The 136,073-nt window shown below is 38.5% G+C and overlaps 1 protein-coding gene across 1 annotated transcript; it reads right to left on the bottom strand.

Moving 5' to 3' along the window:
* Positions 1-2,856: 2,856 nt before the first annotated feature.
* Positions 2,857-112,467, bottom strand: OSBPL10 (oxysterol binding protein like 10). The gene is made up of 12 exons (XM_062496553.1): positions 112,178-112,467; positions 81,742-81,923; positions 79,940-80,019; positions 69,524-69,715; positions 49,880-50,090; positions 41,405-41,559; positions 23,248-23,394; positions 16,576-17,059; positions 7,849-8,035; positions 6,269-6,451; positions 4,287-4,440; positions 2,857-3,566 (listed from the first exon to the last, which is right to left on the bottom strand). The coding sequence occupies exons 1-12, from the start codon at positions 112,465-112,467 to the stop codon at positions 3,522-3,524; spliced, it is 2,310 nt and encodes a 769-aa protein (XP_062352537.1). The 3' UTR covers positions 2,857-3,521.
* Positions 112,468-136,073: the final 23,606 nt, after the last annotated feature.

Here is a 136,073-nt window from a genome sequence, read left to right on the forward strand (position 1 = left end):
TTTTGACTTGCAGAAGTAATTTCATAACAAGGAGAAAAGTCATTAATTAAATATCTTGATAGATTTACTCTTCAAAAGTAGCTGGATGCTTTGACAGAGCCCTTGGTACATAGCAGTCTCATCATGGGTGAAAAAAAAAACATATTTGACTGTGACTAAAACCCCTCACGTCTTTAACCCAAGTGGATAAACTGCTCAAAGATGAGGCCTTGAAGCAATGCCACAGAAGGCAAGGAACATGAATGGGTAGTGTTTCCTGCCCCTTTTACAGGCAATGTTGTTTTCCATTTTGCATAAAAACAAAGTGTTCCAGCAAGATTGTTCCCAGCACTGTGGATGAATGTTTAAACAAAACCAGAAGGGCATTATCTAACACTTGAAAAATGCTGACAACAATCTGTTAGGAACAGTTTTCCTCCTCATGCACGTGTCCCATACTGCAATAATGTAGTGTTTTAAGACGTTCTAATCAAGAATCTCTGTTGATGATAAAGGTTAAATGAAATGGGATTTTCAGAAGCAAGGGTACACCTTTACCTATTTGCTTTCTATTTACCAAAATGAAGCAAATGTTCCCCGGCCTTTCCTAAAGCTGCTGTTGCTGCACAGCCCCATTTTCCCTAGATACAGCTATCTAATTTAAACAAAAAACTTACCTCCAGAGCGTCTGGGAGAATAAGCAAAAAACCACACCAAACCCAGATTAACCTGGCAAATCACTTCCATGGGAACCTGCTCAGGTGTTGTACAGTTCCTGGACAGTCAGTGACTGACACCACTGAACTAAGGCTTCCATGGAAAGAGAAAGGGCATCCCACTACTAAATGAAACAAATTTTTATTCATGAGCATTCTCATTTTAAATTCACAAATTATGAAAGGAAGGCAAATCAGAAGAGACTGCCAGAGCATCTTTTAAATGATAAAGGTATAAATTTTCTTTCTGAACATTTCTAATTTAAGAAAGAAAAAGGTTGCATAGGCTTCTACAGGTGTGCACAAAAAAAAAATTGAAGTACATGGAAGTTTTTACATTACAATTCAGTGTACATCGGCTACTTGAAAAGGAAAGTATTTACTTGCAATTCCAAGACAGCTATTGGAACGACCTACAGAATAAGGCTTATGAATATTTACTCTTCAGTCCTGCAAAATATACTGAAAACATACTGTCAGAAAAATAAAATGATACTTGTGAATCTTGTTCTGGAATCTCTTGCTGATGGGATCTTTTCTGAAAGGACTTTTTAAAAGTTTGTGTCTCCCAAGTTAATCTGGGAAAGAAACAGTGGAAATGGCATGAGGGGACTCTTCATAGCATCAGAACAGAACAAAACATTGGTCAGAGCACAAGTGGAATGTCCTCGGCATGCAGAAACAACCAACCATGCAGACAGAGAAAATCTTCAATAAACTACAAGCAGAAAATTATTCAAATTTCTCCTTAAAAGGACAGCTACAGCATCTCTGTAGCCTTTACACTCACACCATCCCAGCTGAAAGAGGTCTACTCCTTCAGGGGCCCAGGCCTACATGCCTGACACACAGAGGTTTGCAATGGCTATTTAGTGAGGATGTGTCTTGTTCTTTGGTGTGTGGGAGAGCTCTGGGAGGATGTTCCATGGGTTTTACTCTGCTTTTTCCATTGTTCTTTTTGATGATATTACAAACTGTAGGAATACTTTTAGGTACTTATCAGACTAATCTCTAGAAGAAGAGTGGATCCATTATAAAGTGAATTCTTGCAGGTTATATAGTACAAGTGTTCCTGATGATACTCAGTAGCAGTTCAGTAATTACTACAACAGCATCATTTTGGTTTTGTTACAGAAAACTATTACATCAACTATTCCTAAAAAATAAGAATTCTTTTTCTCTTAAAAAAAAAGTGTCAGTTAAAAAACCAAGCTCATACAATCCACTTTTTTTTTTAAAAAATAGGATTTAAATAATTTAGAACATGAATCTTTCTAATGTGCAAAAAAAAAGACAAGAAGACTAAATAGCATTTAGGAGGAAAAAGTAGCCGCACCTTCATTAAATAGAAATCTGAAGATCAAATCCAAAGGAGAAACTAATGGAATGTTTCCTTGTGCACACACACACCTCCTCTGCTCAGCCTTCTGAGCTGCTCAAGACATTTTAACATCTACCAAAAGCACAAAATGCAGGACACACAAGGACAGATGTGAGCAGTGCTTTTACCTAGATGTCTTTGTGTAGTAACTATCAAGCATAAGTCAGTGTATAAACAAAGCAGACAAAAGGCACAAAATTACTCAGCTCTAGACAGGCATCCATGCTACTGTGTGTTAGAAATAGACTGGTTTCATTACGGGGTACTGTGGAATGAAGTACTGAGCCCATTGTACATGTGCCCTTTGCTGCCACCTCTCAAAAACACCTTCTCTTCCAACAAATACAAACTAAAAAGTGACAAAGCCTTAACATACTTCTATAATCCACTTTGTCAGTGTCACAGGGGGGGTACCTTACAAAGCAAGATCAAACCACAGGTTTTTAAATTATTATTTTTAACACTACAAAACAAATTGTATCCCATTTCAATTTTTTCATACATAAAGTTATTGTCTCAGTCGAATAATTTACTAAATTGTTACTTTTACATCAGGGAATCATTTATCTGGGAAGGCTAATTATATCGTCTCTACTCATCCAAATGTTTTATCAGAAGCAATCCCATTTAGTAGAACATGTAAGCCAGAAGTGCTGGCATGACAGCAGCCAGAGAACATTACACAGAAGATCAAAGTTACCAGAGCAGCTGGCTCGGGGGTCGTGACCAGAGATTGACTGAACAGCTGGAGCATGAATAGACAAAGCACCACAACGGGCCGGTGTGAAGAACAATGTTCTGGAGAAGGTATTGCTACTTCTTACAGGGTGGCGGGAAATTCACACTTGTCAGTGACAGGAAACACGCCCTGAACTCAGCAAGCCAGAGCGAGCACAGCCAGTGGATCATTCTTATGTCAAAGTGAGTTTCTCAGTGACTGTTCAGACAGAACGACTGCCATTAAGAGACACGTCACGTTGTAAGTGCAAAACATTTTTGGCAAAAGTGAAAAATAGAAAAACCTTAACCAGTACTAATAAAAAAGTATTTTCTTAAATACTAGCATAGGGCCTGATCCTGCAAGCACACAACTTGGGGAACCCCGGCTGAGTCCAGCCAGGGTCCTGTGCCCTAACACTTGGAGGAAAAGGTCTTTGAGTCGCTATTGGTGTTGGAACTGTTTACATGTAGTGTAAATAACACACACAACACATGCACACCATGGGTACATAGGGACGTGTGCCTGTGTGTCTGTGGATCTGCACACACAAAATGGCTCCTGAATAATCTCGAGCTCGTGGTTATTTTGAGATGCATCATTCACAGTACATAACTTCCCATGAGGATCTTCTGGGAACAGGGCCTATCCAAGGGACATCCTGAAGTTACATACTGTATCATTTTAATGCCTTTCAGGTAAAGTTACGAGGCAACTCTCTCTCCTGTCAATGGGTCTTCCAGAGAGGATTCACGTACAGCCAACCATCACCCTGTAAGAAAATTAAGCAGAGTTTACAAATAAGATTTATAAATACCCTACCTGTTATGTCCACACAAAAGCTAAAATAAGACCAAACAAGAAGCCATCCCTGTCACCTGAAAATTCTGTGTATAATGAATTGAGCATAATGTGGGCCGGAGGGAAAAAAATACAAGGGGGGAAGAGATACAATGAGAAGATGGAAGAGATACTGGTTTAAATAGAAGCTAATGCAACAATTCCCTCAGTCAGTCTCATTTCCCCTCTAACTTTCCTCAAAGAAAGAAGAAAGATGAACTTAGTAATCTGCTTCCTTTCACACAGATGAAACCCAAGACTGTGTCTAGGATGTCAATGCTTACTTACAGTGGATAAATCTCTGGATAAATCTCCCTGGATTGCACTTATCTTAGTATGCTAAGATTATAGTGGATGTGACTATGCAGAATTTTAAAAGTAAGGGCTGGGCTTTACAGAGAAACACATCACTTACATGCCTAACATTAGACCCCAAAAATCCAGACCAAAAGCAATCAAACTGAAGTAAAGTGAACAAGTTCACAACATAGACATGTAGAAGTCCACTGCTCTCCTTCAAGAGCCAGACTCCGTCAAAAACAAAATTTAAGCAATCAGTGGTACATAACAACACCAGCCCATGACAAAATCCATGGACATTCACTATGCAGAAACTTGCTAAAGGGTCTCTAAACCAAGAAACTCCAAGTACCTCTTTGACAAAGTATTTGGGTTTCCAGGGAGTTGTGAGTGCCGTGCGCTGCCTCTCCTCTGCCCGCTGCCTCTCTTCCAGGCGGTGTTTGTGCTCCGTGGCGGCATCGATGTTCCCCTCCTTCAGAGAGTTGGTGACGTGCTGCCACAGGCGCCTGGCCAGGGAGAAGGAGCACAAGGGAGTGTGAGAACAGCTCTGCCACAGCCCAGTGCTGCTGGACATGAGTCTGGTGAGCAGCAGGCTGAGGCCACACTATCCATGCTGGTCTACCAAATCCCACAGTTTGGGAACCATCACTCTCCTAGTATATTCATCACGTTAGTGGACCAGATTTTCAGATTCACTCAACTCCCAGTATTTTGCCATGCAATTTTCTCAGCAGAATCTGTTTATGTTCCTGATTTTTCACCATCTGAGCTTTTTTCTCAAAGCAGGTGGATTTATTTTTGTGATTTCCAGTTCACATTCCTTACTGATGTTCCTCTTCCCCCTCCAAGTAACAGGCGTTTAATTCTGCAGGTTTTTTGCAGTTAAATTTTTTAATTATAAGGGAGTGCCAGCCAAAACCCAAGAGTCCATTGAATTAGGCCAGGAATTGGCCCAGCGAGGTCACTAACAGAGGAACTGATTTTAGGGAGCCCCTCTAGGTCTGTGCTCTGTATTCCCAGTTACAATATTTACCAGCACAGATATACACGTTTCTCACACAGCTGGCCACACTCAGATAAAGTGCCTTATATCAGCCTAGCAGAAACTTTGCCCAGAAAAGCACTGAGAAAAACCCTCACAGAATGGTTTGGGTTGAAAGACACCTTAAAGACCCTCTAGTTCCACCCTCCCTGCCATGGGTAGGAACACCTCCCACTAGACCAGACTGTTCAGAGCCCCATCCAGCCTGGCCTTGAACACTGCCAGAGAAAAGGCACCCACACCTTCTGGGCAACCTGTTCCTGTTCCAGTTCCAGCCTCACCACCCTCACAATAAAGAATTTCTTCATAATATCTAATCCAAACTACCCTCTGTCTGAAAGCAACCATAGCATTCACATATGTCCAGGGCTGTTTAAATGAGTTTGTGTTTACAATATGGTAAACTGTCAGATCCTGCAGAGACACTGAATGGATGCAATTTGCTGACTAGTATCTAAAAAACACAATAAATATACTGAAAAGCTACTGGTTTCCTTATTTACTACAATCTGCTACAGGGGAATCTACTACAATGTACTACAATCTTTATGTTCCACACTACAGGGGAAAAATGAGGTTGTGGACAAGCAAGTGGTCTAGAAAGTAGACAAACTGTATTTGACCCTGCACAATGAGTCAAGACGCCCTTGTAAAACAGACATTTATAGATAATAAAATGTAGTTTAACTCATATTTTTAAATCCCCCAATGAAATGTTCTTAAATTCAATTAAAGTATTGATTTTTCTGAAGATAAACATCAACGGTTATTGACAGTGAATACAGAACAGCTTTTTTATTCCTAATGTACCTAGACAGAGTTAGGTGTATCATGTAAGTGCCAAGAGCCTCAAAACCAACTATATGTGTGTCTTTATATCTCATACTGCCTCACATATTATATATGTTTATACCTATTCTAAAATATATTAAATATGAAGTACCAGTTTCAATGATATGCAACACCAGTTTGAATTACTTGTAACAAACTGACTGATTTGCCTACCATGTTGCAATCACTCTAAGAAGAAGCTGAAAACACTGCATTACCATTTTCCAGATGCTCAAGAAAACAAATTCAGGCATTTTCCCCATCTACAAAATCGATGTACTCGTCACTACAGTGTAATTTATGCTCCAAGGAACTAACACAAAACCTCAGCAATCTGTGCCCAGATCTCTGTGCTGTAGGAAGCAAGGAATTTTTGAACCACAGCACTCAGACCTGCAACTGGCTTCCCTGCTCTGCTCCCACCCAAGTTCAGGACGGCACTGCAAAGTCTCTGCCCTTACCTCGATTCCAGCGGCCCTTGGTTTGCTATAGGCCTGATCTTTTTCCTGATTACAGGCAGTTTGGTGGTGTCAATCACTTTGGTGTCTCCATTGCTGTAAGTGAATTCCAGGGTGCCATTCCATTCTCCCTGTGCCTTGCACACAATGGTGTTTGTTGGATTGTGCTTCACTTCAGCTGTAACCCTGATTCAAGGGGGATAACGCAGAAATAACTGGTACCATCTATTATCAGCACATGAAAGCACTACCTTGATAAGGGTACAAGCAGCTTTCTACCTCCACAAATCAATTATTCAAGCGAAGCAGTCATGCTGCCTCCAAAAATTACTCATCCCAGGAAAGCTCTTCTAACACAGCAACAGCTTTAGGATGACATTCTAGCTAAGTACAGCAGTAACCCAGCTTAAAATTCTGTACTCGGCTCAAGCCCAGAGCCAAATGGTTACCTCAGCAGACTGAAAAACAACCCCTGATATTCATGAGCCATTTTCAGTATATGATACCTTCACACCTGAACATAATGCTGTTAAAAGACCCATGCCAAAAACTTCGGGTATCTTTGTATTCTTCTTTTGCTCTGCAAGTTCACTTCTCAGCTGCTGAGGAGCAATGATTAAAGCCACCTCATCAGTCAAAGAACTGGTCTGAGAGTGAGCAAAATAGACAGGTAGGACTGGAAAACTGAACTGCAGGGAGAAGTTTCATACGTGTGTCCATCAGCATGCACACATGTGCTTTAGAAAGCCATGTAAAGTAATCTGTAAACTCAAATTTTATAATTGCTCAAGTAATACAGCACAACGTCCCCAAATTTTCACCACCCTAATGGCACCAATTATTATCTATAACTTTTAAAGAAAAATCCTGTCAAAACAGCCCCACGTGGACATTTACCTGAACACAACATTGAAATGGTTGACACACATACGGAAGAATAATTACACCACCTGAAATAAAACTGAGGTAGCCAGGCAAAGCACAGTCTCCTGTGGACACTGCAACAGTCCACAGCAGAACAAGACAGGGGTCTGATGTCAATGACTGGGACATCAACTTGAGCATGGAAGCAAGACAGGAGGCTCTTCACACCCTTAGTAAAGGGGAACCAAAGAAGGTAAATAACATTTTCACCATCTGGAACTTCAGTGCAGAGGTGGGAGTAGGGAGCTACCACTATGGTCAGTGACACTTTTGCTTCTCTCCTCTTTTCAGGAGTTCCACCTGGAACATCTGGCTCATCTACAAAACTCACACAGAAGCAGCAGCTGGAGTAGCAGAAATATTGCCTTTTCCACATACATTTTTCTGATCCTGTACTTACAGCAACTTTTACAAGCAACAAAGCCTAGAGAGATACATTCACTTTATTTTAATGAGAGAAATACATTCAATTCAGCTAAACAACATAACATGTATTGCTACAATATAAACTGCCCTAAGTCATCTCCAGCACCAACAGGAAAAGAACTTCAGCTATCTGGCTATAAAACACTGCAACAGAAGAACTGAACAGATGCCTAAGAGCCTTTCCCCTGAAATCCAGCAGCAGGTATACAAGAGTAAGACAGTAATTTCTGTACCTGTGGACCTTCCCTCCATAGAAGGGCTTGGTATGGAAGGTGACTGTGGCAGAATAGCCTGTTCTGGCACAATTGATGTTGACTTTCCCTCCAAGCTCCACCCACGGGATGGTAAGGATTGAGCGAGCGTAGGCACTGGGCAGGGTGAAGACATACTCTTCTTCATGTTCCAGCAAGTGAAGAACACCTGTGCAAGAAGAGGAGAAAGTTAGGTGATAAAAGGTTCACTGATAAGACCTAGTGACCAATTAACACCATCAAAATGAATATCCATGGAGAGCATAATGGTGCCCCCTCCTTGAAGGAGGGCACTGTCTGCTAAGAAACTCTGCTCTCTGGAACAAGTTTCTTCCAACAAGCACTTTCAAAAGCATCCAATTTGACTGTGTACTCTGTGGCCCTGCATGATACCACACAATTTTTCAGAAAATCTGACTGGATTCCTTATTTTCTCTTACTGTTAAAAGCTGGAAAGACATGGAATGTCCACCTAAATAGCCATACTGAAAATTCAGATGCTCTCTCAGCGTCATATCATAATCTCCCTCCAGAAAAAAATACAGGCATGGCCAAAGAACTCTTCACTTCTCCATTCAGTTCGAAACAGCCACGTCCTCCCCTAATTTCCTCTTGATGCTGTAAAAGACTCTACATCTCTGTGGGTGCAACAAGGAAACATGGCATCTTATGAGTTTCCCATTAACTTTGCCCCTTAATTTCAAAATGCCTGGTTTCTCACACAGGCTTTGAAAAAAATCTTGCATAATCAAAGAGGGACCCAGCAGGGCCACTGCCCTACTCGCACCAAGTCCAATGTCTCTACCAGGCAGAGAAAAATACTGATAATTCCATCTCATTCTGTAAAGGTTCCTCCACTCTCAGCACTATGAGGCTGCAACTAAAAACAACACACAACAGCAGCAGTTTTTCAACATTACTTGGAAGTTGCACAAAGAAAGTTGCTTTCCTGATCAGACCTTTGCAGCTTCCCCTGGGGCTAAGGTTACAGCTCTGTTCCCATAAAAAACTGTAGTTTGGTCTTCAGGATAACATGACATAAGACCAGGAAAAGAGCACCATAAACCTTGCACGCAGAATTAGATCATGCCAAATGTCTGCAGTGTATTTTTCATTAGAGTTTTACAGTCTTTTGTGTCCCATTTATTAACCGCCTAAAGGCAAAATTGACAGCTTTGAAAATACTTTTTTCACAACAGGGACTGAAAATAACCTATCAGAGGAGGAACTGAGAACCCAGAAATATTTGAAAAAAAAAAAAAACAGGAAAGTTATTTTGACACACTAATAGTATCTGTTTAGAAACAAGATGAGGTTGAGCCCATTTGCCTTCATCCTGGGGCAAGCAGGGGAAGAACACACTGTTAGTGGTATTGATTAATCTCTCTGATTAAGGGAATACTGACACTACTTTTTCAAAGTGATCTCATATTTAATGATGAAAAAGCATTAAATAGGAACACAACATTACTGCTGCCAACATAAAAATATGCCTTTAACACTGCATGGAAACACAAACTTCAAAACACAAAATTAAAAGCTAAGAGCTACAAGAGAGCCCTGATCTTGAATATTGGATCCAGCTAACAAAACTAAATACAGGCACTGGAAACTCTGCAATTTCTCACTTCTGCATTCTGAAAATATTTCACAGGAAAGCATTTGCAAACTAGAACAGCTTCATGCAGTTGTTCTCAGAACCTCTGCAGCCTCAGCCTCCCAGCAGTGACACAGCCAGCACGCCCACTCCAGCAGGTATGACATAAGGAGCTGGGAGTGCAAGAGCACACAGAAAAGCCATGTCTAAAAAGGACCTTTAATCATTTTGTCTTGGCAAGTTACAAGCTCCTGGTGTCATGTGCTGAACCCTCCCTAGCAGGGAAGGGCCAGGAGGACACAGCCAGAACACACACACACATTTTACCTCAAGCTCCTGCAAAGGCATCCAAGTTGAACACACTGCAGGAAGGCTGAACTACCCAATTCATCCTGGACACAGCCAGAAAGAACTTTTACTCAAAAAATGGCTCTAGTTATCAAACTTGTTACATGGATGCTATAACAGCATAAAGTTGATAAAGAACTACCGTAGAATCACAGAATGATCTGGGTTGGAAGGGACCTTAAAGATCATCCCTGCCATGTGCAGGGACAACTCCCACTAGACCAGGCTGCTCAGAGCCCCATCCAACCCGGCCTTGAACACTTCCAGGGATGGGGCATCCACAGCTTCTTTGGGCAGCCTGTTCTATCACCTCAACACCCCCTCAGTAATTTTTTTTTCCTATTATCTAACCTAAACCTACTCTCTTTCATTTTAAAGTCATTCCCCCTTTTTCTGTCACTACATGCCCTTGTAAAAGAAGTCTCCCTCCATCTCCCATCCTCCTCTGACCATCACTGTATGTGATGTTTCCTAATTTGAGAGGAATCTGGTATGACAAACACCATTTCCTTATGGGTCAGTATACATTTGCTTCTGTCCCCCTCGATGGAATCAAGAGCTTTTTTCTCCCTAGTCAGGTGGGAGGGACTCAGAGCTGCAGTGCTGCCAAGCACATTTCAAGTGGAGAGCAAACAGCAGCAGTGACCTTCAACGTAAATATTTAACCACCACAGCAGGTTAGATATTAAAAACTGATCCCAGCTCTCTTGGCAGTATTTTTAGCACCCGGTAGCATATTTTCTGGATTCCTTAAACACCTGAATAAATACAATTTTTATGAAGTGCTATCTCACTTGAAATATGACTCCAGCTCCATAATTACAGTCTAAAAGAGATTAAAGGGCAGATGTGAAATGCCCACAACTTGATAATACTTTTAGTACTGACCTGACTGTTTTGCATTCCATTGTTCACAGAGCCCACATGCAAAACCTCTTTTAAGTGAAGCACCACAAACACTGTACCTGTACCACCAACATCTGAACAGAGACCTGTGCTCCCTTAGGGGAGACGAAGCCAAAAATTACACTGAGATTCAACATTTCTAATAGGTACCACAGTTTGAATTAACTCCCTGCTGTGCCAAGTGTCAATCTCAAGAAATTAAAAGCCAATTAACTGAAAGCTAACAGTTACTTTACAATGTGTAATTTTAACATCTGCTTATAATCATTACATTGCAACTGATCTTTAAAAACAACTGCTGGAAAATACGCAGGCTGTTTTTCTTCCCTTGCTTCCCTGCTGTAAGGGATGATTCATGTTTAGTTTGAAAATGGCTATATGTAAATACTCATGAAAAGCTGTAGAATATTCTCCCATTTTTTATTTTTTTCCTCTCACATCAAAAAGTTCTTTCAAAAACTTTCAATTCCTTTAAAAAAAAATATAAAGCATTTCTAGGCAACAATTACACATGGAAGAATGCACCAGACCAGTACTCTGGGAGAAACAGTGGATTTAGTAAACTAGTTTGTTAGAAAGAAATGCTACAGAGAAGGGTGAATTTGTTATAAACCATTGCAGAATATTGAAATTCCCCCTTGAAATGTCCTGAGTATCATTTACTCCTCCTTTTGACTACACCAATGTATTCAGAGTCACACCCCTATCCATGACTCTTCAGTCTGCATTAAAGGAAGTGATGGTCCTGGCATATCATTTTCCCAGTTTGACTCTTACATGTCCCTCACTAATGCTGCAGCTTTGTGAATTGATTTCCCCGTAACACATATGGACAAAAAAAAAAAAAACCCAGAGGATGCTCTGGATCAATAAGCTGCAGAAGGGACATGTGGGATTTAATGCTTCCCACTGCCTGCATGGAGATCAATCTGAACAAATGGCACGTGTGACACGAGGGGCCTTGGGCAGTTTCCTTGTTTAAGAAGCTCTTCACCTTGTCTGTGTTTCTCATAGAAGAACAAGTTACGTGTGGGATGAGCCCCATCATCAACTGCCCAGATCCCCACAGGAAAACAGGAGATGCCAGAACTGAGCTCTTACTGTCTGAAACCTTCCAGGCAGTTGTGTTGAACATTGTTCATTTTTCAAAGACTGAAACCATTTGCTAAATTCAGTAATGAGTGCCATGCTATATGAAAATGCTTCTAAAAACAATGGGCTAAAAATATTAACTCAAAATTGAGCACTTAAGGAAATATTTAGGTAGCTCTAATTGCATGCAGCAATCAAGCTTTGGGACTGGTAATTTGAAAACTCACTCATTTCTCAGTAGTAGAAATTACAGACCTGTACATCTATTAATACATAGACATGCATGTATTTGAACAGAAGGGGGGAAAAAAAAAAAAAAAGAGGAAAAAACCTCATTGCTTTCTTTTAAATTTACCCTGGAAAGAGCACTGAACCTTCTGCCCACCAATCAGACCTTTCAAGTTGATTTTCAATTTAGAAAAATAATTTTTTGGAAGCCTATACCTCACTACTTTTTAGAACATTTAAAATAGCAGAAGTGAAAACACCAGATGTAACTTAGCCACTTGACAATACAGAGCAATCCATTTAAATGTACTTTATGCTCTCTGCAAAATTAACCCATAAATCAAATATGACACATTTTGTTGGATTCTGCTGCTCTGGATCAAAATCCAAGAGCAGAAAAGGAATGGGCACAGCTGACACTGAGGTGTGCTCACCACAGCATCCTTACCCTACAGCCAGTGTCCATTTAAAGATTCTATGGACCACGTAAAAAACATTAAATATTTATATTGATTTTCTCATCCTTTGCTAATTTAAATCTTAATGTGACCCTGTTCATTACAGCCTCATCTCCTTCCTCACTCTTTCATTAGTACGCAATTAACATTAACCAGAATTAGGACTGCACATGGAGTGGAAGTTCTTTTATGCAAAATACCCTCTTTTCTATTCAGGGTGGCTTTCTCATGAGGAAACTCAGTGCTGACTACTCTGAAGAATGGGGGTTTTGTCACACAGCAAAGAAAAGTTTCGACATTTCATTAGCAAGCCTGATTTAGACGGCTCATAATCAGAGATGAAGAAAGGCTAGCATGTAAAACAGCTCCCCACATGGATTTCTAGCACTGCTCTCCCACTTGCTCTGCATCTCTGCAACAGTTACTTCGAAACAATAAACAAAAACCACAGACAGAAAAAAAAATCTTAGTCACTTTGAGGTGCAACATTCACCAAAACATCACACCACTGGGACACTGAGCTGTACCCTTTGTGTGCCAAGACCATACTATCCTTAAATCCCTAAATTCTTTAAATTCCTTTATAAACCTTTGTACTTCCACAACATTCTAGGTCAGCTTCTAATAAAAAGCATAAAAAGCAGTGTGCTCTATACATCTAAGGACTCTCTATAAAAATATAATTCATAGTCTCCACAGACACATTACCATTACCTTATTCCTTACACACTATGGGTCCAAACATTCGGTACTACTTTATTTCTGCAAACAGCCAACTGCAGAAGATGTTGGCTCCAAAGCTTCATTGAACTGATGGAGGGGGGGCACACAATATTGTTCAGTAGAGAGCAAAGTTTCAAAACACATCCCAGTTGCTTGCATTCAACATTAGGCTACAATGAAGTTTCTAGTCATTGTCACAGAATCATCATAGAATGGCCTGTGTTGGAAGGGACCTTAAAAATCATCTTGTTCCAAATAAGGGACACCTTGTTCCAAGGGACACCTTCCACTAGACCAGGCTGCTCACAGCCCCATCTAACCTGGCCTTGGAAACCTCTGAGGATGGAGCATCCACAGCTTCTCTGGGTAACCTGGTCAAACAGAACTGTTCTGATACATATCTGACTATAACAAGATGGTCACTCACTACCACTAAATTATCCAAAAATTAATTACAGTTCTTTAACACTCTGGAAGGATTTTTTTTTCCCCTCTCATAATCGATTAGTACTGCTTTAATCTGTAGTATAATGAAACTAATATTGAACAAACAGCAGAATTATTTAACCCAAGTGTCAAAATGGACATGGGCACATTGGAAGTATCAAAGAAACCATCTTTCAAGTAACATGATGCCACACCTAAAATCCTTAGCGGTCTTACAAAAAGTCAAAGGCCCCCACATGTATATCATTTAACTCCAGCAACAGACAAAAAAAGGGCTGAACGCTCATAATGAGGGGAAATGTAAAAAAAAAAGGAGAAAAGGACAAGACAAAATCCCAACAATGGCACGTTATTAGTTTGGTCATCTAATGCACAGGAGCAAAAAAAAACCCCACAACAATCAAAGCGCACAGACTTTGATGATCCATGAGATGTTACTTTGTCTCTCCTCAAAAGCAGGATCACTGATACTTCATTCCCAAGAAACTTACTTAATCTGCTTTTAACAGTTTAAAATAGGATTCTACAATCTTACTGGTCAACTTTGGTGTGCAAAAGTTTCTCAAAGAGCTAGCTTTAGTTTCTACCCACCTTAAGTAGCTGCTTCATATGCCTTCTGACTAACAGCACCTTTCCACAGCCCAGCTCACTAACTTTGCTAGACTAATTCACCCCCTGAGAAATGCTGCAACTCTAACATGTCCCTAAACACAAGGAAAAAAATCTCCAAATTACATTTCACATTAGGCCCTTCATTATTAGGCATGTAAATACAGGCTTAGGTTTTCCACACTTTTAGTCCAGCAGCTCCTTTTACTTGGTTCAGCAATCTATTCCCTAGTACTCAAGTTGACCTCAATCTACCACAGAATTTATACTTATGTAGCACATAAGAAAGAAGCATCTGCAGTAGATTCTAATTTTTGCACAGCTTGATAAATTCACACACCAACTTAATCAGGAAGACTTTCCTGGACCTAAAATAAATAAAAAAAAATTAAAGAAAGTGCAGTTTCAAGTGAAGGAACTGCACTGCAAAGCTGGCATTTTAAACTGAGGCTGTCAGGTTTAGGCTTGCTGTTGTCAGATGACAGAAAAGCCTCAGTGGTACACAACTTCTTGCTGCCCCTTGCTAGTCGTCAGCATGTAACAGAAGTGCTTGGGCTAAACTGAAATGTCTCCATTACTTCCCAGAAATGCTGTCACTGTGAAGGACCCTGCCCTTGCACTGCCTACATGAACAAAAAGATGAATAGCAACTATGAACTGGTGAACCCAGACTTCCTCCCAGAATACACATCACAAAGACAGCAGCAAACCTTGGGAAAAAAAGAGTTTGCTACTGCAGATGTTCCCCAAAGCCCACCTCCACTCCTAGGATATCTCCAGGATTATATAAAAAAGAAAGAGTATAGGGAAGAACTTATTCTCACAAGCACGCATTAAACAATCCTTGGGGTGAGTAAGCAGTTAATTCTTAGACCCTTTCTCTCAAAACTGGGACACATCAGGACTTTGAAGTCTTAAATAATCCCCACAGTAGACACCCCCAGTCCCAGGGAACTGTGTGTGCAGGCTGCAAGAGAAAGAAATTTCCCTACTCCTACATAATCATAAGTGACTCTGTGTTTAATTTTGTTTTCATTAAATAGTTCCCTTCACTGAGCAAAAGAGTACTAGAAATGAACATGTACCAGAAAAATGCAGAATGTTAAGCCAGTGACTCAGGCTGGCAGTAGTACAGGCAGGAGACAGACAGACAAACCAATTTCCCTTCTGACACTCCCTTCCCAACTCCCTTAACTCCGTATTCAAAGGAAAATACCTAAGTCATAGGAAGAAGGAAACACACGTGCTAACACAGACTATCACAAGGATATCAAAACCAGTAGTAAGGAGGTTTCGTGTCTCTTCTGTTAAAAAGGGAATATATTGCAATCAGGGAAGGAGCTACTGTCTTTCTGCTGGTCTTTACTTTTAGGCAGTGGAAATAGCAGACTATACCTGTATTTTTACACCATAATTATTTTGTTGCTATTAATAAGCAAAACCAAACCACTGCACTTCCCACTCCATATTTTTACTGCCTTTAATACCACAGTATTCAACATAATGGTGACAAAAAGAAGCAAGTTGTCCTTATACTTCTGAGACTAGAGTCTAAAAACTAGTTAAGGCAAAAACACTAAAATTCCATACATAGTATCATACCCCCAAATGGCCAAAGGGACTAAATTGCTTAGAAACACACGTATCTCAATGTATTAACAGTCAGTGAGAACACTGGTACAAGTGTGTGTATCAGTTCAGATCATCCATTAAGGACTTGTTATGACTCCCTCTATTTCTGAACTCAAGTTGAGCAATGACTTATTGCAATGCAGACTTCATATGAATGATACAGAAAGTCAGGATTCACACCTCCACTATGTGACTTTCTATGAAAATACACTAAGTGCAAACACTACAGAAATCATGACTCTTTGCAGAAACTATGAAAAACAAATGTTAGGCTTATGCAAAAATGTAGTTTTTCTCATTGCTTTGTTCCAATTGTGAATACCAAATCCCACTTCACTTTAAAAAAGAACAAGACAACAAATATTCTCACATAATATGCTATTTGGCATTTGCTATTGTAACTTAATTGTTTCTGAAATCTGGCCATATATGTTAACAGAGTCTCAGCAATATAAGCACACACTTACATATGTAATGTGCAATTCACATTCTGTCTGGACAGCAAAAGGTTATATGAACCCTACAGTTTTAATTCCAAACTTCACAAAAGCAAACAGTCATAAGGTTCAAATGAAAGGTCAGAGGGAGAGAAGTAAGGAAACATTTGGATTTCTGTTGACACTCAGAAATATTAGCTCAAAAAAAGCAGAATAAAAGCACCTTTCTTACCTTCACCTACCATAGAAACACCTATTGACATGCCCATGAACTTGCTTTTGGTCCACACGTGAGCGTTCACACACATTTTCTTCTCTTTGCACTCACAGTAAAAGCAGGATACTGGTGGATGATGAGACACTTGTTCAGCTACAAACCTAAGCTTGTAGCACGTGGACTGGTCCTGGCCGAGCTCTTTGGCTGAGTCCTTAGAAGCCGTGGAGGCACCGTTAGTTCTGAAAGCTTTCACTTTATCTTTAGGCACATCCCACGAGCAATGAAACGTTTCACCAATTATAGGGTTATAGGGCTTCTTGGCAACTGCTCCCTTTCGGCCTTCGTGAAAAGCTGTTAGATAATACTCCACAAAGCAGATAATTCTTTCCTCGGGAGTGGCTCCAGCTGCAATTGACAAAAACAGGTCTGGATGGGCCATGAAATTTGCATACATCTCCAGCAGGGATCTTTTCTCCAAAATAAATGTTGGAAGCACTACCTGTATGCAAAGCAGACAAAGGCATATATGATTTCCCTGTGATCACACTACAGAGGGGAAAGGGGGAGAGAGAACAGTTAGGACAGCTGTAATTCTGACCCTGCCAAATTCTGGGATAGAGTATTTCCCTCCCTTGCCACAATTTAATTTTTTTGCAATATAAGTAATGTCTGAAGGAAAAAGCAGTGGCCTTGATACCCATGCAAGCTGCTTCCTATTTCATTGTGACTTTCAAGAGCTGCTCACGCTACAGGGATGGGCTGTTCCACGCACATAGAAATCCACCTTTTCCTCTCCTCTCAGTTAACAAACCAGCCATTGTTTTCCTTGTTTACAGGATACAAGAACATACTTTGATATAAACTAATTTACAGCAACATCAACAAACCAAACTAATCATAACCCTCCAAAATGGGAGGGGCACACCCTCAACCACGACAAATCACAACCAAATCTTAAGTCCATTTCCAAGTATAAAACCATTCCAAGGAGCCTTCACAAGAGGCTACAGGCAAGAAAGTCCTCCCCATTTGTCCTAGAGTGTCATCTTATGTCATGCCCCCTCACAACTCCCAAGTCAAACCCCTTGCCATCCCTAAGATCTCATGTCTCCCACAATCCCATAAAACCCCCTCAGTTTCAGATGGCACCATGTCACTGTAGCGGGCCCCCGCGTGGCTTCACTTTATTCCACACAAGCTGAAACAAAAACTGCACAGAGCATTTAATTCATATCGTGGGAATATAGAGAGGCTCCCATGGGCCCAGAAAGAAACCTGGGGCTGAGCACTAGGCAGAATGCCCTGGAGGGAGCCAGCCCCAAGTGATTTGGACACAGTCTCAAGGGTCTTCTCTAGCAACAAGGATGTTGCCAAAGTCACCCTCTTCACAATAACACTTTGTTCGAAGTTTCCAGTGAAACATCCTGGAGGGTTCTGCAAGGCAAACAAGGGCTATGGGATAGAATTTATTTCTCTCCCTTCTTTCTCCCCATTGTGCAGGTCTGTTACAGGGGAGCTCAAAGGTTGCTCACACATGGCCAAAAGGAACTTCTGGCACACATGAATTTATCTTATGTGAACCCAAGTGGCTCAATTATGCCAGATGCAAATCAACAGCTGTCCTCCATTACAGCAATTCCTCTGCTATGGTCTTTTATTTCTATTTACTTTTCCCCTTTCCCAAAAGCAAGGGTTATTTACAGCAGGCAGCAAGCCACTGTTTGTCACAAACACTTTTGCCTTCCCCCTGCTGGCTCAGCTTGCCATTCTAAATGGGACCAAAGCACAGATCAGCCCTTTTGGATCCCATGGACAATGAAATAGAAGCTGTCAAACTTTTATTAATCATTCAGGCCTTCTCAAAGAGAACTTGTAAACAGGAACAAGAATTCCAGTCACAGCAGCTCAGTCTTTGCAGCTACACAGCAAGTCACAGTACCTCCCTGCAAGAAGAGACAACTGTGTCTAGTAACTTATCTGCTTGTTGGCTCTCTCCTTCTGCATTTTATATTTATACAGTCCTTTATAGGCTAATAATTTTTACAAGTTTAGATATAATTCAAGCAAAATCTGTATTATTCCTCTGACTCTACTCTCTAAGCCTTGAGAACTCCACATGACTTCTGCTATGGAGCTATTGAGGCCCTGAATGGTGGAAGACCTTAATTTCACACTATGTGTGGCAGATTGAGTGCTAAAGACAGCCTAAAGTCCTGCTGATGTGACAGTGACAGGCTGAGAAAATTGGTTTTCAAAAGTGAAATCCAAAACTCTGAAGGCAAAGTGGAAATCCAGTAAAGTTTTCTTATTTTTAGCTCTTTAAACAATTCCATCTTACTTGCAGCATTCTCATTCTGACCAAATATTCATTATCCAATATAATATTTTAAAAAATGCAATTCAGCAGTTGAGATTTTCAATTTAGGACCTCATTTTAATATAAATTGTACACTTAAAGGTCAGGCTACCAGAGGGGAAAGTGACAGCAAAACACATTAAAAAATCTCCCATAACTTCTGTCTAGAAATACCAGTAGTGCCTTTGTGAGTTCACTGGAGAGACTTGAATAAACAGCACTCTACATCTTGCTATATTCCAAGAGCCTCTCTCCAAAGACAGTGACCTTTATTAGCACACATAGAGAAGGAAACTGCAGACTGTACTTCAGATGGTGCAGATTTTATGGTACAACATTAAGACTGCCGTGGTTTCATCCCATTGATGTGGCCAGAGAGTTTTGGTATCGCTTCATTTAAGTCCTAGATGTGTGCTTTACTCAGCACATCTACACCAGCACTACCACTAAATGAGATGTGATGAATAACTGGACTCTTACTGAGTTTCAAGAGTCAATTTGAAATCTGAATACAGCCTGAACTCCAGCTCAAATGATCTTGCTTTAAAATCCCAACTAAACTGGAAATGACATCCCTAACTGTGGCAGGAAAGGATCCACTGAATAACTGAATTGTTTCCACACAAGGAGGCAGAGCTATGAAATAAAAATACTTAAGTTTTAAAGCTTACACAACTGAAGTATTACAAAATATGCCTACAAAACATTGCCTTTTACTACAATAATCTCATAGCCCCAAAGTTTCAATATGCAACACCACCACACACTAATAGAGGAAAAAAAGAAAAATCACACCAATCAGTTTTTTTTTTTAATTGGCCCTATCTTGATTTCTGCAGAAATAAGGAAAACAAACAAAAACAAATTTGCAAGTGTACAGCATTCTTCTTGCCAGCACTGGGCTAGCTAGAGTGCTAGCACTCTAGCTTTTAAAGGAATGATGTTTTCAACTCTTCTGAAGCCAGACAGAATGAAGTGTCCAGAAAAATACACTTAGTACCCATGTTCTTTGTACTGGCTTTGGACAGGACTATCAATATTTTTAATTGCATAAGAAGTCAAAACCGACTAATTTTTTCCTCTGAGAAAATGCCAGCATGACAACCAATTCGACAAAAGAAACTCTCTAGAATAAATACCAAGTTGTTGAAGTCTGAAGCAAAAAAATCAACTTACTGCATTCTAAAATGTTATACTAATCTATTCTTACTCTTTCTCAGGCTTCAGATGAAAAAAAAAATAAAAGCAGTTTAAGAGCATTCTTCCATTTTCATTGAGGTCAAAAAGACAATACTTGTTCAAAACTTAATTATAACCTCCTAGGTTTAAATCACCTAATTAGATCTGAATGCAATTGAGGAAAATAAGCATCTTAAGAACAGAGATATTTATCCCCACTATTATTTACTGCGAGGAAAAACCTGGGTATCAGCATCATTCCCTAATTTTTTCAGAAATCCAGCCAAGGTACCCCATGCTGAGATATCCTTCTCTTAGAGGTGTAGAGGTTTTCTTTTCACTGTCATCTGTGTCATTTTGGTAGGAAAACAAGCTATTTTCATGCCACTTATATTTTAAAATTGCAAGGTAAAAGAATATTGGCAAGCAAAGTGAAAACTTATGACATCATGAACACACCACAATGTTAATTTGCAACAGGTTGACACTCTGCAGAATTACTGGCAGCCCTTTTACACAGAATGGGGACCCTTTATTTTTAGCACATAATAACTGTTAAAGGAAGGTGAGGAAATGCAGGGGAGTGATCACCCATCTGTACAAACCGTTCGCATTAACTGCAATCCCTTAGATGCCATTTACCAAAAAAGGCTGTCAGTAGGTTTTGACACTATTTTTCATTTTTTAAAAGTGTGAAGAACAAACAATTTAGAAATTTGGTTTTTCTCCCCAGCCATTCTAGTTTTAAATGAGGTTGAAAGCCCTATCCCAGTCTGAAGCTTCAGCTGTGTACCACATACTGCTGCTGTGAACTGCTCCCCACCCAACTCTCTCCAGCAGCTGTTGGAGTCTATTTGACCACCACGGAATCTAGCCCGTTCTAGCAAATCCCCACATAGATTTGATACTTCACTGCAGGTGTTCTCCTTCACAGCAGTTTTTATTCCTTAATTCCTCACTAAAAGGCACAGCAGGATGGCACATTCCAGAAGTGAAGCACCTCCACAATGTTAAATATGGCTATCTGCACCATGGGAAACTGCTGTCAGCACAGGCAAGGCCATGGCTAACGTAAGGAAAAGATGCTGTTTCCTGTGATATGGAATGTGAAGGTAATGCTCATGCATCCAGAACCCAAAACCACCAAGGGCTCAGAAAAAGCTGCTCATGTGAATATCATGCAGCAATCCACAGCTCTCAGAATGAACCAAAGACACAGCCCTGGGGAAGAAGGCACAGCAAAATGGAAACATGTAAAAACATCCTCTGATATTAGCAACTACTGTGCCACAACCACTTCCAGCAGAAGGGGATGAGCATCGAAGTGCTCTGAAATCTGACTTTCAGAGGAATAATGAAAAATGGGAAGAAGTTCAGCCAACAAACCCAGCTTTACTGTCACATGTCAGTGGCCCTAAGGGCCTCATGTCAGTAAGCAAAGTTGATAAAAAAAGCAGCCAGCTGTCCTATATTTTTTTTTAATCCTCAAAATGGGCAGAAAAGTGATGTGCACATGTGGCATGTCTCATTAGTACTTATCATATGTGTATCCATGCATCACACAGACTACAAACAGATCTAACCATGCCATATGCCTGTTTCTCATTTCAACATTTATCATTATCTTTAAACACTGTGTTCTCAGAACTCTGTGTAAGAAACAGGCTATCATATATGTATTTACCTCCATATTTTTCTTATAAGTGTCTATACTTCTCTTATTTACATTAACGGTGTGTCTTTGGGTTTTGCCTACTCCACCATGACAAAAAGATGACAGTGAAAATCAGAAAAGAAAAATCTTGCTTTTTGGCAAAGACAAAATGTTTTGAAGACACAAGAACCATGATGAGAAATCTCAGCCTAGTTTGAACATTATAGACTGAGCCTTAGAAAACCAACACAGAAAAAAGAGTTAAGAAAAGAAAGAATGTAAGAAAAACAAAACCAAAAATGAACTGTATATGACCCCAGACATACTAAAAAGTGACAAGTATAAATTATTCAAAATGAAATTATTAAACATTTGTTTCATTTAGAATAAAACATTCATTTCTGTGCATGGTATTCCGCACCAAAACACAGGATTGCTCAGTCTTAAAAATGCAATTATTTTTAAACTCTGACAATTGTTCCAGAGGAAGCAGAAAAAACTATATTGAGAAAACTTTATTTTGTAAGAAAGTTATAGTTTTTGGTAAATCTGTTAAAAAAAGAAAAAAAAAATCAAAATGCTCATGAGAACAACTTCTTGCAAAACTATTTCATGTGCCAGAGAAATTCTCTGGTCCTTCCAAACTTTTTATTACTTGTGAAGAGTGTCAGAATGAGCTCTTATTTGTGAAAAGTTGACTATAGGAGTTTTATTTGGGAGATTTTAAAGTAGAAAACCCTTGTGCAAAGAAAGGATATTCCATATATTTACAAAATCTGCTTGGTTATTTATTAAGCCCCATAAGAATACAAGACTATTCAGAAAGAAGCATTTCTTGCTTCCTTAACATCCACCTCATTTCCAAAACTTTAAGGAGTTAGACTTAAGGGAAAATTTCTTAGACACTGTAATTTCTTTGCTCGTATCAGTATGGAAAAGCTTGTGACAATACTGGTTCTAAGACCAGAAGAATGCACAGAAGGTTAAACTAGTGAGCTGCTCAACACAGACAAGAACTGATACACTGAAGATTAATATTTTGCCATCAAGGGTTTTTTTTTTTAAGCTGACTTGAAATGGAATCCAATCCATAAAGCAGTTATGCGAACATGCATATCCATACAATTACCATTACTGTTCCTCAAACCCTCCATGCACCCTGACATACTTGTGGGTTACATACACAACATTTGGTTACTCCAAAAGACTTGCAAGAAAATAAGCAAGAAAATAAGTTTTGGAGGACTTTTTTCCTCTTCTTTTTTCTTTCCCTCCCCCTCCATCCCTAAAATATCTGATGTGGTCACTTCATGTGAAAGCCTGCCTAGCAAGAGACAGCACTCCATAACTCTCTGGGACCACACTTTTATAAAGAGGAAAACTTCATTGCCCACAGGGGCAAAACACACTCACAAGACCAGCTGTGCACACAAACATACAGAAGGATGAAAAGAAAAAACAATAGCAAACAAATATAAAAGAGAGACAGTCTTCATACCCTGGTAAGATCCATGCCAAGTTTTAGCTGAGAGATGAGGTGGAGAATTACACTACGTTGGTCATCCATGACTCCTAAATCCTCCTCTTCATTATCTTCAGTATCTGTCATTTCATCTTCAACTAGGATCAACTCAGAAGCTGAATGCTGAAATGAAAAGAAACGTCACCATCTGAACAAAACGATACAGAATGGGTATTTTCCCCCCACTATACATGTTTAAAAATGGAGCTGTCTCGATGGAACTGAAGACAGCCTCTATTAAAACCAACAAAAGATACAAAGTCAAAATAAATATAAAATCCAGCGATGGATTCATAAAGCATTTTGAACCTTTCCTGAGAATGACAGTACTAAGCATGAGATGCTAATTTACACATTCTCTTCTCATATTTATACTGCAGTCATGTCAGACAAAACTCACATCATATTTAAGTAACAAGCCACCTTTTCATTAAATAGAAGTACACAGTTGAAAATGAGTCTTCAAGTTTGTTTCATAAAACTCCCCAGCAAATATTCATGTCATACAGAGATGCTGCATGACCCAATTTCACAATTTTTTTTCCTTTCTCTATCCAATTTCAAAGTTAGATATTTAAGAAAGCCAAGATATTAACTAGAGAAGATAAAAAGACAACTATAATTAAAGAACACACCCCTGAAAAAAAACCCAAAGACATTAGATTTTGAGAAGCAGAGCAGTGCCATAACTCTTTATAACTATTGCAACACTTCATCACCTCACAGCACAATGCCAGCGCTGCTGAGTTTCCAAAAATACAAGCTGAATATCAATAGACAGGCACGATGCCAGTCCCTTCAAGAGGAACTTTACAGCAAAAGGGATAATGACTTGTGATATTTTATTTTTCCTCAGGGTTCACAATGTATAACTAACAATAATCCAAACAGGTGGTAGTTACTTTGTTCAATTCATTGAAATCACTCTGCAAGCCTTCCAGATATGTATTCAAATAAGCTTTTTGTAGTTCAAGGGAAAAAAAAAATGGGTTATGTAGATGAAAATTTACAGCCCAGCATGTCATTACTGGCCAAAGATTCCTTGCTATAAATGAGACAACGCTCCCTGCAAAAGTTAGCATTCTTTCATGCTAAATTGCATTTCTGCAGGAACAGCTAGTTCATTATATAAAACAGGAAATTTTTCATCTCACTGTGGAAGCCCACGCAACTGAAAAGTTTCACTAAAACCAGCAGATATCCAGAATTAGGTTTCAAAGGAATATTGCTGAATGATCACATTAGAGACCCCTCAGGTGAACTGCAGCTGGTGTAAGGGGAGTTTCTTTGAAACGTAGTTACTACAGGGGATTCCAAGATTTCAATAAAGTACTTTTTATCTTTTTTAATTACTTAAATATTCAGGTAGCTATTCATAAAAGAATAGCTATTTGGTGGAACCCGAGGACATCTGCAAGACACTTTACAGTTGCTTTATTTAGAAAGTAGAATATGTAGATTACATAAAACAGAATCTGGTGAGCTGTAACCTCAACAGCTTGGAGCTTTTCAAAAGAACAAAACCACACTTTCTTCTTCCCACTCCCCCGGAAAATAAAAGGAGAGATCGATAAGCCCCTTGTCTCCCAAAATGCACAGCATTATTACCCAACTGATGCCTCACTGACAAGTTCAATTAACATAAAACCTGACAACCTCACACAAAATTATCAGTCGGGGAGGGATAAAGCCCCAAAGCCTGGCTCAGTCGTACAGGCTATGATTCATGTGGAGGTAGCATGGAAAAAGCAGTATCAGAACTTACAGTAGATGCTTCCACAGGAGGCTTCCCTTTGATCCAGCTTGACCTCATTGAGAGCACTGAGCTACCGAATAGGCTCTGCTGCTTCTGTTACTGCCATGAACCGAGCTTGCGGCAAACAAGCTCCAGCAGGAATTAACAGCCCTACAAAAAAAGCAAGGGAACCTCCCCTCCTCATTCCCACCCCCTCTTTTTTTTTTTTTTTTTTTTTTTTTTTTCCCTATCTGAGGGGTTGGAGAGTGTGCACCGGATGGCAATCTGCTCCTTGCATTTCCAGTCACATGGCATTGAGATCAGTGAGCTTAAATGCACGCAGCTCCAACTGGGAAATGATGCTGCTGTTCCCAGAGGATATCCTGATCAGCGGTTCTCCAGGAGGGAGGGGAAGGGGCACAAATTTGTGTGAGACAGAAGGAGGACAAAAAGAGAACATGCTTGCAGGTAATGTCCCTTTACATGAACATACGTGTAACAGCTGTGTAGCCTTAAGTTGCTAACATCATCAGAAAAACAAACAGTTACCCATTACCAGTCTGCAGACTAAATTATATACTAAGAATTTGTTTTTTCTCCCAAAGACTGTACATTCACCCAGAAAATTCTTCTTTCTTGATGAAATAGGTGTCAGGTTTTCCTTGCCTCTTAACTGTTGCCAACAAAATAGCAACCAACTCAGAATATTCTGTGAAAGTACCTCTCTCTGCTACTCTGCAAAACATCTATGGTCAGAGCAAGCCACCCCATGGACCCCTGGGGAGCTCAGAAAAGTAGCATTTGCATTGTTGTAAATGAAAGCCTTTCTGCTCATCAGGGAGCATGAGGACCATGCCACTTTAGGATATATCATGTTTAATGAGCACACTGTAAAGACTAAAATTTTAATTACATTAACTATACCTATTCTAAGGACTTGTGCAAGGTCACAAAAAAACCCCACAACTCTGTTAACACAGTCATCAACACACTAGTGACCTTCAGTGAATGACAATAAAGACGCAGACAACTGCTCTTTTTTCACTTTCCAAGGAAAAGAATTCAAGGAAGCAGTTTACAATTTATAGTACAGCAACTGAAGAGCAATCATCTTCAGAAAGCAATATCCTTTCTATATTTCCCTCTCTCCTCATTAGCTGTTCTACATAACTATTAAATAGGTTTTAGAAGCACATAAACTAACTTTAACACATATTTCTTTAACACATTTTCTTAAACCAACATGTAAGCACAGCACTGTGCAAGTGGACATGCAGCCACAAAATACAAAGCTAGTGTATATTTAAAGTGTCATTTAAAGTGTCATTCTTTAATTCCTTTTCTTTCCATGGAAATAGCATGCAGTTTAGGAGTGTCCAATGCATAAGCATTTAGCAGAATGCAAAAGATTATGTGGAGTGATTATCCTTTAACAGCAGCTTTTCTGAATCATCAGACACAGACTTTTTTTTTTTTACCTCCTCCTGTAAAATGCAACTGCAAAACTGACCTAGGAAAGCAGCAATCTGCTCCACCCCTGGGTGGTCAGAGAATAATGTAAAAGCTATTGAGCTGTGCACTGCCCAGCCTGGGAATGAACAGCACAGCCTGCTTTTGGTGCTGACCCTGAGAAATCCAATACTGAACCAGTTACCAACAACCACAAAAAAGGGGCTTATATTTAAAATAATTTCAGTCAAAATCAGTTTCCAATACTGGGCTGAAGCACCAGCATTTTCCAGAAAAATCTGAAGAGAAATAAAAGATAATTTCTAAAAATCCCACGAAGAGGTGCACTTCAAAGTTTAAATGTCAAAGACATGGAAATACATACTGGCACAAAGCTATTTTAAACAGGTCACCTCATTAGAACTGGGATCAATTAATTTAGAGAGGTCATCTGCTGGGATACAAAACGGATGTTCTAGTCAGCAGCCTCCATCAGAAAACATGCTGATTCTTTTTTAACAGATGAAACCTGTACAGGTAAAAAATTGTTTCTAAAGGAAACATTCTGCATTTTTCAAAAAATGCTTTTAGGAAAAAGACACTTTGACGAGTTTGGGATAGAATCCCAGAGTCAAAAGCTATACTTCTGTGAAAGGGCAAATGTGCCTCTGTCCTTCCACAGCTTCTTCCACAAATTAATTTCTCAAATTAACTGCTGTGCTGGAATTTAACCGTTAGGTAATTAATACAGATATACAGCTCAGAGCTTCACTTTCCAACATATTTCACAAACCATACAATGCAACAATAATGTCAAGAATGACCTGGGTCTCATCTTGGTTAGTTAATTTTGAGGGGAAGAAAGTCACAGAATCAGTCTCATTTAGACTGGAACAGAGTTCTTGGTATCCTCTTTTCCCATACCCTGCTCAAGCAGTCCATACCATGTCCAGCTATGTTTTGATTATCTCCAAGGATGGAGGCTCCACAACTTTTCTGGCCAGTGTTCAATGCTCTCTACAGCAGAACTGCATTTTCTGGTGTTTAGATTCACTTCCAAGCACCCACTGCCTCTTGTCTTGTCACTGGGCACTACTGGGAAAAATCTGTCTCCCTGTTCTTCACTCCATGAGAACAATGATAAGGTACCCTTGAGCCTTCTCTTGTCCAGGCTGAACAGTTCCAGCTCTCTTAGACCCTCCTCATGGGAAGGATGCTCCAGAACCTTCACCATCTTTGTGGGCCTGTGCTGGACTTGCCCCAGTAAGCCCAGGCCCCTCTTGCACTGGGGAGCCCAGAACAGCACACAACACTGTAGATGTGGCCTCACCTCTGCCAACTAGAGGAGAGGGATCTCAACCTCCTGGCAACACTCTTCCTAAAGCAATCCAGGAGGCTGCTGGCCACAAAAACATTTCGTTGGTTCATGGTCAGCTTGTTGTCCCTCAAGATCCCCGCAGAACCATTTGCCAACCAGATGGCCTCCAGCCTGTATTGGTACAAGAGTTTACCCTCAAATATCTCCAGATACAGGACTTGGCACTTATCTTTAAGAGACTCCTCTCTGTCCAGTCTATCAGTGCTGCTCTATGGCAGAACACAGCCCTCTGGCAACCACTCCTCCCAGGTTTCTCATCACCTACAAACTTTCCAGGAGTGCACTCTGCATCATCATCCAGGTCATTAATAAAGATGTGGAACAGTTCCAGCCCCAGTATGGACCCCTGGGGTACACCACCAGTGACTGGCCTCCAACTGGACTTTGTACCACTGACCACAACCCTCTGGGCTGGGTTGTTCAGTTTTAAATCCACCTCACTGCCCACTTATTTAATCCATATCCTGTCAGCTTGTCTGTGTGGATGTTAGGGAAGACAAGGTCAAACACCTTACCAACATTAAAGCAAGCAATATCCACTGCTCTCCCCATAAGCACCAAACTAGTCAGTTCCATTGTAGAGGAGTTTCATGTTTGTTAAGCATGATTTTCCCTTTGTAAGTCTGTTATGACTACTTTTAATTGCCTTCTTGTCCTTTATGTGCTTGGAGACACCTTCCAGGGGTAGTTGCTCTACCATCTTCCCAAGGACTGAGGAGAGGCTGACAAACCTGCAGCTCCCCAGATGCTACCAGAACACCCAGAGAAGTTTCTACTTGCCCTTTTTTAAAAATGAGTAACATTCATTTTCCTCTAGTCTACACAAATCTCTCTGAAATTCCATAACCTGTTAAGAGACCCTGGAGCTGTATATGTGCAGCTTAAGTGCTGCCTAACCTGTACTCCCTCCACCAAGGGTCAGTCTACATCCAGACTTTCCCTCTGATCTTGCAGTCTGTTACCAGTAAAGGCCAAGGTAAAGAAGGCATAGAGTAACTCAGCCTTTTCTCCACCACGGTAGTAAGCAGAGACCATGTATATCCTGGGATATCAGGGACATGTATATCTATGTATACCAGGGACACCCTGAGGACCTCATATTCTTGGCATATTTACAAATAAATACTCTAAGAATCTTCATTTAGGCATAAAAACATTTTTATGCACTATAAAAAGGACTGCAGTCAGGAACAAGAGGATGAATCTTAGGAACTTAAAACATCCAGATAAAAATACACCATTTTAGAATATTCCAAGGGAAGCATTCTTTACGCCCTTTTATGTTCAAAAAAATGCAAAAGATTGAAAACAAAATCCAATTTACAAAACATGCCTGCATCTAGAGAAAGAATAAGTTAGAAGCAATATTAAACAGAATTAGCATTTTCAGTCTAGAAAAGGCCTGTCACATTTTCTGCAGAGTCCTCTAATTATCTTTGGTTGCTACTAGTGCATATAAAAGTCAAGATTCCCTTCAAAAATGACACAGCTTTGTAAGCATCATTTATACTTGCATTTGTGTAACTCGAGAGCTTGCAAGCAGGTTTTCCGTGGGTGTAAGATTAAATATAATTCCGTAAGGTCAGGGAGCTTTAGCACATTTACACTTATGTGAGAAATCAGCCCCGGATGATTTTCACCAGTTTCAATACTAAAGTTAGAATTCTTTTTGTAAAGCACATACAGTAAGAACACCCCAAAGTAGTAGCATATAATGAGCTGTTAGCTTCTTGCAGGGCTTGTCACTGGATCAGAAATGACAACACTGCACTCACTTCTTCACTGGGCACCACACATTTAATTGCACTTACTGTAGCATGCACCTGACAGAAAAGCATGCAAGCTTACTGTACCAATCCCTCATAAGTGGTGATCAAATGTAGCTTGTGCAGTAAGTTGTACTTATTAAAGTATTTTATATACAGACTAGCATATTGTCATGCTCCTGGTTGTGGTGGGCTGTCCCTGGCTAGGTGCCAGGTGCCCACCAGAAGCTCTGTTTCACTCACTTTCTCAGCTGTGCGGGAGAGAAAATACAATGGAAGGTTCAGGGGTTGAGTTAAGGACAGGAAGAAATCAATCCCCCACTACTTCATGGCTAACACAGACTTGACTTGGGGAAATTAGTTCAATTTATTACCAATCAAATAAGAGTAGGGTAATGAGAAAATAAAAATATATCTTGAACACCATCCTCCCACCGCTTCCTCCTAGACTTAACTTCAGTACTTCCTACCAGCTCCCCCAGAGTGGTGCAGGGGGACAGGGAATAGGAGCTGTAGTCAGTACTTCACACCTTGCCTCAGAGGAACCTTGATCCAGACTCTTCCCCTGCTCCAGCACAGACTCCCTCCCAACTGGGACAGTCATCCACAAACTTCACCAACCTGAGTCCTTCCCATGGGCTGCAGCTCTTCACAAACTGCACTTCCATGGGTCCCTTCCACAGGGTACAGTCCTTCAGGCACAGCCTGCTCCAGCATGGGTCCCCCACAGGGTCACAAATCCTACCAGAAAACCTGCTCCAGCATCAGCTTCTCTCCACATAGCTCTATAGATCCAGATCCTACAAGGAACCTACTCCAGCTTAAGCTTCCACAGGGCCCCTGCTCCAGCACAGGGTCCTTCAGGGGCTGTGGATAGGTATCTGCTTCACTGTGGTCCTCCACAGGCTGCAGAGGGAGAGCCTGACTCACCATGGTCCGCACCACGGGCTGCAGAAGAATGTCTGCTCTGGCAACTGGACCATTTCATGTCCTTCCCCTCCTTCTTCACCGACCTTGGTGTCTGCAGCTGCTTCTCTCACATCCTCACTCCTCTCTCTGATGCTGTTCTGCAGATTCCCTTTTTTCTCCCTTCTTAAGTCTGTTATCCCAGAGGCACTATGAACATCACTGATGGGCTCAGCCTCAGCCAGCAGCAGGTCCATCCTGGAGCCAGTGGACACTGGCTCTGTCAAAATCAGAGGAAGCTTCCAGCAGCTTCTCACAGAAACTCTCCCTGTAGCCCCCCCACTACCAAAATCTTGCCACACAAACCCACTATAGGCTTTGAAAAGAGGAATCAGTCCCATATAGAAAACTGAAATTAATAGAAAATAAATAGGAATTTTATTTCAACCTAAATCTTGAAACAAAACAGTCTGAAACACATTTACTACTCTGAAAGTAGTAAAGAGTGAAGTACGAAGACTGATTCCTGAAATTATCCTCATCCACTCACTTTTTCTCTAACTTCCAAATGCATTGTCATTTACAGATTATCAAGCCTATTCTTAACTATAAGGCAGTAAAACCTTTCAATATGCAACAAACTTCTGTATCTCTTTATATAAGATTTTTCTACTCTTCAAGAACAGCTTAAATAAGAAAAAATAAATTAGAAAATACTATTCTCAACGTTTACCACCACACAATGCAAGCAGCAGAAGGTGAAAAATGGAGTTGGAAAAGTGGTGGTGAAGTCAAGTCATTGCTTGAGCCCTGGCCTCCCTCCATCTTATTGTAGCTTTATTTTTGCTTTGCTTCTGGTGGCATCTGTGTCTGATCACTGAAAAGAATGAGTAGATCAAAGATAAAACCTCACATCCCATATGCCCACTGTAATGTTGGCACCTGGATACCAAAGTAACACTGACTTTCAAAGAGACTTAAAGCTGTTCAGTGTTCAAGGTTTGATGTTTTCAAAGCCACGTAACGAGCCCAGAATCAAAGCAGATCTTAAATGGAGAATTTAGAGAGCAAAACTTATTACCTGTGTACACCTTCATTTCATCCTGAAAAAGGTTTCTTAAAGGTAGCAAAATAGGCAGGTTCAGCTCAGCTGCATTTTTTAAATTTACTCTGAGTATTTCTTAGAAGCTCTTTCCTCTAATCCAGAAAGTCTACCACCTCAAGGGGGAACCCAGACCCCTCAAAACCCAAAATGCACACTCACAGTCACACTTCTGTCATTTTGTCTTTAGAGCTTAGTTCTAACAATGATGAACCAAAATTGAAGCTAACTTTTAAAATACTGAAGCAAGTAATAGAGGATGAGAATCAAATGAGAAAGAACTTACAGTGAAAAAGTGAATACACTACAACTTACACACACCACCCTGGCAAGCAAATATATCACTTTCTTTTTGTTATCTACAAAAAGATATCTATCTATACAGAACCAATCAACAAGACAGTTACTTTCTCCTTCATACAACAAAGGAAAAATGGCTTAATAGGCAGATTTTCTACTTACCTTAAGTTATGGATGCCAAGGAAAATAATCCAGGCATATCTATCTGAATATGTATCTGCTGTATCCAAGTTTTGTGCTCTGACAACGTGGAGTCAAAGCATTTATGTAACTGTGGACACACCATGCAGCACTAATAGGTCAAACCAGGTATTATTTGGTAGAAAAACCTTACATCAGGAAAGAATATCTACAGAGTGCCCAAAATTAATTTCTTGCCAAATTTGTTTTTTGTGTTTGGCAATTTAGGTCTTCAGAGAAAACAAAATTCTTCAAACTTGGACCATCAGTGATTAGATCATCTCTTTTTTTGCGTGTATGGAAAATTTATATATATTTTGTGGTTTGCTCCTTGAGGTTGGTTTTCATTTAATGTGTTAAACACACGCGATGTTCAGAACATCTCTCAGCTAGGGTCAAACGCGAGGATCAAAGTGTGGCAATCTGTCTATCACACAAGATTAATTGGATACAACATGTAATAGCAGAGACATCTAATGAACCAAGAAATACCTATCCTTCAGGAGATATCCCATCACTGCACAGCAAGCAAGCAAAGCAGAAATGAATCTTGACACTAACACTGCACAGACAGGCTGACACACAGACAATGAAAGCAAAGAAAACAATCACAAAACCTCTACCTCAGGTGACAAACAGGTCTGCAATCTTTCTCCTTCTCAACAGAAACAATCTGCCAAGAATCTGGAGACAAGCACATTATCCCAATACTGACCATTTAGGGAACTGTACTGCCTTTTGTTAATGTTTTGCAGGACTATCTCTGGGAACAGAAGTCTTTTCATCATTAAAGAACAAGCTGAGAAAGCTTCCTACACTGCAGATGTGTTTTGCTCAGACTTCTGACTATATTTAGGGCTGAACATGACAATGTAGCAGTGATGAGGACCAGATAATAAGAAATTTCTGAAGGAAAAGGACTGGTTTCTTGTTTAAAGAATATAACATTTAAATGCATGTAACATGTAACAAAGAACATCTATGTTTATGTTGCAGCATAGTCTGTGCAAGCATTCAGAAAAAAATACTCAAAGCTAACTCTGAAAGTGATTATGTTTAAAAATAAAGAATCTATCAGTGACTAAACACCCTGTTAAACAGAGTTCCTCATTTGGGTTACCTACAGCACTGTTATGCACCAAGTAATGTTTGTTGGACCACTTTTCCCCCATGTTCATATTCTCTTTATAAGAAAATCCCTCTTGCAAAAATCAGTTTTCATAAACCTAAGGCAGTCAGTTCTGAAAATAGGCTGAAAAGCAGCTAATTCCCAACACACAGATTCCATAGAAAAAGATTAAGTATCAGTTCACACATGTTTAAGAGCACCTTTCAGGAAATGAGGGCTACTGAAGTACAGAACTGTTCAATCTGAATCCTAAAATACAAGAGGACTTGGCAGTATTGCATAAATTCAGTAAGAACTGGGAATAAATATATTTCAACACTGGTATCATCAGAAAGAAATGGTAACATGAGACTATAAAACAAAAATGCACGAAAAACCCCACAAACTTGTCCTAAATTAAAACTAAAACCCCTTGTAGGCTGGCATAAATCACAACCATAAGATACAGAGTATCACAACATAAACACTTTTAACAAAACCTATAACAGAAACTAGGGAAAAACAATTTCCTGATACATATTCAGTTTTATTTTGTGAATTAAATTTGCAAATGGCAACAAACAGAGTATCTGACACTATCCAAAGTAAGTGTAAAAGCTTGCAAACCACAGAGTGCAGCAGGACAGATTCCAGTCACTGCCAGGCAGCCCTTCAAACACTACAAGGGGTCTGAAAGTTGCATGGTTATAACTTTTGGGGAGCTAAAGACAGAAGACTGCACTGAGCTGCAGGTCAGTACAAGAGAGTAGCGTGGGGGAAAGGCTGGCAGAGAGCTGCACTTTATAGACATTTCCCTGTATTACAAGACATCCTCTCTAGAAGGAGATCCTTGGGGAGAAACCTGAAGTAGTAGGGTCTTCAGGCCTCATATTCCCATGAAGAAGGGGGAGGACAAATACCTTCTGGGAAGGTCCTTTTTAGCTGCTCATCAGACAGTACAACACACTGAGTATGATGCCTTTCCTTATCAAAAAACCCTTTGCTCCCATTGACAAAATCCCAAGAGAAACTGCAAGATTTTGTGCAGAGAGGCTGTGGGAGGTTTTCAGGACTGGACAAGCTGACCTGATTAGCACTGCTCTCACAGTGCTGAGCTGCAGGACCTCTGGAGGTCCCTTTCAAACCAGAGCACTCTGTGACTCCATTATGATTCTGCCTGCAATGCCCAGTAACTGAAAAGTTAGGAAGTAACATAGCTGAAGTCATTTAGCCAGCTATAATTCTCTTTTATGTCGCTTTGTTTGCTAGCTAAGCAAATTTATGGCAGAAAAATACTGCCACATTAGTCAATAATACACCACTCACATATGCAAAGAGGGCACAAAACGATGGACAACCACAAATTCAACCTTTACAATCATCTGGTCTTGCAATACCAATCTATATGTAAATCCACTTCTCACAGTACTATTTCTTGTATGCAGCATCATGTCAGCATATTTGTAAGAGGACAGAAACAGTAAAGACATGTTAATCCAAACAGTATTAACAATCTTGCCTCAAGACAACACATTTATTAAACCATCCTGACCCTTCCTACAATTTCATTGCTCATCCACTGTGCACATTCACTTTGTTGATAAACACACAAAACTCAAAAAACCCAAACAAAAATCCTAGTCTTTCAAAAGAAAAAATCATTAAAAATCATAGCAGGAGAACATTCAATGCATATGTGAAACAAATTAGGCCTGGAAGATTGTCTTCTTTCCTATGCCTTACTTCTTGAGGCCAGTGGAACTCTCTGCTTAAAAAGCTTTGAAGAATTGTTCTCAGTTTGATGAATCAACTGCTTGGTCCCTCTCAAACTGAAAACTCTCTATTAATGTAGAAGGGTTCTGCCTTTTTCACCTGTTCCTTCCAACTCCTCCTCAAATTTTAGAATTAAATTCTGTTGTTACAGCTGGGATTTATTTTCACATTCTGGGCTTTTCAAATAAAGAACCACTAGAGTTCATCACCACCAGCTGAAAACTCCAGGTTTGTTTTTTTTCTAACAAGACCAGACAGAACAGCTGAAGCCAGTTTGGATGCTTCACTAAGCAAGATAAAGCAATGCCAACCTGAGACAAACTCTCCCTGTAAAAGAGTTGAGCCCAACTTAGTCTAGTTAAGTAATTGATAGTCTTATTGAGACTGGTAAGATTTCTTATGGGCAGCATCGCCAAGCCCACATATATACACATACTAAGAAATAAAACTGATGGCACAAAGCAAATTAACTGTCACATAACAAACTGGCACACAATCCTGAAATAAAATTAACATTGACTTCAGAGCTCCTTTAGCAAGGGGCCCAAGTTTTATACTGAATAGGGCATGCAATTGATCCACTTAAAGTTAATTTTTAAGCCTTACTGCAAGGGAACCCAAGTTCTTTATACTCCAATGATTAAATTTCACTGGCTTTTCACTAGTAATTATGGAATCCTACATGAATCAGAAGCTCATGTTTATTCAAATTAGAAGCAGATTTGGAATAAAGGTGTTTTTTTTTTTTTTTACACAGAGTATTACTCCCAATTATATAGATAGCAGCTGGCACACAAGCATTTTGGAGGTGGAAGTGATTCAAGAATATGCAGCGGGTTTGACTGGTGATAAAATTTTTATTAATTATTTGCATAAACAATTTTACTAGAGGACTGTTTGCTGACACAGTAGCTATTCCAGAAAACTAGCAAAAAAATGAAAATAAAAATTAGCTAGATTATCTTAGTCATTGTCAATGCCGCTGCAGCAGGCTTAGGGTCATTTAATTCTACTTTCAGTCTAATTGTACATTTAATCCTTAAATATGCATTTCCTTGATTATCCTTAAATATACCTTCAATTGATTACCTCAGATTTCATTTTTTTAGATGGTCTGCATAGTGAATGGATTAACTGGTGCCATCTTTGCCTAGAGATTAATTTAGCTAAATCATTACAGGCCATTCACTGCACTCTTTGGCCTGAAAAGTACTTAATCATGCAAAGGACAAAGAGCAGAGCACATTCAAAAACCCTGTAATGTCTGTACTAAACAGTGAAAAGGGACCATCTGTAATTCTGCAAACATTACTTTCCCATCCTCATCTTTTGTTCTTCCATTACTGCACCTGTGGCTAGCACTGTATGTTCAGGGCTAAGCTCATCTCCCAAAATCGATTATACAGATTTCTGTCAACTACAAAAAGGAATTAGGAAACACTAGAAACAAAATACACTAGGAAACAATCCACAGACCTGGGCACATCTGCTGAGACACAGATAAATAAAGGTAATATTGATTTAGAAATAATTTATTTTATCCAGCTTAATTTATAAAATTACATGAGCATTTTTAAAATTATTTCTTAGCATCTCTAATACATTCTATAAAATGTAGCTCTAAAGTCATATTAGGATATATACTTACATACAGATAAAAAGAAAAACTACAGCTTCATAGAAAGAAACTATCACCTGAAGAAATGGAAAAAAACCCATAAACGTATAAAATTAAACAATTCAGTACCTCCTCTAAATAGAACAGTTCCCTGTTACAGCTGAAAACATCAAGGTTCAGCTCATCCAGGGGACCAAAATATCTTTAATAACCTGGACTCGACTGCCCTTGCAATCACTATCACAATTAAAACCTGGTTTAGCAGTTAGATAATCAGAGCTAAAGGCTCAATCCTACAGAGCTCAAACTCCAATCCTATTAAAAAGACACTTCAATTTGGAGCATGCGTACAGCTGCTCATGCTCACAGGCAAAGGAAAGTTAGGGACAGGAAAGCAGAGAGACAGCACAGATCCACAGGATGGGAAGAATCAGCTGGCATGGCATTTTAAGGCACAAAAGTCACATGAAGAGGGCTGTACTCCAGATCTAGCTATGGAACAATTTTTTAAATAATTCTTAACTAAAGTATTAGATCCAAAGAAAATTACTCCTTCCCTTTCAGACCCGACCTAAAAACAGCCTGTTACCTATTTGTATTTGGCTGTCAGAGGAAACATTTGGACTGCAGCCACTCTTTGTCAGCTCAGATGGGGAATTCTGACACCCAAAATGACAATTAGTTGAACTGGAATAGTAGTTCACCTATGAAAGTGATTCACACCTTTATTCTACTTTGACATTGAGTTTATTATAACTGAATTTACTATGAGATTCCAACTAGTTAATTTCAGTAATTGTTGAAAAGAATTTCAAATTACCAAGCCTTATATGAAGAAAGCAAGGTCCCGTTTAGAGCAGACTGGACAGAGACCAAGTTCACATCACAGGTCTGAAGAGTGCACCTCTGGCATATTTCACACCACATTTTTTCTGCTCTGCTTTAAGGAAAAACCCTGAAAGTTATCTTGAAATTGTAACACAGCTTATGCTAGAAAGTCCAAAGTGGTACACTAGGGGATGCACAGGAGTATTTTTACATCAACTATCATTAGATTGAGAAAAAGGCTGAGCTGCACAGAACTAATCCCTTTCATCTGATGTTTCAGGTGGACAGACAAAAAAAAAAAAAAGAAAGAAACTAGATAAAATTCAGAGACTTATAAAAAGTTTTATAAAAATATGGAAAATAAGAGACAAAATTGCTTGATCCAACAATTCACTCTCAGAGGTTGTTTCTCTTAGTAAAGATAACAAGCTTTAACTTCATGCTGTCCTATAGCAGAGTTCTAAAAGAATAATAGCCAAGGAACACATAAGAAAATAACCTGTCACAAAATCTTTAATTTTCTCAACTAGTTTAAGCAGTATCTCAAACAATACCCCCCTGCATTTGGAAGCAGAAAAAGCCCTAAATAAACCAAAACAAGTAAACACCAACATATTATCTAAAGAGGATAATCTTTAGCTTTTACCTTATTTCACCAGAGAAAAAACTGCATTCCTGAAACCCTGACAGAAACAGACGAAAAAGTTTTACTTTAGTTACCTATGGCATCAAAACTCAGCTCCAGAACTTTCTACATCCCTCAAGAATGCTTAAATATTCAAAGAAAATTGTATTAGATGAACTTTATTATTCCAGAGAATTGTAGAGGTCCACACACTTCATAAACATATAAAAACCTGTGACTGGTTTTTTAATGATTCCACTTGACACATGTCTGCAAAGTGTCTGAACGCTGTGCTGAGAAGTAGCTCAGTTATCACTGAACACACTCAGCCACTCAGTCATGCTGCCAGGAAACTGCTGCCACTGGCAGGCAGCTGCATAGGAAAGATTCCTCAGCAGTCACATACCTCTCTGCCCCAACATAACATCTGTTTTTTCCTTAAAATCACTGCTGATTCCTAAAATTATCTTTTCCTTATAAACAACACTCCATAATATAAGCAGCTGAGTCTGCTGCTCCTCAAGGCGAGCCATTTAATAGCATTTTCTTTTTCAGACTAGAGGTCAAGTCACAATTTTTTGGTTGGTACATCTACTATATTACATTGAGAGTTAGCCAAAAAGCTCCCTCCCACTTCTTTGGGGTATAGTTTCTGACTAAGAGATAGAGGTTATACCATAAAATTACAGATTTTTTAAAAATAAAAATCTAGACCAGTCAAAGAAGAGACTGGAATTACTTTTGATAACACTGATAAAGGAACTCTCATCTTGTAACTTCTGTAAAAGCAAGGCTTATTTCTTCTGGCAGGTATATTTGGAAAGTTGAGCACCTTTAATACTCCAGCAGCCTCTTCAGGAAACCAAGATTATCTAGTGCCTAGCTGTGTTTTCTTAAAAAGAAAATCATTAAGAGAAATAAGCTTCATTTGAATGACACTTGTGGATTCCTCTTTTCTTCTAAAAGAAGCTATCAGATAAATAAAAAAAATCAGGGCATTCAGTGTCAACAAAATGTCAGCTAATGACATGTAGAAGCATTTTCTCATTCTCTGCTAATATAACCACTGTTACTAAAAGCAAAGTATCTGGACTACAAACAAGTGATTCTTTGCATTTCCTTTCATATATTATTATACATTCTAAGTAATTAGCAAAGTCAGTGCTTTTATACCTTTGAAAACAAAGTATACCTACTCAGTGCCAGATCTAGGCTCTTGTCTTGGACATACAAGGCCACAATATATTTTAAAATATTATTACATCCCGCACACAGAACTGTTAAACTGTGTCAAATCAAACATCTTTCGATAACTTTGGGCATGTCAGACATCATCTCCTGGGTGACTACCTGGCTCAGATAGTATTCTTACCTGGTAACTCTTCAGTTTCTCAGAAAAAAAAAATCATCAAAATGATCAAAACTGATAAGTATATCAGCTACATTTAAAAAAGACACATTAAAAAATTCAGAGCCGACAGTATAAATCTCAGCACCACACACAGACTCTGTGTAAGGAAAAATGCAAGTTTGTAAAGAACTTCCAGGAATGAATCCTGGTTTAAGCCACTTCCTTGGGGCAAAACCAAATTTCTGCTCACTACACTGTATTATTACACAGCAAAAAGTGCATGCCTGATTCCAGCTGCTTCTTGCTGCTCCACCGATCCACAAACTTCTACATACTGTTTCTAACAAAAACACCATCTTGAGCTAACCTTTTTGTAACTTAAAGATCTTACTCTCTTTCTGCCCCCACTTCTTTTTCTTGTTTTTAATGGCTAATGCCTCAGGGCCTCAAATGCAGGCTGCTGACTTCACAAAGACTGCCCACAAAGCACTGAGGATTCTGTACTGGAAACAGTGCTACACTTCCTTGTTTCTATTCACCCCTTAAGGCTACTCCCTTCTCAATAAATCATGAGTTCCACAAGCCAAGCAGCATACCTCAAGCCACACACACAACTCAGTGTCTCCCAACAGCAAATCAACAGGAAGGGATTGGACTCATAAAAAATATTGTCATTTAAAATGTCATAAATGGCTCAATTAAACTGCAAAATGATACTTTAATGTGAATAAAATCAGCTGTTGCTCTTTATGTTCTCACTGCAAAGTTCATGCTCCCAACATCCCATCTGGCTTTAGTGGATGATCAAGAATAAAAAAGAATACCAACAAAAACTAAGAAAATCCTAATGAAAAAGATTTCAGTGGTTCAGTAAGTAGTAGCTCACAAAACAATACTCTTAAATAGCCTCTTGTTTTAAAAACACACTGTAAAAAGTACACTTGGCTTATCTGAAAAAAGAAATTACACAACTTCCTAATAAAAAGTAATTACAGGTAATCTAAACATTTTGGTAAATGGACACTAGGAGTAACAGAATTCAAAATTCCTTTCTAAGGACAGAAGATCAAAGGAACATGTTAAAAAAACCCCTGGTTTATCTGTGATTTTTTTTGAAACTATATTCAATCCAACATACTACAAAAGAACTGGAAAAGCAGCTTTATTAATATGTCCAGCCATTACATATTTTGTTAAAGGCAACGTAATTTAATTTAAGCCGTTCCAATTGCCCAGAACTTCTTCAGCTCTTTTGAAAACTTTGTTCAGTTCTCCAGGTCTCACGTGCTCCAGGTGCCCTATAATCTCTAGGGTCTCAGAGTGAAGTGTTTTCTTTGTGGGCAGGACTGGTTACTGAAGCAGACAGCAGAAGCTGGAGAAGTTTGTCATGATGAGAGATTTTCAGTGCATGAGATGTCTGATACGCAGCTGTGAGTCTCCTCAAAGACTGGATGCTTCAGAACTGCCCTTTACCAAGTAAATGCCACAAAAGCACAAATCAGCTGGTTGATGCAAGATGATGAGGACAAGTTCTGCCCATAATCACTTAACAGAAAAAGGGATCAGGAAATAACATCATTTTTCAACTCAAAGAACAATCACCTACACTCAAAAGATGCCCAAGAGCAAACAGCAACATGGAAGGACAAGTAGCAAGCAAGTAGTGTCTTCTATCTCAAACCAGAATGAAAAATAAATGAACAGCTTTTATTTGCATCAGAGGATAGAAATGTGTACTGGCAATCGGTTGATTTTAAGATTAGGAAAGAAATTGTACACTTGCCAAAGTTTGCTGGCCCAAGTACCTTGGAGCAGTAAAAGCACAGAACAATACCATCAACATATTTTTCAAGTTTTTGGAGTGCACTTTTGCATGAAACTTATGATTTTCACAAGTAACTTCAAACAAAGAGTACACTATAAAGACAAAATACGATAATTAACCAATGAAAGTATCCACCATCACACATGGTCTGTGTCTAACCAATGCCCTACAGAGACCAAGCACTCTTACCTCAGTGTTTGGCTGCAGTGCCTGTGCATCCTGGGCTGCAGATGGTTCTATTGCCCATGTAATGTTGGCACTAGCAGATGATAAGGAGCTGAGAGCACCATTTTTCAGTTCCTCTGTGGAGTGTGACTTGGGCCCAGGCCATCCCAGGATACCTTCTGAAGCAGAAAATAGTTATCAGTTTATGAGAGAAAGATTACAGATTTCCTCCATTCACCTCACAGTTCTACTGATCTAAATGAGGTGTATCTCTTCTCTGCTTCCATGTACAGCTACACTTTAGTAAAAAAAATCATCTTGTGCTTTCTGAACTAGCTTATGCAGTATATCAAATGATATCCCTTCCTACCTTTGGAAGCAAGAAACACTCTAGTTAGCCAAAGTAAGCATCTTACAGGCCAACTTATCTGTGATTTTTTTTTTTAGTCAAAGAATGTTAGTCCTACTACCAGACACTTTAATCCGTATGCATAATTCTATCTGGCATATACCTTGGAAATTAAGCAAGAATTCTCTATCCACTATTTTCATAGTTCTAAAGTTATCCAAGTAAACCCTCATTTTCTTCTGCTTGAAATCAAAGTTTTAAGCCTAGCAGCTATATTTTATTTCTATCTGTACTACTAAAGTTTTTTTCTAGATAAAGCACTAAAATGCTTTACTGGTAGCAAGACCACAGTTTAAAAGAGGTCTCATTAGAAAGATACACATTAAATATGAAATCAAATGTAACTTGGAATCAGAACAACCCTTATTTCTGGGGGCACTTGATTTCCTGGATGGGTCTGTATTTAAGGATGCCATGACAGAAAGTATGATCAGCTAAGGCAAGCACACAGTTGTTCCTCCCTGACTGCTCTAAAACATAGTCTCAACAGTCAAATCAGTAGCCCTCAGCACAGGACTTAAAATTTCAGCTATTAATTACACACTGCCATAAAATCAAGAGATGCAGATAAGAAAATCACAGCTCTTCAGTCATTACCATAATGTATATATGAATATTCAATTAGTGCCACAGGGAGGATCTCCTCTCATCACTGACAAATTTTTAAGATGATGCAGAGCAACACAAAGTACATTAAAGAACAAGTAATCTCTCCTCTCCATATCACCAGGGTTACCAGAGATTGCCTCTTAAGTGAAGTAAATGGTTACATCTGGAGAGGCTATGCTGCATAGTGTTACATTAACACTTCCACTATTAAAAATGGGCCACAAATCCCATAGCTGACTGAGCTCTTACCAAATGCTAGAGACAAAACAGTTGCAGAATATTCCTCTCATCTTTAATGGCACTAAGTTATGAAGACGTGGCAGAAGTTCAGAGCTACTTTGCTTAGGGTGCTTTTGTGGCGCCATCTTTTGTTGAAGAAAGCAAGAGGAAAGCATAAGCAAATAATAATTAGGAATAAAATTATTTTCAAAGATCTGAGTAATCAACAGGGGAAAAAAAATCAGCTTTTTTTCTTTTTTAAAATGCGTATTTCATACAATTACACAAAATTCCCCTTGCCAAAGGAAGAACATTTCTGTGGCTTTGTTGTCAAATTATGTTTCTCACTCTTCATTATTTTGCAATAACAGATCTTGATTTATTTTTCTGTTTTCCTCTGTCAAAAAAGCTGAATAATGGATTACTGCTGCTACTTTCCTATTACAGAGACACTAAAAAAAATTGAACTGACTTTTCTTTATGCCAATCTTAAAAAATATGTCATCCCATCATTTCCTTGGGCGATCCATTTTCTCTTTGAGCAAACAATCTATTTGGCCTTCACTGTAAACAGTTTTTTTGGCTTTTTTTTTTAAATCTAGTTTATGTAAATAAGCACAACAAAAAGCTCCCACATGAAGAAATACCTCACTTCAGAGGAAATCTTTTAAGTGTGAACATTTACTTCATCATAACAAATATATTTTTAAAAACACTGTACTAGTTTTCTCTTTAGTGTAAATGCACTGTAAAAAGACCTTTGTATTTCTCTGCCCATTTTAGAGTCTCTAAGAGAAATAGAAACTGTTAGAAGTAGGCAAGCATGTTTTCTCTCCTGTACCAAGGGCAATGCTACCCTCACAAAAAAGCAAATCTTGTCAGCCTAATCAAATTTTAAACAGATATTAAAAATACATTACGACCTAGCCAACACTAACAGGACGCCACCAGTTACTGTCCAAATGATATTAAAGCACATTCATTTCCTCAACACTTCTGCATATGCAAAAAATTGTCTTGTTAAACTGTGCATCTGGAATTTGACTACTTTGCAGAAGAGAAATACGCAGGGAAAGATTAAGTCACACAGCACAGAAATCAAAACAAGTAAAGAGCATCTCTCTGGTTGAAAAAAATTCCCACCTAGTTTCAAAGTGTCATCAGGGAACCTGTGATGATCTTCAAACTACAAATCTGACTCTGAGATGTCAGCATTCTCATACCACCCCAAGGGACTTGCCATATATCAAACAGAGCAGCTCATGTTTCAGAGAAAAGCAATCTCTGATGAGAGAACTCAGAAATTATCTTCAAATCAACCAAGACTAGAATACAATCTCCATGTAGGAAGTGAAAGGCCAAAACAATATGGCTTCTACTTTACTCATATTATCAGTTTTACAAATTTTTTCAGGACAGGTTTTTTGGGTTTTTTTTTGGGGGGGGGTGGTGGTTTTCAGTACACCCAAAATGTTCTCATCCGCACTAGTACAAATTGCTACAATTATCACAAAACAGTACACGTATAGCTGCTGTCTGTGCCATGTCTAATCCAGTTGTTTTACTGGAATTTACTCTCCACAGACTGAGCTGCCATCTGTAAATCATTTGATCCACTCTAATGGAGATGCCATCTTTGCCACTTTATGGGACTCAAAAATTTCTATCACTAGTTCAATCCATATTCTTATAAAGACATCATATATATCTATATCTATATATATATATATATATAAAAAATTAAACATGAGAAAGTTTATCTTCTGAGTTGGATACAAATAGGAAGAAACTGCTGTCACTGGATTGGATTTTTCTGAACTAGATTTTTTCCTCTGTTCTCAGTCATAGCCAAAGACAGCTAACAGAAGGTAAATTCTAATCTATTTTGTTACATTCCAGAGCTCTAAAGGAATTTTCCAGAATGGCAGTCACAAATTATATAAAAGTATTGGGAGCTACACAACTACTTTACTACTTGCTTTAAGGCTATGCAAAGCACTACACCAATTAAAACATTTGTTTCTGCAGTAAATGAAGATGCAAAAATTAGACGTATCAAATACGCAACTAGTAAAATCAGCCAGATCTCTTCTACCTGCACAGTGTTGGTTCTGTAGTTCCAGGAGTGAAAACCCAAATCTGATTCCTCTGAAAGTTCAGAGCATAGGTACATACAAAACAAGAGTTCTTATAGAACATACCCCAAAAATAGCTTCTTTCCCTCCTCCCCTTAACACCAGCTTCCACTGTGATGAACACAGCAGACAAGAACACCAAGGCACCAGGGAACACCTGTACCTAAGCAAAGTACAGCATCCAGACACAACCTATTTATCCTTTCCCTACAGCAATGCTACAGTTCACAAACATCTGTTTCAGAGGGCACAATAGGTTGCATCCCATACAAATGCCCTCAGGAGAAACATCTATCCCTTCTACAAGTGCAGACTGCAGGAGTGGGGGGGAATTCTCTCCAAAGAGAAGGTTTACAGGAAATTTTTCAGTTAAGCAATGTTGATAATTTTCTTTTGCTAGTTTTGATTTTCTGGGTACCTCATGTACCTTCAAACTCACTTTTGCATGATAGTTGAGGCATGAAATATGATTAACACCTATCTCAATTCCACAACAAAAACCTTTCTAATTTTAAGTCCTCTGGTCTTGCCTAGGAGACTTAAAAAAAAAAAAAACAAAAAACAAAAAAAAACCCTACTTTTTCCTGGCACAATCGTAAACTAGCATCTATTGATAACACTTTCATGACGTATTTTAAATATACTCTAACAAATATTCCCCTAACAGTGCAGTGGTAGGCCTTGAGGAGAAACCAATACTAGATCTGGATTCCTTCCTCTGCCAGGGATGGATGTGACAGTTTGGTGTCTCTGCTGAATCCCTAAAAGCACACTGAACCAGCAAGAGCAAATGGCAGCTGCATCTCTGCTTTTCATGTGAGATTGTATTTGCTAATGTTGTGTGGGGACTAAAAAATAATGTTATCATCTTCCAATGAAAGAAGAACATGTAAGGATTAATGTACTAGCCTTTAGCTAGAACAGCAAATTGTTCTGGTTATTGCTGACAGAAGCAAGGCTGGTGCAATTAAAGGAGAATGGACTGACCAAGCCAACTTTACTAAAGTACACCAGTAAAAAAGAATATGTACTCCCCTGTCTGCTTTCCTCACTCTTCCTTGCCCACATGCATTTAAGCACAAATAAGGACTTATCTGCTCATCTTTCTCTCTTATCATCTCAGCTGGAGGAGAATTCCTAGCTGTCATTTGTCAGATTGAAAAATCTAGATTTTGTCTTTCCTATCAATTTATTTTCTACAAAAAGGAGGCAATAGAGAATAAAAAGTTCAAGTATATCCTGTACCCAACTCCAGAATCATCTCCAATCCATCTGTTTCCATGGGAGCCGAAGTCAGCAGCACTTGCACATTAAAGTGAACTTCAGAAAATCCACAGTAAGGATGAGTTTTGGCTTTTGTTTTTAAAAAATCTTTTAAAACATGAAACATTCTACAGTTTGGAAAATCAGGCAAGGGAGAGATAGAAAAATATAGGAGGGAATTCCTATCAGGAAGATGCTTTATTCAGTAAATGAATGGCTAACGTGAAATGCAGATTAAAAGGATGGATTGATCTGTACAGACTGCTACCACAAGAGAGGATTCTGTCTGCCAAAACATGAGAATAAAATAAAAAAATTTAAAAAAAACCCCAGACCTAAAATGCAACATACGCTGGTAGAGCTACATTAAAACAAACATTCAAGTTTGCTCTGTTCGCAGTCTGGGAAGGAAGAATGTTAACAATTGCAGTCAACAGGCTCTGGAGATACTCTTCTGCCAAAGGCTGTATACAGAGCTGGAAAAAAATAACACTAGAACTTCTAAAGTTAGAAATGAAGACAAATGTTTCTTCTACACATTTTGTAGAAATGCAGTCTCTCATTCTCAACTCACACTACATGTAACCAACACTTTCAGCTAATAATATCCTTCCCTCTGGCAGATTTTTCAATGAAAGAAAAAAAACTACAAAAATTTAGCCAGTGATCAATGCATACACATTTAATGATGACAGCTAGAAATTATTCTTGAAATTATTTTCACTCAAAAGTGGAAACACAGGATTTTGCTTATTCTTGTTGATGTACTTCCAAAATAAGACAGTTACAAAAAATCCTTCCATGAAGCTTCAGAGTGGAAATAAAAAAAAAATTATTGACTAGCCTTCAAGATTGAAGACTTCAGTTTAATCTTCATGTCTGTGTGTAGGCTTGAGGCCTAAGGCAATTCATGAGAAAAGTGAAACAGAAAAATCATGTAATCCTTTCACTATTCCATTAGAAAGGATGCCATAAAAATATTTTAAGTCATGACCTACATAATTGTAGATTCTGGACAAGATTCCACTAAAGTGAATACCAAGCTGATTTCTTTCTACTCTAATTACTGGAAAACAAAGCAACAAAAATATTTACACCAAAAGAAAGAAGACACTTTTTTCTCTTGCTTACAACAATAAATGTCAGTAAGTCTGTTTAAAATAGTGACTAATTATAACCTTCATGAGAGCATTCCCTAAGTACTAGGTCAGAAACTTTCAGCCACTTAAATCTTTCCTTTAGAGGCAGTAAGACTGCAAGGCCTCCAGGGAAATCAGCAAAACTTGCACAATCAGGTATAAAGACCCCAAGCACCCAAGGAAAGGTACAGAGAAAGCAGATTAAGTAGATATATATCTACTTTTAAGGCAGTTCTCTCTCTTTGTGGCATAATAATGAAAGCTTTGGATGCCGAAGGAAAGCAAACTCAGTGGTAGGTTCAAGTCACCCCAGCTAAGCAATTGAGTATTTCTCACATTCTACACAAGGAAGACTGTGGCCTGCCTGAACTGGATTGCTTTCATGAACTGTAGGCTAGAAACAAAAAAATAAATTAACAAATGCCTGTCTTGTCTCTATCTATGCATTCTGCCCCACAATGCCCACCAGCATCTTAACACCACACAGCAGCTAATGAGGCAGCACTGGGATAGAAGCATTCAGCAATAAATTGCACAGGGCCATGACATCTCACAAGAAAGGTGTCTGAGAATTCCTATCACAGGAGCACATGGTTTTTAAACTAACAAGAGTCATTTTCACCTGATAGTGACAGTAAAGGTCATCTTCTGTTGTACCTGCTGGGTATAAAATTTAAAAAATTCACCTGGAGGACACAATCAAAATGAACTGGATCATCTCTCAGAATTAGAGTTTGCTAGGGGATTACTTAAAGGCTTTAGTCTGAATAGGTATGAGCTTATGCAGCTTTGATCACTCTGAAACTCTACCGACTCAGCAGAAACATTAAGTCTATCAAAGTATGCTTGGAAAAGATTAAGTGTGTAGGAAAATCAGTAATCAAGACTTGTAGGCCAGGTTCTTTCAGGCAACGGTGTTGCATAATAAGGCCTAGGGAAAAAAAAAATCATTTCAGTCAGGGAGAAGAGACTAAATATTTCAGCAGCTTTTAGTGCCCTCCTTAGTTTGTTGGGGTTTTTTTTATTTTTTTAATTCCATACCAAAGAATTCACTGAAGAATTAAATGCTTGCATTCAAGTTCTCACAGTTACACCACAAATGCTGTTGTGTAGCATTATTACACAATTTTGTTTCCTGAAAGGATTCTCGTGCAAGTTTACAGTCTTAGGAAAAACAAACAAAACCACGAGATTTTATAATTCAGTATTTCATAGCCATTACTTTCCTTTCAATTAAAAACAAAAAAGTGGGGATTCCCATTAAGCAGTTACTACTGTTTTGTTTGTTTTTCTCTCTTCTTGCCCACAGATCCTCACAAACCATTATCAAGTCAAAAGAAAGGCACTGATTTAGCAGAAGATTAAGTGAACACAGATTCAAGGACATGTATACCTCAAGTCATCTATCTCTTGACAGTTCACTTAGATCAAGATGAAAAACAACCTTCAGGGACCTTGAAACTAGAAAGTTACTTCTTTGAAAGGATGCTTTTCATCTCTGTTTCAAACCATTATTTTCTGAAATAAAATTATATAAAATAATTTAATTCAATGCACTTTATCATTACTACTTAGGTAAGTGCAGGGGGGGGCAGGGCAGGTCTGCATTTTCTACAAGAAAATGGCAATTTTTTAAAAATCATGTTCCTTTATGAAATAGATCAGAATCTGAATACGGAAAAATCAGTACATACCATAGGTGTCAAAAGGATTAATAGTGGAGTTTTTTCCAAGAACCACTTTCACATCACTTTCCTGCTTCCCAAGTAACCCTCTCACATTTCTATTCTCCTCACAATGGGAATGCTCCAGAGGCTGTCCCACCGTGCCACCTCAGCAGCCTTGAGGGCACATCCTGCCCTGTAGTGAACCTACTGCAAGTAAGGGCAGGCTGTGGGGGATTGCTGTGGAAGCACTCAAAGAAAATATGAAAAGGCATCCCATACCCAGAGTTCTGCTGCTGCTTCTTAGATCAACACTTGCTCTTGTTCTTAAGACTTGGCAGTGCAGTTTAGGCATGGGAAAATATTAACCACCCTTCTAGAAAGCTCAAGGTCCAACTTCCAATATTATGGACAGATCCAGAACTGGGTGAACAGGAAAAACTGAGGTACACAGGGACTGAAAGGCTCATGCCTTCAGAGCTCAGTGTAGTATCACATTGACATTTTAGGCTCATAAAACTTGCCACAGATTTTTTTCTTTTAAAGCATGGAGAATTCTTTCCAGACTCAAAGAAAGCTGCAGACCGAAATAAATCCACCTCAGCATCACCCTTCCATGCAGAAAACTGAAAAACTGTTTTCACTGTAGCACTGCATAGCATTATTTTCATCAACAAATCTGTATTGAGATTGAAATCTATTAAAAAAAAAAAAAAGGAGGGTGAGCAAACCAAAACAACCAAGCTGGTTCTGCAGTGGTATTAACATCAAAAATGTAGGTTTGTATATCCCTCTTTTCCATGCTCCATTTTTTTTTGTGTTGGTGTCTTCAGGACTGGATTTCTGAGAAGATTCAGGACCACTTCTTTTCCTGCTCTCTTCTGACTTCAATACATTTTGTGTCTTTTTTTTAGGCAAATAATTACAGTGCTTGAGGCTGCAGAAGCTCACAAGCTGCTCACTCCAGCTTGTCTTTGTGAGAATGGTTAATTTTGCCTGCTTCATATCATAATAAAACACCCAATGCACATGAAACAATACCCAAGGGAACTCGTGCTCACCTGATGACAGTGTCCTGTTGTGCTGTTGGCCCACTTGATGCATGCTTTGCTGTAGTAGACTCAGGCATTCTCCAAGGCAGCTCAGGGTGGCAGCAGAGGTAGCTTTTAAAAGGAGCAAGTCCTGATCCAAGGCAGTAAGGGGTCCAGAATTTGGGAGAGCTTCAATGGCTTGTACAAGATTCTTCTGTTGTCCTTCAGCTTGGCTCATGATCTGTAAAGGTCCAAAAACATCTGCTGTAATAGGAAATATCACTATGTAGCTGTCAGATTCTTATGGATTGAAATAGTGACTAAATGTGAAGGACTACCACAGATGGATGTTAATATTCTGATCCAAACATACCACATACTCACCGACAAAAATGAAGGGCTTGAGACTACCAAAGGCCTGTAAAAATGTCAAGACTATGTTAGAGAAAATAGTCTCTTAAAATAGTAGGTTCACAGTAGGTTTAATATGACTCATACTTTCTGAAAGTCTTTGTAAGGAAAAGTATGACAATTCTACTTCCTTCTCCATTATTAATTTAGGCTTCTACTTTCTTGCCTTTGTATGTGATATGAGACACCCAAGGAAGCTACACTGTCCCTCCTCCTTTCCTACATAAAGTATCTCATCACAGTTTAAGAACAGTCATTATCCATTTCTCAAGCATCACTAAGGAACTGTTTTTACAAAAGGTAATAATTTTTAAGTTTACAGACATTAGCAGAGGAAGAAACTTAAGAGTACTTATTTCATATCCAATATGAATACCAGCTGCCAGGCATAAACTTAACCTCTTTCTAGATTTGGACCATCCAGATGAAGATGAAAGGGGTGCTTGTCTAGCAGGTAAAAACAGTATTTATTCAGGCTGTTCTTAAAGCATATTGGCAAGCTTTCAAAATCCTAAAGCCAAAAGAAAAAGGAGATGTTCAAAATTTCTCTCTCCATTGTTATGGCCTGTAGGAAATCACGTGTGCTCATGACAAGCCTCTTACACTTACCTTGCAAAAAACTTACTGCATAAACTCACACGTTAACACTTGAGGTATCCAAAGCTTTCAGAAAAATATATCTGATGACATCACAATAAATAAAGATCCAAGCTCCATTTGTCCAGACTACTGTACTATTATGAACTTAATGACTTTTTTATTATCATTATTATATTTTCAAGTATTGTGTGCTTCTGCAGCCTTCCTACGCTACTGTAAATTGACTGATTAAAAAATATATGCTGAGTGCACTGAAAAGCTAGAAAGGAAACTGAACTCAAAAGATGCAAACAACCACTCTTGAAAAAAAAAAAAAAGGACTAGAATTACAGAAAAAGCTGTTGTTGTAGTTCATAAATTTAGCCAAATGCCTTGCTGAAGGTTAACATGACATTTTAATAATCAGCATTTAAAACAGAGGCCAAAACTTCAGTAAAAGCCACAGACTATTTTAATTCCCTTTGGCAAAAAACAAGACCAGTCAGAAGGTGACACAGACCCCTCCAACATGCAGCTTTAGGGAACCACAGAATCAACCCCAGGCAATGCTCTGCTTTCAGAAGTCACACAGCATGAACCTGAGCTCCACAGCATGGACGAGGTGGCTGCTTCAAAGATAAAACAAAAATAAAACCACAGACACACACTTACGCAACTATTCCTCCTTCATGCAAAGAGCACAAGGAGGCAAACAGAAGGAATAGCCAGGAGAAAAAATATGACCATCTCCTTGGAAGACTAAACAATATAATTGTATGGAAAACTGCTTCTCTCCTTCTCCTTTTCCCATCCTGCATAAGAGTGTGAAATTGAGAACTTGACTTTGTCATACTTCACAGTGACAGAAATGTTCTCTTTTCATTTCCAGGTGACTAGTTTTCCTAATTTTTTTTTTTTTTTTTTTTTGGAAACAGTTTACAAATTCAAGATCTGCTTCCATAAAAAATAAATAAAACCAAAAGCAAAACTTTGAAAACTTCAAACATTTCAGTTTTCCCCTCCCTCTTAATAAAGGACTATATTCTTTTGCAGATAAGACAGAAGCTAAGATAAACTGATAAACTGATCGGGGAGTTTAGAAAACATTTGGAAAATTAACTGGATGTTTGCAGCTATCACACAGCCCAGAACATTACAGGCTTTTGTCAGCTGTATTCTTTCTAGATTAGGAGACATTTCAATAAAATCAATGATTTATTCTACCTTTATCCAAAACAAGGTGTTGGTCCAAGTCTTACTGTTTTCTAGCTGAACTAAGATAGCTTTAAAGCATCATTTTGATTCATCTTTTTACTGCTACTTGGTTTCATGTTATAGTTGTGATACCAGCAGCTGGTCTATGGACCTGACACAACAGAAGACATCTGGAACTGCAACTTCTATGTAGGATTCAAAGTATTAGAAGTTGCTGAGCATTTACTGCTCAAAAATTGATCAAAACCATACTCTTTAAGGTGCTGAATGCCCAGAACAAAGAAGAACCTCCTCTATTCTGAAGTGACAGATCAACTCTATGGCAAAATGGATAAGGAAATTACATATATTATTGAAATAACTAAATTTTTTTACATGTTTGTTGAATTTTTTTTAAAGACCTTGACAAAAGATTTCAGAAGAGCTAGAGTGTAGTTGCTCTACAGAAAGTAAATCAAGGAGGAAGTAACACAAAAACACCAAACCATACAAGATGAAACTCATTAAACACATCAGCCATTAACAGGACAGCCACTAAGTCATGCAGTTATAGCATCATCCTGCGTCTCACTGGTGGGTCTGTTTTTTGCTTTCTCCCAGGAGAGGAGAGGCAAAATGCTTGATTTACTGGCACTCTAAGCTCATTTCAAAATCAGAATGAAAAGCTTTGATTTTGAGAATGGGAAGTTTCTAACTTTGCTTTTCCAAAGTGAAATAACTCGCCTAATTTTGTATTACTTTGCTCTTACTCTTATTTTAGCATCTTACAATTCTCCATCTTTCCCATATGGAAATACAGACAGCTCAAAGTAGTAGTTCCCATAACAACAACAATAAGGGCTATTTGCCCCTGTCTCCTCATCAAATATTAACCCATTTCTCTTTCCACTCTAGTTTTGGATTTGACACCTCCTATTCACCTATATATTCTTCTCATAATATCACAAAACAACTGCACATTCTCAGAAATGCAGTGAAACTTCAAAAACACAACTTTATGATAGATTACAATAAAAAAAACCTGAAAGAGCTATCAGGACTACATGTATTAAAAGGAATTACACATGTGTAAATATCTAGCATTATTAGGCCTGCATTTACTTAATTGCAAAATGTTCAGTAAGAGGAAGACTCATCCTAGGAAGACAGCAGCTCAAATGCATGGTCTGCTTCTTTCTCCATCTTCTGCCTGATGCAGGAGAACAAGCAGATGACATGTGTTCCCTATTAACAGATGCTCCTGAAGGGTGAGGGAGATTCAGACCTTTTAGCCTGTCAGAAACTCTTAGGTATTGCCTGTGTTCTTATAGTGGACTTGGGCTGATTACCCAGTGCCCACCACTTGGCTGAACAACAAAAAAAGTTTGGGGATTGAGATAAAGATAGGGAGGTCACCCAATTACCATGACAGGTTTGACTCAGGAAAATCAGTGTAATTAGTACTAATCAGAATAAGGCAACAAGAAAATGAAACCAAATCTTACTTTCCCCCCACCCCTCCCTTCTTCCCAGGCTTAACTTTATTCCCAGTTTCACTACCTCCTCATGGGGAGTTACAACCTGCTCACGACACACTGTCTCTGCCACTCCATCCTCCTTGCTCTCCTCCATGCTGCCTGATACAGCATGTTGTCATGGTAAACAGTCCTCCATGAACTGCTCCTCACAGGGTCACAAGTCCTGTCAGCAAACCTGTGCCAGGGTCACAGGCTCTTCCAGGCATTCATCTGCCCTGGCAGGGTGCTCCACAGGCTGCAGGTGGATCTCTGCTCACCATGGACCTCCATGGGCTGCAGAGGGTCATCCTGCTTCACCACGGGCTGCATCATGGGCTGCAGCGAAATCCCTGCTCCAGCACGTGGAGCAGCACCTTCCCCTCCTGCATCACTGGCCTTGCTGTCTGTAGTTGCTTCTCTCACATACTCTCACTCCTCTCTCCTCTGGCTGCTGTTGAGCAGCAGTTTTTTCCCACTTCTTCAATCTGTCATCCTAGAGGTTCTACCACCATGGTTGATGGGCTTGACGGGGGTCCATCCTGAGCCAGCTGGCCTTGGCTCTGTCGGACATGGGGAAGCTTCTGGCAGCTTCTCACAGAAGACACGTCTGTGACCCTTTTCATGCCAAAGCCTTGCCATGCAAAGCCAATACAATTCTCCTGAATAACACTACACTCAAAGAAACATGCCATCCAACGACCCTCTCACGAGTATCAGAACGCAACAAGAAACATCTGTGATGTTTTCCTCTCTAGGTCATCCCCTCCCTACAACTTGCTCCAAAACAGACAATTCACAGCTTTTGTTGCTGCCTGCTTCCCCTCTTCAGGGTTGATCTTAACATCCTGTGTGATTGCTTCCCCTATTTACCCCAGCCACAACAACTGCTACCTATGCCTTCACAGCTGGAACTGCACCTCCTGTTGTGAGCACGTAGCCAACTACGATTCAAGAGAACTTATGCAACAAGAATCCAAACAAATGGTATGTAGAAATGACTAATTATCAGGGTTATTTCCACAGTACATGGAAGATAAGCAGAAAAAGCCATGATATACCCTAGAAAGAAATTTATTTCAGCCACAGTAAGATGAAAGAACATTCTTTCATGTGGTAAATAAGCTAAAATTAGTTATTAAAAATTAATTTAGGAAATAAAAATAAAAAACTGAAGTGCCATTTTCCCTGCCAAAAGAAAAAAAAAAAAAAAAACAGGAATTCAATATTTTGTTAAAATACAAATGATACATTAATCTTTTCCAGGCAGGGAAATCATCATACAAAACCTGAATGCCATTTTTTATTTAAGGCTTCAATTTTTTTCTAAAGCTAAAAAGAGAAAGTGAGAGATTCCAAATTAAGTATAATAATAAATCTCTATTTGAGATTTTTCCTCCTATCCAACAACAAAAATAAATAGAAACTTCAAAGGAAGAAAACTGAAAAGCCACACCTGAATGTAAGACCATATGATTGCTTTTGACATTATTTTATTTTAAATGCTTCTGTTATCCAGACTCCACAATTAACTTAAGGCATAAGTCAGTCTGTCTTATGGACAATGGACAGATGTGTATTATCAGAACATCTTTCTTTTTAGAATTAGTGAACCTACAGGATTTTGCCCAATTAACACAGCGTAACACAATAACCTAAAGCAAACACCAGCTTTACTGCCATCTGTAAAATTTTTCAATCCACAATTTGAGATTAAGGGGCACCTCCCAAGACAATGACTTCAGATTCCTCAAAGCAAAGGAAGAATGACATCAGCCATATTACCTCAGAGGGCAAGCAGACACTCTCCCTTTGTCACAGGGGCCATGTGGAGCTGGCCAAGAAAACAAGTAGCATCACCAATCTTGTCTTTCTACATAATGATTTAAATAATACAGATCATCCTACCCTCCTTCTAGAATATAAAACATGAGAGAGATTCTTTGGACTGTGCCAGCCACAATCCAACCATATGAGCAATTTCAATTTTAGTTTAAATTTAGTTTAAATGTTATTTAATGTAGTTTAAATAGTGTTGATAACATAATTGAATCCTTTTACAGTCAGTATTAAGATATGCCTATCCACACAAGGAAAAATCCAAAACACTCCAGAGAAAAAAGAAAATTAAATTTTCTTTTCTTTACAGAAATTCTGTATCATCAAGCTCCTCTGTGACATGCTAGAAATCATTCATGAGACATTCTGCTCCATCAGTTAATAACTCTTTTTCTCTACTGTAGTAATCTCTGCACACCATCACCAGCTGCATGTGGTCTGACGACTTATCTGTAGGCAATTCCTCTGAAAGATTTAATGCAGTGATTTTTATTTTTAAATCCTCCCCGTTATTGACTGCATGCAAGTTGAAAACAGTTATTAGAAACATGGGAAAATGAACATAATAAAAAGTGCTTATACAAAAAAAAAACACAACAAAAAAAAAAGCGCATCTGTAAAAAAAAGTTGTGTAGAAAAATCTTTAGACACTTAAACAGTAATAGACATGCAACATGCATCACTTCCTTAAAACTCTAAGTCAAGCTGTCCTTGTGAGAAGTTTACTGCTTTTAAAGACTGGGAAATAGCCAGTTTGCTGCTGCACTCTTTTTTGGCAGGATTCAGTTGGTTGGTGCTTCACTTGGCGTGGTTTTTTCTAATATGAAAACACAGTCTCTCCCTCTCTCTCTGACACATGCATGCACACACACTCTTTCTGGAAATACTAGGTTTTTTGCTTTTTAGAAGATACTACCAGAAAAACAACTTTTCAGAAAACACTGGGAAAGGACAGGAGGTGAGACCAGCTTTCCAAACTATTCTAGAACAAGTCACAAGTGATATATGCATCATGACATTTAACCACTGTTAAACATGCATATTTCACAGAGGTTTTCTATGAAATAAAAGAAAAACATACAAACAACCTTTTTCTTAAAAGGAAATGAAGGACAGAACAGTCCACACACAAGAAATAAAAACCTTCTATGTCACAGTAAATGTGATATATTGTGCTGCCACATTAACCTAATACAGTCATCAATTCTGACCTTGAGCAAGGACTCCTCTTGCAACTTTGACCTGTATTTCATCAACACCACAAACTGTCATACTGTAAAAATCAGAAGTTAAAACAGCCAGTATAAGTAGAATATATGTGTATGTATATATATATACATACACATACCTCTATCAAGAATATATCAAAATGTAAGACACTGATACCTGGAACTCCAGAGTCACTAAAGCAATCACACAGTCACTAGTTGGACACATTATCTACCAATTCAGCTCATATTCACAAATACAACACTATTTCCATTAAACTTGCCCACTTTCCAAAATTTATTCTGAAAAAGGAAAGAGCATCAACACACATGCAAGAAGACTACTGTTAATCATCAGCTCAGAAAATATACCTCACCAACTGAGGTGTCTGGCAAAGGAAGGTAACTTCTACAAATGCAGTAAAAGTGAATTTTCCTTTTTTTTTTTTTTTCCAAATTTAATCCACTGTTGTTTTGGGAAAAGCATAACCACTGCAGAGCAACTGAACTTCTGCCTTGCCTTAACTACTGCACAGCCTTCTCAGACTACTCAAAATTACTTGCTATGTTCATCTTACTACTTGACAGAAGAAATTTTCTGACAAGGATTTACAGACTTCACTCTTCTGTAAAATCATATAACAGATCTTTCAGTGGGATTCCATATATAGCATGCAAGCTAGGAAGCCAAAATTACAGTTTAATATATAACTAAGAACAGAGATTGCTGCTGGAATTACTCCAACAGCTAACAGAAATCTCTTATCAAGATGAGTTTGCAATTCAGCATTTAAAGCATCAAGCGTAGAAACATGTACAAGACCAGATGACCACTGGTAACACATCTGTACACTTTTCTTGCAATAAAACCTGGCATTCAGGCCAAAAAGAACCTCCTTAAAATGTAAACAGGAAAGAATTCTACCCACAAAGCTTCAATCTGGAGTAAGACCCAGAGTAGCCCCTATAATCATTATTATGCTAATGAAAATGTTTTAAGGAAGGATCCTAGAACATCAAGTGTGAGACTTCGAAAGTGTCTTGGAAAGAGGGAACCAGATAACGACACCCATATCAGCTGTCCTTTCCTGATTACTTACTGCTACCTTCCCATTACCAGGAATAAGCACTAAATTCTCCATTATCATCACCTCAGGGTAGCAGCCAGCTTGACCTCAATTATTTTAACAAAGCAAACAATGAACATTAAAATTGGAATGACTTGTTATATAATAGTTATTAATGCTTAGACACATACATCCCATCAACAAAGCTTCAAAGAAGCAAGCTGATTTTCATTTGGCATGTAATTTGCAGACAGAGACACAAAAAGCGACGGCACAAACAGAACTGTACCTCTGACAATCAGGATGGAAGCTAATCACCAGGGCACATTTCTTCTTCTCTTCAGTCATTGCCTCTGCATTCACAATTCAATTTTTTCCCTCAAATGAGAATGAAAACAAGCTCTCTCCACCCTCATCTGTTATTCTGTTGTCTTTTCCCTAATCAGGAATACACAATCTCTGTTACAGGAAAAACTGAAAAGTCAGTTGCTACTTATCTTCATTGTCTCAGCTAACAAAGCATTATTTCCTTCAGGGTTTTGCTTTGGCTTTTTGTGCTCAGCCTTCTCACCATGTGCTCCACAGGGTGGATCCTTGTGAGGAAAACCTTACAGAGCAAACATCAAATGTCATCAGGACTGAGTCTAAAAGCCAAATCTAAGACAACCAGAAAACCAGGGAGCGGAGGAGGCAGGCTAGCTCAATTGTTTCCTGTTCTCAGCTACTCTTCCCAGTCTGCTGCTGTCCCACTGGTCACCATCAGCACCTCCTGGGGCTACGAGCTATCCACAGACCTCAGCACAGGGTTTACTTTCCAGAGAGCAGCTCTTACTTCTGCAATGAATATTTTGAATTGGCTAGTTAAATTTTTAATATACTAAACATGAAACTATGCTCCTTTTTTTACACATTCGATTCTTATTTTCTATCTTCAGATTCTTCAACTTGGACACTTACTGCATGCCCTTACGATATAATTCTATTTTGCACAGACAACATTCCTTGATCATTTGATGAATTATAGACATCTTCTCATTGGCCTACTAGCCAGTAGCTTATTAATCACATCTGCAAACTCCCTTGTTATTACTTGCACAGCTACAATAGTAAGACTTCATACTTTGTAGGTCTGAATACTATTGCTTTAGTCCATGAAGTTACCAGATTTGGGGGAGAGGGGAAAAGGGGGACATAGGTCTTATTTGCTGAATGGTTTGGAAGCCTTAAACATTCAATGCAGTGGCAGAGGAGGAAAAATTAATCCACCCTCCCAAGAAATTTTCACTTGGTTGCAGCTCAGGGGTACGAGAGGAAGTTCCTCCCTTCCTTCCTTTAAAACAGGCAGAAGCTCAGCAAGAAAGGGAGCTGACCTAACTTAACTACCTGTTTTACAAAAGCATCATTCTGTTCAGAGGAATGAAAGACAGGATCTATTTAACAAATCTATCTCCAAACACCAAAAAGTATATGGTATCTGTAACCATCAGTGTTCTCTGGGACTGCACGAAGATACTTTATTTGAACGCAAAAGACTCCCAAGGACAATCTGAGCGTTCTGAGTTTCTCAAGAAGTACGCTTTTTATATCAGGGGAGCAGAGAGACACCAGAGAGAGCTTCACAGCCCGTGCAACACACAAAGGGTCAGTAAGGAGGACTGAAGCAGTTCTGGCAGGATCCCTGAGAATGCCTCCAGAAATCTCAGCAAAACAGCCCACCTACGTCAAGACAAAATAAATCGAATGCTTCCCTTTGATACCGCCTTACCACACATGACAATCCCAGACATAAGGTTAAATGCATGCTTTGTGTATTCAATCTGTCCACCACACCTGAGAAATGAGCTACTGAAAGGCAACTGGGGGCTGGGGTGAGGAAAAGACCTTATGTCCATGCAGACAGACTCGGACAAAAAATTCAGATTTTGCCAGTTGAATATTTAAGTAGAAAGACAATCTTGGATTTTCTAAACTAGAGGATGGTTTTAGTCTTAATACTCTGATATATATTCAGCTTTCCATGAGTGGCTTCATATTATACAGGAGGGGGGAAAAAAAAGAGAGGAGAGGGAAACTTTTACTGTCTTTCTCCCAGAATATTTCAATTATTCTGAAAATACCTTCTTGCTGCCTAAATCTGAAGGAGATCACTTCTCCCTCACAAAACAACATCAACTTCATGTTGTTTTCCCTGTGGAAGAGGAAGATTTGCAAACAAACCAAAGCATTAAAACCCTAGAGAAAAATAAAATTCTTCTGATAGCATCAGGTGTCTAAGGGCATTTCATGGAGCCACTTTCACAAGTCACAAGGTGAGAAGTGAAATCTTTTTAGAAAGAGCTGGTTGCCAGAAGAAATACACAAGTAAAAGTATGTGATTCAGACAAATTGCATCAATGAGCACTGTGTTTTCCTGCAAATCAGAGTGAGAAAGCTATTTTTCTGCAAAATTATCAGTATCAACCTAGCACTGGTCACTTTGCCACTGTAGGGAGGCATCAGGGAATCAGGGTTTGTTGCAGGAGACATGACAGTTTTCCTCTTTTGCCTGCTGTGTTAGAGCTCCCTGTGAATACTCTATATATCCAGGCAGCACATGACATTTTGTACAAAAACAACCAGTAAGTGCTGGGTTCCCTTGCAGTGATCCCTTTTCTTGAGTATTTTCTATTAACCATATCCTATTAATAGCCATCTATTGAGACTTTGCATTTACTGTCAAACACAACTCAGTGGGAGCAGAGAGCTGGGATCACAAGGGAAAATACAGGGAAGAGAAAAAGCAGCTCCCAAGGTTGTTTCCCCCACTTCAAGTTGTTTTCAGCAATCCATAACCAAAAAAAATTAGAGAAGCAAAAGGAAGGAGTGCACAAATTCAACTAAATCTTGCATGGCATCTGGCTGCCATCTAGCCAAGCAGGAAGCACACTATTCTATTTTAAACCACAGAATACAACATCGAGAGCTGTTTATAAAAAGAACTTTATGGGAAATCATTCTCATGCAATTTTACTATAAAAATTACCTCGCAAAGTTGTTATTTTTAGTCATTAAATGTTACTCATAAGCAGATGTTATTCTGTGGGCTCTTCTGAGTAGCAGTTTTTCTTACACTTCAGAAGGATCATTTTGCTGAAATTAACAGCTATAGCTCTGGTCTGGAAAGCGTACTTTGATTATCAGAAATTTAGGCTCATTTGAGAATTTCAAGCATTCCAAAGGGTTCCTAAAATGTTGCTGCCATTAGGTCAACATGAGCAATCACAGGAAAATTCTAACAGTTTACTGCAACACAGCACAGGACACAATTGATGAAAGGTGGGGTTTGGACTTTGAGTGAAATTAGTCTTCAGAAGAGAAAAGGCCATGTTGAACATAAATTACATATTTCAACATGAGTAGTTACAAGGATGCAGAGGTTTCTGTCAGAACATCTGATGCTGGAAAAAGTAACTCCGAATCTTGTAAAATTATTATTATTATTTTTCCATTACACCTGGGAATATATAAACATACATACGTCTACTCAGATAAGTCTAATATCCCATACAAACTTCTGATGGAAAGTCCCAGTGCTTCTTCCCTTTCCCAAGACTGCTTACAGATCCCTTCACCCCCAACTGGCCACTTACAGAGTCTAAGCATAAAACTGTATTTTGTTTGTGTCATTTAAAAAACTCTCATGTTTAGATATTACTTCCCCATCCTGCAGTCAATTCACATCACATTTGCTGAGAAGTCAATGAGCTGTCAGTATCAAGGCTATCTAATCTTACCATTGTGAGTCTTCCATAAAGCATACCTCTGTAGCTTGTACCAAAGCATTCCAAATCCACCCCTTTGACTTCTCCCCATGTACAAAAGCTGTCAGCTAGTTTAAGTTGACATCATTAACTTTCCCACACTGAAGTAATTCAACATACACTACCATAATTTTGAGTAGCCATTTTGTGACACACTGGAATACGGCTGAAGCACCTTTATATAGCAACTTTTCCACAAATCCATCTGTTTTGTTTCTGTCAGCCTAGATCTACCAGTAAAACTCTAATTGGATAACTGAGGTTCTTGGAGAAAAAAAAACTGTAAGCAGTAATTCCAAAGTACAGGAGATACCACCAGAAAAATATGCTAAGTATGTGTAAGAACGTATGACTATGCTTTCTATAAAGTGGCACAGGGAAGAGAGAAATGCATGAACCATAATAAAAATTTAAAATAATTCATTAGTGACAGATATACATCTAGTACCTATAATAAAATGCTGCTTTAAAGCATGTGTCAGATTTGGGCAGATGTAGTCCAGGTTTGCTTGCTGGATGAGATGTTGCTGGCCATCATCTTATTAGCAATTTTTTAAAAGCATACTGCAAAAAATCAGAATTGCAACCAAGAAGCAGGTAAGCAGCTACTGAAAAGCATCTATGTAGCACAATTTCCAAAGCATTCAACACCTGCAATACAAGCATTACAGTAAGACCATGCAGCAAAAGCTGTCAGTGATCAGGTCTTTGTTAAATAACTAAGAGCTACACTGCTTACTGTTTACATTTGTTGTAAACTCAAAGGCTTCCTGTGTTTCTTAGAGTAGCGTTCAGTACTTTAGGTGTTACACAAGGAGTTGAAATTTATAGTATGCCCTCAAAAGTGTACAAACAATGCTATGCTTAAAATATATGAGCCATTTCTATGGTTACTTTCTTCTAGAGGCCATTTATAGTAGTACTGACTTAGTATTTGAAACTTGGGCAGCCACCTAACATTACATTGTCATATATTACCACTGAAAACATTCAAAAATACCTTCTACTTAATTGAATAAAAATAGCATATAAGTGTGGGTTAACAAAATGGCCCATGTATCTTTGAAGCAGTAATTTACATCAGAGGGTTGCAGAAGGCACCCCTTGTCACCCTTGTTCAGGGTTTGCAGTGAAAATAACTGCTACACCAGCCAGCCACCCAGAAACCTGCACTGAAAACAAAACCATGAGATGTGATGCCCTCACCCAAAAAAATATTTACTCGAGTATGTTTTCTCTAAAGCTTGATTTTCTAACTGAGAACTCTGATTTTAAATTTCTGCTGTATTTGTGCTATAATTGTGAAAGAAAACAGCCCCATATTTTTCAAAAAATGCAGGTATGTATATGATATGCTATGCTGTTTTATACGTGTACATAAAACAGTTGAATTTTGTACATAAAGCAGAATTAAGTGGCAGTTTTGAAGGCACACAGAAACTGGAGACTAATTCCCTTCAAATGCAATTTCTCTCAGGATCCCTTGGGAACCTACCATTTACTTGAAATGTAATTAAATGTTTTAATAACTGTAAAGAATAATCTTGGCTTCTCTGCAATTGCTTAAGAAAATGAATGCTGCAGCAATTTCTGAAAAAAGTTGTCATACATACTGTATTATCCCTAATTTATAAACTGCCATTTATTAAATCATCATCTTTGCACATGCTCAACTACTGCTAAACTACAGGCTGAAAAAAAAAATCAGAAAAATAAGCCATGTTTGTATAACTCATTTTCCAGGTTTGAAGGGTGGGCCAGTAGAAAGAAATATCAGAAATAATGAGCCAGGTTCTTTCTTGACATAACCCATATGGACAAACAGTGTAAATTAAGTAGAACATTTGCTCTACAATTCCCATAGCAACCTTAATTCTCCCTGCCTGGATATCTGGAACCCAGGATGACTCAACCTTTACATGAATACAAAATCAAATGCACAGAACAAAGTGTAGTTTAGGAAGATGCTACTTATATATACTCTTAAGTGACCTCAAACATACTGCAAACACTAAGTAAAGGTTCAGAGATCAGAGAAGCATTCAGCTCATCTTTATATTATAATGATAACAATTGGTTTATAGTATCAGAAAATTTCTATCTCCTCATCCCCAAAGTGAGACAGTTAATGCTACTTACTGAAAATTTTTTAGAAGCACTTGTACTTTTACTGCTCTGGAAGGTGACTAGACTGAGACTGGCAGAGATTTAAGCATCCCATTTACCTCCCTAGGAGACACGTTTCTATTGATCTTAGCAGGACTAACTTGAGATAGAATAAGCAGATACAGGAGAAGAGACGTCTATAGACAAGACAAACACCTTCCCAAGAAACTGCCACAGAAGGCAACAAATAACTGCATCTGTTCTACATGCTCTCAATTCTGTTTTTCTCTCTAAGGAGCTGAAGGGCAGGCAATAACACAAACATTGCTGTACAGCCAGAAGAACATTTCTGTGTGCTCTCACCAGTATTTTCACACTGTTCAAGATTCACAGGTTTCTAGAACAGGGGCCAACAGCAATTCAGAAGAAAGAGAAGAGGTAACACCTGAAGCTGTCCCTTTCAGACCTCATGCTAGGTTTGAAACTGGTTTATACTGTTAGATTTAATGCCTCTAAACAAATCATAATGGCTCCTGTTAAAACCCAGCTGGGAGCAATCCTTTGGGTATCAACCAGCTCAGCTGCAACTGAGGCTGTTAAACACATCTGTAACACACATGTGTAATACAACACTTCTCAAGTCAAAAAGTGTGTCTAAGCACAGTTAAATAGTAGCAGCTGTAGTATAACTTACATTATCATGTTCTGTGCCAAATAAATACCAACTACTGAATTAAGGCTTAAGGCCTCATTCACTTTGTATTGACTTCAAGGGACACAACACTTACACAAAGGGTTTCTGCTGTCTTTTCTTCTGCTTCACTTTTCTTCAAGCCAATAACTACCATTGCTTTCTGTGAAAAAGCTGGTTTTGGTTTGAGCTTTTTCCAAGCATTTTACATTACCTGTATTAGAGTGGAGACATTCTTCCCTTTTTCACACCCAGAAAATTAAAGTGAAAACTTTCTGACGGTGAGTTTGCAGACAAATGGAAGTGTGATACATACAATCCATATAAAGTATAGATGCAGTGTTATGAGGGTGTAACCTTTTCAGTAACATATCTCATTTTCTGATTACCATCCACCTACTGGTAAAGACAACTTATCTTGTATATATGGTGATGTACTTGACAAAAGATGATCAATAGGATGAATCTTTACTCATTTCTTATGTATAGCAGGGGATTGGAGGAAGATATTTTAAATACAAGTCCAGGAAAAACTGGAGAGCTGTAACTAACAAAAGACTACTCCTCTGTGCTCTTTCCCTTCCTTTACCAAAATTGCCACCACCATATTATTTCCTCAAATGAACAGAATACAAGACATTTGGATTTTCAAACTGAAACAGCATAAACACTTTCTTCAGAGTCCATGAGAGATTAAATACCCTGGCCAGTCCAACTGAGAAATCTGTTTAGAGTGTATTTACTACACTAGTTTTGAAATGCAGGAAGACCGTAGCTAAAAGAATCAACCACAAATTGCCACAAAGAAAACATCACAAAATAACTTTTTATACTAAAAGTTATCTAGAAAGAAAAAAGGACATGATTTTAGGTAACCAGTTATATACCTGACTAGCAAAGGCACAGCAACACAGACTTGAGTAATGCTACTGTAGCTGAAGTCCATGGTTATCAGCTCTCCCCCAGTAAAAGCACTCACATTACTAGGCCAGAAAGACTGAAGTTAGCACAGTTCAGCAGCACATCCCACCTCCCTAACTTAGGTGAATGAGATCATTTTCATCTCCTAAAAGGAAATATTTGATTTATTACTCATGCAGACATAAACCTCATCTTTGTTACAAAGCAGCTCTCATCTTCCTGCACTCCAAAATCAAGGTGAGAACTGCCAGTGAAAGCAATGACCTAATATACAGCATTTCTCCCCACTTATACAAAGTAATTTTACACAAAATTAGACACATACTTTCAAAAACACTTAAATTGTTAACAAGATTTTTAGATGTTCTTTGTGCATACTTCACACAGTCTAAGCATGATGTCCTGTTCAAGGAACTGAATCCAATTTTTTTTCAGGCACTCTTATTGCACAACCCCTCAGAGCCTCAACACTATGCCAAGTATCTAGAGCTACAACATTCTTTTTGCTAGGACTCACATTAGCCTTTATCCATTGACCTTTCCATGTACATACTTTCAGAGAAGCAAAAGGACAAAAGAAACTGAAATAAAAAACAAAACCTGACTTCTTCAAAGCTGCAAAGTAAAACCTGGCATAGGTCAAAAAACCATATAGATTTCCCCCACTAACAGCCTAAACATTTACTAAAACGCTTTTACATCGACAAGCGGCTTAGTCTATGTCTTCACATGTGAAAGTCCTTCAAGTCTGAATGTTTTCCCAAGTGGTTTAAGTAACTCATCTCTCCTCTGTCAACTACAACGCTGCCTGCGCAGGGCTAATAATTCTGTGACCCAACAAAAACTTCTCCACAGACAACAGCATCCTTTTTTGCTAACAGTGGCGAGTCACAGCTCCTAACTTTGCTATCCAAATATTACAGTGACCTGAAGACATTCACTTCTCACTTGAAAAATCCTCAAAAGTGTTTTAGAATAATCTCTTTCTCCCAGTAACCACATAAAATCAGACAATCGTAACTTCACAAAATTGCTGTTAAACCTCACTCCATGAAGCCCTAGGTCCAAGTCTTAGATTTCCCCATATTGTAAGGAAGGAAGTAAAGAACTATCACTTAGCTGCATAATTCCTGAAGGAATCAAGTAGTAACAGTTTAAATATGGAAAAGGGTGTGCAAGAAGCAGTAGGCTCATCCTACCAAAAAGCAGTCCTTTCCAAGTTCTAGAACTGCCCACTGGCACATAAAAGATGTTACCCTGCTCAAGGCCCTGTAAAATCTGGATCTCCCTGTACCAAAAGTTCAGAAACCCATGCTGATGACTAGTCAGGGTATCAGAAGTTGTAACAAACACATCTCAAAGTGATCCAGAAACCCTTCATTGGCTTTTTTACATTGTGGGAAGAAATATTTCTCTGGACTTCTTTTAGGTTTATTTTTTTTCTCTAAATGCTTGTAAATAATTAAAATAAATTACTACAAAATTTCCGCACAACTGGTTCTTCCTTAGTTCTTTAACAACAATAGTAATAAGACTGGTAGAGGTTGTACAAGAGTCTGACACTCTCAGCCAAAATAAACACCATTCTGACCATTCTGTCACTATTATTTAGTTCACTGACAGCTAAAATTTAAGTGATGTGGCCACTTGGCTTAACCTTCCAGTTGATTTTAACCACCTACAATAAAGAAATCTGAAAGCATAACTCTTACCATAAACTTCTAACAGGATAATAATACACACAGTTTTAAAAACAGAATTAAATGTCAAGATCACAGAGACTTAGGTTGCCATAAAATCACTTACTAAAAAATTAGCTCAAAGTACCACTTTAACATTAAGTTATGGTCCAAATAAAGAGGTAGTATCTCTAATTATTCTGCATAAAGCGCCACACGATGTAGATCATTTCTCACAAGCTAATGTACAGTTAATTTTAGCTTTAATGTAACATTGCATAAATCAGTGTGGACTGCACTATTAACGCCAAGTTAATACAAGCAAAAATCTGATTTAAGAGAACAATATTAAACAGCACAAAAAATTACATTATGATGAAAAGCAATGCTCCTGAGCACCTTTTCAATTCAACACTATAAAAAAGTAGGTCAAGTATTAAAACATAAATTTTTTATAGCAGTCAAAAGCTCCATACTTATGCTCAATTTTAATTTACCAAAATTTGGAAAAAAGGTAAATTCCAATTTCACAACAGAAACACTGGTTACATGTGTCATTTTGCAGACCTAGAAAGTTGTATTTACTACATTTGTACGATTCTGCATGTCAGTTTGGTGCTAAATATATCTCTTTGCTACAATTAGTTTCATGCTAAAATTCTCTAGCCTGTTAAAAATAAAACTAACCAGAACGAACCACAGTTTATTCTTATTGTGTTATTTATTCTTATTATGAAGTGAAAAGAGGACAAAAAGAACAATCAAGTATTACCAAACATCTCGCATTATATAAAATACAGAAGTATATTTAACAAGGGAGGTTGGATCCAACAGTCACCAATTGAGTCATGCATGGAGCAAAGATATTCCCTGAGAACACAGGTATCATATACCCAAGTCTGTTGCACTCACTGTGGAAAAAGGGGGAGAAGAAAGTGCACAGAGCATGCTGTTGAAATAAAATCTGCTTTCTTAATCTGGAAAAAACAGACGTATCCTTTCACAAGATGAGAACAACATCAGTTAAGCAGCCACTTTTTACACAAGACTGGGAAAGAGAGGAGAAGGTCAGATTTCTCCACTGCTATTTCTCCACTTCTTCTTAAGGAAGCAGCACACACACACACACAAAATATCCAAAACATAAAAAGGTAAACTTCACACATCATCTTATGAAATTTGCTTATGCATCGTTCATCTTAGTACTATTTCCTCTCCCTGTAAAGCACTCATTTCTTTCAGCCATTACTGTATCTTCAGTGCCTGAGGGGTTTTTTCATTATTATTATTATTGCAGCCCTCTAAAAGGAGCTGGTGCTGCCACTGAGGTACCATTCACATCAAACAAAACAAAATAATTAGCTTTCATCATTACAGATTGAAGTCCTGTAATAGTTACCATTTTTGGAATGATATCACATTGCAATACAGCACAAACAAGGAGTCAGCAATTCACTGGCCTTTTCAGCAGGGATGACACTTGACTTCTTACTGATTGTTTTACTATAGCATAGTATTTATTTCTTCCAGGTGTAGTTCTTTTCAACTGATGGCTTTTTCCTTCCCAACTTATTATGATCAGCACATACACTAACACTCTCTTTTAAATTGCTTTCAGCCTTACCCAGCTTCATTTGACAAAATTGCAAGAGCTCCTACTGTTGATTTTATTAATAAGTTTAAGGTGCACTTCAAATTCAACCTATGAGAGCAAATACATTTAGCATGCTAGAAACAACCTGGGGGAGATGATTGGTAGACAAAGACAAGAGATTTTTATAAAAAATAAAGAGATGCGTGTTCTCTATAATGTAAAAAAATGTGGGTGACATTCAGACAGTGAGTTCTTCATTTCTGATGTTACCTAGAAGAAAAACAAGCATTCCTCCTCAGGATATGCAATTTAAGCCTTCATTGAGAGCACATCCCAAAAATTTATTCAAATTCTTAACATGAAAGACAAACCAAAAAACAGTAAGGGATGAAAGATGAAAGCATGTTCTGTGAAAAACCACCATACTATTTAAGCTTAAAACTGTACTATTTTTGTTGTCTGGAAGACAGACTTAAATCAGTATGAATTAAATTTCTTTATCACTGGTACAAACAGGCTTTAAAAGAAACAAGCTTTCTTCTTTTGTTTTCATGCACTTGATACAGAGGAACCATTTTTCCTTTGCAAGGCCAGCAATATAAACTTGACACAAAGTTAAGACTACAGCAATATAGCAACAAATTGCTGAGCGTGGGGAGCTACGCCTTCCCTCACACACTCATCAGACTTATTCAAATAGGTTTTTTCCAGCTATATATAAATGCTTCAGGGCCCGCTTTCCAATCTGAAAGGTATTGCTGCATGCAGCTTCCAAGAGATTTTCCTCCAGTACTGCAACACCACTGCAAAGTCTGGGAGCTGCTGCCAACCTGCTTCGCTTTTAAGCATGCGCACAACACCAATTTTAACATCAGCATAAAAAAATCTGCATACACCTGACCTGAAGTTGAACCAGACCTAAAGCCCACCTCTTGCTCAGCAAGGGGATCAAAACAAAGCAGTCAAAGTTGCAAACAAAGAGAATCGTTAACTTGTCAGTCTCAACTGCTTATTCTAAAGCACAGTAAGTACTTCCAAGTTATAGCAAAACAGCAGATGTTTGTCTCTTACCTCTCGGACTTCATGGAGTTGACCAGATCGCTGGCTCTTCGCTCTTCGAGCAGCTGCAGGTGACTTGTGATGTGTGATGGTTACAACAGTTGGCCCACTTTGATTTGTGTGTTTCTGGCCACTCGGAGATGCAGAATTAACTGTGCCAGGTGGCAGCAGAGATGAGCTTCTACTTCGTGAGGATGAGATGCTCTAGAACAAGCAATAGGATTGTGGTATTAGAAACCTTTACACAAGTTATAATTTACAATTCAGGCTATACATTTGTATTGTTCTACTTTTCTCACAAACCTAAATCTGGAGGTGTAACCTTCTGGACCATATGCATGGCTCAGCGGAGATGTTCTTGGAAACATTAGAGCTATTGCCTTTGTTTCTTGGCTTGCCTGAAATTGGTCTTTGCAAAAATCTTCAATTCTTACATAACAATACGCTGCTTAGTTCTTACAGTCCTACTTTTTAGGAAATCTTAGGGAAGATATTGCAGGGAGAGTAACAACAATGCCAACACAAATATTTTTTATGAAGCCATTAATCTACATTTCACCAAACTGGTGTGAACAGCAAGGAAGAAAAAATTCTTAACGCTTCATTTGATGAACTTCTGAAACAGTGTAGTATTGTTTTCAACATCAGAAGAGGTGCAATATTGGCAAGGCCAATCCGCACACCAATTAAACACTAACATTAGAAACAAAACATGGCTTAAAGAAATCAACACATTTTGGAGTAAGCTTGGGATAAACCCAATATACAAAAAAGGCCAGAAATAAATCTCCAACGGTACCTGCAGTATGAATACTTTTAATATACAACTTATGAAATCAGTCAGGACATTCGGGTTTTATCTATCTGTCAGTGTTGCTATCTCAGTTTGCTCTCCACAGACCTCAAACACAAGACATCCTGCAGGTCTGTAGGACACCAACTCTCAATCAAGCTCAGATTGGCACCAGATCACAATGGGACATCATATATAGAAGTGCAATATAAAAAAGGAAATTTCCCTTCTATTTGAACTGTTGATTGCATCTGTAAGGTTAGAACTGAAACAAAATAATTTTTACCTCATGAAACACAAACCAATTCAGAGAGTAACATTAAGCAGCACTTTAAGACAGTGAAGAAAATACACAGCCCCTTGAGTACACCATCTGTCCACCTCTCCTTCAAACCCTGCACAAATAACAATGGCAACCTACAAAATTGCTGAGATAGTCACCATAAACATGATGTACTTCTGAGCCAGCTAGTGAGTACACAAAAGTATTCCTTGGGTATATTCCTCTTCTTGTACCTTACAGGTCACTTTTTGCAATTCTGTGGCAATCTTCAAACCAAGAACACACTCCACCAAGCCCTGCAGCTAAAGCTGGGCCGCACTCACTGCGTAGGACAAGGCAGATTATTTGGCACTGCCAAGGAGGAGGACTGAAACAAGTAACACAATCCTTCTGCCACTGCCACACAAAACTAGACTTTAGACTTTCTGAACGTTTAAAAAATGGGTTATCATATTACCAGTGTGCAAAGAGCTACTAATCTCACAGAAATAATTATTATTATTCCATTGGTCCAGACTTAACATTTACAAATGTTTCCAAGAATGATGGTCTGACTGTTTTTGAAATGAATATATTCTTTACCACCATGGCAAATAAGATTACAATAATAATCATTTGTTCAAAAATTATCCATCCTGGCTGATAAATCACAATTGCATTAAAACTGGATTTGACTCTAAGGCAAAAAAGCAGGTGTAATTTGTCAGAAGGGCACAGAAGGTTGCTAGGTTTATAATTCATCTTCCATTTGAAAGAGCATGGTTTAGACATAGCTACAATTAAAATAAGAGCCAGAGGAAAAGGTATTTGGGAGAAAGAAGGTGATGAGAGAAACTGAATTTCCTTTTTCAAACATACATTCCAGAGAAAAAGGTAATTCCTAGTACATAGGAGCAGAATACCTTTTACTAATGTTTGTTTTTCAAACTGACTAGTAATCAGAATCCTTCTAAACTAAATTTAGGCTTAAAGGAAGAACAAGATAGTTTTCTTTTTTAACTGAAAAATCACCTTCTCTTTTAGGTTAATAAAAGTTGTTTTTGTTTTAGAATGAAATTTTCATATCATCTTACCACAATAATAAAAACACACAGCTGCTGCTTTTGTATAGCTAAACAGATCCCGACAAACAGCAGCTACGTAAAACAGTGAGTTTTCCCATTAGTTTCACTTAAAAGAAAACAATATTCTGTGAGAGGTAAAGTTTTACTATGGTTTGATTTTCTTGAGGGAGAGCTATAGATCTGCACATAACAAAAGTTAACAGAAAACATATACGGAAAAATCTATGCACTGGTTCAGACTGTGGGACCACAATGCATTTCAGATGGCTTTTCCTAAGTTTTGCCAAGGTATGTGGCAGCTCACAGCAACTTCTGGTGAGCAGTCGTTTAGGGCATGGAGTTTGGGGATCAGTGGAGCAGGAGAAAAATCAGAAAAAACAGCCCATCTCTAGTTTCAGCAGTGGGTGGAGCTCAAGAAGGTTGTGCTGCTATTGGGACACTAGGAAAACCCAAATTTCTACATACACAAGTAGACAGCCTGGCAAGAGCTGCCCACAATCCACTGCCTGGTGTGCACCTGACACTCAGCTCTGTTGTAGGGCAAGGCATGGAGCTTTGTAATCTCCAGGGAGAGATCACCTCTGTCACCTCTTGCAGAACAGAAGAGTCACCAATCCTATGTAGTGTGTGCATCCAGTCAGGGAGACTGGCAATCTGGAATTTGTACATACATAGTCTGTGCCAAGTACCTGAGCTAAATACATTGGTCCGTGATCAGCTCCTACAGCTCTATAAGCAAGTTCCCCTCACTTCTTTGTCTTCTCTCCCTTTATACCCTTCATCCATTTATAGTGACCCAACATTTCCAAACAATGTGCCAGAAAATTCCATCAGCCCACAATACAAATACTCCAGCATCTAAATTTGGTTTTATTCTTTAAAGAGCATCTGTAACATACAAACTTTAAAGCACTAGGACCTCTGGCTACCCATGAAGCTATCTCTAGGCAAGGCCCCATGACAAACATAAAAATTTGCAACTTAAAACTTGCAAAATCAGTCACAGCCAGTATGCATGTGAATGTCTGCAGGAGGCAGTTTTTACAACCACTCAAAACCTTTTCAAGTTAGACTCCACTTTTCCACTGCCACAGAGAACAGCAGCAGAGCACTGTGCCTGCTGCATCCAAGAAAATGGGGGAAGCATCCAATTCCTTCTGACACCTTCTTCCAGTCACTGCCAGAAGAGGACTCTCCAGGAACTGCATACTCAGCCCCTCAGGCACTCCTGAATTTTACAGCACTTTGTCAACACCTATGTCTCAGCCAAATACTTGACCCTTCTTTTGCAAACTATCTTGAGATTTAACACTGGGAATGACAAGCATCCTTTTTGCACTGACACACAGCTGTGCAAAAATCAGAATTTTCAATTTCTGTTAAAATGTGAAAACCTATGTGAAGTTTTCCACTGCTAAAAGCACTCTAATTATAAATCAAACTACAACAACTACCATTAAAGTCACTCTCACAGGAAATCAAAGCAATGACAGTAACTGATGGGCCTTTTTGCCTCATTTCCCACTCTTTCCCCAGCACTGCTTGTATGACTGATCTGCCCCTCTAATTATTATCATATGCAATTTTCTTTGGTCTCACTGCTTTCTGGCTCACAACTAAATAAATAAAAGGTCTGATGAAAGGAAGATGTAAGCTCTTCAACAATTAGTAACGCATCGTGCCAATAATAAGTCAAGAAATTCCACAGGCTGAAGCATCCCAAAAGGATTGCAAATTTTCTTTCCTGAGGCTACATTTTGCCACTGCACCAACATTTCGCCTGCTAATAAAATTAAACCAATAAAAGAAGAATAAAGAAGCTAATAAAAGATTAATTTGTAACTTGCATTCATATGGGTTTTATGACCTAAAGCTAGCTAAACTATGTTTAGCTAAAACAGATTTGGGTTAAGATTTTGATTTTAGTAGCCTGTCCATCCCCAAGATAAAAAAAGCAGTGTAATGAATGCTTCCATTTGGATATCAAAAATCCTAACAATTATAATAATGGCATTGCAGAACAGTAAGTTCAACTACAGTAATGTTTTCATGACTCATTCTCCCAGGAGATTTTCCTTCCTGTTCACAAAGAAGCTGAAATGTTTTTCACCATTTACCAGAAGCAAACAATTTTGCTTATTTTGAAAAGTAAATGCAATGTTCCAGAGATCAGTAAAATAATTTCTGAAGTAAATTGTCATATCTGCTTATGGTTGATAATCATCATTTTCACAGGCACTATGCCACAGATGTTTTTCTCAGAATAGTAATTACCAAAATGACACTCCTTTACTCCTCTGCATATATACAGCACAGAAAACCAATCCCTGCATGCAGCTTTAGAGCTATGGGGAAGTCACATGCTATCAGAAAGTAATTACAATTTTGAGGCACCACCATTCAGTGTTTTAATTCCCATCTATTTCTTTTCCAATGCATCCTAAGTAAACAAACACTGATAAAAGATAAACGTAGACACAGTTCAGCTTCATTTACATGATAATCATTCACAAATATTAAAATGCAAATTACAGAATCTACATAACATCCAAACTTCAGCACTGCAAAGGGACCAGCTTATGATGTTTTGCACATTTCTGTCAAGCACCATCTATGGTATTAACTTTTCTGATAGAATATCATACTGCTTCATCATCTTCAGTAAGGCAATATACGTCCTATTTTTAAGCAGGGGACTATGATAATTATTCTATCATACAATCTTTCCTTCATCAAGAATCATTTGACCATGCTCAATCATAAATTGATTTTTCTTCCATTTCTGTAGACAGATTTTAGAAGCAGTGAGCAACTCCTATTTTCATGAAGCTTCCAAAGGGAGGAGAAAAGATATCACACACCTATCAACAGTCAAGCACTGCTTCCCTCTCAGTCTCACTACTGTAAGGACTTCAGTGCATGCTTTAATTAGAAGTGCCATTCTTTAGTTGACTTCTACAGGTCAGGGATGAGAAGAGGAAGCAGACAAGCATACCAGGAGAGGAAACAGTGAAGCTCAAAAGACAAAGGAATTTGACATGCACAGAAGAATTAAGACAACACTGAGAAGGAATTTAAATTTTCACTAATTTGGCTTTATGGAAAGTTACTATGGAGATGTTAAAAATAGTCAGACAATGATCCATTTAGAAATGTAAAGGTATCTCTGTGGCCACTCATTATTAAGGTAAAAAGAAAGTTGATAAAACTGAAGATCTGTGAGAGTCATTCTTCCAGCTGTGGAGAAAAATTACACATCTACCTCATAACAATTTGATAAAAGTGTGAACTTTGAGGGATTCTGCAGGCGCTATTTCACATAATAGCCAAACTGCTACTGCAGTTGACACTTGAAAGGGGCCAGTTTGGACTTATTTTTCCCCACCATTACTCCAGGAGGTAAGCAAGTAAAGAACCAAAGACAGACACACACATTCCTCAGAGAGCTGGTCAGAGAGCTAAGTTCTTTTTAGTAGGATTCAATTTTTTCTACTTCTGATGCCCAAAGAACTGGAAACATAATAAAACCCACACAAAAGGTGCCAGCAGAAGGAAGGGAACTGGACTGCAATTTACAGCTGCAAGGAATCAGCACATGAGTTCAGCTTAAAGATGAATCCACAACATCCAATTTTAACCAGCTAGCTCACTGTGCAGCTCCAAACCAAAAGGTGAAACAACAGAGAGTCTGTCTCCTTACTCTAACACAGACCTAAGCTGAAAGTTACCACCTGAGCTTGGAAGCGACTTCACAAGATAAAGGTTCTGCTCCCTGTCACATTCTTGATACAGACACACTGGGATAAACAAGGGTCATATGCAAGGCCAGCAACCAACCTGCACTCTGGCACTAAGAGCTGGTTTAAAAAACTGTGTTTGTTTTCAGTGGTGCTTTTACAGCCACCCACATTAAACAGTCAGGAAAAAAGGAGTATGAAACAGAAGAACTAAAAAGCTTGTGACAATTTCTGGATACAAAATTGTTCTTGGAAGTTACGACAAATTATGCATAAGCCTACTCCTTCTTGAAAGCATTTTATATCACTGAATTCAAATTCGACTAATGCTTTAATTAAAGCTTGTACAAAATATTCACTTAAAATAGTCTCAAAGAACCAGCAATCCTATCCAGACAGGAGATTTCTTCCCATACAGTTGATTCGGCACTTATGGAGGTTGAGCAAACTGTAATTAAGTGAAATTAAACTTGTATGGGAATACCAAGAACATTAAGAGTATCTGACAGCATGGGAATTATTCGCCAGAGAACACTTTTTTTTTTACTGCTTTTTTTTATCATTACCATGTAAAATTTAACTAAAACTAAGTCTGAGACTCAGCTTGTGTTATATCCACTCATTAACTGCACTGCTCACCTTTGGACCATTCATTAGCATGCAACTAAATCTAGTGTTTAATATACAACTTTTTCTTTCTTTTTTCAGTCACTTCTCTGTTTAATTTCCTCCACCACTCCAATCCCCAGCTGAAACTTCAAAAATAGTCATGACATGCAAGTCATTCAATAGCATTTTGAAGCAGGCAGTAGCTTCAAAAAGAAAGGAAACTTATGCTGATGTAGATCCAGTGCAACAAGAAGGAATGCTCTTCTCTTGAGTATTTCACAGAAAGTGACACAGACTCAGCTTTGAAAAACATCTTCCAAATTATCATGTTTTTCTACTAATTCCCTTCCAATAACATTTATTCAAGATTTTAAAAATGTGTTTTCTCTCCAGTATTAATGACCTGATGAGAGTTACTTTGCTGGTATTCTTGGGAACCTTCCAACTGCTTGCCTGGTTATCCCATTATTATTTTTTTCACATTTAAAATATATCCCACATGCATAACAAAATATACCTCTCACTGCGTATTTTTCACTTCCCATTCTAGCTCATTCAAGTGTATGACTCCTAAAGAACAGCTAGAAATTTCTGCACCTCAGTATTCCTGTGAAAAAGGTGAATTTAAGATGCAGAAGAAGCTGGGAGCAAACAAGATTATAACTTTCCAGATGCTGTTCCCAGCAGAGACAGACCTTGGATTCTGTTCAAATTCCAGAAGCTCAGAACATGATGAGAGACAGATAACTTGCAGTTTTCTCTTACTACATCCCTTAAAGTATACAAGGAGGGAAGAATAAAGAGATCCAGCCCTGCTGCCAGCAGAATAACAAATCACATCACGACAGCCCTATCAATGGCAGAGCCATTTTAACAAAAACCAAAACCACATATTTTTCTGAAGTCCTCGATTATGCGAAAGTAAGTCAAACATATACCCATCTCTGTGTCATTAGAGACCTTTCTATGTAATTCCAGACCCTAAGCTAAACACGATAGAAACAGGAAGGTGGATAAAAATAGCATAATGCTATTTTATGTAAATTTAAAATATTTTAAAGAGCATGTTTCTACTCCCATGCTAATAATCGTTTAGTATAAAGTACCATCATCTATAAGAGAAAGAAAAAAAAAACACCACAAAGAAATGAAGCAGTTCTTGCTTCTCTTACCTCCTACCAGGCAGTGGATATGAAGAAACTTAGAGGAAAAGAAAAAAAAGAAAAAAATAATAGAAATGCATTATTTTCTTTTCTAGTTTCTGGAGTTTCTGTGAAGGATTGCTACCTTGCAAACAATATCTGATCTCCAAAGTTTAATTATTGTATCATTCTAGCTTTTAATCCCTTCCTTCAATAAAGAAAAACAGAGAAAAGTTTTTAAAATGTACTTGTAGGTGAACTTCAAGTCAGCACTATATGCAATGCTAAAGCCAGGACTGAGAAGATAGGAGAGGGAAAAGGAAAAAAGCATATTAAAAACAAGAGATAAATCTTGTAACCAGAAAGGTTTCTAGGAACAGGTAAGCATAAAATTGCTTCAAGTACAGTCCACTTCCAAAGTAAGACGTAGTCATCAGTGGTCTCATCTGAAGCATATAAATTCCCCACATTTTATTTTCTGGACTGCTAAGTTTAAAAATACGTAAGATAGATATTCTCTATTTGCTCTGTGGCTTATAAAAGCAGAGAATTAAAAGTGCTTCACTAATAAATATTTCAAGTGAAAAGTGACCTATCCTGATTTGTAACACAGAACTAAGAATAGTTTTCTTCAGCTTTTCTATTTCATACTCAAAAGATTCAAGCAAATTAAAACATACCTAATCCTAAGTACATCTACACTGCAACTTCCTATGCCAAGTTTCTGTAACCCATCGGTCTTTAAGAAAAATGCAAGAACCCTCTTCCTACTAGCTGAAATATTCTTTCATTTAGTTCCTCTGCTACATATGTCCACCACACCTCAGTTAAGGAAATCCTTTTATTTTCTTGCACAATAAGCATAGGAACCAGGAGCAAACCACAGCACTGGTGGTGACTATGCAAGAATACAAGTAGTCAGTGAGATGCTCCCCATTCTAAAGCCTTCCTGTTTCCAAAAGCTGTGCCTTAGATCTTCTGTGGCAGAAACTGTCTCTGTATTTACTAGCCTCTTATTCATTTACTCAAGACTTTCTAACAAAATTATGCTTTTCAAATACTTTTCAAATCTATAAACACTTTGGCATCCAAACCATCCCAAAATATTCTCTGCTTTCTATTCATGTCCTTTTGGGGCTTTTTTGTTTGTTTTTTGTTTCGCCTGTTTTCAACTCCTTTTGTTTGAGGCTCCCCATACCAATATGATTAACAACTACCAAATACTTCCTATTCAGCCACTGCAGAGCACTTACTATACTAATTTGCCCTTTCCATTCTCATCACCAGAAAAAGAAAGACTACAAGGAAGTCAAATTTCATCACATAGAGTTCATCCTGTACAAAAGAATAACACATATGATGAAAAATACTTTATTTTCTCCACTCCGAGTTTTTATTTCAGAAATGGAAGGGGACTGATAAATGTATTCATTACAAGTATTTGATGGAGTTAGAGCAGTCTAAGTATTATCCCTTCTTTTTCCTGGTAATTTCTAACATTTTGTTTGCTTTCTTTGGACCACTACTAATTGCTGTTTATTTTCACTGTTGTAACACCAAGATTTTTCTCTTGACACACTAATGAACTCAGAAGAAAATATGTAGATACTACTCCTGTTGAAGTAGCTCCACATGGAAAGGTAGTCTGAACAGAAATTATTACTAAATGCAACAGTTTTTACCTAAGGAGGAAATATGATCCCAACTTCAGTTCTACAAAGATCAGCTTCAACTAAATAACTGCCATTCTAAATGAAATTTCACTATTAAAATAGAATAATCTATCACAAGCAGGGAAAGAATAAAAGCAAAACCAGTATTAAAAATATTATTAAAATTAATAGAGTGTAGAAGCATAAGAATCATTATGCCATCGCACAAGTCTCCACTATCATATATACTGAACAGCAGTTTTACCACCTCATCATAGTTAAATTATAGATGCTAAACATTTCAATGTATTTAAGAAGTGACCAGAAAATATTCTGAGAAATAATTCCTTTATGGCAATTGAGTATAAAAAGTTGGGATCACTATCTGGCACAGGAGCTGCAAATCAACAACTGTAAGAGTACCCTGATGAAGTAGAGTTGCACCTTTCTGAGTAGTACTGGGCCACACCCATATAAAAAACTATATTGAATTCCAATGCATAAAAATTTTAAAGGTACTGAAATACTCAAGCTACTTAATTCTCCTTCAAAAAAAGGCTTTTATTTGTACCACAATTCATGCCATTTTTACTTCAAGGTCAGAGACAACCTCAACCCATCATTTTGCTAAGTCTGCACAGTCTTTTTACCTGCCCAACACATTTAGCTGTTTGAGGACAAAAATTGTGGACAATTAGTTCCAAAGAGAAGTAAATAAAATAAATCTTCATATGATGAGCCCTTTCCAGTTCAGTAAAGAAGATGAAGACTGACTGCTGCTGACATCTATCAGACGCTTCCTATGATAAAAGTCACTAAATTGCATAAAATTAAATAAAACTATATTAGTTAATACTTCTAATATTAATCAGGACATTACACAGTGTTTATTAATGAACAGCTGATTCAGCCACTCAATTACCCATGCACTTCACTAATTTGTCATAAGCAGGAAAATGTTTATTTATTAAGATCACTCAAACTGACTTAAGCCTGCTCCAGGTAGTGATGAATGACAGCTTGCTGCTTTTACTCAAAACCCTCTGAACATCAACCCAATCATTACAGCAACCAATCATTCAGGCTATGCTTATCTTCACCTACTCCACTTAAAACATAATAATTACTTCTCACTCTTAATTATTTACCTTAGAATCACTTTCCTTGTGATGTCTGGCACAGGATCGAAGCTGCGTTATCCAGTACTGTTTTTCCTTTGCATCAGCAGCTAGAAAAAGAAACAAGAAAATGCAGGTGATCACACATAAATCAATACTCATTTCTGCACAAGAGGTGACTGAGCAGAGCAGAGGGGAAACAATTAATTATTAACTAAGATGCAGTACAAATCCTAATTTATGCTACATAAGTACACTTAAGATTTTCTGTGCAACTCATCTAAACCTGTACTTAAGAGGCCAGATGGAAGAAATAAGTTTATGAGTCTTCTTCATAGTTATCTCCTTCATATGTTAGCAAAAGCAGAATGACCTACCTCAAAATTGTTCAAAATTTTTCATCCACTTTTGTTTTATTTGTCTGTCTTTGTGAAGGACAAGGGCCGCACCATAGCATTTAAATCCATATACACTCAGGTTGCCAATCAGCCACCAGTTCCCCACATACTTAAATGCTTCTCTTTTAATGGAGTTCAGCCAAATCTCTCTCTAAACCCATGTCATTCACATGCAACTTAAAGACAGAGGAGTAAAAATCACAATTTCCCACGCACATCTTTAAAAACCAGCTTTAAAAATTACTGAAGAGCTTTTCTGCTCTCAGAAGGCTCCTGTGTAATATAGTAAGTTGGTTTAGGAGAGAGGCTTTTTTTCTTTCCTTAAACAACTACTACAGGAATCCTCATCAAGAATGGCAATACAGAGCTGATACTTTCAGTAAATATTTTCTCTTACTTCCTCTGCTATTGAGTATCATAATGGTTATTGACCCAGCATAAAATTTTTTTACTGATTTTAATCAAATTGACAGACATCATTAAATTAAAAGCAGCATATTGTAAGCATTTGATAATTTCAAGTGATTGGAAAAGCATAATGAAATAACAAGTGTTCATGATTTCTAGCTGTGCAACTTGCAAAGCACTTTAACAGAAATTCTCCCTGGTTGTTTCTGAATTCAGTTCTGTGTATGTAAGAGCAATACACTGTACCACAGGGGACTTCTGCATGCTCAGTCCTGCTGGACAACTGATAAACTGTGGTCAGAATAAAACTAAGAATACTTCTGTTACACTGCATTATGCAACTTTTTTTTAAGTAACTGTTTATTTTTTATAAATTAGTTTGATTTGGAAGTATCACGATCAATCAACCATAATAAAAATACCTTAAAGTCAGAACACTGCCTTTTTTTTTCCCCTTTTTTGTAAATATTCCAAAGTAACTCCTATAATACCCTATATTGTCTGTCTTATACTCGTTAAACAGGGAAGGGATAGCATTAGGCTCATTCCCATTGAGCATTCAATTATTTCAAGACTGATTATATAATATCTTAGCAGCCTCTCAGTGGCATTTTTCCCTTCTCTGACCCATCATCAGATTCATTACTGCACATTAGCTGCAGGATGGTGGCAGGGAAGAATAGTATTAGAAAACAAATGTTATGCTGTGGACAGCAATGAAAGCAACTTTTTCTCCCTTTGGAAGCAAGTAAGACATAGCATTCAATCAAAATGCCACAGTAACAGATTACAGAAGCCACCTTGAGGTAACTTCCAGCCCTGAAAATCTATACATTGTAAAGTCACGTGTACTTAACTCCAGAGTACTCCTCCACTGTGTTTTAAAACACACTGTGTAATAACAGAGCTGTATAGCCACTACCTTCTGACAGCACAGGGAACTAAAAGAGAAATGAGACATGAGAGAAGATAAGCAGAATTGGGAGTGGAAGAGAACAATTCAGCTGACTGTGAGCAGCACTGTACCTCTTAACTTGTACATCTCTCCATTAGCAGAGTAGACCACCAGCATGTGTGGCACTTCATCACTGGGCGATATTATAGCTCCAGCTAAAGACAAGGCTCCTCGTGGCTTCGGGCTCTGGTTTTTAGTTTGTTCATTCATGAAATACTGCAGAATCCCCGTCTCAAAGTCCAGCACAAAGTACCTGTTGAAAGAAATTACAAGCATATAGCATTTCCACAGAAGTTATTCATGCACTTACCAAACAAAGGGCACAGATTGATCTTAAATCAAGACCATAAATGTACAAATGAGGTTAATGTTTGCAATTACCTTTTTATAAGGTACTGTTACTAGGCTTGGTTTTTCAGGGGTAGGCAATCTATTCCTTTATTTGTAACACATGCTGTTTCACAATAAACCAATACCTAGGACTGAAAGATCATACAAACAAAAAATAAACTAACTGGGTTGTCCAAGTGCACTAAATGAAAGTGAAGGTATTTCAAAGTTGGTGTATCAGCCTCAAGAGTTGAAAACATTTCCTTTTTTCCACAAATAAATCCATCTTTCACAACAGCACAGATCCTAAATTCCATTTCCCGCTGGAACTCTTCTATGCTATTACACAGAACAATTATTTAACACTAACTCTTGACCAAGAGGGATCAGACGGCAACCTCCTGGCTCACACGAAGGTCAGTCTACTACAACCCTCAACAGACTAGAGTGAAGATCACCCAAATGCAGGTTACCCCCCTTAGCTGTTTCTAAAAAAACACCCCTAACAATCGGGCTAATCCCACCAACATGGGCATTTGTAATGCACACTATTTTGTTACTTTTCCTCTAAGATAAGATTAGGCATAAGAATTTGTATACAATAGTTCAGAAACTGTGATTATTCAGATTTCTGTAGCTTGGTATATCCCAACTTTGTTCATTATCACATTTAGTCTTAGCTCTTTCACAATATCCCCAGTACAGAACATCTCCAATCTTTCCCATCACAGAACATATCCAGGATTGTCTTCACAGCCTGTAGTTATTGGTGGTGGTCTGCTCCTTTCTTTATTCATGCTAAATAAGCCTGGACATGATGCAAGCAGTTATTGCCTAAGATTTACAGTTTCAGACATTTTGTTTGGGACCCCTTCCTTTACTGCAGTTATGTTTAACTCTCTACTGCCACTACCTCCACATCAGAGCCAAGACCAAATTCTCTTTCAATTGTTACAGATTAACAACCCTGTCCCAAAAAATTTTAAACTAGTGCATCACTACACCCTTAACTTCTGCCCTGACTCCATCTCCAGCAAGCACTTCTGCATCCTTTTCCTCAAGAAACAAATGGAAAGCCTCCCTTCTGTAAACATGTAGCACATTGCTTCATCTTCCCTCTACAGTTTATCTTTGACAGAAAGGACTAGAGGAATGGCAAGCTGAATGACAAGCACATTTTCAATAGTAGTGTTAAAAGCAAGCATTCCCTAAAAGGAAACTGCCAAAATTTCAGATTACCTTTCTGATTTTTTATTGTACCAGTTCATAACCTTCCTGTTGTGTTTGACTTTTAAATGATTTTACAATGCTATACTTCAACTTAAAAAGCGTTTTTTCTCTTCAGGTTGCTTAGTAGGAGAAAACAATGCACTTAACTGCAGAGGAAAACAGCAAAACTGGAAAACATTTTCTTTTTAAGTCAGACTTGCACATTTCATAGAAAATTTTAATTTTGCTTATTCTCGTTTTTCTAGATATTTTGGAAATATCTGTTACATACTCAAGAATAAAAGCAGAGCACTACACAGAAGTGATGTCATGCCCCTGAAAAAATTACACAGTAGCTTGACTCTAGAGCTAATGCCTCTCCCCATCATCTCTGAGCTCAACAAACAAGTCTAGACTTTATATGATGTTCATTCCTGAGCCTGTACCATCCTCATTATAATTTCATTGTCCTTTTATTGTTCAGTTACAAATAATTTATTTCAGCTTTTGTTATTTGGCCTTTTTTTAATCGATTACTGCCTTGGAAATAGCCATTGTGGTTACTAAAGTACAGCTCTACAATTAACAAAAGGAAGACCAAAAGCCAGAGGAGGGGAAAAAAAAAAAAGAGGGAAGAAAAACAGAGGCAAGAAAAAGTCTCTTCACCTATTAAGACCAAAGGTTTTGGGGAAAAAAGTTCCTCTGAGTCTATTAGAACAGAATCTATTAAGTTACATAAACACTACGAGCACTTCAGCTCAGAAACTTCTGCACGCTAGACCAGCAAAGCACTCCCAGAATGACTGTAAGCTCCACAAAAATGGGCTTTGCATTGGCTTAAAGCTACCCCAGGGAAGGAAACCAGCCATTCGAGTACAGAATATACCTTTACCAGCATAATGTCATCCGACAGCAGCAACTTCTGCAAATTCCCAAATGCAGAGACAGCATCCTTCCACATCCTTGTTATAACTACTACAGCAGTAGTGTTAACTGGATTTCTACCCAACCACAACCTATTTTATGTACAGTCACAGAAAAACATCATCAATGACCTTGTACCTTAGGTTTTTTGTGATGATGTCTTAGAAGCCTGTAAAAGCAAGCAATGTTTCCAGTAGAAATCAAGCAGTAATTTTAAGAAAGGAAAACGTAACCAGTTCTCACAAGCCCTCACATCACCCTCAAGTATCCTGCCTTCTTTGTTCCAAAAGAACCAGGAAATTTTCACAACTGTCTTGGTTGTGACACTGTTCATATCACACAGAATCAATCATTTCCTTTTCAGAGGTTATGGTTTGATGTATAACTCCCCTCTTCACCTTTCACACAGTGGTATCACAGAAAAAGACAAGAATAAACTGCACAGACAACTATAGCCTCACAAAAAAAGCAAGGAGATAACACACTTTGAAAACTGCTAAAAGGATAGAAAAAGTCAGGAGAAGGAATGAGGAATTAAATGTCAAATCAAGCAGTGTGAGGCTTCATACAAAGGATGTGCAGGAGGGAGGAACACAAAGAAATAGGAAAAACAGGAGCAGCTTTCAAAAACGTTTTCTCACATCACAGACCAAACGATGACCCAGTTCAGACCATCACAAAAACACAGAAGAAATGGAGACCAGAGTCTTTCATCAACTGAGGATGGAAAAGCATTACACATCCAAAGCAGAACAGAAGAGAAGGGTATGTGTCCTGTTTTAGAAGCACTCTGTGGCTGAATCAAAAGGACAGAGAACTCTTTTAAGTTCTAAAAGTCATTAGTTCTGCCTACCAGGGAAATAACAGCACTAATTCCTCTATAACTGATTCATCTTGGCATCTCATCCTTATTTCTCTATTGGTCTTGCTCACATTGACCCATGATGTCACATTTCTGCAATTAAATCTCAGATACCAGTGATGAAAACAAATGCACTCTTTAGAGAACAGTCAGGTAGAAGGTAGCACAGCCCAATTAAATCATACTTCTCATGCAAAAAGCTAGTGCTATAGAGAAATTGTGAAACAACTGTTACTGAAAGACTCTTCCAAAAGACAGCTGAATTTTTTCTGTTACTCTAAAACCAGAATAACATGTTGTTTTTTTTAATTAATGATCTTTAAAAGAGTCCATCCAGAGGTCGGGTAGAAAATCACCACTTAAGCATATTTTAAGTAGTTTTAACTGCTTAAGCTCAGCTCAAAATAGACATGCAAAATTACAGGAAAGAAAATACAAGCTACTTCACAAAAGAAAAGCCAGTGGATTTCTCACTTCAGATTCAAATCCATTCAGAGACTAAAAGCTTCCTGATCCTCTGGCCCACCTTCCCTTAAGCTCCTGAGATGCATCAGGATACTCCCCCTCTGCCAGTCCAACCAAGGCAGAGCCATTACCACCTAACATCGATTACAAGCAAAAACATTCACCACCCTCTGCAAAGCTGAAGTCTGACACTACCAGCATTGTAATAAGTCACCCAGGAGTTTGTCAATACAGCCTGATGACAGTTGATTTCTCTTTTACTTCCCATATTTCAAAATTAACACCCTCTCTCCATAAATCCTAAGTCTTATAAATTCTGCAACTGTCTTAATTAAACACTTGTGTTTCACCATGCCCCTCATCCATTCACTCGTTTATTCACAGCCATTTAAAAAGAATTTTAAAGTGTCAAGTAGAATCTGTAGGATATGCTAGGAAGTGTAACATGCTGCCTTCTGAATTCTTAGAAGGGAAGGTTAAACACTGTACTAATAAAGTATTTCAACTGGGTTTGCTTCCACTAATACAAGCATTTATTAGAGTAATAATTAGAACATGTTCTTATAATTATATAGTATTACAATAATTTATTATTAGTTCCCTATTGAAGAAGACTTTAAGAAAAAAAGCAATGACTATGCTTTTAAAGAGTGATAAAATGCTGGTAGTATAGCAGGAGATAAAAGTGCTCTACCACTAGAGCCTATCAACAAAGAACAGCAGCTTAACAGGTCTTCCATGAGAAATACTTATATTTCACCAGTGTGACAGATTAGAGGCAATAAATAATTCTTTAATAAAAATTTTAAAAGTCACACATAGGTATCAGAAGCACATGATATGAACATTTCCCATGTAATTTACTCACCTCACTGGATTTAAGACTTTTAATTTTCCCATTTCCAGTCATATTAATCATTTCCATATTCTCCAGTGGAAATACCACTTTAGTAAGTAAATAATACAAAATAAATCACATTTCTATGTATTTCATCATTCAACTACACATCATAACATGGTGCACTGCTCCTTCAAGCTGTCACTTGAAGGCAAACCTGCAAAGCACCCAAAATTGTGCTCCCAACAGAAAAACACCTCAAAACAAGTTTCTCCTTTTCTTCCCTTATTCTGAGCACATCTCAGAAACCAACCATCTAAACCCATGTTTTCAACTACTCTGTAATCCCAAGAAATTTTCAATGTAGGATAGCTAAATCTTTCCATTGTGTAAGGCATTCCTAACAATTTGAATACTCCTCACACCCTTCCTTAACACTTAAGTCAGATTTCTGGACCAGACTTCGTACAACTTCCAATTTGAATCCATAATGTGACAGAGGTTTTTTATAGACATATGCAGCTGGACAACTACAGTCCCAAACAAACCTTCAATTTCTGACTCAATCTTCTGGAATAACCTCAATTCTTTTGGAAAACAGCACTGTATTAATCACATCCTTGGGTTCACAAAGGTAGCCTGTGCTGGAATCCATGCTTCATAATTGCACTCTGTCTAATCCCAGGCTTTATGCTTAAAATTGGTATGGGTGTCCAAATACTGCACACTAGCACAGACAAATCCTTCTGACTGAAGACAAAAATCTCCCAATTTTCCACAATTTCCAAACACTGCAACTGTTTTAATTATATTATGACCTAACACAGCTAGCACTTCTGGATGGAGAGGGATGCTGGGTTGTTTCTACAGCAGGCTAGCTTTGTTTCACCTTTTGGGAGATTTTTTTCCCCAGTTACTTAGCTTACTGATGCATTGAGGAACTTTGCTTTCTAAAACATCTCTTTAGGTCTTCTGCAGACACTTTTTCTACTAAGCCAGTCTCACAATACATACTTTATCATTTGGTTTTTAGTTTGCTTTAGCCATAAAAATGCACATTCTTTTATTAAAATACATTTACTTGAAACAGGACAGCATTCACTCATATTTAAAACCCTGACAAGCAGCATCACCTTCCCTACCACATTGGAATAGTAACAATTCATGTATTTTCCCTTCTCAGACTGCTGAATTCATCATTCCAGACATTGTGACAAATACTATGCTCTACTCCAAACTTCAGCACCGAATTAACTCAAGAATAGAAGCAGCTCACAACAGAAGAATTTCACTACCTTCTTCAACCACTGCTCTCAACATTTGAGTTTCCAAACATGTTTTCTTTTTGCTCCATTCCAACCTCCCCTCAGTCACTGCCAGCACATATTCCTCACTGATTCCATAACTCTCTAAAGGAAGATTTTCAAGAATAAGGAATCAAACTATTCTGTAATTTTCTTCCTTTTTTCTAGAAGTAGTTTTAAAATAGGTAAGAACTGTAGGATAGAAAGTAAATTACTGTGTCAAAGAAAAGCAAAATTTACAGCTCCAGTAACTGAATGAGATGTCACATAGAAAGACTTCATTTTTAGGAAACTATATCTTACTAGGACATCATGAACACCACATTTATACAATGTGCTACTTTCTTTCCCCTTTTACCTTGATCCATAAAATTAATGGAATTATTCAAGCCAATGAAGATAAAGCATAGCATGCACACATTCGACAGCCAAGGACTTTATTGTTAAAAATTATCTCCAAAGTTTTCATTTAAAAACTGATGATGAGGAGAACATCCTTACATTTCAGTAACTCTATCATCCTTTCTGCACTGAGCTTTCTCAATTTATCATTTTCTAACATAAGAAAGCATTAAGAACCACAGTATTCATTAAAAGCTTTACTGACCATTCCTGTATGAAAACTGAATTTTTAGAACAGTAATTTCTCAGCATTACTGGAATTCAGTCAAGATGAACTACAATTTGCTGGATACTTTTAGAGGTGTTCCACATCTAAAATGTGGTTAAGAAACAGAGGAAGTAGTATCCACAGCTAACAGATGAACAGCTTATTTTTGCTGATCACACCCTTCACGATTTTAACATCCACAGAATTCTCACACAAATAAATTATTAAGAGAAATCTCCTTTCCTGTCTTGTCAAGTCCCAGCAAGCCCTCTTTATGAACCAGAATGTCACTTCTTTACCAGTGAAGAAACAATTGCTACTGCCCAGATCATCAAGTCAGCAACCTCTGCTTACAACACCGATTATTTTCAACTGTCTGAACTTCTCTGTAGTGATGAATGGATATGTTGCCGAGATTTTAAAGAAAAAGAGACTACAGTAGGGATAAACGTTAAAAATTGCTTAGGGGTTGCTTTTTAGGAAAGAGGGAGGAAGAAGAGGCCTAAAAATAATGCATCCATTTGTGCCCATCAGGCTTTGAATTCATAGAGGATTGTGGAGAAGTACATTCATCATACTAATCTATGCTTCAATATATGGGCAAACATCAACAAAAAGTACACAGCTGAATTTGATACCATCAACAGCACCAACTGCTCCCAGCCCATCACACTGGCTGGCTACCCAGTGCTACTTCGTGTCATTTAGCAATCCTTGCCACCTTTCTTTTTCCTCCTTCTGAATTCACTACTACTTAACAATTAAGCAGACTCAAATTTTTGTACTGTGGGTCAAGAGAAAAAGGATGTAACTGGGGGAATAAATGGGCTGCTGTAACTTTAATTCCTGACATGTTATTACCCAGCTCAATTTGGGTCACAGATTAAAAACAGAGCTTCCAGGCAGGAAAATATGCTTTCCTTCATAAGAAAAACAACAAGGACCTAAAACAAAGCAAGAATTGAGTATTTACATGTCACTTCTAATGAACTACATGTAACAAAAGGATGTTAACCTTTAGAAAGACACAGTTCTAAAACAAGATCAAGGAAACATACACAAGAAAATTAGATGTACACACACCAACTTCATTTCCCATCTGATGGGAAGGCAGTGCTCTGCATGACAGAAGGCTCAGTAGATAAATTGGTTTTCACTGAAGCCAAGTCCACAGGAGTTGCTTGCAATCATCTGGACACCAAAAGGAAGGAAGCTGTCTGGTTCATCTTCTCCAAGTCCACCTTTCCACTCTGTCTAGGAGCAAGGCTTTGCTCCTTTAAGAAAGTAAAATTACAGACACCAACTTTGCAGCTTGCATGGACAACTGCTTTTCTGCTCCAAGTCTATGTGCAGTATTGTTCTGTCCCTACTAGCAATAAAAGCCCCAGGAATAAACAAGGCAGCTATCAGAAATCAAGTGCTTCACTTTCTTCTGTTATCCCTAAATCTAGCTAAACTGGGCTTTACATTCAGATTCACCTAGTCATCCTCAAGAGGATGCAAAGAAGTAGAATGCATGTACTTAGTCAAGGAATATTGTAGTTGCTAAGTACCTTAAGAATACCCAGAGAAGCAACTGTTAGAAGAACTTATTACCAAACTTGGTCAGAGTCAGTAAGCAAACGACAAAAACTAATTTGCTTTCATTTTCATAATAAATCACCTACCAAGAAAAACCAAAAGTGGAAACACACAAAAAGCCCCCCAGACTTAAATGCTGGGGGGAGGGGGACACACACACAGTGAAAATCAGAAAAAAAATCTGAGTTTCTTCCCCAAAATAAAGAATATATATATGTACGTGTATGTAATGAGACAATCAATTATACCTACCTTATGAAAGAAGCTTTTGCATACTAATATTTGTAAATCCCGCTATTCACATTAACAGTTGTCAAAAACGCTGCTGAGAAAACACCTCCCAAAATTTCACCAGCTATGCCAGGAATCTTATTGCCTATTCTTTTCTGTAACACAAAACCCCACCAAAATTGCAAGCGATACAGAAATATTCGACCTTCTAAAAAAACATGTCACCTTTTTTCCTTGACACTTTCTGTAATACATTTCAAAGATCTGACAGGATTGGCAGGCATACTTCACATCAAAAATTGCCTGGTGCCTAGCCTTCATTCATCTTTCATGAAATACTTACACAAAATACAGAATTAAATAAACAGCTTAGAAGTTGGCGTAGCATACCAAAAAATACAACACTCCAACAAACAATACCAAATCTCAAGGAAAATAATCAAAAAGAAGGCAGCGCTGAAGGCAGCCACTGGGAAGGCAGCTACTCAGAGCACTAATGAGTCCAACAGTGACTGACACCACTATGTATTATTCTTTCAAGTAGGGACATGCACACACACACGGAACACACTTCCAAGATGGTAATATATGAAGACAAATCAATAACTAAGTGAGATTTAACCAAGGGCAGTATTTTATGGAGATTTCTGTTTGCTACTTGTCACATCCTCCAGGAGACTTCACAGATTGTCTAGAGAAAATGTGACCTTTGCTTGGTTTTTTTGCTACTTGCTATTACAATATCCACAAACAAATCAAATATATTCATTTGACAGCCTGGATCTCATGAAACATAATGAGAGACTCACAGCAAATTCAGTCACCTAACATAATGCCCCCACAACCCACAGTCTCAGAGCCTGGAATTGCTGGGTTTGTATCAGCAGATACAAAACAGAGTTTAAAGAAAACCATATCCCACTGAATTTGTGAGAGTCAGCCAGGTCTAAATCACAGTTTTATCTCAAAATACTATCCTGAGTAATCCAAATTCTCTACAATTTGCAGCTACTAAATTTTAGCAATCCCAAGTACAAACACCCCTGAAAAAGGCTGTTGAACAAAAAATTCATACTCGGGTGAAATCTCCCCACAACCCTCTCCTTCACCTCAGCAACTAGAGCTTGCCCTCTGAACTATGTTACTAGAAGGTCATAAAATATATGAAGGAAGCAGTAAAACCTCACAAAGTCACATACCCTGTGTCTAATACACACAATCTTCCACTGGCCACATCCTAAGCTTTATCATCACTTCCCTCTTATGGTGTACCAGTAATGAATTGAATCTTTATTTGCAGAGGTAAAGTTGGTTTATGTTTCCCTGACTTGTACCTCCCAACTCTCCCCCAAAAATTTGCATTCCTCACTGGTAAGAATTAACCCAGCACTACTGCTATTGAATATTATGTCCCATGTAGGAGAAGCACCCTGAGATATCTGTAGATTTTTGGAGTTATCTTCTGCTGCCAAGAATTACAGACCATATACAGAAAAACACTTAGCTATGAGAAAACCAATATGACGCTGAGTTTTGTTTTTATGCCAGACCCAATGTTAGTTAGGATTTCACCTGGAGATAAAATACTTTCAGGGACTGAAATATTAATGAAACAAACAACAAAGGTACAGGGAGTGACCCTGGACAACAGCAAGAATGCTGACAAGGAGATGAGCACTGGATGACAAACCAAAAGATGGCCTAACACCGCCAGGAATGAATATCAGGCAACCTATTCAGGTAATCAGACCACAAAACAGACAGCAAAGACTGCAAAAAGAAGTAGCTCAAATTAGCAAGACTAGTCCAGCTTCAATTAGAGTAGCTGTAGAGTAGTTCAGCTACTTTCAAGTACTGCTTTTTGTTCAATTTAACAATAAGAGTACAGAAATTAGGACTATCCTTCAAGTCGTATCTTAAACCAATTACAAAGACAAAAGGAGTCTGTTATTGCAGCCCAAGCTATTTGGTCTCAGAAACTATCTATGTAGGTAAACCCTTTTGTTCTTCACAGTGAATACAGTCCTATACTCAACAGTAACAGCCTATAGTGGTAAGTCAGGAACCTGCACATAAATAAAAAAGGAGTAAATGTCAATGCAAGCAAAATGGCCATTGGAGTTCTTTCAAATTCATTTTTACTGGTAACCAAAGTTGCTTTAAAACACACTGCAAAAACCTTAAAGTCATAGGAAAGACATACAGCTCTTCTGAAAATTCTATTCTAACAACTGCACTATTTTGTATATCGTAATTATTGAACTAAATAGCTAAATCTCTGAACTATCTTCACTATTATTTCTCTCTTCCCTCATTTTTTATTTTTGAACATGAAACAAAAAAGTTTAGATAGGATCCATAAACCATCTTACTAAAAAGATGCCACCAACCTAAAAGTTTTCAACAGAAACATGTTGCTGAAAATTAATTAGAACAGTCTAATATCACGATTTATTGAGATAGAACATCAGTTCTACTATAACCACTCTGCTGCCAACAAGCAAGAGACAATCTAGAGAGGAAATGAACTGGAAGGATGAAGGAGCAGACAAGCGGAACAGTTTGGCAATGGAATGTGCCAAAAGGTTTTCAATAAATCTACCTAAAACTAAATAAACAGAAGTCTGAAGAATCATTTGACACTGCAGTCCAAAAAAGCACTTTAATAGCTAGACTTACAACCACCATCCAGAACAAAACACTATTCTACACCAGATTATACATACATTAGGCTAATTATTAGGTTAGTGAAAATTGAGGGGTTTTGCTACTTCTCACCAATTTCAGAGATATTTAATTCTGTTCAAGTTACTGATATGAAATTCCAAAAAACATGACACTTCCCTGGAAACTAAAACCAATTCAAAAACTATATTTAATCTTATTTGCATTTTATGTAATCTCCATGGATGAAGACTTGGGAAATCAGCACAGACATCCTCTTATCATTGTTTCCATTCTATGTGAACAATTCCATTCCAAAACTATGTTACTGAAGAAAATACATGAAACAGATTTGGTACTTCTTAATACATATAATTCCTTTCTGATCCATTAACTAAAGTGAAGGGGGGAAAAGGAAGGTTAAACTTGAGGTAAGAGTTCAACTTGTATCTCCAAATGCCAATCACTTGATTTAGGCTGAAACATGTTCACAAAACGGTCCACAGCAATGGTGCAAAATAAACAGCAACCGTTAACCCAAAATCTCAATTGTTACACCACATAATTGGGCAAAATGAAAAAAGCAGCTCTTAAAAAGCTCAAGTGAAATCAGTTCACTCTCTCTCCCTCCTCAGGGAAGAATTACTGACTTGCTCTTTAAAAACCTAGTTCAGCTGAGCTAGCCTTCCCCTATTCGATGTCACGCAGAGCTCCTGCTCTGTCCCCATCACTGCCCAGGAGCAGCACACAGCAACACATTCCAACCCCAGTACAGCCAATCCAGGAATGAGAGATGGAGCCAGAGTAACACAGCCAGGTCAGTCTTTGAGTAGAAGGGGAACTTTGCAAAGTCATGCATGCAGCAGGGAAAGAAAAACCAATTCCTCTGCAGCTACAAACATATGGAAACCACTGGATTGTCAGCATTTTCACCTGTAGGTCTGTGTGGATATACTTGACCCCAGGCTGTAATTTGGTACAGGCTGACTAAGAAGCCACTTTATGGTGAACCCGTGAGCTGAAAAGCACCTGGCTTCAGTACACAGGAGTGAAGGTGCCTCAGGAAAAATATTTCAAAATGCGGTTTCAAAACCCAAAAATGCAAGGAACCAAAGTACATAACAAGATAACAGCTAAAATGAAGATACCCATCTAGTTTACACCATTGCAAGCAGCCAACTACTTCACTACATAAAAACTCCTGTTAGGATGGATCCAACCAGACCTCTCCCTGAAGTGCAGCTAAACTGCCAGGTGACTCTCCCCATGAGCAGGGATGCCTCTCAAGGTTTAAGATTCCTTACATGATCAAGAGATCCTTCCTTATGCAAAGCAGAGAGATCCCTTACATGCGACAGATTCTTGGAGACAGCCTGATAGCATGCTGAGTCAACTGTAATGAAACACTGCCGATCTGCTTAGCTGCTAAATAGTACTATAGAAATTGTACAGATAATTCCACTACAGATCAATTTTTGTCCAAGTCTGAGACTAAGATTGGACCCAGCTCTTCGTATTCTCCATAAGGAGAAAAGAAAGCAAGGGGGTCCCCCTGAACTGTGACTTAACATGAGGGTCCTCCTTTCTCTTTACATATCCTGTCTATACGAATCATTCTAACTTGATTCTATTTCAACTTTCCTATGTGTGTTTCTTCCATTCAGTACTTAATAAGGTGAACCTTACCATCAAGCTTACTGAACCTTGTCAAACCATTGCTAAAGCTTTTTTAATTCCATCAAATTTATTTAACTCTGTCAATTTATTATTTTGCCTCGGTAAAATGTATTGCTGCTTCTCTCTTTTGAATGAGGTGCATATTCTACTCATCCAGAAGGTCATGCTCATTTGTGATTGTACATAGCAGTCTTGACTTGACAGCACAGAAAAGCTCACTTGTTGCCCTATTACCAACTTTCAACTACCCCAAACTCCTGCCAAATAAGCTTTTTCTCAGTTACGTGGAACTACTTTCTCCCAGGCTGAAAACAGAGCCTGCCCCACAATAACAACTACTTTACTAACAAGAATCTTAGATAGTCAAAAAAAAACAATAGTAAGAACAATTTGCAACACTCAGCACCAGCAGTCCTGCCAAGTTAGTTTCCTCTGTGCTCACATTTTAAAATTACAAAACTCCTTTTTTCAGGAGCCTCCTACATTATATTACATATGTTACTGTCAAATCCCCTGTTGCATGTTACTGAAAGACTGAGAAGAGTTATAGAGGCTGATCAGCTGGCAGGTATTTTCAAATAAAATTTGATGTCATTCTTAATACAAAAGCAATCAGTCCGTTCTACAAAAGTCAAACTCACTAGTATCTTTTTTAAAGCTTTATGATTTCTGCTGTCATTCTTATAGTTACAATCATGCTACTATTAAAAACAATTTAGGAATTGTTGATCTAATCTACCCTCCCACACAAAAATAACTCATTTGCCATAACTGAAACTATGAACTTTTGAGCTATGAACAGCTATGAAGGAACAGCTTCAAAAGGAAACTTTAAATTTCTCCCTTTTGAAATAAACTAGTACATGGGTATTAAAGAAATTAGGCCAATAATGACAATATTATAGCAAAATAAAATCATTTTAAAGATGCTGACAATGTCGCTGCTTATCAGCGTCATAAAGTAGAATGACCTTCCTGGAAAAGACAAAACTATGGAACAATGGAACAAATTAAGTTAGTTAACTTAAAGAGAAAAATAAAACATCTCTTAGAGTCTGCTTCTAGTTCAACTTCAGATTCTTATAGTCTCTCAGGTCAGGTTTGTGCTCTCACCTTTAAGTAAAGGTAAAAGCCAGCATTAAATACAGCAAAACAGCAGGCTTTTTTTTTCCACGACAGGAAGCAACATCAAGTGGTGAGATATCTATAGACTTGAAGTTTTATGGTTCTAGTAACAGCTGAAACCCCAAATCTTACTTTTAAGAACATTTAGGCTACATTTCAAACTTCTTCATGAAACTCCACAGTCATAACAGTGACATGCTGCAGGAAGATTTGGAAGAAGGAATGTTGTTACAGATTAACCATTTCCTCAACTAGCAGATATAAGAAATATGTTTTCTTTCAGTTACCAGAAGCCCACAGCTTTAAAAAACCAAAGCCAGTAAAATTACTCAATCACACTAAGTTCTCTTTAGTAATGACCTAGAATTTATTTCAATATCTTTCCTGCAAGTTTAAAGACTTCTTCCATCTAGCTTTTATCCTTGTCCCTAATTATGATTAAAAAATCAATGGTGTGTTAAATACTCCTCTACTTCTCCACTTGTTCGTAGTCTTTTTTAGTTTATCAAATGTTATCAACTGTTTGCAAAGTCTTAATAGATGCAGCTTCTTTGCTGATAGTTTCTGTTACCTGACACCACAAATAGACAACATGTGATTCATTTCCACTTCCTCCTTCCCTGAAAAAATAACTCCTCTTGCTCATTGTATCTGAGACACCTAGTTAACAATTAAAAACACTCAAGCAAAAAAAACAGAGGGTAGGGAAAAGTCCAAAAAGACATTTCACATTTGAAGGTCACTCTTGCTCTGCAGTGCTCTTTGCTACTCTACTACCTGTCTTCACCACACTCCTCAGTACTCACACTTGTCCTGCACTGCAACATTTGATAGGGTACCCTTCTGTGATTTTCATTTCATTTTGAGCACTGAGAAGCAGACAGCATGATAAAAGAACAGTTTATTAAAAAAAAAAAAAAAAAAGCCCCCACAAATTAGTTGGAGCAAAAACTTCTTAATAACAGACTAAAACACCAGCAATAATTTTTAGGCGTATTCCTAGACTCCTCTAAGGGTAAACCTCATGCTTGCTGTTAGAACTGCAGTAGTCAGATTACCTACTATGCAGTCTCTGAAATAATGAAAGAACAGATAACAATGCACACAAAGAATTTCAGGGAAAAAACTGATAGCACGGATTTCGAGAAACAGAACGTTTTTCCTGTGTAGGGAAACACAAAAGGTAGTTTCATTTTTTCCTTCAGCAGTACAAACATGACACAATTAAAGTGAACCTTTGAACCCTCTGTTGGCAAATGTGTAAGGAAAGGAAGTGCAAGGGGAGTGGAATAAACCAACACACAAGTGTAAAATACTCTTTTAAACAGAAGAGAAACATCCAAGACTCCAAGTACCTAACCGAAGACAATACCACCAACACATCAAAAATGTAAGCACAGAACAAACGGAGGAAATAAATAAATAAATTGCCAGAGCAGAAACAGTCTTCACATTTCCAGAACCAAGTTAATTTCATTATTCTATTATTTTTTCATTAAAAAGCAGGCAATTAAGCATTCTAGTAATTAAATTCAGTTGAGGGAATTATTTAATGAAAGTTAAAACTCAACATGAGAACTCAGAGTAGTATTTTCAGACTCTCAGACATCTGTTCCTGATGTCCTGACACCATCTCAAGTAAAAAATATCTGTGAGAAACTGCACTATATTTTTGCCTATACCAGCTGCTTTCTCCATTACTAGTGACAGTTCCACTAAGCTTTCCAGCTCCCTCAGTTGAGACACCTATTTCCACCTCTTGTGCACAATCTGTTCAAGTGCCACTTTTGAAAAATCAATTATTAAGATCAAGGGGAATAAAACCTACAAAAAGCATCATGTCATTAGCCTCCTCCCTGAAACCTGAGGTCACAGATCATCTACCTCTAATTTTTAACACCTGTAGTATTTTCATATCTGATATCTTTACTTTCAAATGTTTTTTTCTCCTCAGTCGATCTCATATAGCACTACACCCCCCTACACCTGCTGTCACAGGATCAAAATCAAGATCAAATAAACAATAAATGGGAAACAGAGAAATCCTTAGAATATGGACAGAAGGACAGTCAGACTCATGTCATTTATCCAATCCTGCAGAAAAGCAGTTGGCACTGCCAACCTGTTTGTTCAGCTCAACAAGCAAGGCTACAGCTGGCAGCTGCTCAGCTCTCCTCCTCAAGGCTTTAATTCCTCTATTTAAAAACTAGCATAGAGAAAAGATAACCGAAGTGATGAGCAGTTGTGAGCTGCTCCAGTCTGCTTAGATGGTCCAGCTATTTTCTGCCGCTCGTCCCTCAACTCGGGGATTCCCACTAGAAACCCCATGCCCAAGGAGCAGCCACCTAAGCCTCCCACGGGTTTCCACAGTCATCAGATCCCTCTACGAAAGGTCAAAACACAGGGACACACTTCCCATGCTTCTCCCCTCAACAGTGTGCTACAGGCAGCCCTGAGCTACAGCTGAATAATCTGCCAGCCTTTTGGTTCAGAGCACAGCAAAATTACAGTATCTGTCACAGGATTTCCTTTGGCCAACAGCATTTAAAGTGCTGAATGAAGCGAGCTGTGCCACGCTGACCTATCCTTTGGGCCCAGGGGCTGTGAATGGGCTCAGTACAGCTGAGCAGCTCTCACCACTGAGCTCAGAGGTGCAGACGAACCCCAGGCCATGCAGTTCAACCAGCACAAACCACCGCAGCAAAACGCTCCCCGGTGTCGCAGAACGCGGGCATCACCTGCCTGCCTACACCAGCACAGGGCAGGCAAGGACATAAAGGCTGGAAAAGCACTGGATTACCAGGAAGCTACAGAAGCAAACTAGCCATCTGAAGCCCTGACCCCCTTGGCAAGGACAGAGCAGCTGAACACTGCTGTCACAACCCACAGGTTTATGAACTGCTCACTGCAACCCATTCTCAGATTGGTGAGCTCTGCTTGAAGATACTGGCTGTTCTCACAGCTTCTTATGACTATCAAGTCTAAATTAGTATCTTAATTAGAAAAGAAGGATAAGAGTACCAGTGCTTTTCCCAGCATTAATTGCATTTTCACTAGGGTTTTTACTATCAAAATGTAACGAATGGAGGGGAAAACTAGCAGTCCTGTTAGCAAGTCATTTAATGATGGACGATAAACAAGGAATTAGAAGTTTCTGGCGTTCCAGTCTCTGGCTGTGTTTTTCTCATTCAGAAGCAAGCAGACCCAGCTAGACAGAACTACTCCCAGACCAGCGGCCCCAGCTTTCACTTCTGGGGAAAATTATCAACTTTCCCCTAACCAGTGAAATTTGGGACTTGGGAGGAGAAGAGATAATTCTGAAATAAGCCTCAATAGCATGTTTGGATTAAAGCAGCCTCCCAGAGAGAAAAGAAGGAATAGAAAAGAAAAATATGAACCACACATTTTATCAGCAGCCTCCAGATCCCTTGTACTATCTCCCTGATGATGACTTTACTTGGCAGAGTAAACTTCATTCCTTATTGGGTGTGGAACAATTGCAGATATAGTGTACGATGCCTGGTAAGTATTAAATATATACATAGACTTAACTGGACAGAACTTGCATCAGCATCAATTGTAACTGTAGTTTTCACAAACAGAATAGGGAATCACAGAAGTGCCTTAGGATGCCCAAAACAGCTTGGAAAAAAAAAGAAAAAAGAGAACAGAGGTACTGGCAACAGAAGGGTGGACAGGGAAGCATACCATGATTACACAGTTATTTTTTTTAAAATTGAATTTTACATAGCAATTTTCTACAGAAGGAAGTAACTGTATTAATAAAGATTGCCATAACAGGTAAGATTTTTTTTTCTCAGTACATGTTAAGGACTGGTAAGCATTTCCTTTATGTTTTTTAAATTGCAGAAAAAGTTTCAAGTATATTCAAGACTACTCCTAGGTTGTTTTTAGAACCATTAGATTTCAAGTTGACATCTTTTCAATATTCAAAAGCTACTTTGTTGAAGTCAACTTTTTAAGAACAAGAACCTGTCAAAGAAAGACCTTGACTGTACTGAATTACAATCATGCAATCCAATGAGGTTTAAAGCATAACCACATCCCATTGATGGATATTATTGCATAAATTTTCAATTAGCTGCCTTGAGTCAGCAGAGTTCTACTGAGGTTGTACCACAGTTCACCAACTTCTTTGCCAGACCTTCAGAGTTCATCTTTGTTTTGAAATGCCCTGATCTCAGCAAGAATCATTGCCAGGAGATAGAAACTCTTCACTGTTACTTTCTAGTCTGCAGCTAAAAACATCAAGGAATAAAAGACCTCAAGAAATAATAACCTTCCTGTAAACTGAAAAATTAATGTTTAGACTTGAAAACCATCTTGTAATCAATCAATGACAGTCATTTGTAGACCTCACCATTACACCAAGAAAAGAAAAACAATATATATATATTGAATCTAGCAATCATTTAATGAGGAAAGATGTGGTCAGTTAGAGATCTAGCATCTCTTACTCTTTGGGTAAAAAACTTTGGGTTTTTTAAGAAGACACTATCACCATGAAATACAGTGTTAAAAGTTTAAACAACAGAAAAGTTGTGCTAGAAACCAGTTTTAGTAAGTATTTTTATTGAGTAACACATTGCAATACTGACAAAGACGTAAGTTCATGGGATTATTTTTTCCCTTTACCATTTCTAACAAAACAGAAAGTGAAATAGTTTGAAACACCTTTTATCAGAAGTGTGCTTATCTTCATCAATCTTGGTAACCAGAGTTACAATGCATATACAAAGCTTCTGTATTAAAGAATCTGGCTTTCTAATACGTGCCTCACATTCATTTAGCTATTTATGGCTTGTGGACATATCTACATTACTCATGTAATTTATGTTGAAGGAACTCACAGTATTAAGATCTCATTACCACCAGCAAAAGGAAAACAAAAATTTTAAAGGTCATTTCCAGGAGAAAAAGATACACAGATGATGCCAGGAGACATCAGTCTTCAAGCCAATTCTTCATTCCTCCATTCCACTCTGTACTTCTTATATAATTAATTGACAGCATATTCTCTGTGGCTGTTCTAGACACAAAGTATTATGATATATTCTAAGTGAATACATGAAATGCCTGATACTTTCTAGCAGGCAAATGACTTCGGAACACTTCTATTTCAACAGTAATTTTTGTGCAAGTTGATGGAATAAAGCATCTGGGTTTAAATTAGTTCTGTCTTTTTTTACAGCAATGATTATAGGAGCTGCTATTTTCCCTTTCAAAATGCAGATAATTTATCATGATGTAGATTCTCAAACTTGAACCACATGAATACTGGTATTTCTCCCAAATGTAAGTTTCATTTAAAATATTATTTCACTGGCAAAACCTGTTGGACAAGAAATAGTCATTTCACTGTCATATACAAGGGGCTGAGAACTCACCTGTGTTATACTAATGCCATTTTTGTGAACTGCATATATTTCTTAAATACAGAGAGAGAAACACACAGAAGAAAAAGAAGCAAAAGGCAAGTTAAGGTTTTACTTTGACAGTTTCTGAAGTTCTCAATTTTATGTCTTCCCTTCTGTTTGTTCTTCCTAGCATTCGAAATTTGTCTTTTTATGTACAGTCTAAAAAGTTCCCAGCTGGGAAGAACGAACATATCCAATGCAATATCTTCTTTACACATCATATGGGAGAAAATACGCTATACAAAGTAAGAATCTTGATAACAAGATCAGCATGCTGGTTTCCTTCCAGCTCTTTTGCACTCAGCTTGTTCAAACAAAGCTTTCCAGAAACCAGATCTTTCTTACACCATCTTAGAAGAGCTGGAACTTTTCAACTTTCTGAGCCAATACTTCACAATCCAATAGTGTTTCCTTTGCCTTTACTCTTAGGACTATTAATTCATTGACTGAAATGAGAAGTTTAAGTTTCTATGTTTGGTCTTTATCCTGACAGCTGATATGCAGCCATCTTCACCAAATATCTTGTCAACACTGTCACTTAGAAACGTACAGAGTCCACAGAATCCATAAGAGGGTGGTTTCATTAACATGTTGTGAGATATGTAGACCATTAGCCTTGATCCTTCTGAAGAAAGGATATTTAGATTTGTGAGCAACCATAACTTCTGAAGACCTTTATGCATTATGTTGCTGCTTTGTACACACATATATATATATTTCCAGAAATATGGTTCTACAAAAATCCAGATCATCAGTGTTCCAACCAAAAATGAAGAAACAATACTTATAACCTAAGCAAGAAAATAGTTTCATCATCACAGATGCTTACATTCCCATATAAACTATACTGTGTTTAAAAAGGCAAAGGTAAGTCTGGCACGTTAATGTATATCCAGGTGGACATTGTCAGTAGCTTCATCTGGCTGCTATTCACATCAGTCCTCTACTTGCCTGAAATTAGCTCTGCTACAGAAAGTAGGAAAAGCAAAGAAAGGGAAGAAAAAAAAAACAAAAAAATCCTCACTACACATTCTGCAATTTAAAAAATACTACTTTCCTCACTACTTCTTGTGTGCCATTCTTAATGGCAGTATTAAAATGTATAAATAAGAGCAAATTCTCTCACTTGGGTTTTCAAGACTTCATTCTGCATTACTGTTACACAACTTTCAGACTTTTTTTAAAAGAAGTAAACGTCTAGCCTTGTGCTGTCTTAAGTTGAGCACTTACTTCTGTCTCACCCCTGTTTCTTCCCTTTCAGAGAATCACAGGATGGTTTGGGTTGGAAGGGACCTTAAAATTCACCCAGTTCCAACCCCCCTGCCATTGTGGGGGATGTGTTTCACTAGAGCAGGTTGCTCAAAGCCCCATCTAACTTGGCCTTTAACACTTATCGGGATGGGGCATCCACAACTTCTCTGTACCAGTGCCTTGCCACTCTGCCAGTGAAGAATTTCTTCCCAACATCTCATCTAAATCTTCTCTTTTTCAGTGGGAAACTATTGCCTCTTGTCCTGTCACTACATATGCCATTTGCCTTGATCAGTCCATCCTCCAGATGCTTTAACCACTTTTCTAAACCTCTCCAGTCATTCTACTCTTTTATTTATTCTCTTGTTCTATTGCCAAACTATCCCTTCCTTGTACCTGCATAATAAAAATAGGATGAATTTTGATACACGAACACAATGATCATAAAACAAAGCTCACTAAGCTGGTAAGATAAAACAGGAGAGAAGCAGAGAAGTTAATAGAGACTAAACCCACACTATGCTTTATGGTGTGAAAGGCAAACCTTTCAGCTAAAACACAACCAAAATAAAAACACCAAAACCACACCAACCAAACAAACGAAAATGCCAAATGTTTGAAGCTTGCAGCAGTGAATAACCTGTTTTGCTCCTCCACTGTGCTGATTTGGACTGGGATAAAGTTAATTTGTCTACATCTTGGTATCTTTTTCATTATTAAGTTCATTATTTTCCTCCTATCACCATGATAAAAGCACTACACAAACTTGACATGACTCCAAATAATGGCAACAGACAAGAAATCAGCCTTTTCCTGTCTTCTTCCCTCCTCTTTTTTTTTCATTTCATAAATTCAAGCACACAAATAGAAGAACGCCTGGTCTTGCCTGCATTTGCTTAAACAAGTCTCCTTTCACTAGGAAGATTTTCTCCATATTCCAAAGCTGGAAAAACATACACACCCCTCTCCATCTGAGGTTAAACATACTACTCTGACTGCAGTGTGTGTATTTTCTCACAGTGTGTGTGCCCTACTTCAATGAAAGATGTAGCAAACAACACAGCTGTAAGTGGAGTGTGGTTCACAATTCTGTATATAAGGTAAACACTGAAGGTTAATCAACACACAGCCCCAACTTACATTTATGTACTTCCTGTCTCACTACTATTCTTAACTGTGCTCCAAGTCCATTCTCAAGCAAATCAAATAAACACCAACTTATTAAATAAAAAAATCTTGTAAACCTGACTAAAGGCACACTATAGAAGGCACAGCCCTTACCATGGGAACAGATAATCCCTGAAAGGCTGTGCAGTTGAAAAAAGCCATTTCCTCAGCGAGAAATATGTACTTGGTACACAGACTTGTACTAGTAACTTATTCAAAACCACAATACAAATAGGAATTTAGAGATTTCAACTTAGGACCATCCAACTGACAGCCTAAGATCTTTTCAGTCAAGTACCTCTTAAGGCACCTACAAATGCTGATACCCAACAGCAACCACATTTAGCCTGCAGGAGGATCCTAAACAAGCACCAAGCATACAGCAATTAGTACTACATATTGGTGTATCCCCTGACCTTTATTTTGAAGACTCATACTCCAAATTTCAAATTGCTGTTTTAACAAAAAAAAAAAAAAAAGAAAAAAAACACCAATAGAATTGTTAGGTTACACCACGCATATAGTGAATGACAAAAAAAGGTTAAGGTTCATAAATACTTGGTGCATCCAGCTCCTCTTCATTAAAAACAATGGGCAAGCACCTAAACCACAGAAAATTACACATTAAATGCACTGAAAAACAGTTAAAATATGGAGCTAGCCTCAAAATATAACTAAATGAGGTTATTTGAGTGAATGTATTTCTAATAGGGTTTTTTGGCAGTCAGTACTTGACTTTGGAGTGCTTAGCAATGACCTACATGGGAGGAAAAGATTCCATAAAGATTGCTGATGATATGAAAATAGGCTATCATCAGCCAACATCATGCTTTCCAATACTGTCAAAATAAAATTATATATCTGGTGACAAAAAAGTCATCATTACAAGATACAGGATTCACCTGGGAAAGAACTGACTCATAAAAATTCAGGATAAGGAAAACCTACTGATTATTTTGGTCAAATAGTTCTTCCAACTAATAATGACTTTCCTCAACTATATTTTTAAATTGTCTTCCTAAACAAATCATTAACTGCTATTTTTACTACCTCAAAAAAAAGGGCCTACATGCACCATGAGAAAGCCCAAGAAAGATCACTGGGGATATGCAAAAACATCCCAACTATGGAGAGAGAAGTCTGCAGGTTGACAACTACCACAGCAATCCTTTCCAACACCTTCCCAGACAAAAAAAAAAAAAAAAAAAAAAAAAAGCGTAGTGAATTGCTACCCTTCATTTTGACACTTCTGGCGCTCACTTGGGTAGTACTATACCATATGGTCCTGGATCAAGTAGTATACTGGATACCAGGAGAAAATGGGAAAACAAGCAACAGGATGTTGCAGCTTAAGTAAATAGAAAATAACAAGAGTGTCTATACCGAGATACCTGCCTGGAGAACCCAAGCAGAACCAGGGAACACGAGGTCTCAGTGTTGTCTGAGACAGACAACAGCAATCAGACTAACAATTAAATGTAGGAGGCAAAACTAACAACCTGATTTTTTAAAAATAACCAAGAAAAACTTGAAAAGCTAATGGTCTTTTTGAACTTTTTAAGAAGCAAATAAATATTGAGTTGGAGCAAGCAGAATGCATTATCCTTGTATTTGATCCCAAGTGCAACTACAACTGAATGCATACACAGTTCTGGTGTCCCATGTAAATAAAAACTTCGAAACACTGAATAAACGTCAGGACTCTCATAAATTACTGAAGTTACTGGGAGAGCTGACTTGCAGCAAGAAAACTCCATTGGTCTAAATACTCCAAACACAGACAAAAGATAAACACTTAGCCTGCCCAAAAACAATGAATGTAGAACCCAAATGTGATAATAGGTATCTTCAGTCCAGCATAATAAGATTCAGTGAAGAGTTAAAGGCTGATACACACCAAGTACAACAGGCAGTTTTTAAAGCAGTGATTAACTTTTGGCAAATTGTTCCCATGGCTATGATGAAGAATCCTCTATCCCCAGAAGATAAATTCTCAGATCAATATCCAAAGAGAAACACGAGTCTAGACAGAACAGAAACCACGGCAAATACTATGGCTTGTGCTATGCAACTGAGTAGTTAAGAATCTCTACCCTTCAGCTTTAAATTACCTACTAATTAAATGCCATCTTGGAAAGTGAAGTGCAGCAGCATTTAGACAGCATTTACAGCAACATTTTTATATGCAACAGTTAAATACTAAGCAAACTTTGTCTCTCTGGATTACGTTCCGAAAAGTAATCAAATATCTCAGGAAGAAATCCACAAAAGCCTCCGAAGCACAATGCTGAGATACTTATAAATAAAGCTGCATTAGCTCATCATATAGAAACAAAATGCATTTTTAAATGAACCAAATTCATACTTTTTTTCATCATTCATTATAATACATGTTTAACGAATACAGTTGTACATCAAAAGCTATCGCTATGGCAATTTTTAGCAACCTTTTCACTTAGAAAGTTCAGTCTTTTAAATAAGTCGTAAAGAACAGAGCAAGAATAATAAGTGAAGCTAAAGACCAAACAGATTCTTACTGAACAACTGGTTTGAAATATAAAATGACTAGGGAAAACTCTTGAATACTTATATACTCATAAAATTACTCCAGGCACCTTACTCAGCTTAACAACCTACTGTCACTTCTCCTACATTAACAAAATCCATATTCATAAACTGGTGGGGCCTTTTAAATGAGCCAGCAAGTGCATGTGTGCTCCCTCTAACTACATTTATCATTGCCTTGCTTAGCACAGAAATCACCATTGCAAAAAGCTAGCAACAAAATGAGCCAGTATTAACAAAATCCAGAGAAGGGCAGTGCCTGTTTCAGTGCTAGTGCCAACTGATACTTCTTTGCACAGCCTGAGAGCTAAATGTGACATCTGAGTGAAAGGAAGACCACACTCTATTTTGACTGTCACTTCATTCCCTCTGGTATAAGACTGCTGCTCAGCTCTGAAGAGCATTCACAAATCCCAAATATACTGCCTGAGTGAAAATGCCCGAGTCTCATCCGTTTCAAACTGATTTTTCCTACATTATCACCAAGCATCTTCTGCATTAGGTTATTATCCATTCATTTATCCTCTGCATAGGCATAAGCAGCCTCAACATCATGTGAAAAAAGCAGCTGAGGAACAAAGAGCTTGGGTTACCTGCAAGGGGACAAGAGAAATGTCCACGGCAGTTCTCCAACCAGAATCCACACCCCCACACACAGTGTAAACCAATTCCTTAAGTGCAAGACCATCCTTTTCAATTTCAGCCTGAGGTTCAAAGTTGTCTTCTTCCAAATGTTCCTTGCAAGCATTACTGAAGGGCAGAGAATGATGGATTTCTCACCCTCTCTCTTACCTTGTTAAAATCCTTTCTCTGACTTTACTGTTTGAAACGCCTTCTCCATTCTCCCAACAGAGCTGGTTTAGAGGCAGCAGCAAAATCTATTCAAACTAATCAACCAGTCTGTCGTTAAACCAGTTAGGTTTAATCAGCTACTAACTAAACAAAGACAAAGTACACCTTATCTTAAATCTTCCTATAAAGAAACAAGGGATATACATTTTAAAATATTTATTTGCTTCTTTTTACTTTCATTTGTTTTTTTAAGAGAGCATTAATGATACCTAAGGGGGAAAAGTTTCAACAGCAAAAAGTGAAGGAAGGAGAGGAAGAAAAAAAAAAAAGGCTTACATTTCAATGTGATTAATTTTGCTATATAGATTCTAGGATTAAGAAAACAGATTAGTACCTTAATCCAAAACAGAATTTACTAATAACTGACTTTTTGGCACTTTAAATTCCAAGTTTATTTAAGACTTATGACATACATCTTGATTTAAATAATGTAAAATATGCAGCTACTGAGTGTTTAGCACAGGAAACATCATTTGCCACAGAGAACTAAAATAAGTTTGGTTTAAGTGGATTTCTTCCTTTTCACATTGCCACTTATCACAGAGAGAGCCTACAAGTGAAGGTACAATGCAGTCTCCAGTAAAATCTATTTTGCAAGTAAAATTTTTAATAGAATGTTAGCACCGTAGCATAAAAAAAAAAGCCTTGACATTTTAAGGTTTCCACAATTCCTAACAAATTATAAGCAAGGTTCCAAAATTCAAGGAGATGTAGAACAACAGAAGAAACAGAATATATTGTATCTGCAGCTCCTTAAAAGGGAGTCTCCCCGTTCACAGACTCTGCAAATAAATCCTAGAGGGTATTACAACACTACACAAAGCCCTAGATAGGCATGCCACAGAATCACACTAAGATGAAAAAATACACAGTGGGGGAGCTGGTGTTAATCTAGTTCCATTAAGAACACAAGAAATGTCCATTTCAGCTAACTTTGCAAACATTAAATTAAGCGTCTGGCTATTTTCTCCTTCTCAGACACTGTCTACTGTTAGGCTACTTAATATGGCTAGTATGGCTTATTAGGAGTGTGGCTTATTTTTATACTAAAAACCCCAATTTACTTCTCTAGGACACATTTCCCCCTCAGCAGCTATACAGGTATACCCATACAACCATAGTCATATAGCTTGTTCAGTAACCATATACTAATTTTTTATACTGGAAAAATGCCCAAATTCACTGCTGGAACAACTTGACTGGTACCATTGAAGAACTGGTAAATACTAGAGGTGCTAACTACCCCAAAATTCCACAAGCAGATGTGTCAATCACAACATTCTGTGAAAGACTAGCTAGCTAATTCAGAAGGAGGGAGAGGGAGGTTATTACAGTGTTTGAATATACCTTCATCAAGTCTTCTAAGAGATCACAATCTATTTCTCCAGAATATATATATAAAATTTTTAAAAAATAAGAAGAAAACTGTTACACACAGATTTTTGTGCTACAGCACAATACACTGTTGACACATTTTGGCAACATACATAGAAAACCCTCCTGTAACAGCTGCAGTCAGAGCAGCACAAGCTCTGGGAGCCAGTGAAATCAGCCCCTAAAGTGGCACTAAAATCTGACGGCTATCTGCTGCTTGGGATACTGGTAATAAGAAAGGGTCGTGGCAGGAGTCAGACTGCAACTGCTCTGAGCAACTAGACAAGAAAAGAGATTATACCACAGCACTGGAGAGCAAATAAATCCCCAGACTGCCCCAAAGTATACTCTTTGTTGAACCTACAGGGAATGCAGCTGATCCCCGAGAAGTCTGGCGGTGCCCAAGCACAAGAAGTCAGGCATGATTCATGCAGGCTAGTAACACAATACATTTCCCAACTGAGAGAGGAAACAGGAGTCTGCCAAATTAATGCTTTAGAAAACACCTGGGCTACAGAACAACTTACACAGAGCAGTTCAGCTCAGAAAAGTGACAACATACATCAGCTAGGGCTCCATTTATTGTTGTCACAAACCCAAATTTAAGTCCCAGCTCAAATGCAGATGACCCAGGACCTTATACACGCTTGCAGGATAAAACCCTACAAGTCTAGGTGCTAAGTATTTTCAAGAAAAAAAGTGGAGAGGAGGATGCAGACACTGTGAATTTCCCACTACATTGGACAAACGGGGGTTTTAAGATTTTTTATGATGTTTTGCCAGTCTACTCAAAAGACAGCATGGTAATCTCACAGGCAATAAGTATTTCAATAGTTTCAAATTAATTAATGAAAAGTAGGTATTGCATGACATTAGATGACACTACAGAGACATACTTGCCCATCAAATCCACCTAACTTCTGCTTAAACTACAAGCTCTACCCTCCCATACACATGTAACAAGTAAATCCCAAAAGAAATTCACTGTAACAGTACTCCAATTGAGAACACAATTACTTGTAATTTCATAGCAAAGACAGCCAGATGCCCTAATGTCTCAGACCAGACACAAGTGTTTTATGTCAAAGAGTCTGTTTCAGATTAAGCTCCACTCTCTGGACCCATACCTGAATAAATCCACAGAAAGTTACAGACTTAAGCAGAGATGCTCCAAACACCCAGGCCCCATGACATGTTTCTCACACAACAAACTGCCTCAAAACAACAAAACACAAAAACACAGTTTCCTGCTGCTTGTCATAAAGGTGAGAAATCATCTCGCTCATTTCCAGATCAGGTTGTTCCTGATCTGCTAGAGCAGAACAAATGGATTTCTCTAGTAAAAAAAACAACAAACCCTCAGAAATTCTCAAAATAAGAAGTAACGTGGCTATCCAGATTGACTGATTTTTGAGGCCTTCAATTACTTCAGTTAATGCATATAAATGTAGTGTCAAGCTTCACTAATCATATTCAGTTACCTCATCCAAAATCAACTATCTTGCATATGCCTGCTAAAGGAGTATTTATTCAGAAGTGACACTACTTTATTATAATTCAAATTACAGTAATTGCTTCAGACTTGTAAGGCTACTCTGCACACTAAGTGTTGGATAACCCAGGAAAGCCTTTCAACTTCAATACCACACAGCAAGAGCTAACATTAACTACATTTAAATTACTTAGGCTAATGGATAAGGAGCTTTACAGAACATTCCAAATCCATGATAAGTGAACTCTGTCAGTTTTTGGTTTATTTTTCCATTTTATTTATATTCATGCCATCTGGTTGTATTGATCATGCAGTTAAACAATCTTGTGGTTTTTTTCAAATGAAATAAATGCAAAACTAATTTGTCTGCTAACAAATAGGCTGCAGGTGCCAGCTACAAAGTCCCTTACAGACTGCCACAGAATGAGCTCCAATTCGCAGTAAATACATCCCATAACAAATATCTAGAAGGTCAAATGGACAACCATGCTCAAACCCATGGATCACTACTCATTGATTGAACATTATATAGTAAGATCAACTTCTGTGAGCCTCAAGTTTCAAATGATCTGTTTAGAACTTGTATGAGATTCCACATCCCAAACCACAGCTATACGCATCAACAGAACACAGTAACTGAGCAAACTAAAGAAGTTACTTATCCTAAAAGCTGTCTCTTGATAAACCACTTGCTCAAAAAGCCAGACTTACAGAAAATAAAACTGGCAATTGACAAAGCACAATAAAACAGTATTAAATAAGACTGCTGAATGTAAACAAACATTAATTTCCAAGTGCTGTGGCAGAACTGTTTAAGTGATATTTGTCTTTTTTCCATTATGTTTTCAGGTAAAATTTCTTGGACGTGTACAGATTAGGCATGCTATTTCCAGCTATAGCCTTATCAAAGATTTAATGTTTCCAAATACAAAAACCAGGCAGCTTTAGACCCAAAGATTTATAAGCAATTACTTCTCTTTTGTAATTTCAGGTAATAACCCTTAAAATCACACACAGTAAAAGGAGCCACTGTCTCTACAAAAAGAGATGGAGATGTCAGGGGGAAAAAAGGAGGTAAGGGGGCTTTTAATTTTTAGTAATGGATTTCAGTCCTGGATTTCAGGTATCAAAATGTGCTTGTTTCTTAAAAAAAAAAAAAACCTACAGGAGGACTAAATAAACCAACAAATAGATAAAAGTCTAACGTGCATCTAGAACAGAAGAAGAGTAACCAAATGACAGCAAAGGGCCTTCTGTATGCCTATGCTAAAGCAGTAGTCAAGCTTAATGGGGATGAATGTGTCTCCAGTTCATACCAAACTTGTTCCTTGTAATTTATAGCTGGTACACCTACGCATGGCCTCTAGTGTATGGAATTAGACCAGGTCCTGAAATTCTCCAGGAAGTACTGCTACAGTAGTCCTAGCACTGATTTAGCCACACAGGAGTCAGCACCAGAGCATCACCTGCATTTATGCAATTGTCACTTAAAATGCTTTAAATTTATTGTAAGAACATCAAGATCCCAGCCATTCCTGTGCTCTTACTGCTTGTGATCATCTAACATAACAGCAGGTTTTGGTCTTTTTCTTAGTTGTTTGGGTTTGTTTTTTTTTAAGGTCTGTATAGAGCTTTATAATTAGTCCTGTACTTGTTCTCTCTATAGCATTTCCTTCTCTTTAAAATCACCACAGTGTTGCTTTATATTGAAAAGTTGAGTTTTGGACACACATCTTCATCCATCCAGTAAGAGGACTAAGTTGAGTAACAAAAACTAAGATATTAACAGGAAATCACTTTTGCTTTCAACAGATCCCAGTACAGCACTATTAACTCCACAGTCTGGCTCCAACTCTGTAAAAATTCTGCACTACAACTAGACCAAAACCAGACCCTCCTCGGGACTTCCACAGATGCAAGTCAGCCTGTCCACACCCAACAAATTACAGGACCTGGGCCAGTCACCGTATCAGCATAAATTAGGGTTTGTCAAACAAGTAGGACATGGCAACCTAAGTTATTTTATTGAACACTAAGGTAACTGTTTCCACTATCCCACCTCATAGCGAAATAAAATAATAGTAATAATCACAAGCATTACATTTTCCCCCATTTATTTTGGGAGGCTCTAAGCTTTTCATTCTTAAGTTCTCCAAGCTAACTCCACAGGAGACGGAGACTAACGTGATATAAAAAGGAGCTTAAAAACGGAACCCTGTCACACAGGGAGAGCAGCATGAGCAGCCTCAGCCCTCCCCTGCCCCCGCCCGCACCTGGGGCGGCCGCGCTGGGGGCACCGCTCCGACCCTGCGCCGGGCCACCTCCCCGCCCGCCCTTATGCCAAACTCGGCTGCGAAAATAAACAAGTCAAACAAAAGGAAGGAGAGCGGGCGCAGAGGGGAATGGAGCCCGGCCTCGGGACGCGGCAGCCGGGGAGGGCTGGGGTCGGGTCGGGCGGCAGCGCCGGTAGCCCGGGCACCATGTTGGGGGCGGCCGGGGGCGAGGACGCGGCCCCGCAGCGCCGCCGGGGGCCGGCCCGGCGCTTTACCTGCTCTGCCAGCCCTGCAGGAGGTTGGTGTATTTGCTGAGCGTCCCTTCCAGCACCGGCTCCCGCCGCCTGCCGCCACCGGGCGCCTGCGCGCCCCCCGGGCTGGCCGCCGCCGAGCCGGGGCTGCCGCCGCCGCCCCCGCCTCCATCCAGCCTGCCCGCGGCCGCCGCCCGGCCCGGGAGCCCGCGGCTGGCGGAGGAGGACGAGGGGGACGAGCCCGCCGACGTGGGGCGGCTGCTGCTACGGCTGCTGCTGTTGCTGCCGCCGCCTTCGCCCGCCGCTTTCTCCATGGAGCCCCGCGGCGGAGGCTGCCCGTCCGCTCCGGCCGCGGCTGCCGCCCGTGCCCGGTAAAGCCCTGACTCACAGGCGGCGCGGAGAGGGGCGGCGCCCGGGGGAGAAGGGGCCGGGCCGCGGCGGGCGAGGGAACCGCCGCGCCGCCTCCTCCTCGGCGGGCGCTGCGGGGAGTTGGGCGGCGGTCGGTGCCCCGCGGCTCCGCGGGGTCCCGCCCGCCGTCCCCCCGGGCGCCCCGCCCGCCCGAGCCAGGGGCAGGGCGCCGCCGCTGCGGCGGGGGCCGCGCAGGGGCGGGGGCCGCACACGCACACGCGGAGGCACAGGGCGAGCGGGGAGAGGCACAGCACGCACGCGGACTGCATGGTGCCCGCGGCCGGCACGCACACGCACACGGCCGTGCGACGCGGGGAGCCACCCCAAAGGACGCGGTGCCCGCGTGCGGGGCGGGCGTGCAGACCCACGCGTGTGGCGGGGGCAGAGCGCGCACCGAGACCGCCTCCGGCCCCGGCGGCCGCACCGCGCCCCCCGTGACGCGCCCGCCACATGACAGGCACTCACCCGAGCGGCGGCGGGATGTGCGCGGGGACAGCGGCGGACGGCGGGCTGCCCCAGCCGCAAAGAGAGTGGCTGACGCTTGCGCAAGCTGTGCCCCGTCCCCAGCCAGGAGGTGACGGTCCGTGGTACGCTACAGCAGCAGCGCAGTTGTGCCCGCACTCGTGGGCTGGGTGGTGTGCCCGGCAGTCAGGAACACAGTATTCTTGCTCAGCTAACAGCAGGTAGTGCGTATCAACATACCACATCAGTCATGTAATTCATCCGGACTTTACAAATAAATACTGTAAGTCCACACCTCCTGAAAGGAGAGGATGTAACCTCAAGATCACCGTAACCAGCTAAGCAGATCCTGCAGTCAGCCCAGATCCACGAATCACTTCTATGGCCGTCATTGCTGTCCTAAACGAGTGCCTCAGTTATGTTACAATGTTTATCTTCCCAGAGTACCAGAGATGTAACTATTTTCCTTGACGATTTTTCTTGACGTTTTATAATTGTAGACACGAAATGTAGAGAAGACTCGAGAGTCTTTGAAAAGTATAAACTGAGCCTTAGCTTTTGTGCTTTAACCCTGTGGAAAGTCTCAACAATCCTTTGTACTAGAGATTTTTTTGAGCGTAGAGTATCACTTGTGCCTTCTGTTCTGCACCTCAGAAGATACTCAAATCTACAAAATCTATCCAAATCTACACACAGTTAGATATGTACATTCCCCATATAGAATGGGGAGGGAGGAGGGATCCTAACTTAGATTCTCCCAGTTTTCTCTCTGAAAAATCCTACCATATGTGTTGTGGTTGGGTAGCTGAAATGTTGGGCAACCTGATCCTGAATGTGGGGTGGTTAAACTTCTCATGTTCTAGTTAAATACTAAGGCACTGCAGTCTGGAAACTTGAATTTTAATATTTCATGGGTGGGACATATAGCACTCAACTCTTGAGGTACAAAGGTTAAGGACTTAATTATTTTTAAAAGTAAAATATTTTATAGCAACTATTTTTCCATGCCTGTTACTTGAGATGTTCATGTAAAATTGCCAAATAATTTTTCACTATGGAAAGAAACTCCATTACCACAACCTGAAAATCCTCATTTTTTGGCTCAACTCTACTTCTGATGACTACAGTTTTCAGGAAATACTTGAATGGACAAGGAACGCTCCTTTGGGAAGCTCAGATCCTGCTTGGTGGAGATAAGGATGAGACCTCTTCATTTGTCTTCATAATGTTACAATGACAGGCCAAAATTGTGGAACAATATGTTTTAATGAACCGTGCCACCACATCAGGCGCTTCGACACATTACATGTGTATGTTCTGCATTATAGGTAATGAATGTAATATTTTCTGCCTTCCACAGAATTAATTGGAAAATAATTCTTCAGGAATTTGTCAGGAAAAGAAGTGACCTTACACTAGAATAGAGAAGCCTCTCCATACATTTCTGTACAATAAAACTGAAGCAACAATGGCGCACTTAGCAGGAAGTTTCTGAAATAAAAGGGGTAATAGGCTGTAAGTATATTATGCCTCTAGAGAGTTTTGCCAAATCATAAAACACGCTTCACTGCTGCTAGAAGGATGGCTGTGATGTGGTAATGTAACAAGTCCTCTTGTAGGTTATAAACAAGTTAGTAGACGGGAAACAAAGCACAGGAATAAATGGTCAATTCTCAAATAGACAAAAACCACTATGAGATGGGTTCTGTGTTGTTTAGTATGTTCTTAAACCAGAATCTCTTCATTTGTTCATAGTTAAAACCAGAATCAAATATGAAAAAATAGCAGAAGGATATCACAGTAGTAACTAAATCACTGATAAAATGGCACCTGAAATTTAATCTTGCTAAAAGCCAAAGTACATGGGGAGAAAATAGCTTTTACTATGCAGGCATGATGATCTATAAATTAGCTATAGCCTCACAGGCAAGAGATCTTGGAGACATTTTAAATAGCCCTCTGAAAACTCCATCTCAGTCAGTGTTCAAGAGTAATCAAACAAACAGCTGTGATAAGCTCATTAGGATAAATAGAAATAACAGCTTGCTGCTATATAAATCCATACTACAGCCAGTATCTGTACAACCCTGCATTTATAATACTCCTTCAAAAAGGACAGAGTAGAAAGAGAAAAGTGTGAATGCCAGCTTTTTCATGAAGAGAGCTCATTCAGCAGGGTTTTCAGTTGAAAAAGAATCTGTATAGGGACAAAATTGTATTCAGGTTAATAGGAGTTATTCTTCACTGTTTCTCATGAAACAACAACTATGGGGCAACTGGTTTAAAACAAGCACAGGAAACTACTTTCTCACATGATTTACACTGATAAAACTAATGGAGATAGTTTTGGATTCTAAATATCTAGAAGGACTTAAAAAGTAATAGTTCTTGAAGAACCTTTAAACAAGGTCAACCAAAGTATTTTGGGTGCATTTGAAGTTCAGAAAGGCTCTAAACTTGTGACTCCTCAAAGACTGTTTTTACTTTATTGATTAATTCATCCCTGCCCTGTTCTTAGCCTCTCTCTAAACACCTACTTGTCGAAGGAATAAAGTGCTGGACTAGGAAGACCTTTGATTTAACCTATGGTATAGCTTTTCATATACTAAGGATTCATTTTTCTTGGTCAACCAATGGTGGTTTTGAGTCAAACAGTGACACAATTTGCAACTTCCGTATTGTATTGAAGAAGTAGAATGTGTCATTCTTCTCATCCCTTTTCCTTCCTAGTCTGTACATATTGCAACCTAGCAGAGCTGGATCTTTCATAGCAATCTTGATGTGAGTGAGGTCCTAACCTAATTTGTTTTAAGTTATTAATGTTCTTTAAAATGACTGAACCTGTATTTATTTTACTAGCTAATGGTTTATCCCAGCAGAGCTAGAGTTCAGGGTAATACACACTGACTTAGTCTGATGCAATACCACACGATGCATGCTTTGCTACAAGTATTCTTAATTACCCATTTATTAGTGCAACCTGCATGAGGAAGGTTCACACTGTTTCCAAGGTAACACAGCTGCTATGTCTTCCTTTAGAATGTTACTTTCACCCTCTGACCAAAACAAAATTTTGCTTTTTTTTTTATTAAGAATCCAAAAGAATCAAAGTAACTCATTATTTATCCCACTTTTGAGAAAGCAAAACATCTGGTTAGACAGCATACTCAGAATTCTTTGTTCTTATCAGGAAACAGAGACCTTTCTCTGTCCTTTGCTAAACTACAAAGTTTTAGCTTGTAGAACAACGTCAGCTCATAATCCATTTGCTAACTTATGTTTCCTGGACACGTTGGTTTGGGTTTCTCTACCTTTTTTAACACTTTCCTAGTAAGCAGTTTTCTCAAATCATGTTCCAATTTCTTTTTATCTTCTTCCACCACCAGATTTCCACACAGCTTCTCAACATCATAATTGTATGGAGGAATTTAGCTGTATGGTCTACAGGAACTATTTCTGCCTGGCCTACATTCAAGTATTGAACATATATGGAAATGCCCCAAGGCTTGCTCAGCTTTACCATCTCTTCCTTCTTGCCCTACAGAATCCTTCTGAGACACTGCTTCATTTCACATGAGCTTTGGAGACTAAGTCCATCTGTCACTAAACTGTAGGCAATACGTATGGCAAAAACATACCACAGTGCACTTCTTTCCCCATTGTCTATAGGTGTCATAGAATAACACCGGAGTGACTGGGATATTATCCCTAAAGTTCATCTCATGCCATGGTAACATCTGCACCAAGCCTATTGTCCCTGAGGCTTCCCAGCTGTCCACAGCAACAGGAAGAGAGTGAATGCAGCAGGTGGAACAGTGTGCAGCAGCATGTCCTCCAGTCCTTCCTTAGATTCAGTGTTATAGGTTCCTGGGCTTGAAGGTTTAAAAGAAGCCGTGACTCTCTAATCTGGCTTTTTAAATAACACATTACAAGAATTGTAATATTCTCTCTTATATAATTGCTTTACTTAAAATTAACCAGCACATCATCCATGAGTAGCAGGCTTCTGTCCTGAGGATTTCAAGATCACAGAGAAACAGCCACTAACTGCAGTATGCCAACTTTAGCATTAACTTTGCTGAGCTAGTATCCATCTTATCTTCCCTCCATGGTGCATGTAGGTTGGCAACCTATGCCAAACATGCTGCTTTGCCACACTTCATCCTGTTGTCAGCAGCTTCTCATCCACCACCATAACCACCCATCTAAGCCTCACTCAACTCAAAGCTGGTGACAGGAAAACAGCCAAGAGAGACATGGCATATGGCAAAGAGCACACAGCCTACCTTTACTGCCAGGAACAATTGAGCTCAGCAGACAGGCACTTGCCTGCAGGTTAATATGCTCAACCACAAGGCATTGCATGTGGGTTGAGGCTTCTGCTGTCACAGCTAGACTCTCACAGCTTGTTTACTCAGCTACAGTGCACTGCAGTTTGCAGGTTAGACCAGCTGAAACAGCGTGATCAAAATGGCTGATACTCTGGAACATAAACTTTGGGATGGTTAGCTGGAGAAAATACTAGTTTGTATCATGCATGTTATGTATATATTTGCATTAGATGTCATTAGATGTGGATGAGGAAGTGAAGTGTATGACAGCCATGATGGAAGGTATTTTCTGCATGGCTAGAATCAACCCTGTGAACTTCAACAGGAAACAAATAGGAAGCCAGTACATAAAGAAGCTAAGTGAGCACAAATACAATTTACATTATATATTGTGTATTTTAGCTAGTGAGAGCAGCTTTATTCTGTGCCATCTTATCTTTGAACAGTTTTTATAGGCAGTCACAAATACAGTTCTTCAAAATAAATTCATTCATACACTGAGGCCAGAACAAAACACCGTGATTATCTGGCATAACCAGCTGGATAACATAAACCCTTTTTTGTTTGTTTGGAATTACAGATAAATATCAATATACCAAATCTTAACAGTCTGCAGGCATTTTTACTGCCCGTTTTTCTAGCTCTGTGGTTAAATATTTAGGGATTTGAAAAGTACACTAGCCCACTAAAGGTCAAATTCAGATCCAAGACCAAATTGAGGTTACTCGGTGTTGCTTTCATATCTCAAACCAGTGCTAAAGCTCTCTTTTATCCAATTTTTTTTGAGAGCTGAGTGGTTCCAGTGGAATCTGCCATATTTCAAATTTATTATTAGTAAGACATGAGGCCATATATCAGTGTAATAACATCCAGCTTTCTAAACGAGACATCTATGCACCTGTAATCTTATGTCTAAACTGCAAAACCATTTGCACATCCAAAAAGTATTGCTATAGAGCATTTATGCTGCAGAGTGTGTATTTATTGATAAAATAATGCTAGTTTATGCCACTTGGGCTCTTGCTCTCACACTCCACCAACAGCAATTTGTGTAGTTGATATCAGCAAGCAGTATCTTACAGATTAAAAATAAGTCTCATTCAAATTGGACTGGTCTCTAAGCCCATTACTCACATACAGCAGAGCTCTGTTTTACTCACATAATCTTTAAAAATACTCTTTAGGTAATGTTAGAATTCACCACAAAATAGGACAACAGTTTAAAAAAAATAAAAGGAAATAACTACGCACAAGAAATCAAAACCAAAACACAAATATTTAAGATTTTTCGACACTGAGAAAAGGTGGGAAAGTTCAGTCAATAAAATTTTCAAAAAACTATTTATGCAGAAACTACCTTTGACTACTAATTTCAGTCTCCATTCTGCAAGCATCTGCAGAAACCTAATTAAAACTAGCACAAGTTTCTAGTGCAACTCAACTGCCTCCTTTTTTACCTACAAATCTGCATTAAAAACACTTGTACATATTTCAATATGTGGGATTAAAATATATAGACATGACAAATGACAGAGTCTGTTTGAAACACTTCCTGAAGCTGCAGGACCTCCTATTAAAACATGCATAATGTGCACTCCATTTTTCATGACAATGTTTTGGAAGCTGTGCAGACTATACAGATTTCCTAGTTCTTTATGAGTACTGTAAATACACAAAAAAGCAAGACCTTTCAAGCAAGTCATGACACCTATATTTTAACTGCTTTTTACTATCAAAATAAATCTCGTAAATTCAATAAACTACTGAAATATATTTTACCACCTGGTTCTAAATTTTAGTTCCTACTGATAAAAACCAGTCAATAAGAAGGGAGTAAAACGTAGTAAAATTTTAGGGTTTGTTACAGTTTCGGGGTTTATAGTTTTGGGGGGGTCATGCTTTAATTAATTCTAGAATATGTGAGGTGTGTAATTATCCCCAGCTGTGGATGACTTCTCATTTTTTTTTGCCAGGGTTCACCACTGGGTGATTTTAAGTTTGGCTGATAACAGACTAATAATAATAGCTTGTGAAAAACACATGAACCACAATTTTCTTACATATTACAATAACTAAGGTTATTTTAAAGCTTAAAAAAACCCAAACAAAAGAAAACATAAAAGGGATGTGCTGCATATTGCTCACCTCAAGCAAATGGGGTCTGTAGGTTTAAAGCAGTTATAACAGATAGGCAACATGTTCAACAGGATCCCACAGCACACACTGTTATCTTCCCTGATTCTGAAGAACAGTATAAACTAGGGTTTATAAAAGCCTGACAAGATCATTTATCCAATCCTCTTCTGGTTGCTGGACAGAAAAAGACAGGCATATTTTTCTCTCCTCTTCTCTGGTGAATTTGCTTGTAATGCTTACCCTCTCATATCATACTCAGCCTTGACAGAAGTATCCAGTGGAGATAACCTCAAACATGCAAAGAGCTGAATTATGATTCTGTCCCTCTGGTTTCTAAAACTCAGCTGTCAGCTTTGATCTTTGACTTTTGAGAGCCTGTTCTGCAAAATAGAATGTGCATTCATATATGGCTTGATATAAGAGTATTTGCCATGATTTCAAAAGTAGAAACAAATGCCAAATTTTTAGGATATGCATATATAAGTTCAGGAAGCAGCCATTTTTCAGTTTGACTTTTCCTGACTTTGGCCTTTTCCATAGAGGATGCCTGGAACAAGCACTCCTTAGCTGCAGTTCCACAAATCCAGACATTCTAAACTCTGAGCTCTGTCAGCTTCAATCAATCATAAACCTCTCCCTACTATACTGTGTTACAGCCTGAAAACAGGGCTATACTTTCACCAAATGAGGCAGGATTAAAGCTATGAAAGTTGATAAAACAGATTCCAGATGCTAGCAACTTGAAATGACAATGAGAGGAAGAATCTAAGGGCTTGCACGTACAGACAATTTTCTTCCTACTTTATATAAGCTACACAGGAGGTTGGAGAAATTTGTTTTTATGTTTCTGTCATCCCATTTGTATGAAATGAAGGACAAATATTTAATCTTACTATCCTGTTGAGGGAAAATAGGAAACAATTCTGGGGAACCTTGAAATCCTGATCAGGAGAGGTCAACCCCCAACTGACAAGACAAGCATTAGATCTCACAAATATTTGAAACTGTCACCAGAAATGAAAATTTAAACAAACAATATAACAAAGCTTTGAATGGTCTCAACAAAAACAAATATGTTCTCCATAGACTTTTCAATTCAAAATGCTTAATGAAAAACAAGTAGAAAGGATCTGAGGTTTTAGTATAAATATCAAATGGAACAGGAAAGATCTTCAAAAGATCATGCACTGCTTTTTTTTTTTAATTTTAGGAAGCTCCTTGAACAAAATCATCATCTAAAAGTGATAAATAAGCTCATACACAGCATGTGCTTCATAAACTAGAATAGGGTCTTATTTTGGGAAAACCCAGAGTCCACACTAATTTAATACATTCACATATTTCTTCATGTCAGAAATAAAATTCATACTGCTTTTAGTAGAGAAGAACATACAATTGTATTTTTGACCAGGAAAAGCGGGGTTTATGGGCAGAAACAAGTCAAGAATCAGTCATTTTGAAAGAGGTTTAGATACTCATGTGTTTTTGTTAACAGCCCTGAGGTCTGCCACACCACATTCAGAGCACCAGCAAGGTCTTTGGCAGTTGCTATTGCCTTATTTTTGCCAGAGAGTTCTGTTCTAACCAAGTTTAGACAACATTTCTGATAGCAACAAAAGCGGCTGGTCTGCTTTAGAAATCCCAGAGGAGATGAAGCTGCTCCAGTGTCAGCCTAAGAGTGTAATGGGGAGTTTGCCAAAAAAGGCTAGGGTAGATGAAGGCTTCAGAGGCTACACACAAACCAAATGTGTCAAAATCCTGGCAGTTAACTGCCAGGAAGTTTATAAACCAGGGAGCAAGAGAAGACAAGTCTCTTGACATAACCACAGCATTTTCTCACAATCATAGAGTTTCAGAAGGGAAACTGATGTTTGATGATGCAGTGAATCAGAAATAAGTCAGAGGACATCACCCACAGGCAAGCAATTCAGGGTAATTTGAATCTTAGGAAAATATTACAAAGGGAAACATATGTAAGCAAACCAACCCAATCCATCACACAAGAAAGAGAAGGTTTTAAAGGAAAAAAGAGTATTCTCTGCGTGAAAGTAAATTGATGAGCTGATGCCACCAGTTTAATTTTTAAGTTCGTAGGTTTTGAAGGAAAATACCACTCCAATTGACACCAACTTTATGCATAACAATTCCAACAGATTCCTTGTGCTTAAGTAAATTTTGTTCACAGAGGATAGGAAGAGTGTTTATGCATTCAGAAGTACCGTGGCCTTATTAATTAATAAATATAGGAAAAATCTATTAAACAATTTTTTTCACTTTGTTATTTCCTAATATATCCCTAACATAAAACAAGCATAACTTTATGAAGTTGATTAAATGCAGTACATGTCCTTCAGGCTTGAGTCTTGATAAAAGAAAAGAATAAAAGTGAAGGAAAGATAGAAAAATACTCTTGTATCAGCCTCTTTCTTGGGAAAATTCCCCACTTTAGTTCAAGTCAAAGGTTACCAACTTCATATTTGGCCAAGAGCAGTTGGCTTCACCCAAAACTGGGCAATAGAAATAAACAGTGTAAGTTTACACAAATGGATGGATCTACATTTGTAACATAGAACCAAGACAGTACATTTTTCATTTGCAATCTGTAACGCAAAGTAATTAATATTTCTCCCTAAAAATAAATAGAATGAACTTCTATTTTTTTTTGTCCTCAGCTATCCAGGAATATACTCATGGAAGGAATGACCAGGAAGCACACAGCTTCCTGTTTCACTGGTTACTGAACTTACTGTGCATTCTTTGTACTGTCAGTGGCACCCTTTGGGAAGAGCTGGGCCTCTGAAAAAATTGGGCTACATAATGTAAAAGACAAAGAAATTCAAACCCAGCTAGAATCAAATTAATGTAGTTGATCTCTGCTATGCATCTTGTCCCCCAGAGTCTAATGTCACATAGCATCAGAAATAAAATCAAAATACATATTGTAAAGGTTTAATCACAGCTCTTACTCTCCAGAAATCCGGCAGAAAATGGCAGGAAGTTCAAACACTGTTATACAGTTTACACAAAAGCAATAGGTGCTGTTGAAAGTAAAAATGACATTGAGAAGGTCACCTTTTTACGGTGGCTGGTGCTGAAATACATGGCACATTTAGGCATCTCTTGTTAATACACATCAAAGGAGGCATTGAAACTGCAGCATAGAAATGTAAGAAGTAAAATTGTGGTTTTATCTATGGTACAAGGTACATTAGATTATCTGTGGCTGAATGAAAACAGGAGAATCAAATTTGTTTTCTCATGAAGGAAAAGAATATTGAAATGCAGGGCACAAACAGAAAGCTTCAGAAAGGGCTTAAAAGACTGGCAGATTTAGAATTAAATCTGGGAACATTATTTAGACCTATCCCAAGATCTACTCAGTCCAGAGCAAGGTTTCTAGCAGATGGATGACAATCTAACTCAGCAGACATGACTGAAAATTCAAAATGTCAGTAAAAAGGATGACTCGGGTATGAAGCTCAACTCCATAGGGCACTAAGGAATAGGCTTACAAAGCTCAAAATCAAAGTCATGGAAAATACCACATGAGGCCTTACATTCTGAGATAACCAGCACAATATAGGAAAACATGTCACAAAATGCATGTAGAAAGAAGAAAAACATCTAATATATGTTGTCATTTTGCAGGGGTGTACCAGCAGAGTGCATAACATCAAAAAGGAGACAATGAGGGCCTCATTAAATCTGATTAATTCCTCACAGGAGTTCTACCAGGAGATGAATGGACTGCCAGCTAGAAACCAAATGGGAAATGTATTGCTTTGCAGACCAGTGTCTGGCTTAAAACTAATGTATTGCCAGAACTGCAGAGTTTCTCATAAAAAGACACTAATAGAAGTTAAGCAATAGGACTTAGACTTCACAGTTAGCTTTCCCCACAGACATCATACATTAATTAGGTTATACTTCTGTAAGTCATAACAGTGTCAAAGGAAAGAAAAGTCACAACATTTTGGATTTAAAGTAATTCATATCCTTGGTCTTACTAAGGAGGCCACACTCAGATGCAAAGGAAAAGCAAAATAATTCACATTATTATGAAGATGTCTGCCTTGGTTAGTATAAAAGCCCTCACAGAGTCTTGAAAAGAGCTGGAAAAGTTAAAGAATTTCAGATTTCATGCCTCCAGAAAAGTTCCCCCAGACCCACCATAGCATGAGAAGAGAACCCGAATGCATTATTTTGGGAGTCACAAAGCAAGCAGAAGAACCAAAAGAGCAAATACATTTCAGCATCATGGAAAAAATATTCCACTTAAGCATGGATTCCAAAGAATTCAGCAAATATTTAAAAAAGAAACATGTTCCATCTCCTGAAAAGGGAAGAACACTCAGAGAATGTGGCTGATGCCAAGAATTCTCTTTCACTGACAAGGTTCTCAAAATTGCATGTATACATCTGCAATAGCCGATCCTATAAAGTTTATATATTTCACTCCTCCCTGTGAGTAAAGGCTAAATCATATTTTTCTTTAATCCAATATTCTAATTAAATTTCCAAGGTTTAAAGGTGTAAGAAAGTGCCCAGATGACGTGGTAATTAATGGCTAGAAAGCCAACTTTCCATTGCATTATAATTTGGACAGCTCACACACTTTAGAAGACTTCTAATTGTGTTACTGATGGTAAGTGTTGAATGGTCAAAGCTTGCATGTGTTGTGCACTTTTTACTGCCCTCGAGGCCAACACACAAAACAGTTTAAAACATTCAAATAAATACTCCTGCAAACTTGAAAGCTAAGTTATAAACTACTAAGTTCACTGTTATTACAGCAGATTAATTAGTCATGCCATGGAGTTTATGGGTGTACAGACAAAAAAAAATGACAATGGATCGTCTCTACAAGCAGCAAACAAGAGGATCTCAATGTCCAAGAGAATTGTTAACATTTCTTGTGAAACATGCAGCAAGTTATATAGCAGTTAAGAAAAGAAATATGAATAACAAGAGGTTTCATTATCTACTGAGTTAATTTATTCAATCCAAATGTTTTCTACAACATCTTGGTATACATTCTTATGTATTAGGTATAAACTAGAATATCAAAGCAGAGGAGAGAAGTCTGCAGAGACGAGGGTAACTACAGAGAGGATAATCCCTTTGTGCTAATAACTGAAAAGAATTTTCCTTTTTAAATGAATGGATACAAATTGGACTCTCTTCTACATAAAATCATTGCTATATTATTTTGAGATATTACTTCTTGGCATGCTTTTGATTTGCAAATTACATTTATGTAAATGAAAGTAGATTTATCCTTAACTTCTACTGAAGACATCCACTGATATTTACCAACATCTGGCATTATCTATTGGTATCAATCTACTAATATTTAAGGGGTTTGTTTCCTATCAGTAATGACCAAAACTCAGCCCTTCCTCACCCTATTTATTAATCAACATGATTGCATCATATAAGCCCATCATTTACGCCTGTACAACCCTATCTACAACAAATAAGTTGCACAAGCTTTGGAGATGAATACTTCAAGTTCTAGAACATTATTTTAAGTCTGAAAATTACATTAGTACACATAAACATTACAAACAATGAAGTTTTTCTATCCAAAATTAAAGAGCAGGCTGCCCAGGTGAGTGGCTGAGTCACCTTCCCTGGGGTTATGAAAAAGGCATATAGATGTGGTGCTTAGGGACATGGTTTAGTGATGGTCTTGGCAGTACTGAGTTAATGGTTGGACTCAGTGATCTCAGAGGCCTTTTTCAAACTAAATGATTCTATGATTCTATAAAAATCAAAGCTAGTGATGAAACTGTTAACATCACCATAGTTCATCATTATTTTTTTCTAAGCACTTGTGGGTATTTCTTTTTCTGTTGCTTCTCCCGCACCCAAGTAACCAACTGAGGCATCACTCAGGAATTTGGAATTCAGAGCTCTTTACTCACTATCTCTGTTGAGCAGAGACCTAAGTTAGCTGCTAAAACCTATGAAAACCCATAAGCTACAGATCTTTAGATTTTAGATTTTGCTAATGAAGGACATCCCAGTCTTTTTTAAACATAAAGGCTGGAGACTCAAATTAAGTCCAAAGTGTAATATTAATTCATCTTATTCATTAACTATAAGAATTGCAATAAAAGGTGACTTACTTACTGGCTGTAAATTTCACTTTATACTACATCTTGTTCAGAAACATTTGGTCTAATGCTTCTTTTGTCTCTATCTTGTCTTTTGCTCTGTCAGTTTGCATACAAAGTCTGTAAACCAATAAAGTCCCCCTATGTTTGAACTTCAGCTGCATGGACAGGTTTTTCTGCCAGAAAACAGCAATTCCCTCTAGTGCCAAAGGTGTTCCTCCCTTACAGCACACAAAATTATTCTCCTGTGAAAGTCATTCATTGCTAATTAATGTTGTGGTCTTGTTATAAAGTAGCATTCAAAAACCTGTTTCCTGTTAGTGCGTTTTGTTGTATCTGCTGACACAAGTGTTAACAGGAACTAAAATTTAATAGAAACAAAAATAACTTCTGTGTTTGCAAATTAGGACACACTCAGATATTGATGATTTTTTTCTTGAAACACATGATGTTAAGCACATTGAAAAACTTCGGTTTATATACTCAAACCCTATCAGACTGGCACTAAAAGCTGCCTCTCTGCCATCTTTGAAAATTGTTTCAGAACCCTGTGGCTTTTACAATTTACTGCAAGTGTAGGACTTCCAAGCAAACAACAACATTGGAATCAGTCACAGTTACTCTGGATGCTAAATTTGTCCTGGGTGTTGATACCCAGCAGGTTAATATGCATGGAATCTACCACAGAATAACAAAGCAGAAAGTTGCAAGCCTTGTGGGAGTTTTTATCCCCTGAAAATAAGATAAATAAAAGTCCTATGCCCTTGAGTTACAAAGTAGCTGCTGCCCATCAGTTCCACTCAGGGCATTCCATGCTGGTTTGGTGCGCAGATAACCAAGTTTGGATGCTGCTGGTGCTGTTAACTGCACATACTGGATACTGCAGTTGTCATACTCAATGAAGAGAAACTTTGTGTACATTAGGATTGCACAGCTTGCTTTATTTTCTGAGGCACAACAATGGAACAGCATGAAACTAAGTGATAAAGGCAAAAAACCAGCACAGTGCTGGGAAGAAATAAGGTTACACCTCATTAAGGGTGACCAGAGGCAGCAGGGAAGCTGTCCTGCCTCAATCACAGAAGTGGGATTAACCTGCAAAGCTAGATCTGCCCACCATCCTTTGATAAATTGCATGGGTGGAAAAGGAGATGGGGCTTATAGGAAAGATCTCACTAGAAACTCCCATTACAGTGTTCCAAAATTAGATAATGACCTGATGTCCAAAAATATGCAGTTTTAAACCTTTACAGGGTCACCTACCATGACCTACTATACAGAAAAAGATGAAGACAGGAAACAAGCAGCTGCCCAGCTGTCTTTGGGTCAGAAGCTGAGGTACAATCTGTCCTTCCTGTAGTGTATGTGGTGGCCACTTACCAAGCAGACAAACACAGGGCAATATTCATGCCCTGTACAGACCAAGTGCAGCAAGGTTTGTATCTATATGCTGCAGTGTGGCAGAGTTCTGTACAGTGAACCAGCTAAAAGGTTGCACTCAGAGCATTAGGATTTCTACAGAGCAAATAGAAGGGATACAGATAGTGGGGCCAAGAAACGACATGTCTATCCTAGTGCCAAGGATAGTGCCAAGTGCCAATTGCAATTTGGCTTTCTTACTCCTTCAGCCTATATTTTTTTTACCCTGGCCTCACTGACACTCTGTGGGTCCCCCATAGTAGAATTACTGCAGACTGCTTGGCTGTACAAAACAGACAGTCCATAACCTAGTGCTCATCAACCATATTGGCCTGGTGGTCAGCTCAAAGGCTCATAAACTTCTTTCCTGCCATAAAATACCACCCGCTATGAGGAGGTTACCTGAGATTTAACCAAGTAACCAGCCAGACTGACCAGGTGGAGCCATGGGATAAGGTGATCCTCTTAAGTCTCCCAAGAATCTCTTAAGGCTATTGCAAATAGATTTCAATATCTATTAGGTATTTTGTGGCTAATGAAACACTAGCTTGGCTGGTGTAGTTGCAGGAGTTTTTATATTTTACATGAATAGTTAGCAAGCTGCTTTTGACTAAATACTATATACAACAGTATAGATACAGATTTTGTTTATCCTACCTGATTTATTTTCAAGTTAATCTCACATAATCACAGTACAAGGGAATAAGAAGGTATTTTCACTTCCAGCCTTAAATAATTTTATAATCAGGAATAATTTGTGCTTTTTACATACCTTCCTTGCATGAATGAGTCATGTACTCACTGTTACTTCATATGGCCCTAGTCCCTAATCCTGCACAATTTTACTCAAATAAACTGGCTCTGTGGTTGCTTAAACAAATAAAGTCAGTCAGAAATACAAATCAAATGCCTTTCTGTGCAGATGATCTTTGTCCTGTTGTTAGTCTTTCTCCTCCTCTCAGTGATGCAGGATCAACACAGGTGCATCCACATAACAGTGAGGGCCGAGCTGAAATGCAGCTCCTGAGACAACACCTGGAGTGTGCATGGATGGAAATGTGCATCTTAGTCCCATCTGAGGCTTCTCACAGCTGTCTCCTGACCCAGCTGTTTACAGAACAGCCTGGTCCAACATTACACAGCTTTGCCACACTATAGTTACCTGTGAACAGAAGCAGCCAAAGCCTGGGAGATGAGGAAGATGTTTCAGAGAAGGCTTGTGGAAAATGATGGTTACAAATTGGTCAAGATAACCAGAGCTTGTGGGCCCACTGAGGGCCCTGACAGCAGCTGAGTTAAAATGTTCTGTAAAGACTTTTCTAGCTTTTTCCATTTAAAATTTTCCATTTCCATTTAAAAATTGAGTACCCTTCTTATACTCTTTTCTCCTTGCTACATCAAATATTCACCAGTCCACGCACACCAAGGCTGTCATTTTGCCTAAAATGAACTAAGTTATTTTCTGATTTTAGCAGTTTACATTGACTGTTTCCTAGTGAATTCCTATTATTTATGGTTGCATAGTGTTTATGTGATGAAAAACACATTCCATGGTTCTCAGTTCAGTATCTCTTGACAGATATGACAGTTCACTAATTTGCTCCAAAAAATGACAATGGTGTGTAACCAAATTTGAAAGCAAAGAAAAAAAAAAAGAAAGAAAAAAAAATAAAATCTATTTTGAAACCGCATACAATTTCACATGGTCTATGTCAATAAAAGCTATTAAGCAGTAACAAACTGACTTTCAGAGACAGCTATTGAGAGCATCAGCTAAGCATATTATTGACTAGCAGGGACTGCTGGGCACAATTGCTTCTAAAAAAATCTGTCAATATATCTTCCTACAATAACTTTATCTGAATGTTCTCTTCAGGCTGCATAAAGCTGAATATCTGATATATAAAGAGAAACGAGGACATATACATGTAAGTCAACATTCCCTGTGTTAATGGAAATGCCTTTATTGTCTCAATCTTTATTCTGTAAGTTCCAAACTTCATGTCTTGTGTTACTAAAAATTTGGGAAGAACTGGTACAGTCTCTTCAGAAACCTGGAATTCTAGTTGCATACCAATTAAAATTCATTCTAGATGTACTAATAGTCACAGGGGTACAGCAGAGGCAGATTCTAAGTGATCTGTCCTGATTCCAGATCATTGGACTGCACATCAGATTCCATTACGGCTGAGAGAACTGTGCATGCACTTAGCTGTGCTTCCCATCTTGTGAGTATCACTGACATCCATGAACTTACCATTCCATAACTCAACTGACTAGTCAGACACTTTACATCTTGACCAGCCAGAAGTAGTTTTCATTTCAAGTCCAGATACTTCTTTGCTCTCAGATCCTTCACTGCAACAATGCACTGGTGCCAAGTGTCCCTCCAGAGCTGCCCAGTCAGCATCATGATAGGGCACAGCACTGTACTTAGGAATCCAAGAAACCAGTAGCAGTTAATCCTGACTACTTCTTGTTAGGAGCTTGCAAACCCACTTAGAACTCTCTTACATTAAAATGTGGAGGCAATGATGCCAGTGAATGTGAAGCAGATCTGCAGCCATCTGTGGCATCACAGTCATCAACAAAGAGGTAAAAAGCTTCCACTCAAGTTAAAACAGTTTTCCTATTTGCAGCATTCTATGGATAATGATACATGAAGACAGATGAGAAGAGTTGTACTACATGGACATTAGCCAGTGCAGTTAACCTAAAGAATCAGATTTTAATTAATTTGGCTTTTTTAAATAATCCCTTTGCAGTCAGCAGACAACAGGAAATAAAAAAGCCACATGATTAAAACCTTTTTGACTAATAAAAGTGGTAAACAGTAAATCATTTCAATTCACTCATCTTAAACCTCATTTATGCACTATCCATAGCTGATAATAGCACAGAGCTATTATCAGCTACAGGAACACGGTTCCATGGATTGAGGCTGCACAATAGTGGGAGGCTCATTTTAGAGTTTTGTAAGAGATCCTGTCATTGCACTATCTGGAAGGCAGAGAAACTACTGAGCAAGAGTTATCCATGAAGCAGAACCCAATTATGAGAGCAGGACATAGCTGGAATAAGCACCAAAGTAGAGGCACTAGTTAATCTCTAGCAGCTGTAAGGGTCACAGCAGAGATGCTGATCTATGCATTGCAAATTTAAGGCTTTATTAAAGCTGACTGTTAAACAGCAGGGAACTAGACCTACATTCCTACATCATCATTCCTACACCATTTTCCTAGCTTCCAAAGACAAAGCTTGTTATTGTGTGCTTTGCTGAGGAAAGCTTAGGAAGAAAGCAGCATTCTCTGCATGCCATTGAGTGGTTCAGTGAGAAAGGTGAGATGAAGGCTAGTTCAATTTCAAGAGGAATGGAAGACACAAAAGAAAGAAATTATTTGAGGTCATCTGCACTTCAAAGAACAAGGGGAAAACCCACATCTCTAGAGCAAAACTTGCCTTTATTTTTGTTTTGTAAGGAATAGACTTTATATATAGTACCGAGCAATGACAAGCAAATCTTCTAAAAATAGTTCTCCACAGCCTAATGATTGTAGGCAAGAAACACTTTCCTGGCAGACACCCATATTTGCAAAGATCATTTTTGTGTATTGCCCTCAGCCCACATAATTCTGTCTCCATTTTATATTTAGACTCTGTATTCCAGAATACAAATCTAATAGCACTAAATTGCTTAGTCAGATATTTGACTTCCTGCTATGGGCTGAGAGAGTAGTTCAACAGTTTAAGTTAGAAAAAGAGAGGAACACAGCTGATTCTCCTTTCTGATTTTCTGCATGGACAGCAAAAATGACAACTTTTGTATTAGCACAAGGTGGGGGAAGAAAGTGCAGAAAGGTGAATAGGCAATTGAGGGAGGATGGCCTTTTTACTGACACAAAATGTTTATCATGCCTTAATTAATAAAGATATCACACAGAAGTTTAATGGAATAACTTGCAACAAATTACCTGAAAGAAGCTGTGCAGGCAGAGGAAAAACCAGCACCACTATAACACGTATAATACAGACAGAAGGTCTTTATGCAGATAAAATCAGGTATTTCTTTTGCAGATTTCTCCTTATTTATTGCGCTTTATAATCTGTGCTTGACCTGGTTCACAGATACATTAAAATTGTATGTGTCTTGTAAGGTCTGCCAAAATGCAACATGATAGAGCTGAAAATATTATTTCTTCTTTGAGAATAGAGGTGTAATCTGTTTGGAAAACTGACTTATTTTGAAGGTGCTTGCATGAGGTGGGTAGTTCTCTAAACAGAAAGTAAGTACCTTTCCCTCAGTGTAAGGAAAAGCAAAGTAGCTTTTAACCCAAAATCACCTTTCTTTACTCATTAACTTTTTATCCTCAAAAATGCATATTCATCAGTCAAAAGAGAACAGGACTGGAAAGAGAAACTTTTTAATAAGGTTGCAGAGACCTGACAAAATAAGAACAGATAAGAAGGGGGAAAGCAGGTTATGTGAAGAAAGGTGGGAAAACAGGTTATGTGAAGAAAGGATGAATAGGGAGTGGATGTGAAGGGGAGGGAAGGTAAAATGTTTGTGCTTCTTAGAATTTCCTGGCCTTCATGTACACTTCTTTTTTCAGGACTTCAAAGTTACCCAGCAGTCACTGGGAATAAAATCCCAAAAGCTAAAAGTCAAACCTAACTCCTTCTCATCCTGTACACCTTCAAAAGAGTCAAAGACTGGGACTTTCTTAATTCTATTATTCAGTTGCGTCTATGTTTGTTTAATTTAGGCAGGACCTCATCCTCAAGTCTGTATCTGAGATGCTTTAGAAACTGATGTGTCTTAAGAAAGTATTAATTATTATATCTTAATCTGCTTCCCCTTGAGGTCACCTACTCAGAGAGGCTGAGCTATGCTGCCTAATACAGATCCATAGGCAGGAGTTTACAGCACTGAAGGAGTCACAGAATTTTATAAGTCTCACACTCTCACAACAGAACCTACATAAAAGGAATTCCTAGAAAATCACCAGAATTTAAAATTACTTGAAATATGTTTCAAGATGTTTATATGTTCTGGTAAAATAATCATCTAATTACATATAACTCAGATTCTTATCTTTTGTGCAGAACACTAAGAATAAATGAAAACTGCTGTTTAATGCATTTAATTATATCATAAGAAACCTTTTTTTTTTTTTAAATAATACATTCAACAAGAAAATCAGTCTATTAAAGGGAAAATTTCCAAGTACGTAATCAGGACCTTTTTTCAGAAACTTGTAATTGAAGCTGAATATTTTATATTACTGTCGCTCTTCTGTATTTTGCAGTTGCCAGATGTTTCTACTTTGTACAGGACTCTGTGGCTGTAGATTAGCACTGATGTATCTTATTATTTCTGGGTACTGAGCCTTGAAAGAAGCTTGTCAAGTTTCAATAAATGCTTAGATTGTCAGACAAATAGAGAACTCCTGAGAAAAAAAGAGGAACAGGCATCCCAGAAATATCTAGAATAGTTAAAATAGATCAATGCATTAAGCTGTAAGCACAGTGACTATGCCTATATGTAGTCTAGAACATGCAACTACAGACTATCAGAGCTTTATGCTACCCTTTCATGAGCTGCTTTTTTTCTTCTTAATGATTGCTCAATCCATGCTGTCTTTTTCATCACTGTGCATGAAGTCAAACGAAGAACTGAAGAAAAGAAATAGATCTATGGCTATTGACACTGGACCTACAAACCACTTAGATGCAGAGGAAAACTGGAAAACAATTACAGTGATACCTGAATATAGTGATATAAGTGATATTGTGTCTCACTTTCTCCCCAGTCCAAAATGTATTTTTTACGTTAACAAACTTCCTTCTTCTTTTTTTCCTGTAATGGAATTATGGGTACCAAATTAGCTGCTTTCTGATATGCACTAAATAAAGTTAATATTAACTTCGTATTTTGGGCTGTTGAGAGATCAAATCTGTCAGATCTTAGTGGTGGTTTAATAAACCCAGCTGCCTGTTTCATCTGTCACAGGAGCTCATACTGTTGCCATAGAAAGGCTGGCAAAAGGGAACATGTGCTCCTGCTGCTGCTGCTTCAATACAAAGCCCAGAATCTGAAGGCCTTAAAACCCATAATTCAGGCAAACAGTTGTTTGACTTATTGATTAGAATCCATCTGTCTGTCATATACCTTTGGCTGGTTGCTCTACAAGGCTTAGGAGAATGGAGTATGGACATGTGTCTCTGTGACTTCAATTCATTGATTGTACCTGGACTGTCACAGCTGCACCACCAGGATGTGGGTTTTTTATGAAAGAAGACGCAAGTCTGATTTCCCTGAGATTACCTTTCAGATTGCCTTTGCTCCTGATCCTTCTCATTAGCAATATAAGGTGAGATGTCAGACTCTGAACTCAAGCCACTGACATGTAATTTCTTCAGCCAGCCTTGAGAAAAAGATTAAAATCTCCAGCTGGGATCAGTTTGGCCTGCTAGGATAAGAGAACAATACCTTCAGTCAGTACAACTAGATTGCCCGAACACAGCTGTCCAAGTCTGCAGATGAGACATAAAAGAAAATCCTGTATTCTTGCTAACATTAATGATCTGGTAGCAGTTTTTTTTTTTTAACAGTAGAAAGGTTCTTTCTTGCCCTTTCTCCTCCATTGTCTGCAATGTTTTTATTTAAGGGGTTGGCCATTTCTTACTTCAGAAGCAGTTTAAATTAATAAGCCCTAAATTCATCCGGCGGTTGGACTAGATGGTTGTTGTAAGTTCCCTTCCAACTGAAACAGTCTATTTTACTTTACTCTGTTCTGTAAAATTTAAAGTGGCCTGGTAGACCTGCACAATGTATTTCTACAATGCACCTGAGGATTCTTCAAGATTAATATGTGTTTATATTTTGGCTCTTTTTCAAGTTTGTGTAAATTTGATCTGTCTAAGTAGAATGCAGTTTAGTTCATTGTGTAAATATATGCTAAATTTCAGGTTGCAGGTTGCCAGTGAGACAGTTCTATATAAAATACAGAAGTACACACACAGCCTTACAATATGCTGCAGACTGATGTACCATACTTTCTGGACTGTTGAAGAACTGTCAGTTTTAGGAGAAAATCTATAGAAATTATAATTTATCTGTATTTTTATATTACATTAAGCCTAATAAAGACTTTAACCTTTCTCTCCAGACTGTCAAAAAGATCCTGAAGTGCTCATCTTCAGGATGTACATTTTGCATAATATTCAGTTCCCTATCTCATTAAGTGTTTACATTCCAGTCACTTGCTACTCAATTTTATAGGACTACCCCCTCCCCAATCCCTCAAAACCTAGGCCAGATATTATCAACCCTGGTCTCTGAATGCCTAAAGCAAGCATTAGCAAAACACTCTCTCACTGGGCTCAAACAATGAGATAAGGGCTTTCTCCATCTTCAGAAGTGCTAGCAGTAGAAATAAAATATTTGTGCAAGCAGAATGGATTTAGGCATGTTGGTTTTGGTTGTTGTTTTGGGGTTTTTTTCCCTTCTGTTACAGTTTAATTTGATAGCAAACTGGAATTGGAGTAAATGAAGTAAATGAAAACCCTTCTTTTAAACTGAAAGGAAAATGCTAGTAGCAGTTCACACTGCTTCAGCTATGATGACCCAAAATGTAGCTGATCCAGCTTTTCTTCTTATACAGCCTCTAACTGAAAGAACATTTCATTGACAGCTAACACCTAGCCATTGGTGTTCGCCATTGGAAGAGGTACGAGCCATTTGGAAGAGGTACAAGCGAAGAAATGCGCTGTAATGAAAAGCTTAAAAAGGTGCTGATGTCTTGATACATGGTGGATTTTAATAAAGAGAGAGGGGCACAGGGACAAGGGCATTGTCATAGAATCATAGAATATGCTGAGTTGGAAGGGACCCACTAGGTCCAACTCCTGGCCCTGCACAGAACAGACCCAAGAATCACACCATGTGCTTTGTCCAAATGCTTCTTGAACTCTGGTAGGCTTGGTGCTGTGACCACTTCCCTGGGAAGCCTGTTCCAATGCCCAACAAGTCTCTGGGTGAAGAATCTCTTCCTAATATCCAACCTAACCCCACCACCTCAGCTTCCCACTGTTTCCTTGGGTTCTATCACTGGTCATCAGAGAAATGAGATGAATGCTCAACCCTCAACTTCCCCTGCTGAGAAAGTTGCAGACCATGATGAGATCATTACTTTACTTCATAATTTATTATTAAATACAGCTAAAAGTGTCAGTAAGAATACACATTTGATGGAAAAGGTTATCACAGATTACTCACACCCATCTATCAGACCAACAACTCATCCACTATTTTTTTCCCCTGGAGAAAATCCCACTTGGGATGGAGAACAATATGATTTTGGCAGAAGGCTGAGTGCAAAGGAGTATTTGAAAACACTCACATTTCTGTTTTTAAGATCTCTCCAGGCCTAACCTGCTTTATTACCCGGTACATCGGTTCCTCCACACCTGGAAGGCTTCACAGACTTACTCCAAAGCTATAGAGCACTAGGAGAGAGGAGAAGTTTTGTTGTTACAGGTATGACTGCAATGTATGACATTAGTTCAGCAGATAGTGGTGTCAGTAAAATTTCTTATAAATTCCCTGCACTCCTGGTGAGACCACACCTCGAGTGCTCTGTGCAGTTCTGTGCTCTCAGTTCAGGAAGGACATTGAGGAGTGAGTCCAGAGAAGGGCAGTGGAGCTGGTGAAGGGTCTGGAGCATGAGTCCTACCAGAGTGGCTGAGGGAGCTGGGGTGTTTAGCCTGGAGAAAAGGAGACCCAGGGGAGACCTTACTGATGTCTCAAACTACCTGAAAGGAGGGCGTAGCCAGGTGGGGACCAACCTCTTCTCCCAAGTAACAAGCAACAGGACAAGAGAACACAGTCTTAAGCTGTGCCAGATGAGGTTCAGGTTGGACATTTGGAGTAATTTATTCACAGAAAGGGTGATTAGATTTTGGAATGGACTGTCTGGAGAGGCGGCGGAGTCGCCGTCCCTGGAGGTGTTTAAGGAAAGACTGGATGTGCCACTCACTGCCATG

This window comes from Cinclus cinclus, chromosome 1 (genome assembly GCF_963662255.1).
Source record: "Cinclus cinclus chromosome 1, bCinCin1.1, whole genome shotgun sequence".
NCBI lineage: Eukaryota > Metazoa > Chordata > Aves > Passeriformes > Cinclidae > Cinclus > Cinclus cinclus.

Excerpts from the sequence above, each read along its gene's own strand:
- OSBPL10 (XM_062496553.1), bottom strand. The coding sequence starts at position 112,467 with ATGGAGAAAGCGGCGGGCGAAGGCGGCGGCAGCAACAGCAGCAGCCGT. Across the intron at positions 81,924-112,177 it reads CTGCAGGGCTGGCAGAGCAG|GTACTTTGTGCTGGACTTTG; the intron begins GTAAAGCGCCGG and ends TTCTTTCAACAG. Across the intron at positions 4,441-6,268 it reads CAAGGGCCGCTGGAATCGAG|GCGCCTGTGGCAGCACGTCA; the intron begins GTAAGGGCAGAG and ends CTCCCTGGCCAG.